Raw genomic sequence first — 144,179 nt, forward strand, 5'->3', positions numbered from 1 at the left:
ACAAAAACCCCAGCTTGCTAGACAAGCCTCAGGTCAGATGCCCCAGGCAAAGAGTACTCAAGTAAGCTCTAACAGAGTCCTGGTGGATTCGCCCTCAAAGGCAGCATTTAAGTCAGCCTCAACACCAGCTCAACTTGATAGGCTAGAGGGAGGGCCATTTAAGCGAAGTGCCAAACCCAGCCAAGTGCCAACTTCTATACCTCGGGCACCATCACCTCATACATGTTCTGAAATAAAGACATCACCCATGTTAAGCCCAGCATTGCAGATGCCTGCTCAAAATAAAAATATTGGTCTCATAAGGCAGACTTCACTTGCTAGTGAATCTTTAAGAATAAGTCACATGACTGGACAGTCGCATAATGAGAGCACTGCTCCAGCTAATTCAGTCAGAGCAACTCTGGATATGACTTCAAAGACAGTCAATAAAGATATGGGGACAATGATCACTGAGAGCTCAGCAACTGAAGCGGTCTCCCTTGTAAGAAGCAGACGTGCATCAGTCACAGAAATTAATACAGATTCTGTTGGTTTGCCTTTGCTTGTAGAGCCATCAGCACAAGAGGTAAACCTTCAAAGGCATCAATCATTACCCCAGCTCTTATCTAGTGAATCCAACTTTTTCCAAGAAGGTCCTGTTTTACACATCCAAAACAGTATTTACAACAAAGCAGCAAGTTTGCCACTTCAACCCTCTCATTATCATCAAACAGCAACTGCTCCATCAAATGCAATTAAAGCTACGTTAGATATGTCTGCAAAATCAACTACATGTTCGGCTGTGGTTACTGAGGCAGTTCAAAAAGAAGCACTGCCACTTGTGAGAGCAAGGTCAATCTCAGATGGCAATGAAGAGCTTGTTGGATTGCCTTTGCTTGTTGAGCCATCAGTACCAGAGAAAAATCTTCTCCCACAAAGGCGTCAATCATTGCCACAACTCTTATCTAGTGACTCCAAGTTTTACCAGAAATGCTCTGTTTTACAGAGCCAAAATCATCATTATAACAGAACTGTAAGTTTGCCAGTTCAACCTTCTCCTTATCATCAAACAGCAACTGCTCCAGCAAATGCAATTAAAGCTACATTAGATATGTCTGCAAAATCAACTACTCATTCAGCTGTGGTAACTGATGCAGTTCAAAAGGAAGTGCTGCCACTTGTGAGAGCAAGATCAACATCGATCTCAGATGTCAATGAAGAAGTAGTTGGTATGTCTTTGATTGTGGAGCCTCCAACACAACAGCGGAAAACTCTTCTCAGGAGTTTTGAATCACAATCAAATGTTACACAAAGTGATTCTTCACAACAGATGATTGATTTGAAAGCATCACAGTTAAGTCCAATCTTAAACCGACAATCACCTAGTTGGCAAACGGCCTGTGCTCCAGCCAGTGCAGCTAATACAATTTTAGATATGTCTCCAAAGCCAACTGATAAAGTCCAAGAGGAAAAACAAGAATTATCTCCAATGCCATTGATGAAAAGAAAAACATCAGATACTGTGATTGCCATAGGGGCATCTGTTGGATTGCCTTTAATAGTAACACCCTCTAATTCCCAAGAAAACCTTATAATGAAGTCTACATCTCCATCACAAGTGCAGCAAAGTTCAGATAAGGAAACACTGAAAGAAAAGAATAGTGTTATTTCAAGCCAGCAATCCCTTGAAGTCAGAAGAATCTCTGCTAAAGTGGGTTTCTTTCAAAGCAAAGCTGGCACATTACAAATGACACAGCAATCATCTCTTTCAGGACAACCCAACAGAATACCCACAGCACCAGCTAATACAATCAAGGACGTAGTTGACATGTCTCCAAAACTCTTGTCAAAGCCATCAGAGATTTCTGGAGATGTTATCATTGAAGCTGGTGTGCTGTCACTTGTGAAAACAAGACCAACCAATGATGCTGAAGTATTAAAAAGTCTAGCTGGTGTACCTTTAATTGTAGAGTCTCCTTTGTTCCCTAAACCAGTTCGAGGGCAAAGCAAATTGCCTGATGAAAAGTCCTCTTTTTCTTTGAAATCAACTATAGATCAAGGACCAAAAGTACCTTCAGCACCAGCTAACACAATTAAATCCACTATTGATATGTCTGTGGTCCGATCAACTTCTACAATGTCTGCGGGATCAACAGGAGAAATGCTTCCAAGTGGAGTATTGCCTCTTGTCAAAGATAAAGTATTCTTTAACAAACATTCAAGAAAAGATTCAGTAGGAATGCCATTAATAGTTGAATCATTTTCGCCTTCTGAGCAGATCCCTCAAAAAATGTCACACTGTATATCCTTACTAGAAAAAAGTAATCCACACCGAATGCAATTATTGGATGGACATCATACTACAGAAACTTTATTGCGCCAGCAGATTCCTACCTATCATCGAAATGGAATGCTCCCAGTCTCAAAGATACAAACTGTAGAATCTCAGGCCTTGAGCAAACCTGTTGACTTTTCTGTCATTGTTTCACCTACAAAGCCCAACTGCTCCTTTGTTCTTCAGAATGGACATCCTGTGGATTTTACTCGATCTGAAGAGGAGAAATTAAGGATTGGAAGCAGATATCCCAAAAATGGTAGTATTACTTCTAAGAAATCTTTTGTTGGTGCTGTTGACTTGACTGCTGACACAATGATTGACGTAAATAAAAACAAAAGTGACAATGACGTCAAGGATCTTTCATCTCTAAGAACTACTAAATTATCTACTCGGAGCACATCGAGATGTACAGTGCCTATGGATGCAGTTCAGAGTTCCACTACAACAAATAAGCAAGATTCTCCTCAACTGTCAGGAAATCAGTTAATATTGGCCACCCAATCAAATAATTTACCTACATCTCAAGCATCATATCCATCTTTTCAGTCCACTGTGCCTACTCTAATGGCAGGTTCATCAGTTCAGAAGAAAAATAATTTGCATAGAACGGATTTGCATTTCCTCAAATATTCTGTACAATTAAGGGAAGCACAACATGAAATTACTGAACCAGTCAACCCACAGCTTCTGGATAAGGGGCTTCCATTTGCAAGCAGCACAAGTGTTGATCCACATGGCTCTCTGCTCTCTACAGAAATCAGTGATTCATCTAATCAGCAACCAGCTCAAAGGTCTATCATCAGTAGGCAGATAAGACACCGGTCAATTCCCTCAACATTAACTGAGAATGATGGGATTCAACATATTAAGCAGGCTGAGCCATTAATTACTTCATCTACTGTCTCAAGACCAAAATGTCTTATCAAACAATCAACAGTGGAAAGCATTGGAGAAGACTGCATCCCTCAGAATGGGACAGCTACTTTCAACGAAAAGCCGCTAGTGTTAGACAAAACACTTGTTCAAACTTCAGTTGTTCCAGTTGTATCAGTTCAAGGTGTATCCATACATGATCAAGATTTGTCATCTAACTTTGTGTCTACTACTGCAAACCTGCCAGTGACGACTTCTGCCATTGTACTAGAATCTGTGGTTGTTGTACCCACAAGTACTACGAACTCTGAAATTACCATGGCATGTCCAAGACCACTTTCATCAAGTCCAGCTGTCGTGTCAAGTGTTATGGATGGATCTCCATATCAAGTCTCAATTTCAGGCCCAGCCACAAAGATATCAGTCAAAGGATTGATATCGTTATTTGATGGAGCAGGCTCACAGCCAACAACAGATAATGTCTCACAAAGAAGTGATACAATGATACAGTCAATCATCAAACCATCACTTCATCATTGTATTGAATTTAACCAAGAAATTACCAAATCTCCAAACCAGACAGTGACAACAACAGCAGATACATCAGTGTTCAATGGAACTATACTAACTACTGTTCAAGCACATACTGCACCACCATCCTTAGTCGATCCACCCACAGAGCCTTTTCCAAGTCCAGGATTTACTACACTACCTTCTGTATTAAGTCCACCTGTTGAACTTAATAAAGTTTCCCCAGTTCCACCAGCTCAAGTTTTCCCCACTGACCCACCTTTAAGAAGTTTACTATCACAACATAACAGAACGTCAGTTCCTCAGATCACAGAGGCGTTTGCTGAAAGTAGGGCTCCAGCATTTAGTGGCACAATTTCTCAGCCAATGAATGTTTTTGGAATTTCAGCAGAAAATTCACAGTCTCAAAACTCTTCTGGAAGCATCTCCTTACCTGAAGTTTCAATCACAAGTGATGCGTCATTTCCGGTTGACACAAGCCTTCCTACATCTTCTCCTGAGTCTACAATTACCCCCTTAACACTTCAAACACAATTGAAAGAGATATCATCTATGGTCATGTCTGGCAACCAGACTGATTCAGGCCAACCAGATAAAATGTCAACTCTACATCATTCAGCTACAGTAAGTGGATGTGATGCCCAGTATATGTCTAATCAAGCTACCTCACAGGCCACCATACCACAAACAGCAGCAATGTCTCAATCTGTTTCAACACAAGATATTGTGGTGAACAATGTTAGTCAATTAGATGTTACTCCCCAACAGTTTATTTTGTCTGAGATGATGTCTATTGAAGAGGTACCTTCTTTCACTTCAGTTTCACCCACTGAGCTAGAGGGGCGATCATTAGTAAGTTCTGGTTTGGGGCCAAGAAAGATGCTTATTCCTCAGATCATGATTTCAGAGGCTAGCAGTCCTGAAGACTGTCCTAGTGAAGATGATATATTGACAGATGAACCAGATGATTTTGCTTTGTCTCTCATTGACAAGACCTCTATGGAAAAAACTGATGTTTCTCAAGACAATTTAGCTACAGAGGATGTGGCATCTCAAGAAAATGACAGTCACAGCATCAAAATGAATTTCTCTAAAATAATGGATTCTCCAGAGGCTCTAACAGAGGTTTCTGACATTAAAAATGATTACTCCAATGAGGATGTACTCACCAACTCCGATGCATTTTCAGCACCATTAATACTAAGCACTGTTGAACAAAAAGAGAGTATCTGCCCTGAGGCCAGCTCTTCTAAAAAAACGTATCTTGAAGAAGACTACAATAAAGACAACCAACTGTCCAGGGCTTTTAAACAAGAGTCAAACCTAGAGGATGGTGGAAACACTGAATCAACAAAGTGTGAAGAGAAAATAAAAGATATTGATGAATCCTCTAAATTAATGTCTGACAACCTGAGTATCACTTCTGGACCAGTGTCTTCAGGAACAGAAAAAGTATCAGAAGACACTCTGAAAACCTCCATGGTAAAATCTAAACCAAGTATAACAGAAGGGGAAGTGCAGGCGGCAGGGCCTGCAAGCTCAAATGAAGAGGCCATAACCACCAGCACTGAACCAGCTTCTCCTTCCACTCTCAAAGACACAGTTGTTGAAGAGCAATCTGGCAAAGGCATATTCTCACTTTTTGGCACATCTCAACCTCAGAGTGGACAATCCATACTAGGAGGAATAATCCCTGGGTCCTCATCCTCCAAAGAAATGCCAGGTACAGGATTATTCTCAATGTTTGGAAGTGCTGCTCCTCAAGCAACCCCTGCATCACCTGCACCCAAAGATCCACCTGGAAAGGGCATATTTTCTATATTTGGTGGATCTGTTGCTCAGCCACAACCTGAAAAGGAAGGTCCGCCTGTTTCTGGCCCAAAAGATCTGCCTGTAGGTCCAAGACCACCACACATGCCTACTCCAAGGGTGGCTTCAGGACCTGGACCGAGAGGACCACCAGGACATGTTCTAAGGGCTACATCAGGACCTGGACCAAGAGGTCCAACTCCAAGAGCGCCCACTTCCAAAGAACCACTTGGTAAAGGACTTTTTTCTGTCTTTAGTGGGTCTTCTCAGCAGACAGCACCAACAGGTGGAGTTGCTGCAAAAACACCTGGATCTGGATCCTCCATTCTTGGAGGTATTTTGCCTGGTTCTGGGGCCAAAGAAAATAATGGGCCTGGTTTATTTTCCATGTTTGGTGGAAGTAGTTCTCAATCTCAAGCACCAGCTGATGCTGCTACAACTGAATCCACCAATAAGGATACAACAGGAAAGGGATTGTTTTCCATGTTTAGTGGGCAAAGTCCAACTGGAGGCGCTGAGCCTGAAGGTCTCTTTAAAGTTCCCTCTGTTTTCTCATCTGATAAAACAAAATCTACTGGATTTAACATCATGTCTTTCATGGATGATAAAAAATCAGATTCTAAATCTGTGGATGCGACCACTATAAGGGAGGGTTCTCTCACATGCCATGTAACATCCATACATTTAACTGAATCAGTTACAGATGAAAATGCATCTGTTGAGGCTAAAGAAGAGGTTCCTGTAGAAAACACATTTGAATCTCCTGTTAAGTTCGATCAAAAACCATGTGATGAAATGAAGGAAGAGTCTGTGGATGTTACAGGGAGGACTGATGAAATGCAGCCATCCATAAATGATAATACAATGTCTAAAATGAAGACACTAATAAATGAGGATGTAGAGGTTGTATTTCTGACAGAGGAACAAACTAAAAAGGAAGAAATTTCGGTGGTCGACAAAATACGTGAGGAAAAAACTATTAATGAGCAACTTAAAAATGAGGACCTGGACATGGAAAGCTACAAAGAAACTGTAGACACTTGTTCAAAGAAAACTGATTGCATGACATCAATAAATGAGACTGAAGAGGTTGTACTTTTAACAGAGGAACAATCTAAAAGTGAAGAAACTTCAGTGGTTGATAAAATACATGAGAAACAAACTATTAATGAGCAATTTAAAAATGAGGAGCTGGATATGGAAAATTACAAAGAAACTGTTGCCGCTTGTTCAAAGAAAACTGATTCCCTGACACCAATAAATGAGACTGAAGAAGTTGTTCTTCTGACAAAGGAACAGTCTAAAAATGAAGAAACTTCAGTGGTTGACAAAATACACGAGGAACAAGCTATTAATGAGAAACCTAAAAATGAGGAGCTGGGCATAGAAAATGAAAAAGAAAATGTAGCCACGAGTCCAGAAAAAAAAGATTTTAATAAAGATTTAAATCAGTTTGTTCTTGAAAATTCATCCGGGCAAGCTGTAGAGCCTGTTGCACTTGAGAAACCATCAGAGGTTTCATTAGAATCTGATAAAGCTGTAGAGCTTGAAAAACTGCCTGAGAAAAAATTACAAGAAAATGAAATGCCATTAGAAAATGACAAACCAGTGGAGAAAAATGTGGAATCAGAATGTCTGGAACTGGAAAAGTCTCAAGAAACGAGCAAACCTCTGGATGCTGAGAAAGCCACAATAGATGAGAAAACTCTCACTGAAGAATCATGGAAAGGTGATGATGTACAAATAACATACACAATTTCTGACAGCCAGCAAGCAGACCTTAAGGAAAAAACAGATGAAATCACAAAGTCAGAAGAAAGTGACAAACCATTAATGGTGGCAACCATGCAACCATCTTTAGATTCACAGCTGATTTCTTCTATTCCGCAACAGCAACAGCCTAAACAAGTTATTGTACCTCAGCCAGGAATACTGGGTTTTCCTGCTCAACCTAGACCAAGAATGGCTGGACCTTTTTGTCAGCCCAGACCTGGAATGCCTGGACCAAGAGGACCTAGACCTGTCATTTCTGGTCAACCAAGACCAAGAATGCCTGGCTCACAAAGACCCCCAGAACCTGCTGCATTTTCTGGCTTCATGTCAATGTTTTCTGGCCCAAGTGCTTCTAGCAAGCCAGCAACTTCTAGTTTCTTCTCAGTGCCACAGACCTCTTTCTTCAAGTCATCACCTACATCCACTGCAGCACAACCACAACAGCAGAAGAGCTCATTTTTTAATCTTCCAACCAGCCTGCAAACGGACTCCCTCACTGGTGATCTGTTTGGAATGTTTAAAGGAACAGAAGCAACAAAATTAGATGAAACCAAGCTGCCAGATAAATCTGAAACTAAAGGTAACAATGGAACACAAGACTCTAAAGATCAAATGAGCCTCAATGTTAATGAGTCAAGTGCAGTCTCTGAATCTGAGTCTGTATCAGTTACTAAATTAGTAAATGAGGAACTGAAGGAATGTGATTCTGAATCGCTAAAGGTTGTTGAAGAGCAAGAGGTCAACGCTTCACATGAAACAAAAGATGAAAGCAAGGAGCTCAATGATACATCTAAAACTATTCACACAGAGACATCTGAATTGGGTTTATCCTCAAAGGTATCACCAGGAGACGCTGAAACCCCACCATCTACACCCAAAATACTAGTTGAAGACAAACGACCAACCTCACCACCTTCTAAAGGTATTTTTGGTGATTTGATGTCTGGTGCAGCAGAGACAGCCAAACCTTTCAGCTCATTTTTTGGCTCTTCCACTCCTGCCCCTTCAGTTAGCACCAACCCTTCACAGCCACAAGCAGAGAGCAGTAGTCTGCTTTCTGGTTTCAAGGGTTTGTCTGTGGGTCTCTTCCAAGAAGATAAATCAGCTTCTGCAAAGGAGGAGACCATGTCATCAATGTTTGGAAGAAAAATAGGCTTCCCATGGCAAAGTTCACCTCCTCAGACCCCTCCTGCAACCCAGTCCGAACACCCAGACTTGAAGCCTGAAGAAAATGATGAACCCGAGGCTGATAAATTGTCTCTTGAATCAGAGGTCACAGGAAGTGCAGATCCCAGTGATACAGAAGGTCCAAGTGACAACTCTTCACATAAGCAGCCAAGCTTTGACACAAGTCCAGAGAGTCCAACAGTACTTAAACAAGGGCCGTCCTGTCTGGAAGTAGAGCATATAGAGAAATCTCAAATTTCCCAAGATTGCATAGATAAGGACAAGGACCCTCCTGATATAAATTCCAGTGAAGAAAAGCCACCAGGGACCCTTCTACAGGAAACCTTTGATAAAAGGCTAGTAAAATCATAATAAATGGTTATTCTTAGGCCATTTATTATGGTTTATTGTGAATATTACCCTCCATCTTTCCAAGATATTTAATTTTTTTTTATTAATTATTCATTTTATTAAATATTATTAATTTGTTATATATTCACATTATTGATTTTGTTTTTTCTTTTGGTTTCTTATTGTCTGTCAAGACATGCATAACATAACAAATATTACAAGTACCTTGCTTGCTCTTTTAAATCTTTTAAATTGTACTTAGATTAAAAAAAAAGGTTCACTGCTACTTATTAATTGTATATATTTATCATCTTAATCTAGTATTTCATTAAATTCAAATTAGCACTTTTCCTAGTATGTTTATTCAACTTTCCCCTAAGGTTCTTCATCCTGCATTACTGTAATGACATTATTGACTTTATTGACCCAAACACATTTTAAACAAAGTCTAGGACTGAAATTGATTCCTGAGTGATTTAGTTTGTGACTAGATTTAGATATTTACATCTTGATATTTACATTTTTTGTCTTATTTCACCAGCCCGGTGGACAGCTCTCGATTTGGGTCTTCTGGTAACCTTAGCCAAGCCAGTTCCCAGTTCAGCTCTGAGCCAGAAGAACGAAGCTATTCAGACAGTCAGATTAGTACTTCTGTTGTTGCCCAACCTCTTCCAGCATCAGATGACACAGAAAAAGGGGAAAGGGAGATACTAGCAAATGTGGAGAAAGAAGTACAAGGGGAGAGCACACCCAAGCCTGTTGCTCATCAAGGGAGAAAGCCAGAAAGGCAGCACAGGTATGTGTTTCACACTGAATGGATGTGAAGATGCACACGATACACATGAATCCTAAAAACTAAGCTAATATTTAAATATAAAAGTACAACAATGGAAAATGTGTATTGATTGACCTTGATTGTAACTGTAATGAAACCTTATAATTACACATTGTTTAACTGTATCAGAATCATGTTTCAAATGTTTATTTCTGATCTAGTATACTTCAAAAAGGTAACAAAATTAACTTACCAAATTATATGCATATAAATGTATAATATACTCTTCCAGGAAATGGGCCAAAAGTGTAGTTCCAGCACTTAGTCTTATGGCATTTAATTGTCTTTTTCAGTTTCTATGAGGATGGCCCACCTCCTTTCTCTCCTTCCCGTCTGCGCTGGTTGAAGGCCATCAATAAAGTAAGAGTGAAGCTGCATGAGGTAAGAGGGAGAAGAACAAAATGTCTGTCACCTTTTTGAATAGTGGAAAATAAATTATTCTTGTTTTGTCCTCCCCTTTTCCTCCATTCACTCTTTTGTTCTCTTGATGTTTATATAAACTGAACCCTTCTTATTTCACTGCCCTTCTGCTGTTTGGTTGATTGAGATTCACATATAACAAATTCAGAGGCCACCATCCATTGGGAATGAAAATAATGACATTTTAGTTGTTTTTTTAACAATGTCAGTTCTTTTTGAGTGGCCTATATTTACAGAAGAAAATAAACAGGTATGTACAATTTTTATATTTTAACATTACTAGTTTGTGTAATGCACACTTTGCTTGTATGTAAAATAAGTTTTGAATCTTTTATTAATAGGTTATTTTTTTTGTTACACTTTTTTGTCTTTGTTTTTATTTATATATATATATATATAATATAGGTTTGCCATTAAGGAATTGTGCCTCAATTATTATATCCTTTTTATAGAAGAGAAAAAGGGGTCCAAGAAGCAATAAAAATTGCCTTAAATTATACAATAAACCAATAAATTCAATACAATATAAACATTTGTTCATTAAATGGTTTTCTATGGAAGCCCATAGAAAAAAAAATCCTTTTCAGAGTAAAAATATTAAAAGATTGTTGTTGTTTTCTCATAACTGCAACTTTATATTTCACAGTTATTTTAATATTTATCACAATAACTTTTTTTTGGAAATTAGCTACTATAATTTTCAGAATCATGTGTTTAACAGATTCATTTATTCTTCATAAGAAATGAGAGATGATATTTACCCCACTAATTTAGCTTTAAATTGAATACTTTAGTAATTCATAAAGCATAATGTATTTCTACCCACACAAATGATCTGATTTGATGATGTATTATCAGTAAAAAATGTAGGGAGCTCACATGGCTTTTGGATTGTAGGATTTTCAATGGATATTTTATTAGATCTGGCAAAAAAAACAAACGAACTGAACAATAATGTACCCGTTTCAAAGTATTGAATACTAAATAACTGGCAATTGTCAGTCTTGAATCTTGATGAGTTTGTATTGCACTGCTTAGATGATCAAGTCCACCAAACAAGTTGACAATAAAACCAGTGTTTTTGTTGTTATGTTTTCATGATTCTCATAAAACTTTAGTCTGTGGTCTACATTGATATGTGCAATCTGCCTTAGCAGCTGTGTCTTCTGATGCAGCTGCTAGAGGGAGGGAGCGTGGTGATGGGTGATTGCTCTATTGAAACAAAGGCTGTGACAGGGAAAGTGTTGGGCACGAAAGGCATCTCCAAATGATCACAATTTTCTGTTGACAGCTAAAGTAATGCCTTCTGCCCTTAATGTTTGGAGTATTTGTACAATTTCTTTATTAAAGGATCTGAAGTGCAGGGGGTGTTTCTTTAGCATGGTATGTGTATATTAGTATGGTATATTTATTTATTTATTTTTTGCTCATTAGCCACAGGTACAAGCCACTCAGCATTTTCACTGGCCATAATTTTGACATCTATACCATGGGGAAAGCTGCCATATAGAAAAAAAATCTCATAATTTGGCAGCAGGTATATTAGGCTACTGTCACTTTAAGACCTAAGGCACGGATCCATTATACTGTTACTAATGTGTTTTCTATCTCCACTGTATGCGTTCACTTAAAAAAATGAATACTTGCCAAGACTGGCATTTTGACATTATTTTTTTGTATTTTCTTATATTTTATATATTTTTTATATATATTTTTGTATATTATATATAATTTTCAAAAATGTGTGTATGTGTGTGTATATATATATATAAAATATAAACAGTCGTGTGAAAAAGAACGAACACTGAATTCTATGGTTTTATGTATCAGGATAATAAAAAATCATCTGGTCCTTGGCAGGTCTTAAAATTAGGACATATTACACCATGTCATTATTTATTTAACAAAAACTAGGCCAAAATGGATAAGCCATGGGTGACAAACTAAGTACAGGAATTAAGAGGGTAAATGGCAGACAGGCATTGTTAATCAAATGTCTTTGATTAACTGATCATCAGCAAGTGTCATTACTTCTATTAAAGCAGAAGTTTTGTCATTTTGCTGGTCTGGAGCATTCAGGTGTGTGTTAACACAATGCCAAGGAGGAAAGACATCAGCAATTGTTGCTGCCATTAATCTGGGAAGGGTTATATGGCCTTTTCCAAGCAATTTGAAGTCCATCATTCTACAGTGAGGAAGATTATTCCCAAGTGGAAAACATTCAAGACAGTTGCCAGTCTTCCCAGGAGTGGTCTTCTCAGAAAATTCACCCCTAGGTCAGACTGTGTAATGCTCCGAGAAATTGCAAAAAAAAAAAAAAAAAAAAAAAAAAAAAGTTGAGACCAAATTTACAACAGAATGGCTGAAAAAGAAAAGAATCAAGGTGTTGCAATGGCCCAGTCAAAGTCCAGACCTCTACCCGATTGAAATGCTGTGGCGGGACCTTAAGAGAGCTGTGCATAAACAGATGCGGGCCAGAGCGGGCCAAAAATCCTCCAGAACGATGTGAGAGACTGATAAAGTCAAACTGAAAACGAAGTTATTGCTGCTAAAAGTGGCTCTACAAGCAACTGAATCATAGGGTGTACTTAGTTTGTCACCTATGACTTCTCCATTTTGTCTTTATTTTTGTTGAATAAATAATGACACGGTGTAATATGTCATGTGGTGTTGTTCATCTGAGGTTGTATTTACTTAATTTTAAGACCTGCTAATGACCATATGAATTTAAATGGCTGGACAGTTCTTTGTTTAAAATAGTCATTTTATCTCAACAAGAAATAATTTGCCATGGCAACTATGTGACATTACTATGGAAACACATCCTTGATTGTTGCATGTGGAGCCGCCCTTGGGCACCTTTTATATACATATTTCATGTAGTTTGACTCAATCCAGACAAAAACATTGATCATACAACATGTCTCTTTTTAAAAGACATTGGGTCTCATTCATGAAACGAGCAGAACGAATTTTTGTGTAAATCGTGTGTAAAGTGGTTCTGGCGTAAATTTTCGGATTCATTAAAATTTTCGTATTTTCCAAATGTTAGTTGGTACAAAAGAAATCTACACCTGCTCCCAGTCACGCGTAAATAGTGCGTTTAACATCCGAACGTTTTGCTCATTAATAAGGCTGCATTTTAATTCACCTTAATAAGGTACATATTTACAGCATTTTGAAAAAATATATTATATATAATAATTACATACGTTTTTTCTTTTTACTTTTGTTGTGAGAGCCAGTAATAAGCTGCGTTCACATCACCTTGTATTTACCGCTATCTTGAAATGACGTTATATTCGGAGCTGTTCACGTACTTTTTGGTCCTTGGACTGGAAATTATGCGTTTCCATGGCACCACTATCAACGCCTAATAAATCAATCTACAGCGGTCAGGTGGTATAGGGGCCACATGTTACATGTGGGAGCTTTCAGAAAACTCCCAGCTTACAAACTGTAATTACGAACTCTACGAGGACGTGAATGCTTTTTACAAGCTATAATCTTGTAACTACAGGAATTACGAGGCCGCGTGAACGCACCTATAGCATCTGCAAACGGAGCACTTTAATCAAATAATGAATTGATTTCAATAGGGCTGGGCAAACTATGGAACTTGTTTCCTATAAAATGGCCAAAATCCTTCGTTTGGTGTCATAATATGATGCCCATATATAGTTGTCAGTCGGATTTAATGGGCAGGATTTATGGTAATTGAGAATGAACGTGCACGCGCGTCCCATTTACGACTGATTGGAATTCATTAACACACACACACATTTCACTATCACTTCTGACGTTTGCGAAGTATTTGTGAATCAGGAGAAGAGTTTTCGGGAAGGTCTCTTTATGCGCAAATCACTCACATATTTACTCGTAAATTTACGAATGTTTCATGAATGAGACCCATTAAGTGTATGGTTTAAATTGCTGTCAGATAGATGTCTTGAGAATGAGTTAAACCCCTTATTAATGAAGCTTAGACCTAGTGTTTTATCCAGGTGATTTCATACAGGATTAAGGAAGTGAAATGTTAAAATTTTCACATTTGATCGATGTCATTATGTTGTCAACACATTTCCCTAAATTTTTATACTGATGGAAAGTAGGAATCTATTTTCTTTGACAGAACAGAGGAGATTGGCATAAAATTAGATGGACTTACTGTAAGCTTTTATGCTTATTAAAAAAATTTTAACCACTGGTTGTTGTGGTAACCATTGGTATCCAGTGTTTTTGTTTTAATGCAAAGGTTCGAAGTGGTGACTTGAAATCACACTGCTTGCACTTCTCAAGGTTTTGTGGAAGGGTATGTTGCATAATGAATGAATTAGTGCTTTTATATGAACAGCTGTTGAGCATGAATGGTGTCAGTGCTGCTTTAAATTGCATTTGAAAACTCTTTTGTGGACACATTTGTTTTTATAGTTGCATAGGTTTAATTTTATTGGTTCCAAACTGCTGTAAACTAATTGCAGGGTCTCACTGTGATAACCTCAGTTTAATAAACTGGAAGAGCAACATTCAACTGCAGCATTCTAAACAGCATTTTTACTCATTTGAAGGCCACAGTAGGAAGGAAATGCTACTTGAAGGGTCATTCCATAAGGAGTTAGTAACCTAATTCCCTCAATAATGGCCCTTCCACAAGGCAGTTAGCGAAGCGAACTTGAGATGGTTACCTGTATGAAGAAGCTGTTTATGATGATGTGATTTTGAAATCAATGTAATTTTACTAGAGTAACCTTGGATTTTAAAACTGTTTAAACGCCACAAATTCTTTTCGTATTTAGATATCTTCATTGGTTTGTTTTATCAAGCACCACATGAAGAGATTATTACAAACGCTAGTTAAGACATTTTTTGTTATATATGTCATGTCACACCTGATTGTTGTTGACTTAAGATATTTTTGACCCGAGCACATTTAAAATGTGTGTACTTTTTTATTTTCATGGAAATATAAGAGAACAGGAGATGGGAAAGATAATGAGAGCTGAAAGCTGGAAGGTGAAAGGTGTTGGGATCATTTTTGTCCGTTTTCACTGGATTAACACTGAGTTTGAACAGTGGAATGATAAAGCCAAGGCTTGTTTGCATAAAGTATGTATCCATTTGTTAACTCTTATACAATAAATTTCACATCTCTTAAAGGGATAGTTCACCCAAAAATAAATTCTGTCATCATTTACTCACCTTCAAGTTGTTCCAAACCTGCATGAATTTCTTTCTTCTGCTGTAAACAAAAAATATATATTTTGAAGTATATGGGTAACCAAACAGTTTATTGGCCCCATTGACTTACATAGCATTCTTCAAAATTTCATCTTCTGTGTTCAGCAGAAGAAAGAAATTCATACAGGTTTGGAACAACTTGAGGGCGATTTTGCATTTTCATTTTTGGGTGAACTATCCCTTTAACATGCTTGAAACGTAGAGGTATCTTGTAACAGTGCACATACTTTCCCCTGTGGAGTTGAAGCTGCTGGTTTTTTTTTCTTACATGATGAATGACTTTGTTCTAGTGGCCAAATCAATAACCACAAGAATGATTATTTGGACATTATTCTGCTTTCTTTTAATAATTCAAAACAGTTATTAGTGCATGCTTTTTTGTGCATATGAAACCAGTGCTACATGAATTGCTCAGCAAGGAAAGAAGTTTATCTTTCTCTGTGATGATATTTGGCTGAGGATCACTGGTATTGTAATACAAATTTAACAGAAGAACGAATTGTTTGATGGTACATAAATTGCCTGTACTACTGTGTAGAGATGTATAAGGGCAGAATAATTTACTACTAGTATTGACATTAAATATATTTTTCTTTTCAAAATCTATTCTTAACAAAGAAAGTACAAGATACAATATTAGTATATTTGTGCCTTCTGTGTATCTTCACACAGTTCTTTTAAACTTTTTCTTATATGCAAAATATAAAGGCATACAAAAAGCCATATAGAACACAGGTCTATTTATGTAGGCCATTTTTTTTCTTTGTGAAATTGAGGACAGAATATATATTTATTTATATTCCAGACCGGACGAACATTAATATCCGTCAGACCTCAAATGACTATGCCCATTACAATAGTCATCCTCAGAGCTGGAAAACCCTAGAGAGATGGAAGGGAGAAGATGTGTCAAAGAAAATCAGAGCGATAGAGAGGGGGAGATAGAGGCTGAGCTGAAGGGAGAGAGAGAATGGAGCGAATGAATTGGATAAGGAAGAGTTTCTGACTCTGAGTAGTGAGTATGCACAGAATACTAACTGGAAGGAATCAAAGGCCTATAGGATGACATTGGCTGAAAGTCACCAAAGATATTCACCCCTCCCAAACGCACCTCGCTTCCTTTTCCTGCTGATTTCCCTACAGCGACCACGGAACCTGTGATAGCACTGTGACACTCTTTACTTCTTCAACGTTGTCTTCCTAATCAGAAGATCAAAGAGAAAGTGCCTAGAGGGAGTATGGATGTGAAGCCGTGAATGGTACGCCATCCAGTAGCTTGTGCATTCGGTTGATAGAGCATCAATCAGTCAGAACAGAACATTGTGAAGTTGTTGTTGTTGTTGTTGTTTTGTGAGGTTGATCAATTGTGAAAAAAATTGTATATGTATATTTATAAATAATAATCTAATATAAATTATAGAAAATAGCTTATGTAAGGGATCATGCACAGCCAATCAACCATTATCAACTAAATAAAAACCTTTAGGGGGATACAAAACCCCTCTGCTTCATGTTGAGGTCTTCCTGATCACCATCTATTTTGCGATAATGAACTGAGTGTACAGTGATTCTCAACTAGGGGACCGAGATCTACTAGAGGGCCTCAGCTATCTTATAAATCAGCTTCAGAATTATATTTCAGTATTTAAATAATTTAACAATTAATCTTTTTTGTAATTGCCAAATGTGCTAAAAATATCCGGGACGTGTACGGGAGTCGCCTGTCAATCCGTCATATCCGCGTTACCCTCGGTTTCCGGTTTTTATTTTGTAGAAACCATGGAAACACTAAAAACGCTTTATTATATTACATGTTTTATTAGACAACGGAACAAATGTTTGGTAACATTTATAGACCGAAAATAACTTATTGTTATATAGCTCAACACGTTTAGTCTTATTGTTTAAATCTCGTTTTCTTAATTTTCAGAGAGTACCATGCTTTTACCATGCCTCGGCAAAAAACACTATTTTGTCAAGTAGCTTAGTAATACAGCATTTTCTCCATCATACAAGATGTTTTAAAATGAATTGCATGCCATTTATCAACACAAGCCACCCAGCATTTATTATGATATTTTAAAATCGCTCTAGCTAAGCTTACTGCAGTGGGCAGCAAGTGTCTCACAGCAGCCGCCGAGCGAACGCACAGAGTAACGTCATAACCTGGTCATAACGTGATTTTCAAAACAGTCAAATGAATCTAATACACGCTTGACCGGAAGAAGTAGCGCCGGCGACTGTGGCATAATAAAAGTTCCGCTGTTCTCGAGGCGTGTGTTGCGTTCGTCTCTCATTAGCAATCTCTACAGCGGCCTCGTTCAGATCCAACATCACTCGGCCATGCGCTGCTTCATACTACAGTAACGTCAATAGGGTACATGTCGAACGTCATACGACTAAACCGGAAAACTGGTTTCATTGCATCCGCTTGTCAGAGAAAGTGTTAACAGCAGAACTGATGACATATCTATGGACTTTTAAGGTATTCAGCGAAACTACCTAGTTCACATTATTATAGATGTTTTATTCTATTAAATATCTAAATGTTAGTGTGAAGAAGAAAAATTAAAAAAGCTTTTTAATATCAATCTGCATATGTGGGGGATATCAGTTATGCTCATCTTTGCTCGCTCCTTTTAAGTTATCTTGAATAAAACGGCTAATTTTTCATGAAGCACACACAAAAGACCTAAACTGGAAGCGATCGAATCTGTTTTACAGAAAACGGAAGTTAGATTGCGCATAATCCCTATAATCTTCTATAATAAAATTTCTGCTTGAGTCCCGTCCCGATTCTTTTCCACTGACTGTAAGGTGAAGACAACATTTCCCATGATTCCGCGCTCAAACTTGCCGCCACCAAGCAACGCCTTTGTTTTTAATAGCCGACCTGTAGCGGCGAAAAATGTACATTGTAGCTTTTAAACAAAATTGCCAGATTTTTTTTTTATTAGCTCCCTCCAGAATTGTAGCAAATCTAAAACATTAATATTGCCAAACTCTAATTTTTTTGCTTTTTAAAAACTCTTTAGAAATAATTACTCCTGTTTCTATTAGTTTACCCCAAAAATAAAATTCTGTCATCCTTTAATCAAACTTATGTTGATCCAAACCTGCATGACTCTTTATTCTGCTTTTTTTTTTTGTCCAAATTTAGTAGGGTCCAAAGCAACATTGAATTTCATTTTATGGACAAAAAAATGTATATCCTCCTCTTGTGTTCCACAGGGGAAAGTAAGCCATACATGTTTGGAATGACATGGGTTTTTTTTTTGGTGAACTAATCCGTAAAGCAATTTTCCTGGCAAAAATTACATGAAAAAACTTGCTGCACACATGATGCAACTCATCAAGCACTTTGGACACAGCAACAAGATGATGTCATATGAGAGGAAGAAGAGTTGTAGGAGAGACGTGGAGTGTGTACAAGCCTCCGCAAGGGGGAGGAAAAGAGAGAGAAACAGATGGATGGACAAGTGTAGAGTGAGTAAGGCAGAAGTGTGAGGAAGAGAGAGAGAGAGAGGGAGGAGGAGAATGGGTGAAAGTGTGTGAACACTCACACAGCTGAGGGTGGATGTGTTCTTAGCAACAAGCCAGAGGAGTGTAGGAGGAAGAGACTGGAGAATCAGGGATAGAGGAGTGGAACACTGACACAAATGTGTGTGAAGCAGCAGAAAAGAGTTTGTATATTTGAATGAATTATAGTTTGTCAGTAATTGAAATGAGAAGATGACATTTAGGAGCTTGTCAGGACTATACAGACTTATTTAACTTGGGGTATAGTAGAGAACATCAGGTACTGACTGTGATTTTTATTTATTTTTATTTTTTTTAAACAAGTTGTTGGATTACTGTGGAAGCTGTCTGGAGCTTTGGAGAATGGGTGGGTTTAGACTCAATCTGTCATTTTCACTGTATTTTTGACATCTGTTCTACCCTTCAGTCCCTTTTTTATGGACTTTGTACATTGGAATCGTAATGTGGAGCTCTTTTTTTTTAAAATTCCACTCAGAAAATTTACACAATATTGTCCACTTACATCTGTGGTTTAATTGATCTGTTCACTTTCAACGTGGTAAGTTGGATGTTTTTTCTCTAAATGTTTAAATTATTAAATATTTTTGTATTTAGAGAAATCAATATATCTAATTGCAAGCTATTACAACAACTATTTCAGAAAATGTTTTGCTTTATTTTCTGTATTCTGTGGTGCTATATAAAAATAATTGTTTATAATAATATTAAAGGAAGAAACAAATTATTTTATTTTATTTTAATTGTATGCATAGTTTATATTTTTTTAAGATTTATGTATTTCTCTATGTTGAGAAGACATTGATTTCTCTAAGTTTTATCCAGTGTATACATAAGTTTAAGAAATAATCTAATTATCTGAATAATTTCCTCTCTTATCTAAGGTGTCATGCATTGGTTGATATAAGTTTAAGTTTAACTGTGTTCCTTAGTGGTTCTTTACTATAATTTAGTGCTCGTCAAGTAATATACATAGACATTGGAGCTGGCTGGCTGTCTCACTCTCATTTTTGTCTTGCTATTTAGTTGCAGTGACTGGAGCCAACAGGTTGTGATTCCAATATTATGCTTAGGTTTCATTTTATATGTGTGGCAGATTTAATATTTACTTACTTTACATGCAAGAAAAAGACCCATTTTAAATTCAAAGGTCATGTTGCATGCATTGATTGACTATCTGAGTGGTCAAGCTCTTAGATCCCGACCTTCTACACATTTCTGTTTTGTTTTGTTGTTGTTGTTTTTTTTGAACGAGCTGCTGTGAATACACTAAGTAGGCATGACATTGGAAGGCCAAATACAGAGTCCATGAGAAATGGATAATAGTGCCTGTGGCTGTATGTGTATGTGAGTTCAGCATGACCCGTGTGGCAGGCAGCCAGAATAAGACCTTATAAACAGTTAACAGCCTGCCTGGATACAGCAGAAGGCATTGCTGCTTAACATCACAGAGATTATTGAGTTTGCCGGAAAGGAGAAATGTTATTTTACTGTCACTTTTAAATACGCGCACATGCTCTCCCTAAAATTCCTGACTATTAGCATCTCAGTTTTAACCACATCATCATAAACTTTTGTCTGGTTTGCAATCTGACTGAAATGTAAAGCAGCAAATCATGAACCCCCCCCCCCCTTATTTTTGTACACCATCTTGTGCAGTAATTCACATTCACATTTTCAATTCACATTTATTTGTGTAGCACTTTTCACAATACATATTGTATCATAGCAGCTTTACAGAAAATACAAGTGCCTACAAGACAAGAATTTATCAGAGGTGGCTTTGTCCAAGTAATGTCCATATGTCAGAAATGTACAGTTCTAAGATAATACAAATCATGCTAACATCAGTTAGCTGACATTTTGTATTCTTTTAAGCAGAAACAATGATTTCATTAAAGCAGTTATTGCAAGTTGTGATCATAATGATTACAATATATAGAAAGTAAGTGTTAGACAGTATGTAAACAGATTGCAAACAGCCCATGGGTGCTCACTGTGGCTGATGCTAGGCTCCCATTATTTATTTCCTGTGATCAAAATGGCTATGCAAAAGGCAAAAAAGAACATTGCATCTCTTCTTCTCTTCCACCCAACCTGTTGTTGTAAAAAGTGCTTTTCTCTTTGCTCTTCTTTGTTTTTGCTTTGAAATCTTGCAGGAACATTTAGACAAAATATGATAAAATGATCAAGATCAAACTACATAGCTGATTCTTTGTTGTGAAGAATAAATCTGCCATTACTTTTGCTTTGATAGATGCAGAATGTCTGGCCATTCCACTTGACTGTCTGGATGAAATGATTGTGAAACAAGAGAATGTGTGAGAGAAATAGATTGGGGACAGCAATTTTCTGTTGTTGATAATCATCTTATAGTGCCTCTGGTTGCAATATAGGCTAGTTTTATATTTTAATAAACATGTGATATTTTCATGATCTGTCTTGAGTACTTCCATTAGTGTAAAGGGAACATTAAAGGGAAGATCTTGATCTTGATTTTGTGTGTGTGTGTGTGTGTGTGTGTGTGTGTGTGTGTGTGTGTGTGTGTGTGTGTGTGTGTGTGTGTGTGTGTGTGTTTGTGTGTGTGTGTGTGTGTGTGTGTGTGTGTGTGTGTGTGTGTGTGTGTATAGAGAGTGTGCGGTCTATATGTAGCAAGGTCACAGAGTCTAGTAATGACAGAAGAGTCACGTATATTTAAACTGGAAGCTCAGTAAAAGGGAAGATTAATTAAAAGCCCTGCCTTTCCTCACATTGTGATCTCTATACCTACAGATAATTATTCTGTTCTCCTTGTAAATACAGTACTGTATATAGATGATGTGAGAAGTGGTGTGCAAAGCTGTGAGCTTTGAGGAAGTCATTGCCAATTAATATTGTAATTAATCTTGCAGTCATGAAGCTGTTCTGTATTCAGATCTTTAACCCGCTATTGCATGATGTCGACTCCAACAAGCGCACGTTCTTCAGTTTGGCAATAAAATGGTTAATACTTTATGTTATTTATTTATTTATTGTGCATCATACGGAGGATTCAAATTTTTGCTCTGGATTGCTACCCTCGGGAAAACATTTTTTGTATTGTAATTGTATTATTACAATAATAATAATATGATATTAAAATTATAAATGTGTTAAAATATGATAGTTTCCCTACATCTGCTATAATACAAAATGTTGTTAGTCTCGAGAGTATGTACATTAGTTAATAAATACGATGATCTGCCTTTGATAATCGAATGTCCTGATGGACTAGTGGCAGTAAATCCGTTTAGGGTGCAAGAGGTTCTCGGTTCTAATCCATCCATGAATGTTTTTTTTTCTCATTAAAACCAAAGATGTTCATCAGTGATTGTATATCAAGAGCAGGGACACGTTTATGTGTATTTTGTTTTGTGATTTCAACGTAACGATTAGAGAGTCTCCGCAACAGCGATTCACATCCACACCCTGTTGCACGCGCCTCTAATAAAAGTGACAACGAGCACTCAACATGATTTCAAAAACAACACATCCCAGTGCCAAATCGCCTATTGTTAACACAAATTGATAATCAACTAGAGGTGTTTATTTTGTATTAGATATCGCAAGATGTTTCAAAAAGTGGTAGGGTCAATATTGTCCCCTTCAAAAAGTGTTGGGGACATGTCCCACCCGTCCCACCCGCAAATTACGCCTATGAACTAACGTTAACGTTAACAAAGATAAGTAAATACAGTAAAAATGTATTGCTCATGGTTACTTTGTTACTTAATACATTAACTAATGTTTTACTAATGAACCTTTATTGTAAAGTGTTAACGTTTAATCATTAGTTTTTGATTTCAGTAATAAGATCTGTTTTATGCAAGAAAAAGGAGTCAAATAATGGATTTCAAACTCAGTTTAAACAATTTATTTTTTTCCCCCTCATATGCCTGCAATAGAGGTTTGAAGAATAGTAGGGGTGTGACGAGACTAAAATGTGATGAGATTTCTTGTCGAGGCGAAAGTAGTCTTGTGATATTGCCATGACAGAGTGGTTATGATGATTAGGAAATAATATGCCACCGCTATGTTTACATTATGCCTCCACTGTCATTTTGCTTTGTGTTTAAATAAAAAAAAAAAAAAAAAAAACATTTAATTCAGTTGGATAACAGTTGCCGCCGCTCCATATTCACAGAGTACGTGCGATTGAGAAAGTGAAAGTAAACGTGAGCGCGCATCCAAACGCGCTTTCAGTACCCCGCATTTTGAAAGCGGCTCCCTGATGAATACAGATATCTCTCCATATGAAAGCTATTTTAGGCTGGGCAGTGTAATCTCTTAGCTCTTTGTCAAAGAAAAATTTGGTCTTTTTTTTTTTTCACTCTGAATATTGAGAGAGTGCGATGGTTGCAGTTGTTATTGTAAAGAGTTACCATAAAAAAATTAATAACAGTTTTCTCTTAATCTTATTAAGCACAAACAAATAAGGTTTCATTTGTTAACATTAGTTAATGCACTGTGAACTATCATGAACTAACAATGAATGATCAGTTTGTGGAAAGGAGTTCAGTTAGGAGGTCAACAGTTGTAGAAGCTCATAAATCATGTACAGTAAGGTCTGAAGAGACTGAAATCATACAGAAGAGAAGTCAGTCAGTTGAGTTAGTGGCAAAACATTTTACAGTACTTGAATATTGTTGTCTTTTACTGCATATGATAATTCATACTCAGAAAGTAGAACTGAAATGACATTCATTACAAGATGATTAGTTAAAACATTTCAAATGAACCTGCAGAATGTTTTTTCTAGTCATGTATTTCACCCTTGAGGATTTCTTAAAAATAATGTGTAAAATCTCGTCTCGTGAACTCAATCTCGAGTCTCGTCTCGTCTCGTGAGCTACCTGTCTAATCACACCCCTAAAGAATAGTAATATGTAGCATCTTCTGAACAAAACTGTTGGAGCTGGGTGAAATGACTCTGAAATGATTTTAACTGCCCTCAATGAAATGTTCCTCAAGCACACAGTGTCACAGACATCTCACCCTGGTTGGCACCTCTTTTTTCTTTCCTTCCCATATATCTCATTTTCTTTTCTATCTCCCTGTCTCAATGGCATTTGCCACTGAGGTAAGCATTCTCCACATTTAAAACGTTAGTGTTGTAAGTGGTAGTTTGTTTACTCTCTGCTTTCTCCTCCCAGCATCCTCTCTTCTTCTGTTTGTTCTGTGCCTTTGTTTTCCACACATTTAGGGAAAACACATACTTGCAGAATGATCTCACTTTTTTAGCTCTTGTGCTTCAGTGATCTCAAAAAGCTACATTAGTGTTCTTCTCACTGTGCTTATGTGGATCACTCACCCCTGAATGCCCTTACCTACAGTAAAAGACAGAGAGAGTGGGAGCGAGAGGAAGAGACAAGGTGAAAAGGCGAGACTTAGAGGCATGCGAGGAGATTAGTGAAGCATAAGACTGTGTTAACAAAATGTAACACAAAAATTGTTTGGCTTTTGGAAACTCATATCCAGTTATTGCTAGTTAGGCAAGTGTGAGAGCACCGTGGAGAAAAACTAGGGTATGCAATCACGCCTGTTATAACACTCTTAACACTGTGGTTTGACCACACTAACTCATCTTCTATCAGCCTCACTCTCCAATCTAACATCACCTCAGAGAGACATACCAAACCGTGTACTCATTTGTGGGAGAATGCTAAGTTATGTAGTTGGCGTCTGTCAAATAAAATAAGCAGCATGCAAACTCACAGAGCAGGGGTGTCAAAATAAGATAAGCAGAAAAACTGACTCTCTTGAGTCATACCGGGTTAACATCCATGAGTCGCTTTACAGTTCCTGATAGCCTGTGTAACTTGTCTCATTAAGTTGATGCTTGGGAGTAGAAAACAGTAATGGGAAAGTAAAGAGAAATCTAGAGGAATAAACAGTGGAGGTAGTTTTATTCAGGTAATTGCCATATGTATGTACTGAGAACCTCAATGCAGGTATAGCAAATGGTTTCCATAGCTACTGTTCCAGTGTCACATGATTTTGCACTAACATGTGACATTTTCTCTGCTTAATTGACTCTCCACAAGGAGCCGAGGAGCCAGAATGCCTCTTCAGCTCTCCTAAAACTCCAGTTATTTTTATATACTGAAATCTAAAGTGAATGAAATGTTCTAGAATGTGTATTTTGTATTTCATACCTATATGTATTCATGGCCATTTTTTATCTTGTTATATTTTTTTATATTAGTTTATAACTATCAGCTATATACCAAGTGAATATCCATTTGTGGTTTGAATGTAACCCTGTTGTAGCCAAACATTTTTATTGCTTTATGAATTCTGTGGCACACTTATGAGCTAGTATACATGGCATATAATATAGAAAAAAACAGCATTATGACAATATGTTGTTCTGTGTTGCCATGGAATGTTCTTGGCAGGTGTTTAGTTTATCTTTTGTACTTCTTATCTGTTGTGTGCTTTTTCTCCAGCAGATAAGCAAAGCCAAAAGATACTGTTGTCTTTGCATATTATTGATAGAATGCAAGTATTATGTTACTTTATTTCCTTTTACCTTATTTATTTATTGTATAATTATTATCACTGATTTACTTCAAAAGACTGCCTATTATTTAGGCGAGTGTGTGTGTGTGTGTGTGTGTGTGTGTGTGTGTGTGTGTGTGTGTGTGTGTGTGTGTGTGTGTGTGTGTGTGTGTGTGTGTGTGTGTGTGTGTGTGTGTGTGTGTGTGTGTGTGTGTGTGTGTGTGTGTGTGTGTGTGTGTGTGTGTGTGTGTGTGTGAAGTAGATTTTTGTACCTAAGGTATAAAGAACAAAATGAAAAATTTCAGACGTGTTTTTGGGGGGGATTTGCTAGCCACAACGACAGAGCTGTTTACTTTGGCATACATATTATTACTGTCACATTTCCACATAATTTAAATACACTTTGGTGTCAGTGGTATTTGCACCGGATAATGTGAAAATTGAGGATTGGACACTTTCATTGTATGCTACTATTGATCAAACTGTGCTCTAAGACAGCTTTAGGAGACTCATAATGTATATGCAGATTATACATTTTCTGTAATAGTGAATTCTGGGATCACTTTGTAGTGTTGCAAATCCATGTCAAAACTTTGATAAGGGAGGAAATTAACTAAACTTATAAATTCAACTTAAGTCATTTGCTGAACTGAATGTTTTCTTAACTGAATTGGTAAATTTGCACTGGTGTGATTCTTTTAAATGTCCTTTTCTCCCTAAGTCGTGGACCAAGTCCTGCTTAGATTGACTGACAGTCTCTCACTTGTATCATCAGATGCTGTATTTCAAGCCTGAGTAATGTGATAAAAATACAGTACAGAAGAAGGGAGGGAAGCGATGTTCTCCCGCAACCGCTGCAATGGACAGGATGGCACGGGCCTCCCTCAGTATCCCCGACCCAAAAAGAAAACTGCAGTGCCAAAAAGAAGGCAGCCTAATCCCAGAGTTGCTCTGGTGTTGCGTGGGAAAATTCATCGTTTCTTGCAGGGATCTGCAGATCATACTGTCCAGCCTTCTGGTCTTTACAATGCAGGAATTGAAGAACAGGATGAAGAGGGTGAAGAGGATGTTGAAAAGTTGCAGAACTATTACAGGAGAGAATTAGCTTCAGCAGAGGTCTGCTGCTTGCCTCAGGTGCCAAATGGACATGGGCTGGGAGAAGTTTCTGAGGCACCTTGTGTCGGTGAAGTGGAATTAAATCGAGAAGGAGGCATCAGGATTCCTTGCACTTTGCAGCACAACAGTAATTTGACAGTGGTTCAAAACCAAATATCGCAAGATCTAAATGGGACAGAGTTTTCATCTGGTAAAGCACTTGATGGTCAGCCTAAAAAACAGACAGACACTCTGCTGTCCAGGTTCAATATGTTGGTACAGGATGAAGTTGTGGAGGGGAATGAGAACTATCCAGAGGAAGAGTCAAGTGCTATCGTTGAGCACATACTGAAGGAATTGCGAGGGATCAACAAAATTCAAGAGGAGATTTCAGACTTGAGGGAGTACTTGTCATCTGTTCATGGTTCTGTTGAGGAGGTCTCTAGCTGTGTAGATGCAGTTTTATTAGAGATTGAATGCATGCGGTCTGGAAACAAATCTGGTGTGGAGACCTGGCCAGGAGCAATGGGGGGCACTGAAGGTCCCTCCCACCATCACAAATCAAGTAATGCTGCTAGTATAGGTTGCTTTAAGCCTTATGCTGTTGAATCCTCAAGTAGCTGTGGTGATATACTCTCGGAATATCAAGTTCTTGATGGGAAACACAAAGAAGTGCCAAGGCAGGCCACTTACACTAGTGCCGAGACTTCAAACCACAATGAACACCATCCATTTACACGAGAAACATCGGATCGAAGGTCAGATGCATCTCAAAGTGCAGGGAGAAGGAAACTCAGCTTTGGTTACCTTGAGCGCCAGGATGGACAGGACTGTCCAAGCACCAGTTCTCTATCCTCGGGTCAGAGTTCCAAGTCTGAGTCTGATCCAGAAAGACCCACCTCTGGACAGGGCAATACAGGGTGTGAATGTCAGACCTGGAACCCAGTGGCTTTAAAATGCAGTGGGAGTGGAGAGATCGGATGGAGTGAAGATGATTCTTGCTCCAGGCAAGGCAGTTTTGAAGAGGCAGAGTGCTGCACAGGTGAAGTAAACCGTTGGGACCCATCAAGAGCTGCAAGTACATGCAGTAGAGAGGATTGGAAGCAGTATGGTGCAGAAATGCTCCATGAAGAACCTGGTTTGGGCTGCCATAATTGCAAAGGAGATGGTGAATGTCCTCAGAGCTCTGTATATCAGAATGACATTTATCATGTATCTTCTTGTGAAAATTGCCTTGTAAAGCTTCCATCTAAAGGTGAGTCAATAGAAAATGTGATTGCTGAGCCATCCAGGAGCCTTCTATATGAAGGTACATCACTATGTAATCCAAATGTCCCTAGTTGGAAGCCTGACTCTGCTGATGACAGTAATGTTGCCTTGAATGTAAAAAAGTTTGGTAGAGCAGTTATTGACTTTAAAACTGCCTTGCGGGGAGCTCTGAAGAAGATGGATGGAACTAGTGCTACTTTGCCTGGAGAAAAGATTGAAGTCCATCCACTGATCTCCCTGTGTGGGAAGCAACAAGGAATGATGGTGACTGGGACACCAAATTTAGAGATGCCTATGATAGAGATGAAGAATCCACAAACAGAAACAAATTATTCTGAGAGGCCTCAAGCCATCAGTACTGAGAAAGGCTTTGGAGAGATACCTCAATTCATCTTCACCAAAGCAAAACTTGAATCACCTCCTCACCAGCATAATAGTGAAGATTCAGAACATCCAAATTCTCCAGGGTTGGACTCATCCACCAGTAATGCATCAGATGCTACATCTGGACATCCAACCAGTGCTCATTTAACACAGTGCTTCTCTACGGACATTATCCCAGACTCTTTTTCCCCTGAGGAACTAGTTGAAGAGGAGCAGGGAACACTAACAGGGGAAACGAAGCCTCCCACTGAGTCCTCCACAGAAGGAGGTAGCGAAGCAGAGCTTAGTCAGCGGGATGCACGGCGTCTGAAGTGTCTCAGGAGTTTCCAGCAGATTTTGAGGGAGAAGAGAGAGTCCAGAAGACAACTCAGTATAGTGACGATGTCAACATTTTCTGAAGATGATTTGAACCCAGGTATATTGAGTTTTTAGGCCTTTTGCTTCATATTCATTGTTCTGTTTTATTGGGATGTGTTATAAGTTTTTGGCTGAAATATCAAATTTGCAGTGTTAGTGCTTTCTGGTAACTCAATCCTATGAAAATCATTATCATGTCAGAAATGAAAAGTGAATCATTCTGATGACCATGTGCCCATCAAACGTGTCTCACAAATAATTTAAATGTTACTCTAGATTTTTTTTTTTTTCCTTGTAAAACAACAGATCTCATTAGAAACTGCTGACTCTTGTAGCCAGTGGGTGTTTGGTCCTTTCCTGCAGATATATTAGCTAGTGCCTTGCTGGGTGTTAAACTAGTCGTGTTCCCCAGGCTCAAACAAACTAATTACACTCATTGTATTGAAATGAAAACAAATCTGACATGAAAGCAGAGAGCAGGGAAAATTTAGGAGCCATTATAAATGAATAAAACTTCTCAATGAAACTTTCATGAACCATCTAGATCAATTGCAAAATCCCCACAGTTATGCAGTTCATATTCCAGGTCCATATACATAAACAAGATTATTAAACTCCCTGTCTGCAGATATAAATATGTTCTTGGACAAGAAGTTTATACGCTTTATAATGTTGTCTAGTTAAAGAGCCAATTGTTCTGGCTAACAATTATGTGCTATGTGTGATATGCTATTTGTTGTTATTTTCAGATGGAAGCCAGGATGAAGATCAGGTTATATCTTTTTCACATTGTTTAAAAAGTGCCTAGATGCTTTATGTTTGCAGTGATAAATAATGCTGTTTAATGGTCTTCAGTGTGCATGATATTGACAGACTCCTTTTTGTGTTTACTGCATTGTGTTAAATTAGTTATGTCTATGTTTTATTTTATTTTGTTTAAATCATTTCTTGTTCTTATTGTAAGCTATGCTGCATTGTAAACATTACACACATTTTCAGACTGTTATTGATTGTAGCTCATTAAAGTATCCCTCCCGGTTATACCGTATAAAATAGAAACTCTGATGGCAGATACATTTATAGCCTGTTGCTAGAGTTGCTGAGTCAGAGTTTTATAGTAGCAATGATTTTTTTTTTTTTTTTTTTTTTTTTTTTCTCCAACCTTTTTGTTTTGAGGGGTTTTGGCATTAGGGATAGGTTTGTGTGAGGAATTTAATTATTTTTTTGCAATTACATCAATAATTCTAGGTATTTTTGGGAAAGAAATGTTTCTAAAATCATTTAGTGCACTTGCAGCCTGTTGCCAAATGATGAGTAAGGAGATAAAATGGTGTGTTTTAGTATTTTTATTACAGCACAAAGATGGCATAAATGCTATTCAGTGCTTTGTCTAAATTCTATATTACATAAAAAATATTTTATTTTTTAATTTTAATTATACATACTTTTTTAATTATAAAATTTATTTTGCTAACATATATTTTATTTTATTCATCTAATTTGTTACAAATTTTGGTATAATTGCTTTTATTTGCAAGATAAGTATGCATCTTTCTGTATTCATCTTGAATGATCTTGAACGTGCATCAAAAGCAAAATTTCTCTGTGTTAGATGTATTATACTATCGTGTGTCTTGAAAGTAAATTAAATTGTAATTTCCTACAGGAAGTGTACATTAGAGTGTTGAGTACTAGGATCTGAGCCATTGCATGTTTCATCCTGTCTTGACTAGAAGTTTTCTCATGACTGGAAAATTCTGATTGTAGTCATAAATATAGTGGTGAAATTCAATCAACCAAACAGCAGGGTTTTCACTATTCCTCTTTCTCCCTGTTTCCCATTTGCTGTTTTTGTTGCTTATGTGAAGCTTTAACATTGTTTTAATGCATATAAGACAATATGATCATCCTTTCAACAGAATATCAATGGAGACCATAACAAACATCCATGGGCCAAACCTGGGTATGATCCTCTTGCTCATTCTTTTCACTGTTTGAACCATGTTGTTGTTGTTTAGCTGTTCTTCACCAAATTTTTGTTTTCCATTACTGGAATATCCATATTTTTGTATCTTCAGGGGAGGAGCAATATTTGGCATTGATAGCATGCCTGACCTTAGGAAGAGGAAGCCTATTCCTTTGGTTAGCGAAGTGGTGAGTGTTTTTTTTTTTATGTTCATTTTCCACACCTCCACCCATATTGAAACAACATTCTGCCACATTGCTTAGTAATATTCCCTCTTTACTGGGTATACAGATTTGACTTATTGTAATCTAACTTTTCTTATCTCTTATCTAACCTAACTCATATAATTGCAAAAGTTTAACTGAAATCTGGTCTTCTTTTGTCATTTTACTTAATGCTTTCCTTTACAACTAGGCCATGGTAAGTAAACCTTTTCTATTACAGATTGCATCACAATTCAATGTTTACTTTTTTCAGCTTTTACTCAAAGCAGACTGAAGAAAAAACATTCAGGCATATGTTTACATTATTTTAGGTGTAAACTGTTATAACATTGTGTCCTAGTCAGACATGATGTGATAAGATTCCAGTGACAAGCAATTCATCTTTCCACACTGAAATTGAAAGTGTTGTGTGCATTTAACAAGGCGAAAAAATATATTATATTTTAGATTATGTAAAAAAGTTGTTTTGTGCTCAGTTTCATTTCCAGTGTGATGCCGCTCAATTCTGGTGTGGTTGAAATGAGCAGTAATAAATCACCAATGAATGAGCACATGACATCCTGTCTCAGAAGGGTTTGATATTACAAGTGGTCTGTTTTTGTTTATAATGGATTTTGGCATCCATGTAAATGTGTCAATGTAATTTTCCAGCAATCTTTTTATTGAATGTCTTCTCTTTACCCTTAAAGAGGGACATCTTATGTGACTGGTGCATTAAAAACCAGGCGAGTGTGTGTACTATTGAGAAAAGAAGCTCTATTTGAAGTGTTTGTCTTCTCCAGTTCACTGACATGTCCATGAGTCAGAAATGGGTAACTTTCATCAATCAGCCTTTGTTGCTATAAAATTGAAACCCACACAGATACATTTGACTGCTGTAGGGGACAAAAAAGAATAAATGCAAAATAAAAACAGATTTGATCCGGAGCTTTTGACTTGCACAACAGTTTTCATGGCAACGAAGTCTTTTTTTTTTTTTGTAAAGTGTGATTAAGATATGAACAAAGGTTTTTGCATAACTCTGAAATACTTGATTCTGAATGTTCAATCACTGAAATCGGTGGTCATATTTTTTGTGTAATGAATCGTGGAAGCTGTAATTGAACATTGAATGATTTCCCACTTAGCTGTGATAATTTTATATCTTGCATATCACTTTGTGGTCTCTCTGTTCTCTCATAGAATGTCAGTCACTATCAATCATTGTCCATTAATTGATTGTTTGATTGATTGATTTTGCAGCTGTAATATACGAGATCAACCTGTTGGTGTATATTATCTGTGACTCATTTATTTAACACTTTATAAGGTTCTACTGTATACAGTGGGTACGGAAAGTATTCAGATCCCCTTAAATTTTTCACTCTTTGTTACATTGCAGCCATTTGCTAAAATCATTTAAGTTCATTTTTTTTTCCTCATTAATGTACACACAGCACCCCATATTGACAGAAAAACACAGAACTGTTGACATTTTTGCAGATTTATTAAAAAAGAAAAACTGAAATATCACATGGTCCTAAGTATTCAGACCCTTTGCTCAGTATTTAGTAGAAGCACCCTTTTGATCTAATACAGCCATGAGTCTTTTTGGGAAAGATGTCATGTTGTTTTTCACACCTGGATTTGGGGATCCTCTGCCATTCCTCCTTGCAGATCCTCTCCGGTTCTGTCAGGTTTGATGGTAAATGTTGATGGACAGCCATTTTTAGGTCTCTCCAGAGATCCTCAATTGGGTTAAGTCAGGGCTCTGACTGGGCCATTCAAGAACAGTCACGGAGTTGTTGTGAAGCCACTCCTTCGTTATTTTAGCTGTGTGCTTAGGGTCATTGTCTTGTTGGAAGGTAAACCTTTGGCCCAGTCTGAGGTCCTGAGCACTCTGGAGAAGGTTTTTGTCCAGGATATTCCTGTACTTGGCCGCATTCATCTTTCCCTCGATTGCAACCAGTCGTCCTGTCCCTGCAGCTGAAAAACACCCCCACAGCATGATGCTGCCACCACCATGCTTCACTGTTGGGACTGTATTGGACAGGTGATGAGCAGTGTATGGTTTTCTCCACACATACTGCTTAGAATTTAGGCCAAAGAGTTCTATCTTGGTCTCATCAGACCAGAGATCTTATTTCTCACTATCTTGGAGTCCTTCAGGCAGGCTTTCATGTGTCTTGCAATGAGGAGAGGCTTCCGTCAGGCCACTCTGCCATAAAGCCCCGACTGGTGGAGGGCTGCAGTGATGGTTGACTTTCTACAACTTTCTCCCATCTCCCGACTGCATCTCTGGAGCTGTGCTCTTAGGAACCTTAAGTGCAGCAGAAATGTTTTTGTAACCTTGTCCAGATCTGTACCTTGCTACAATTCTGTCTCTGAGCTCTTCAGTCAGTTCCTTTGACCTCATGATTCTCATTTGCTCTGACACGCACTGTGAGCTGTAAGGTCTTATATAGACAGGTGTGTGGCTTTCCTAATCAAGTCCAATCAGTATAATCAAACACAGCTGGACTCAAATGAAGGTGTAGAACCATCTCAAGGATGATCAGAAGAAATGGACAGTACTTGAGTTAAATATATGAGTGTCACAGCAAAGGGTCTAAATACTGTGATATTTAAGTTTTTCTTTTTTAATAAATCTGCAAAAATGTCAACAGTTCTGTGTTTTTCTGTCAATATGGGGTGCTGTGTGTACATTGAGGGGAAAAAATGAACTTAAATGATTTTAGCAAATGGCTGCAATATAACAAAGAGTGAAAAATTTAAGGGGATCTGAATACTTTCCGTACCCACTGTATGTTACATTAACATTAGTTAATGCATTAGGCATCATGAACTAACAGTGAACAGTAACTTTTTCTGCATGAATTAATCTAGGTGTATGTTCATTAATAATTAGTATTAGACATTTTATAAAAATCAGCGCATTGACAATGTAGAAAATGTTACCATTTAAAGTTAATATGTTAACAAATATAATGTTTCAAAGAATAACATTATTCATGTTAATGCTTGCTCTTATGCTTGCAATTGGAATTTTAATAATTTGAGATTTTTTTTTTTAATTTTATGGAAGTATGTTTGATAAATAACACATATATATATATATATATAATATATATAATATATATATATATATCAAACATACTTGTCAAACATACTAATTTAAATGTGCCAGCCAAATGATAAATAAGTGAAAAAAATTACTCAGATTTTTTTGGATTCTGTTTTGTTTGTAGATATTCAATTTTCTCCTAGCAATGTAGTATCAATCCTTGTATTTAGCTTTCAAAACTTTTTAATTTACTGGACCTTAACCATGACCTGCCAGCCCCCTCACTTACCCTGTACCACTCACTGACTAGCTGGGCAATTGATGGCCAGGGAAAATATAAAGGCAGCCATTTGCTTGTGTTCAATCATTGTCATTAGCTATGAGAGGCTAAATTGTGCTCTTATCTCTGTTCACATGGAAAATCAATATCTGGAGTATTTGTCTGCCTTTAGCTATGAAACAATCAGTGTTAGTTTTTTAGTTTGTTCTATTGACAGTCTTTATAGGCTGGTTTTTGTGGTTGATGTTGCTACTATTCTTTATTATGGTATTTAGTAATATAAGAAGGCAGAAATAGTTAGTCTGAAAACTTTTTAAAGGTATAGTTCACACAAAAAATTGTCATCACTTATTCACCCTCAAGTTGTTCCAAACCTGTATGAGTTTCTTTCTTCTGTTGAACACAAAAGAAGATATTTTAAAGAAATGACGACAACATTTTCATTTTGGGGTGAACTATCCCTTTAAGTAGACACGGTGGTTTTAATGGGTGAATAGTGTTTAGCATATTAATTGGAATATAGTAGATACAGGCATGAACTAACATTTACCACGTGTTTAAAAATAACAGACAGTTTTGCTAAACCCACTAGGTAGGCACAAATAAAGTTATGGTATTGTGAATTCTACACTAATAAATGCTGGGTTGTTTCAACCTATGTTTGGGTCAAATTTAAAAATGTAGTTAAAAAAAATTAAACCAACGGTTGGGTTTGTTCATATTTGACCCAAACATGGGTTGAAACAACCCAGAATTTTTAGAGTGTGCTATCACTATTGTAAAATTAAGCACATGTTAATATTCAACCATTGTTCCCCTCTTTCAGTCTCTGGTACAGTCCAGGAAAGCAGGGATCTCGCACACATTAGCTGCACGCTCTTCGCTGAAGGATGAAGAACTGGTAAGACCTACAAAATACACAAATATCTGTCATCTATCTGCTTCTCTGTTTTTAAAATGGCTTCTCTCAACCCACTTGTTAATGTTGCAATGTAACGGAAGTAGTGATGGATCTTTTCCTACCGTATTGTGATGTAAATCTAAAAAAAAAGAAGAAAAAAAAGTAGGATGGGGATTTGGTGTTCTATCCATTGATTGTTGATTGGATGGCAGCAGATCTAAATACGAGCTTGAAGTAGATTTTGAGAAAGGGGTGGGGTTTAAGCAGACTAAATGATTGCAAAAGTCCTGCTTAAGACACCAGAGGGAAGTATAAAAATAATTTAAAAAAAACATGTGTGGATGTATCATTCACAATAAGACCAATAACAAGCCTTTAGAAAACAGAGAGGGTGAATTTGCATGTCATGCTGACTTTAAAGGAATAGCAAAAAGAAACTGAAATTTAAGTCAGTATTCACTGAAAAGACATGATTCACGTAATTTATGATCAATGCCATGCACATATTTCGTAACCAATAACAATGATTTAATAAATAAATTTATAATTAAAAGAAACAATTGTTCAGTGTTCAGTGTTCAGCAGACATGTTGTCTTTAAGTAATACCACACAGTCATTTGTGTAATTATTACATTCATGGTACATTTCATGGTTCTTTTTTGACCATTTTTGGAGCTTGACAGCATCTGTCCCCTTTCACTTTCATTGTATTGCATTGTGTTTTTCCATTGTGTGGTTCGGAATGACACAAGAGTAATAATGATAATGGAGTAATTTTTGACAGCATTAAAATGTTCTAGTTTTCATTTTTAGTTTAGATTTTTCTAGTCTTGTATCAAAATTAGAGTTACCCTTCATATGCTCCGGATTAATAAATGTTTGCATGGGTGTACGCCACCTACACCTTATGTAGATAAAGATGTATGATGTGGCTCTCATTTGGTCATCACTTTGACACCTGTCTGCCCACTCCCATAACTACACCTACACCAATATTTATAAAGCGCATCTTGTGCTCTTACACTTACCTGCTATTTTTCCTTCTCATTGTTTTTCCCCATTTTCTATTTAAACCATTATTAACCATTTTCTTTCTTTTCATTTTTTTTCACATTTTCACTGTCTTTTCATTGGGCTTTGTTTTGAAATGTCATCTTCAGGGTTGCATCTAGTGCCCATTTCTGGCAGACTCTATTTTCAGCTATTTACTCTCTCCCTGTAGAAGAATCACGTGTACAAGAAGACCCTCCAGGCTCTGATTTACCCCATTTCTTGCACGACACCCCATAACTTTGAAGTGTGGACAGCCACCACGCCCACCTACTGCTATGAGTGTGAGGGTTTGTTGTGGGGTATTGCACGGCAGGGCATGCGCTGCTCAGAGTGTGGAGTCAAATGCCACGAAAAATGCCAGGAGCTTCTTAACGCAGACTGTTTGCAGAGTGAGTCACTAACCAAATACGAAAAACAACAACAACAACCACAAAAAACTATATATTGTCACATTGTATTTTTTTTTTTTTTTACACTATCCCTTATGAATGTTACATCTGTGCCATTGACAAATGCTTTTTAATAAAAGTAAGCAACTGATTGACCAGAAAGCTTGTAAAAATGAGTAAGAAATATGTAAGATTATACACTAACACTAATGCTCAATTATACAATTTATGAAAAATATACACAAAAAATGAAGATTATGCTATTTTTTTTTAATTCAACTTTTCACTTTAATGTTAATTTGTAATGAAAATACACAACAGAAACTTTTTTTTTTTTACCAGTGCATTATGTTTGACACGTTTTTTTTTTTTTTTTAATCACGTTGTATATTGCAATTCAATTATAAATGCATCTCTATAATTGCCAGGAGCTGCTGAGAAGAGCTCCAAAACAGGAGCAGAGGACAGAACCCAGCATATCATAGCAGCCATGAAGGACCGCATGAAGATCCGAGAGAGGAACAGGCCTGAAATCTTTGAGATGATAAGGCTTGTGTTCAGTGTGAATAAACTAAACCATGCTCAGCAGATGAAGGCCATCAAACAGACTGTGCTTGATGGAACATCAAAGTGGTCTGCCAAAATCTCCATCACAGGTACGATAGCAGGGACAGCTGCTATTACTCTGATTGAAATGTTTGAGTAGATACCTTTCAGTGATCTATATATTCAAGGAACAATCATGTAAATGCAGATTTCTATTTGTAAATAATGTCTTTTTTTTTTTTCCATTCATTTTTTTTTTTTTTTTACTGATTGTGATTTCATTATAAAAGATTGTTCAGATTCTGTGTGTTCATGTGTTTTTTCCAGTGGTGAGTGCTCAGGGCCTGCAGGCTAAAGACAGAACTGGTTCCAGTGATCCGTATGTGACTGTTCAGGTTGGCAAGACTAAGAAGAGAACCAAAACTATCTACGGTAACCTTAACCCTGTGTGGGAGGAGACGTTTAACTTGTGAGTCTAATACAATATTTTCAGTTCTCTTTGTTCTCTTGGAATCCTGATTTTTACTTGCTCTGTTCTTATTCTCATTTCTTTTCAATGTAATCAGACAAAATCTGTATGTTGCCTTTCTCCCAGAGGCAATATTTGCTCAGGAGTTGTTTTATGTCACCTTTGTCTTCTGATATTTTTCCTAAGATTATAAATTATAAATAATAAAGTGATTTAAAAAACTAAAATAATAAAAAATAAATAAAAATCACAAATGAGACAATTATTGACATACAGTAAGAGCACGGAGCTATTAAATTAAATGTGGATAGCATAGCTCAATTCTGTGAATATTGAGGTCTCTGAATTTTGCGGACTTTGGTATCTTCACAACACTGAGCACAAGTTGTTTGATTGTTGAGATCTCTCCTGAAACTCCACAGGAGACACGTTAGAAATTCCTGGAGACACTTGCTCAGGAGAAGAAAAAAAAATGAGAAGAAATGAGACTTCAACAAAAGTGTCTGTTTGCTTTCCTTATTATCTCATTGCAATCTAGAAAAAGTAATTAAATAGGATATTAACCCTCTGGGGTCTGAGGTGTTTTCTGGGCCTTGAAGGTGTTTTGACAGATCCCAAATGGAATTTATTTCAAACACTCGACTGACTTCATGAAGTGAGTTTGGAGTAAAACATGTACTGTAATGTTTGGTGTGTTCTGCTTTTCAGATGCACATCGTGAATGTCTCACAGCATTCGCAGAGACCATTTACTCTATGGAACATTATTGTTTAGCACCTATAAACATCTACGTTTGAGCAGATATCCATGGACGCAGTATTTCACAGTAAACACTGGTCTAAACGTGCTAATATTGTTACAGTGTAAACACTCATTACTTTTATCATATTGTGTTTTATCTTATAGATCATAAAAACATCCTTGTGTCATATATTTATATTTATTCAGCATTGAAAGACTGCTTACCTGCCTATCTTTTTTTTTTACGTTTCCGTCTATTTCACACTTTTTAGTCTGGCATTAGTTCAACTAGTACAATGTGTACAAGTTTATGTAACAATAACACATTAACTAATGTAAGTAAGAATAAATTACTTGCCTCCGCTGGATAAATCATGTTCTTCTTCTGAGGTAAATCCAAGGCTTATTCCTCATAGCATTAAGCATTAATGATTAAGCTTGATGTTTGTTTATCAAGGTGATAGGGCGTTTACAGGTTCTCGTGCCTCACGTGGATGATTTGCATGTGAATTGCTTGCTCTGAGAAATGTCAGAATGCGCATCTTGTTTGTTTTCTTTATTTTGCAAAAAAAACATTTTGTAAAGTAGACACTTAACAGTTTCGAATGCTGTATAACACTTATCTGTGTGACCAAAATTGACTGATTATTTTAAATTTTTCGCACTGATAAGAAAAAAGCGAGGTGGTCTCGCCAGCGTGACCATCGACCCCAGGGGTTTAATATAAGATTTTAAAGATATCTCCCACAGGCTAAAATGTCAAAGTCAAATCTTCTTCTGGCAGAGCTAAGACAACATACAATGTGCAAAGTTTGCACTGCTTTAAAAAAAAGTGTTATGTGTATGGGAAAAAAGCACTGCATTACATTCTCCAATAATCTATGGCATAGGGCAGCAGAAATAAAGCCACAATAGCAATATTTGTTTTTAGAAAAAAAATGGTAAAACCACTCTTAATATGTGTCTTATTATTTAGCAAAGTGTCAGTTTATAAAAGCAATAATTAATACGAAGTTTGTATAATAAAAAAGGAATTAATACTTAGCTTATTAAATAAATTTATTTTTATTAATAATCTAAAAGTAATATTTATATAATAAAGTTTAGTTCATTATAATAACTGTAGACTGCAGTTGTTAAGAAATATAGCAACTTTTGTTAATATTGAATTGTTGTTAACTATGTTGAAATCACAGGTGTGTAGATTGTTCTAAAATCCAAATGACTTTTGCAAAGCCACAAAAATGTACAAATACACTCTTTTACATCCACAAATAATCTCTTTTATGAAGCAGCTGTGATTTGTTCACAACTTTTCCTTCTCCTCCCCAGTGAGTGCCACAATTCATCTGATCGTATTAAATTGCGCGTATGGGATGAAGATGATGATATAAAGTCTCGTGTGAAGCAGCGTCTGAAAAGGGAATCCGATGACTTTTTGGGTCAGAGCATCATCGAGGTCCGAACCCTCAGCGGAGAAATGGACGTCTGGTATAACCTTGGTAAGTTCCTCAGTCTATGTGTGTTTCAATGTCGAGTAGTACTTGATCTCTTTAAATTATATATATATATTTTTAACTCTCTGGAGCTTTGAATGTAGAACTCGTGCATTCTATACAGCTGTACAGTCATGACGTCAGTTTGCAGACAAACCAGAAGTCTAATTCATTGTGGGTTCCCTCTGGGGTTTTGAATGGGTTTTTATAATTTTTTTTTTTTTTTTTTTTTTTGTATTAGTTGGTGCATTTGTTTGATTTAGTAGTTAACATTTACTAGAAAAAGAGGCTTTCACGTTTTGTTCTATAAAATAAATTACACAGTCACATGGATTCTGAAACCTTTGTGTGCTTTAATGTTGCTTTAAGTTGCCAACAAGGTGCTTTATAAGGACTAATTAAGACCTTTTTTTCCGTCATAAATCTAAAACTGATATTCAAAAAACGCATTAGAAATTCCCGAGGGAACCCATGACTAGACAGTGCTAATTTTCTTAAAGGGATTAGAACTAAAAATGTAATGGCTCCATTGTGTCACACAAGAGATTAAACCATCTGTCTGCTTAAGGGCTCGGATTTCAGTGCAGGTCATAAACGATCGATGCCTAAAATATGAACTGTAATCTAAACTAATATATATCTGACTTAATTTTTAATGTTGTAATAAGCCTGAGCAGATAAAATGATATAATGTAGTGATTTGCATGAATTTAGATATAAGATTAAAAAAGTTACTGTGAAATATGCCAAAATTTTACTTTTAGCTATTTATGAAAACTTGCATGATTAATATGTCTAACTTTGGTGGTGGACATTTTTACAGTCAGTCAGATGGTAACTACTCTACTACGTGGGCACATGGCTTCTTTTCTCTTTGCATAATAATATTACAGAAAGCTGTTCTTCAGTTGTGATTTTCATAAGAGCTCAATACATTTGTGTCTAATCTGTTCACAATTGCTTCCTACACTAGTGAATTGTTTCTGATCAAATATTCATTGTAGAAAATAAAAAGTAAAATGATGAGTGTTCATTTTAAAATCTTGAGTCTTTAAATTTGAAAGTACTTTTTATTTTCTCTTGATAATAAAAATTGGTTAAATGTTATTACCAGATGTGAATCTACCACTATTCTTTGGCTAAGGTTCTCCATTAGGAGCAGATGCTTGTAAATGGAGACTTGTCTTTCATATCACTTGTGTAATGACCATGTGTAATCTCTGACTTCTGCAGAAAAACGCACAGATAAGTCAGCAGTATCAGGGGCCATCAGACTGCAGATAAGTGTGGAAATTAAAGGGGAAGAGAAAGTGGCCCCTTATCATGTTCAGTACACCTGTCTGCACGAGGTAAACCGCTTTCAATATCTTTTTAGATGACAAATGCCTGTTCAAGAATGTAAGAAATGCCTGTTCACTAATGTTCAAGAATTTAGGGTTAGTAGGATTTTTTTTTTAAGAATGAAAGAAATGAAAGAATGAAAGAAATGAATGCTTTTATTCAGCAAGAGTGACAGTAAAGACCTTTTACATTATTACAAAACATTTCTATTTAAAATAATGCTGAATCCCAGATAAAAATGTAAAAAAAAAAAAACTGTTTTCAACATTGATAATAATAAGAAATATTTATTCAACACCAAATCAGAATATTAAAATGATTTCTAATATGCTGATTCAGAATTTTAGAATGATCATGTGACACTGAAGAGTAATGGTTGCTGAAAATTCAGTTTACCATCACAGGAATAAATTATATATATAAACTTATTTTAAATGTAATATTTTCAATATTACTGTATTATTAAGCAAATAAATGCAGCCTTGGTGAGAATAAATGAATTTTTTTATATTGAAATACTACTGACCCAAACTTTTGAATGGTATATAATTCATATCTAATATATTTAAACCTAAAATGCATTTTTAAACCAAAAATACTTTTTATATGTCACTTAGCCTCTTTCTCCATCTCTCTCACTTTTTTTTTTTTTTTGTAGAATTTCTTTCACTTTATGACAGACGTTGAAGGGCAGGGTGTGGTGAAGTTGCCCACGGCACGTGGAGATGATGCCTGGAAGATCTACTTTGATGAGATTGCTCAAGATATTGTAGATGAGTTTGCCATGCGCTATGGGATCGAATCCATCTATCAAGCCATGACGTAAGCCATGAAAGGTTTTCTGTGTATTCTGACAGCCATAGTTCCTTTGCTGTTGGCAGGAAATGTCTGCTGGTACCATACTGTAATCACATCAATTCCCATCAATAACCAGTCAGTTTTAACAATATGAGTTGTTGTTTAAGAGTGTTTTAAATCCTAAGTGGGTATTCGAATGGACTGAATATTTGGGTTCAGTTGTGCATATTGCCAAACAGAATATTAATGAACAGTTTAAATAATTTCCAATAAATACTAACCTAGACATTTTGTTTATTTAATAGAGAGACTTGTTTTGGTGAGAAGCAGTAAATTGCAATGAAAGGACTGACTTATTGTTTGAGATGAAAAGTCCAAATACTGATATTTATGAAAGGAAAATGAACATTATATATTATAAAGAAAAAGTGACATTTACTATTATTACATAACTGTTGTAGTAAAGCATTCTTACTGGGTGTCTGTGTCTGTCCACCTGTAGGCATTTCGCATGTCTGTCCTGTAAATACATGCTGTCTGGTGTCCCTGCGGTAATGAGCACGCTCCTGGCCAACATCAACGCATTCTACGCTCACCCCACCTCAATCACCAATGTCTCCGCCTGTGACCGCTTCACTGCCTCCAACTTTGGGGTAATGCTAACTCTGCATTGCACACAGCTAATATGGCCCCACCACTATAAGGACAGACTAGAGGTTGATTATTCCCTCCATTCGTTCATGAGCATATTCTCAGTACAATGTGATATAAAAATAATAATAATAGTAATAAGGAGAAGAGTTTATTGAGCACCAAATCAGCATATCAGAGTGATTTCTGAAGGATCATGTGAGACTGAAGACTGGAGTAATTATGCTGAAAATTCAGCTTTGCATCACAGGAATAAATTACATTTTAAAGTATATTAAAATGGAAAACTGTATATAAATTGTATTAATATTTCACAGTATTAGTGTTACTAATGTATTTTTGATCAAATAAATTGGAAACTTCTTTAAAAAACATTAAAAAAATCTTAAAAGTTAACTTTTGCTGCTCCCTATGTTAGCATACATAGTGTAATGATGTAACCTGCAAAAATGTCACTGAAAATTCCCTCCACTAATGCACAGAATGATTATATTTTTTGTAACGTCATGTATACAAAGAAAAGCAGAGTGATACTGTACAGAGAAAAGTCCCAGCGCTATTGGACTAAATGTCAGTGCTCTAGGAAGGCTGCTCAGCCAATCAGAAGACCGGAACTAACTGTTTTATAAGCTGTAATGTCACATTTGCTTACAGAACGGTGGTGATTTTGATTGTTAAAATCAGAGTCACAATAAACCTTTGATCCCAAACCCACTGAGAGTATTATTCTCATATGACACATCTGAGGATGCTTTTGTGGCATCCTCTGATTCTAGAAAACCATGAACGCAGCTGCTTTAATTTTTGCACAGCTACAATCCCTTTCCTCACTTTCTTGTACTGGACCTTTCTGCGAAACAGTCTTGCTCATACAAGGATTTTGAAAAGATGCAACATAGTGAATAACTGAAACGTTGTCAGTGTCCCTGACCCTTTGATTCCTATTCAGGTTTTCTCATTGCCATGAGACAGGCTCATTCAAAGGCCTGTCTCTGGTGTGCTTGTACTGTCTTTGTTCGTGTGTGTGTGTGTGTGTGTGTGTGTGTGTGTGTGTGTGTGTGTGTGTGTGTGTGTGTGTCTGTCTGTGTGCACACTCTGTGTCCTTGGATCAAGGTCTAAATTCATTCAGTGGGATATTAGTGTCAGAGAAACGTACTGTACCTTGTGGCTCTTTGAAAATGTTTGAGAGGGTATGTCATTCTTGCTCTGTCTCTATAACTAAATTCATTACCAAATACAGTAAGAAAGAACCAATTTTTTGTTTGTTTGTTTAATTCTATTCACCACTGAGTCATCTTTCTCTCTGTTAATGCAGAAAGATCGGTTTGTTAGACTGCTGGATCAGCTCCATAATTCTCTCCGCATTGACCTGTCAACATACAGAGTAAGTATTTATTGTGTACACTAACTTAAACTAATGGACACGGACAATTGATGCAGTCTAGCATGGTGTGGTGTTAAAAAATTACAGCTTAAAGGGGTATTTCACCCAAAAATGAAAATTTGATGTTTATCTGCTTACCCCCAGCGCATCCAAGATGTAGGTGACTTTGTTTCTTCAGTAGAACACAAATTACGATTTTTAACTCCAACCGCTGTCAGTCAAATAATGCTAGTGGATGGGAACTTCCACTATAAGAGTAAATAAAACTTGCACAGACAAATCCAAATTAAACCCTGCGGCTCATGACGACACATTGATGTCCTAAGAGACGAAACGATCGGTTTGTGCGATAAACTGAACAGTATTTATATCATTTTTTACCTCTAATACACCACTATGTCCAACCGCATTCATCACTCGATTCGTTTGGTCTGATCGCGCTCTGACAGCGGCAGTGATGTCTCGCGCATATACTTCAATGAGAGCGATTGGAGTTAAACATCATCATTTGTGTTCTACTGAAGAAACAAAGTCACCTACATCTTGAATGCGCTGGGGGTAAGCAGATAAACATCAAATTTTAATTTTTGGGTGAACTATCCCTTTAACTGGAATAATGCGCACTAGTAAAAAAAAATATTTTGTTCACATTATGTTATTTACCTTAAAGGTAGGCTAGGCAATGTTTTCTTTAACACTTTTTGTTGTACTGGTTAAAACTCTGTTCACATTCTGATAGCAATCTAAAATAGAAGTGGTCTAAATATACTCTAAAAATGTATATATAATGCATGTCTTATGTGCAAGTCTCAGGACCAAAAAATGTTTGTCCAATCATTGCATTCTGTCACACTGAGCACACTGAAAGCTAGCTTGCTATTGCTAGCCTCTCCAAAATTGCCTACCCTAGCTTTTTTTTTTTTTTTTTTTTTTTTTTTTTTTTTAATATTTAATTTTAAGCTCTTCACTGATGCTGTTTGACAAAAGTTTATGAGGGGCAGAATTGTAGGCGGTGGTGAAAATGATGCCACCACAGTGGGACAGTTGAATTTTGAAAAATTCATAGATATTTTTTACACAAATATTGAAGTCATTTATATTTATAAAACATCAGTATTTATGTAATAATTCATATTTTTGTAATGGATTTTCATGGTTTACGATTGAAATTCAGGACTTGGGCAAGGGTAAAGCAATGAAGTCTGTTTATGAAGGTAATTTAAAAGGTAACAAAAATATGTAAAAGTAATTTTTTAAAAAATTGAAATCCAAATGCATATTTGTATGTAAAACGTGAATATTTCATGCTCAAATCATAATTTGTCAACGTGTTCAAACTTTCAATTTTTCTAAATTTAGCACAAATTTTTAATTAAATCAATCCACATCATGATTGCTGAAATATGTTTTTATGTGTAGTATTGTGACCCTACAATTAATAATGTATATTTCAGAATAATAATGTGCATTATAGTGGAGTCTAAGATGCAGCTGGATCACATGTAGTCTAGGTCTATATAAAAACTGTTTATTGACTGGTTCAACTGGTTTTGAGAGTGGTTGGCATGCATACTCTTTATAACAATATATAGTCTTGATCAATAACCTGTGTGCATATGTTAGTGATACATTGTTTATGATTGTTATTTACCTTCAAGTTACTGTTTTACCAAGGTCATATTGTGCTTCTCACTCAAGCTTCCTGTTTTGTTCTTTCTGTCCCTTTGATCTCCAGAATAATTTCCCAGCCAGCAGTAAACCACGTCTAGCAGATCTCAAATCCACAGTGGATTTATTGACTAGCATTACGTTCTTCAGATTGAAGGTATGATATCGTACCTCTAAATCTGATCAATTAATCGCATGCTGTATTATCTTTTTTGTTGTCTTATACTGTATATGGGATTTATAGGCATGTGGGTCTTATTTGTAATACATATATTGAGGGACAGATCCTATAGAGATGAATAATTCAATTGTGTTTCATACAGTCTTGAGTAAACGCTCAGTCATTTCTTTCTGCCTGAGTTCATACAGTAGAAAGGGATAATAGAAGGTTTGAGATGAAGATTGATTTCTTTGTGCTGAAAGAGAGAGGCCTTTGTGCGGGCTTTCATAACGGAGATTAGTCACTATTGATTTGACAGCGTATTGCTTGTTAGCGGGAGTTATATTGTTTTTATATAGACATACTCTTGTCTTCTCTGACACCCCCTGCGTCCAGGTTTTGGAACTGCAATCTCCCCCGCGTGCAGCCCATGTGGTTAGGGACTGTGTGAAAGCATGCCTCAACTCCACATATGAGTACATCTTTAACAACTGCCAAGAGCTGTACAACAGACAGTTTCAGCCAGCCGTGGAGCCTGTGAGTAAACGCATTCACATCATACACAGGTGTATGTTTGTATACACACAGATGGGTATGCTTACACTTATGTTGAAGTTTGGAGATTAGAATATGTCATTATCAGAGGTTGAATTTCTCATGGATAATACCAACATTTCAACCTAAGACATCAGCCTGAAATGAGTAATATTTTATAGAATTGATCTGTTACCATAGAGACCCACGTTTGTGCATAAAGGTCAGGCCCATGAATCATCAGTATCATTTTGAGTTTCTTCCATAGACTGTCTGTCTGTCTGTTTTTCTGTCCATCTATTTTTCTGTCTGTCTGTCTGTCTGTCTATCCGTCTGTCTATCATCTATCTATCTATCTCTCTGTCTGTCTATCATCTATCTATCATCTATCTATCTCTCTGTCTATCTGTCTGTCTGTCCATTTTTCTGTCTATCTATCTATCTATCTATCTATCTATCTATCTATCTATCTATCTATCTATCTATCTATCTATCTATCTATCTATATCTATCTATTTATCTGTCTGTCTCTCTTTTTCTAACAGTTTGTCTGTCTATCTATATCTATCTATTTATCTGTCTGTCTGTCTGTCTCTTTTTTCTGACTGTATCTGTCTATCTGTCTGTCTATCTATCTATCTATCTATCTATCTATCTATCTATCTATCTATCTATCTATCTATCTATCTATCTATCTATCTATCTATCTATCTATCTATCTATCTATCTATCTATCTGTCTGTCTCTTTTTCTGACTGTTTGTCTATCTATCTATCTATCTATCTATCTATCTATCTATCTATCTATCTATCTATCTATCTATCTATCTATCTATCTGTCTGTCTGTCTGTCTGTCTGTCTGTCTCTCTTTTTCTAACAGTTTGTCTGTCTATCTATATCTATCTATTTATCTGTCTGTCTCTTTTTTCTGACTGTATCTGTCTCTGTCTGTCTGTCTATCTGTCTGTCTGTCTGTATCTATCTATCTATCTATCTATCTATCTATCTATCTATCTATCTATCTATCTATCTATCTATCTATCTGTCTGTCTGTCTGTCTGTCTGTCTGTCTGTCTGTCTGTCTGTCTGTCTGTCTGTCTGTCTGTCTGTCTTGTCTGTCTGTCTGTCTGTCTGTCTCTTTTTCTGACTGTTTGTCTGTCTATCTATCTATCTGTCTGTCTGTCTGTCTGTCTCTCTTTTTCTAACAGTTTGTCTGTCTATCTATATCTATCTATTTATCTGTCTCTTTTTTCTGACTGTATCTGTCTCTGTCTATCTATCTATCTATCTATCTATCTATCTATCTATCTATCTATCTATCTATCTATCTATCTATCTATCTATCTATCTATCTATCTATCTATCTATCTATCTATCTGTCTCTTTTTCTGACTGTTTGTCTATCTGTCTGTCTGTCTGTCTATTTCTTTCTTTTTCTTTCTATTGTTGCCTGTCTGTTCTGTCAATCATTGTCATTTTATTTGTCCTTCGATCTGTCATTTTGACTTTCTATCATTCTCTCTGTTCTAAGTATGTGTTCTGTCTATCTTTCTGCCATTCTCAATCATTCTGTTTGTCATTCTGTCTGACTGTTATTCTTTCATTCTATTTATCATTCTGTTGGTCCATATGTCTTTCTGTCTATCTAACATGTGTTTGTCTGTCTGTCTGTCAGTCATTCTGTCTCCTTATTTGTTGTTCTATCATCATGCTAATGTTCTACTCAACAGAAACAAAAAGAAAAGAAAGAGGTAGAAGAGGGTGAAGAAGGGGAAGAGAAGAAGGATGAGAAAGATGAAGAAATTGCTGCTGTAGAAGAACCAGGACCAAGCATTCAGGATTTGGACTTCTGGCCCAAACTCATCACCTTGATAGTTTCCATCATAGAGGAGGACAGGAACTCCTACAGTCCGATCATAAATCAGTCAGTGACTGCATAGATACACACAATATCACACACAAACACATGAGCTGATATGTATAACCTGGTGTTTCCTGTGCAGGTTTCTTCAGGAGCTAAATGTAGGGAAAGTCAGTGCTGAGGTCATGTGGACACTCTTCGCACAGGACATGAAGTATGCACTAGAAGGTAAGAAGATATATACATTTATATGTATGGGAAGCGTGTGCGTCCTTAAAGGGGGGGTATCACACACGGTTTCTGCCAATCTCATTTTAATCTTGAGTACCTATAGAGTAGTAGTGCATCCTTCATATCTCCAAAAAGTATTTAGTTTTATCATATTTATAAAAGATACATACACCGTACCAAGTCTTTCCGAAAACAGCTAGCACCTGGAGGCGTGCCTTGTGAGCGGAGCTAAAGAGTGACGAGCATGTGCAGCTTTTGTGTAGTGATCGTCTGCAAGCTATCAATGGTCAGCTAAACAAATGTATTTAAGTACACACAATACACCATCGCATTATCCCTGGATAACTTCTGAATCACTATAATGAATATAGCATATAGTGAATAATGAATTGATGAATTCACTACGTTCATGTTGTTTACATTATATGCACTTAGGGCACCTGTTGCCAACAAAACAGACATTTGAAGCAGTTTTACTCACCACCTGCGGTTCCGACTCATGACCGGGATCATTATCGCTGTGACCGCACCATCTTTCAGTTTCAAACAATCTGTAAATCCAGTGTCGAACTGGGCCTTGTTTGTGAAACCATAAGCAGCGATCCTGAGGGCTTGAGCAGCCACGAAAAAACATGAGAGATTCTCCATTCATTTTAACCAATAAAAAAAGTTTCTATGGTTCTTTTAATAACAAATGTCGAGAGCACATCAATGTAATTCGCGAGCACAAAACTCTCAGCTCCACTTAACGCTAGGGTTCTTTGGGAAGCAAGGTTATCTTTCCCTTACAACCAAAAACACACTTCTTTGGTGACATTGTCCTGTGACCTGTGCAGAGCTGCCGACGACTTCTGTAAAGCAGAACCCGTGTTGATGGGCGTGCGCTTGCTCTCTGTAAAAAAAGACAGTGAAGTTTATGAGGATTTGGAAGAGTGTTTTTGGCACAGAAATACTCCGTCATATGTCCAACTCGTGTTTTGAAACTTTGGCCATGTTTAGCATGAGAATCCAACTCTTTAACAGTGTAAATAAGTCAGGATACACGAAATAGCATTAGAGACCCCCCCCCCTTTAAAGTATGTCTGTGTGTACTACAAATTTATTTGAGATTACTCCTCCTAACATCGCCCCATCTCCTTTTTATTTGTCTCTGTCTTCAGTTCTTAAACATATCGTCCTCAATCACTGGAAGAATGGTAAAGGTCAAAGGTTATATAGAGTCATGAGAGTGTGATCTTGGACTTGCATGTCTGGATATAGATCCAAGACAATCACATCACTCTGTTACATGCCAAGGGGTGCTAATCTACACTTTTAATGTGAATTTGCATATAAAATCAGTTGCGATTCAAATATAGTTGGCACTATCAAACACTTTAATGACAGCTTCTATGATTTTGGCACAAAGTGAAATATTAGTATTAAATTATTATCTGCCCTACTTCTTCCTTGTCACCACAGCTGGGTGGGCCAAGCTTCTAGGTACTGAATAATAATAAATATGATCAGTGTTATGTTAATGTGCTCATTGTGACAAGCTGTGAGCTTTGCATTGTGGAGGTTTTATTTCAAAAGAGCAATGCAAATCCTGTTTTCGATATTAAGATTAAAGGTTCAAAACACTTTTTTTTGGTCTCAAGTCCTCACTCTCTCATTGCTACAGCAGAGTTAGAGTTAGAGAATAGAACCCCCGGTTTCATTTTAGATCTTCCGAGTAGGAGTAAACCGGAGTTAGACACCTCATTGAAAAAAAAAAAATCTTTTCCTTTTGATGCCAGCCACCTTTTCTTTTGAAACTACCATTTTTATTGCACTTTTTTATTCTTTCTCAAGTGTTCTTTATCTCTTTCGTCTCTCCTGCCTTGTTTTCTTGTTTATAGCACCTGCCACATTTCATATTCGCAGACTTGATTTTTACGCTGGTAAGACATATGGTTAAGTAACTGTGAGAATGTATACTGTGCACGTGTACACTGCTGTTCAAACGTTTGGGTTGGTAAGAGTTTTTAGTGTTTTTGAAAAAAGTCTCTTATGCTCAACAAGGTCATAAATCATAAATACAGTAAAACCTTTTTTTTTTTTTTTTCATTTTTGATCAATTTAATGCATCCTAGCTGAATAAAAGTATTAATTTATGTTTAAAAGAAAATCTTAATGACTTCAAACGTTTGAATGGTAGTGTATGTAGTGTGTGAAATGCGTTTTCTTAGCGTTAGCCTCTGTGAGTGAGTACAGCTGGAGATTGAGATGAAACTGCAGTTCATTCTTAGTTTATAGCTCAGTGGAGAATAAATATGTTGAAGCCGAAGGAAATTCGTGACCAGGTAAAATGAAATTAAATATGTCGACTCATGCTTGTTGTCTCCCCAGAGCACGAGAAGATGAGGTTGTGTAAAAGTGCTGACTACATGAATCTGCATTTCAAAGTCAAATGGCTCTACAATGAATACGTCTGTGACCTGCCCGCTTTCTCTGACGCTGTCCCAGAGTACCCATCGTGAGTCACGCTGCTTCTACTGCTCTTTCAGAGCATCTTTGCCTAAAGTTTCCTTTTTTTCCCCCTTCAAATAATCTGCAGTTTGTTCTTCATGAGTAGTTTTATTTTCTCACTCACACTCTGTCATCACCTTCAGTCCCAAATCGACTGAGATGCCATGCTGGATATTTTCATCTGTTGTTTAAACATTCTTGACCATTTGCTGCTTTGCTGCCCCTCTGCTTTATTCCTCCTCCTATTTCTCTATATTTCTTCCTTCATTTCCCTTGTGTAGGTGGTTTCTGCCATTTGTTCTCCAGTGGCTCGCTGAGAATGAGGAAGTGTCGATGGAGTTTATGCATGGAGCCCTTGAGAGGGATAAAAGAGAGGGGGTATGGTTCAGAAACTAACTTTTTCTGTGTGTACTGCTCACTTATAAATGGTTTCTTGGTTGTAGGTCTACCAGGATTTAAACATGGTTTGTCAAATAAAATGGCTGCTTGCTGTCTACTACATGTAAGAGGGTTGATTTTTATGAAAATTAACTGATTTCAACTTTGCTTTATGTAAAGGTCAGATTCAAACAGTTTTGAAAACTTTTTTACCACACATTCATTTATTTTTGCTACTTTTCAAATGAATTTTATCTATATAATATTATTAAAAAGTTTAGAGTTGCTACATTTAAAAAAAAAAAAGAAAGAAGGAAGGAAAGAAAACTCTTGTACTCACCAAGGCTGCATTTATTGAATCAGATATATAGTGAAAATGGTAATATTGTGAAATATTATTATAATTTAAAATAACTGTTTTCTATTTTTTATATATTTTAAATTGTAATTGTGATGGCAAAGCTGAATTTTCAGCATCATTACTCCAGTCTTCAGTACCACATGATCCTTCAGAAATAATTCTAATATGGTGATTTGGTGCTCACGAAACATTTATTTTTTATAATAATAATAATTAAATGTTTTTACTGTCACTAGTAATGCTGTATACTGTCAGTTTATCAATGTAATGCATCCTTGTTGAACAGAAGTATTAATTTCTTAGAAAAAAAAGAAAAAAGAAAAGAAATTAGCTGCTCTTTTGTTGTGGTGTCATTTCCACCACACGGCACCATTTTTTTTTCCCGTCAAAGTAATTTTTTACTAAGGAAAAGACTTTTGAACAGAATCTTTTTCATCATTTATTTTTCATCTTTTCAATCAAAATGTAATTTTGTCAAGTATTACAAAAATGCGTGAAAATATTACTTATTTCTGTATATTTAGGATACATAAAATGCATAAACTTCTTATGAGTTTCAGAAACATTTTTTCCTGTTTATGTATGTGCAGTTTTGAACCTTGTTAGTAGACACAATAAATAAGCTAGTAAGCATATATATATATAAAGTTTGTTCAAAAAATCCTCCGTTCAAAGAGTGCCCAGAACTAAAAAATCATCTCGGACTAAAAATCTCTCCTTGCTTTTCCACAGTTCCAGCAGACATCTGAGCATGCTTTGTTTTCCTGTTCAGTCGTGGACATCTTCACTCAGCTCAACCAAAGCTTTGAGATCATCAAGAAACTAGACTGTCCTGATCCTGCAGTGGTCGCCCAGTACAACCGACGCTTTGCCAAGGTGAAAACCAGGAGCAGAGAATGACAGAAATATGATAAATGAAAAATGGTGGCAAAAGAAATATAGGCTGCTGGCACACAAAGTGTTTGTCTTTAGACCATCACCATCTGTTTCTTAGCCTGTGAGTCATATTTAACTTAGACGTCTGATGCAGAGACATCTTTGTCGAAGCCCACACAGGTTTTGTAGGAGCTGAGATATTTGTATTTTATTAGATTTTAGTGAGGACATGACTAAATACTAAATGGAATTGTCTGATATGATCATAATTGTGGTATTTTTATATCACTTTTTTCGGTAATCAACATATTGAGGTATATTTCGGGGAACAAAACAACAGCGTAATGCGTCTTCCCATGAAAAATTCATTAGTTTTCAACAACAAAGTCAATTTATCTGCCGTTCCAGATTACCAGCTCTGTACGAGATGTAGTTCATTTACTCTACATAACATTTAGGTGTAATAGCTGTTCATTTTTTCCCCCTTTCACTATCAGACTATCACCAAAGTGCTCCTGCAATATTGTGCTATTCTAACCAAGAGCTTCTCCACCTATTGTGAGAAAGAAAAGACGGTGAGTGTTGACAAAAAAAGTGTTAAGATTTGTTAAACTGTATATTTCAAGCTTAAATGCTATGTGGTTAAGAGTCCAGTCAGGTCTAAATTCTGTCTTTTTCTCTATCCTTGTGTTGTTCACTCCCTCCTGCAACTCCCGCAGCCGTGTGTGTTGATGAATAATGTCCAACAGATGCGTGTGATGTTGGAGAAGATGTTTGAATCTATGGGGGCCAAGCAGGTGAGGGAAATATGAAGTGATAACAGCTAATGACATGGCCATTAATAGAAGATGAGAGGTAATGGAAGTTACTGTACCGTTAACTGTGTTGCAATACTTAGTGAGCTGTCACCTAGGCAACATTTTTATGCTTTTTTCATAGACACTTTTACATACAGTACTGTGGTGTGTGTGTGTGTGTGTGTTTGTGTGTGTGTGTGTGTGTGTGTGTGTGTGTGTGTGTGTGTGTGTGTGTGTGTGTGTGTGTGTGTGTGTGTGTGTGTGTGTGTGTGTGTGTGTGTGTGTGTGTGTGTGTGTGTGTGTGTGTGTGTGTTTATATATATATATATATATAATTAGGGGTGTAACGGTACATGTATTCACTCTGAACCGTCACGGTATAGACATCAAGGTTTGGTGCAAGTCAGATGACGAATACAGTCGGTCAAAGGTGATCCACACTCAATTCTAGAAGAGGGCGCACATGGTAATGCAATGCGGTTTGCTAACCGTCACAACAAGAAAAAGCGCAGAAGAAGAAGAGACTAAATATGCACCAACCCAAAACGTGGGTTCAGATGGCACGCAGGAGCTTGCTAGTAGCCTATATGCTGGGTTTCGATTAATTTTTTTGATGCACAAACTTCACCGAAAGGAAACTGGGACAGCAGGAAGCATTCTGATTGTTTTCTTTATTTCACAAAAAATGTTTTATTTTTATTGTGTGTGTAGAGTGTACACAAATAAAAATAGTCCCTTTAGTTTTGAATGATGTCTTACTCTTATATGTATGACCATAAATGACAGAGTATTTTAAGTTGTTTCCGCTGTTGTAATGAGATAAAAATCATTGGGCATTGTGCCAATTTGTGTTGATTTCTTGACACCGCATGTTAATGAACTCTCATGCGCAAAGAAAATTACAGCATTAGCTAGGCACAACACATTAATCAAACCAATAAGTTTGATAACAGTAAACAGGGACAGTAGTGTAACAGTAGTGCAGATTACAGTGACTGTAATTTGCACTACTGTCTGTTCAAAATAAATGAAAGGAAACCTAGAATTATACAGGTATATTGCTTTTTCCTTTTGTACCAAATTCGTATCGAACTGTGACCGATGTACGTGACGTACCGTTACACCCCATATAATGGCATGAGCACCTTGATAGAACGGTGTTTTTTGTTAATGCAACAAAAGTATGGTGCTTTATAATGTACACTACCATTCAAAATTTGGGATCAGTAAGTTTTTTGGTGACAATTTATTTTAATGCGACGTACTTACACGTTACTACGTGTACTTACTATAGTAATAACAGTAATATATATATATATATATAATATAAAATATAATATAATGAAGTATTTTTACAATTTAAAATGACGATTTCGTATTTGGATATATTTTAAAATGTAATTTATTCCTAATGTAATAAATTACATTTTAATGTAATTTACATGTAATTTATCTAATGGAATGGCAAAGCTTACTCCAATCTTCAGTGTCACATGATCCTTCTGAAATCATTCTAACTTGCTGATTTGTTGCTTTAAAAATGTTTCTTATTATTATCAATGTTAAAGGTTGTGCTGCTTAATATTTTTGTGCTTTGATTTTTTTTTTTTTTTTTTTCAGGAATTGAATCTTTTGTAACATTATATCTCTCTACTGTTACTTTTGATCAATTTAATGCATCCTTTCTGAAAAAAAGTATTAACTTCTTTTAAAAAAAAAAAAAAAAAAAATCTTACTAATCCCAGACTTTACCCTAAGACCCTAAACTTGAATGGTAGTGTACCTAATTTAGCCAAAAAACTAAGGCAACATCACATGTATACTTAATAGATGAAGCAGTACCAGAATGCTCAGATTTACCGTGTATTTGTGGATATTATTTATTCTCCTTGGAGTATCAAGTTGTTTGCTTAGCAACATGCTAACATCGGAGTGAGCACTAAATGAGTATTGTGTGCTTTTGTGAGTTTATGTAACTGGAGAAACATGTGTATTATTTTGGTTTGATGAAGATGGGCCTACTGGCATTTTGCTCTTGATATGTTTGTTGTGAAGAATGAATTGAATGTATATTATCATTCAAATGTTACCAAAGTCCCTTTAAGACAAGTAATTTCACTCGGCGGCCATCTTTGAAACGCCTCTCGGGCATGCAAGTGCAGCTCCTATCTCTTTGAATGGGGAAACATCAAATTCTCTAAAGCTGTTTGCCAAGCTTTCAATTAAATTTCATGTTTGAAATCACCAATAAAATCTGACAACAGCTGTCTCATAAATTGTGTTTCTAAACACTCGAATCATGACAAAAAAAAATATTTTTTCAGGCTGGATCAAGATAATGTGCATGCGCAGTCCTAAATGCATGTCTCTTGTGCCTCATTTCGGAGGCGTGCGTCTGACTGTTTCTATAGAAACCGGAGCTTCTCTAACGGCCTTTGCAGTGACGCAATGACTTTACCAATCGGCGATTGGCTCTTATTTAGAAGGAAGGACTTATGTGCCTTATTATTATTATTATTATTATTATTATTATTATTATTATTATGTCTCCATATGGACTTATGTGCCTTATTATTATTATTATTATTATTATTATGTCTCCATATTGCGCATTGCACTTTCTCCCATTCATAATAATATGAGTGAAGCCTCTTGTGTTATTCTGTAGTCTTTGATGTGACACACCTTTTTGAAGATTCTGTTGAGACATCTGATGGAAGACAGGAAAATTGTTGATGTCAGTCTGTTTTTCAGAGTTTTTGTATGCATTTTGTGTAGATACTGTGTGTGTGTGGTGAATGTGTATCCTAGCTGAGCTAACCATATATGTATTTTTGTGTGTGTGTGTGTAGTATACTGCTGAGGAAATTAGGGTAGGTGAAGAGATGTATTTTTTTTTTTTTTTTTAGATTAACCATCCCTAATCCTCTGTGTGATTTTGTGCATTACTATGTGTTGTATTTAGACCAGGGGTGTCCAATCCTGCTCCTGGAGTGCCACTGTCCAGCAAAGTTTAGCTCCAACCCCAGTTAAACACACCTGAACCAACTAATCAAGGTCTTACTACACATACTAGAAACTTCCAGGCAGGTGTGTTGAGGCAAGTTGGAACTGAACTCTACAGGACAGTGGCCCTACAGGACACAGTTTGAACACCCCTGATTTAGACCCTTTCACTAAGTTGCAGTTCCCTTCTTGCACCACCTTTAGTGCCCCCCATTTGGTTTAGCCTTCCATAGTGTTGTTCTCTTAGTATAAAATCCCTAAAACACTTTAACTTTGATCTCTGCTTTTGCTCCCAGTTGGAGAATGAGGAGGAGCCTGAGGACGATGAGGAGGTGTGTCAAGAGACAGCATGTTTATGGATAGTGTCCCAAATTAACTGCCAGTTACCTATAAATTTACCTATAAATACTTCGGTCACTTTACAATAAGGTTTCCTTTGTTAACATTAGTTAAATACTGTACTTTAGTTAACATGAACAATAACTAATATTTCTACAACATTTATTAATCTTAGCTAATGTTAATCTCAATGAACTAAAGCATTTTTAAAATCAAAAGTTGTATCTGTTAACATTAGTTAATGCACTGTGAACTAACATGAATATGAATATTTTCATTACGTAAAGTTAACAAAGATTAATAAATGCTGCAAAAATATATTATTTACACATTGTTCACATATTAGTTAAAGGGTTAGTTCACCCAAAAATGAAAAAATTGTCATCATTTATGTCCTCATGTCGTTCCAAACCTGTAAGACTTCTGTTCATCTTCAGAAAACACAAATGAAGATCTTTTTAATGAAATCAGAGAGCTTTTTGTCCCTTCATTGACAGCCTACGCAACTACTGTACCACTTTGCTGCTTCAAAAAAATGTATAAAGGGATCATAAAACTAATTAATATGAATTGAGTGGTTTAGTCCAAATTTTCTGAAGAGATCACTTTATATGATTAACATATTGAATTAACGCTTTTATTCACATATAAACATTTATCAGTGAACTTAAACAGAAGCTCAACCATGACTCGCAAGAACAAAGCTCACTGGTTCTTGTGGAAGCTCCAACATGCTGCATAACACACGAGAATGAACCTCATTGGTTCTCACATGCCAAGCAAACATCCCTGAACTTCCGTTTACCATAACTGATGTGTGAGTTGATAAATGTTTATATGTGAATAAAAGCCTAAATTAAATCTGTTTATCACATGAAGTGATCGAGTCTCTTCAGAAAATTTGGACTAAACATCTCAATTCATATGGATTAGTTTATTAATGAACTTTTTGAAGACAGAAATCTCTCAGATTTAATTAAAATATCTTCATTTGTGTTTCGAAGAAAAACAAAAGTCTTAGGTTTGGAGCGACATGAGGGTGAGTAAGACAGAATTTTCATTTTTGGGTGAACTAACCCTTTAATGCATTAACTACTCTTAACAAATGAGACCTTATTGTAAAGTGTTAAAAAGCCATTAAAATATGTGGTGCATTTTTTTAAAGCACCATTTATGATGATTTTGTTACTCATGTTTTCATTTTGATGCTCTCATTTGGTGGTTGGCCTCATGTAATAATATTTTCTTCCAGTTAGGCAAAAACTGTATTTGTGTATACAAATGCAAATCTATTATTGTTTATTGAGCATATTTGTTGAAAGCTAGGGGTCACAAACACAAAATTCTGTTTCTTTTGGTCTTTCTCTGCTCAGGCCATCACTGATGATGAAGGCAATGAGGTCTGTACACTCAACACTGTGGTACAGAGGAGTGTGTGATGCCTTGAATGTGTGTGTGTGTGTGTGTGTGTGTGCCTGTGTGTGTGGGTGGGTGTTTTTCAAGATTTTGTATAAATCAACGAGGCAGTAAAAGTCTTTTGCCACTACCTACCACCTTTTTTTCTATTTTGTTTTTTGTTTTCACTATTACTCATCTTTTTCTTTATTTTTCATTACCAGTCAGATGAATCAGATGCTAAGGTGAGAAAAAGTTATATGTCTCATCTGATGTGCTTCTTTATGATGCTGTTTATCAAACATATGAATCGTAATAAATTGCTGACAGAGATATGCAGTGACAAAGTGACTGGATGCAGTGCAGCAATTACTGTACAGTATATGCCTGCTAGCAAGTAGTTGACAGTACAGAGTGCTGGAATTTTTAAGGCAGATAGTTGCGCAACCAGTCAAAAGTTTGGGGTTGTTATTTATTTATTTATGTATGTTTTTAATGTTTAAAAAAAAAAACTCTTATGTTCACCAAGGCTATATTAACTTGGCTAAAATACAGTTAAAAACTAATATTGTTAAGATTTTACTATTTTAATATATTAAATTAATATAATTTATTTACTCCAGTATTCAGTGTCTCATGATCCTTCAGAAATCATTCTAATATGCTGACTTGGTGCTCAAGTAACATTTCTTATTATGATCAATGTTGAAACAGTTGTGCTGCTTATTTTATTGTGGAAACCATGATGCATTTTTCAGGACTCAGGACTAAAAAAATAATATATATATATATATATATTCATATTAAAAAAAAATCAAAAACCCCAAAAAGACCCCAAACTTTTAACTGTTGTGCAAGTGAAGCTGCATTTAATTTTCATATGTTCTTGTCCTTTTTTTTATGTTTTAATTGTTTAGTATCTCTGTTTATTTATGTTTTGTCTGCATTCTGTATCCGTGTCTTTCCCATCAGTCTGGCATTTCGGATTCAGAAGGATCAGAGGTACGTTAAGAGATACCGTCAGCACTTTTTAGAAGATTGACTAAAATCAAAAGCTGTGCTGATAAATAGTAATCTGTCAGGTTTTCTTTTACTCATTTCATTCATGTATTGTTTTTGTGAAACGCAAGAGGATATTGTGGCTGTGAATGAAATCGCATACTCTTGAGTTGGTACTTATTTTGAATAAGTAATTACTTTGGGACCTCTAAAAAAGTAAATTCTATATAGAGTCAAACCCAAATGTATTCAGACACCTTGAACATTTCATTCATTATTACAGTTTATTCACTATTGTTTAAAAAATGGTAATAAAATCTTACAAGATCTTACAAGAGTTAAACTGTGTCAGATAAAATAATCTTAATTATGTCAGATAACACTTTAGCAAAACATGGTCAGGTCAAAGTGTCTGAATAATTTTTGGTTCCAAATTTTTATCAATTTTACTGGTAGTCCACTGTATGAAGAATTTTTGGGTATAATATGTCACAGTTTACTTTATTTTGCGATCCTCACTTACATAAATGAACTATAGTGTCCTGCACCGACTAGTAAAAAAATATAAAAAAATTATATCTAGTCTTGGTATGTCTGTACATTCTATATAGTATGAAGGTGTGTAGTATGAATGTAGTATGAATTTGGATGTATAATACTTCATTCACAATATTGTCACTGTCATGTGACCTACAATGCATCACTTCACTGCCATTCACAGATCCTGACCCATGGCCTCATGAAATAGTAAAGTGTCCATCGTATACACACTGTACAATCTCTACTTTTTGCCTACTATGAATTCGGACGCACTTTTTTTTTTTTTGTCACATACTGTTTTTCACCTACATTTTAGTAGGGAAGTATGCAATTTCAAATACAGCTAGTGTTTCACAGGGATTAAAACAGAATGGGTGCACGTAAATAATGAGAAAATGTTCATTTCCTTTAAAACGAAAGGTGATTAAGAAAAATCTGATAGAACAGATGGGTCTTTAGATTGCAGTCACACTCTGTCATGCACATTAAACTTTAATTGACCAGTTAATTGCGACCAGATAATTTAATGTAACGCTAAAGCTTTAAAAAGAATCAGCTTTCACATTTACAGCTTTCACAAATACAGCTGGGATTTGTGCTTTAATTGATTCCTGTAACCCATAAAGATCAGTCAATCTGAATAACAGCATCAGTGATGAATGAAATATGTTGGTTCTGTGTTCATACAGTAGATAGTCAGTCTAGTTAAAAGATATTGATTAGATTCTTACAAATGCTATTTTAATTGGAGGGGTGTGTGTGATATGTCCTGTGGAGTTTGTGTTCAAGACTCCAGCTGTGACGTTAAAGTTCGCATTAGGGCAAGCATCAGCATAATTACATAATATAGTCCAATTAAAACACAACTCCACATACTGCAGAGTTATACTATGAAAGTTCTGGAAAGAAAATAGTGAATGGAAATCAACTTTCAAAATCACATATTCTAGGTGTGAAATCACTAACAGTTGTGACACTTTTGCACATGGTATTTCACCTGCATCTTATTCACTAACCACCCACAATTCAGTTAAATCAGACGCCATTTGCTATCTGTGCCCCATTTAAGCAATTATCAGCACAAATACACTTAGAAAAAATCAGTCTTTTTGGGTTTGTGGCATTTATCTGATTTGCATATTTCCCTTAGTGAATCAAGCTATAAAACGATGCAGACTGCACAAAATAATGGCACTGTTGCAATTCATTTAGTGAATTACCCTCATCATGTTTCAGTATTTAACATTTCATATTATTCATTTATTTGTTTGTCTGTGTATTTAATATTAAGTTGTTCAAAGTGTTTTGGGGATTTAATGGCTCAATCAAGGAACATCTAGTATCGTGACTCTGATTGGTGTTACTAATTGGTGCCCCACTGGATTGTAATTTGAAAATGTATGATTTATTTTTATCTGTAGATTGACAACAAAGAGACGGAGAATAAGGTTGGTTTTGTAAAGAAAAACAGTGAACCCATTTGACTTTAGTGGCTGTATTGTGTTGTGAAATCCAGTTGGTGGGTTGTGTACTTGTGTACCTCAACTATGTTTTATTCCCAATGTTTCCTGTCCTCCCTTCAGTATTGTATAGTATTGTGTCAATACTGATAGTTAACTAAATATTAGTTTTGGTAGTTGGTACTGTGGTGTCACATGTCACTCCAAAGAACTGAAATACAACAGCAGCAGCTTTAGGCTTAGCAGACACTCTTCTAGCCTCCACACCTATGTGATGTGTCAATGGTTTGCTGTGTGGATTATGTTATTGTGTCCAGCCATTTTAAAAGTCAGACATGTACTGGTATTTTTCAATTAATTCTGCATTTTAGAGATGACACTGTGATGACAATTCTTCCTCTGTCCTTGAGTCTATGTGAGTCAGATGTTGCCAGTCTAGCAGGGTATATGGTCCTATTTAGCATCTTTGTGAGGACCAGTTTGAGTATTATACCATCAGAGTGAGGACATTTTGACTGGTTCTGACTTTCTAAGACCCCTTTAAAGGCCTGTTTGAGGGTTAAGACTTGGTTTTAGGGATAAGGTAACGATTGTTAAGGGTTTAGGGTGAAGGTTTGGGTTGGCACTCAGTTGTGATAGGTAAGGTTAGGGTATGGAGCTAGAGATTGCATTGTGTCAGTGAATGTCCTAATAAAGTTCAAAGTTCAAAGTGTTTATTGTCATATGCACAGACAGAAAGCTTGTTTCCCTGCACAATGAAATTCTTACTTTGCCGTCCACAATAAATGCCATATAGTAAAATAAAATAAATAAAAAATAAGAGCAATAAAAAGTAGAGGTAGTGCAGTTCTGAATAAAGGCAATAAAAAAATGAGGTAGTGCAGTTCTGAAAATAATATATGTGCAAAAGCGAAAGTATAAATCAATATACAGTTATGTCCATGTAAACAGTTATGTCCATGATTGCAAACTCCTATCAGCTGTTTAGGAGTCTGATGGCAGAGGGTAGAAGTGTGAACAGTCCATGCTGGGGGTGGGAGGGGTCTTTGAGGATGGAAGCAGCTCTCCTGTGGACTCTGCGGTGGTAGATGCTCTGCAGAGAGGGCAGTGGAGTCCTGGTGATCTTCTGCGCAGTCTTCACCACTCTCTGCAGGCATTTGCAGTCCATGACAGTAGTGCTGCCGCACCACACAGTGATGCAGTTGGTCAGGACTCTCTCGATGACGCAGCTGTAGAAGTTGCTGAGGATTTTAGGTGACATGCCAGACTCAAAGAGAGAGAGTCAAGTATACAGTAGCAATACATTTAATACCTCAAAGGCAGTGCCATTTGGTTTAAAAAAAAATTATCTTACAAGCAATCAGTGCTATAATATGTCTGTTATATTAACATACATTGTCTACCATGCAAAAATTTGGGTTCAGTATGTTTTGTTGATGGTGTTATTGTTTTTTTTTTTTTTTTTTTATAAGAAACCAATACTTTTATTCAGCAAGGAAGTATTAAACTGATTGAAAGTGACAGTAAAGCAGCAAATTTAGTTTTGCCATGTGCCTCTGAAGACTGGAGTAATGGCTGCTAAAAATGAGCTTTGCCATCACAGGAATAAATTAAATTTTAAAATATATAAAAATAGAAGAAAAAAAAAATTAAATAAATATTATTGTATTTTTGATCAAATAAATGTAGCCTTGGTGACCATTTTTCAAAAACATATCTTACTGACACAAATGGTATAAATTTAATATATTAACATATATTTAAAATATTTATTTATTTATTTTTATTTTGTTTTTGTTTTTTTAATGTGCCGTGCAGCTGCGACTGCAGTGAGCATTTTGATGGTTTGTTAGTTTCTTTAAGTGAAACCTTAAATATCTTCTGATTGCTGTCAATGTCACGTCGTGCAGAAGTTTTATATTCTGATTGTTGTGGTTAGGCAAATTTTTCAGTTCCGCTCTATCTAGCTGTTTTTAATGCACAAATGCATCCTATGCGAACAGTACCTTGAGCATTCGGCTGCTCCTGTTCAAAAATTTAGCTTTCCTCTCTCCGTCACCCTCACCCCCTGTTTTTCATCCATCTGTTAGTGACTGTTGTTTTTACCATCTCTCCTTTCATCTGTATGTACAGCTTGACAGGCAGAAGGTGGGTTTGTGTGAGCTAAATGCATTAGTTTGATGTATGACCGTCGTAGTGAAGTAGTCCGTGATGTCGTATCAGATGCTTCGTGCAGATGAATCAAATATTTAGGGAGCCAGTTTCTTCAACTTCTTCCTCTTATTACCCAGTAGAATTATATATCTAGATCCTTCTATCCTTCCCTTCAATTCTGTATGTGAAAGATATAGTGTTTGTGTTCATCTATGTGCATATTTGCATTTATCAGAAGTTTTTCTTGGTTTGTTTTTGTTCTTATTGGCTTTTTATTCATTCTTTCTTTCTACAGTCTTTTGCGAAGAAAGAAAAGGTGTGTGCACTTAGTTTTTTGGGTTGTACTGTACTTTACTTAAAGCTTGTGTATATATAAGTATATATAATGTAATGCACCTTTATGTCTATGGTGGTCAGAGCCCTGGGGATGAGCACGAGTTCTCTGAAGTGACAGCAATAATCAATCAAAAAATACTAGACGTAGTGCGGCTAAAGGCATAGAATAGAACACAAAGTCTTGAGATGACTTTTAAAAAGCTGAACTAGTCATAACCTGGCACACCATCCTAACAACGCAGTGTTTGTGCTGCAAGATGCTGGGGAGAAAAAAAAAAAACAGATGCCCCCCTCAGAATCGGGGCAGATGGTCCCCATTGGCATGTTTTTGGTAGTGTTATTATTTAGTTTTTTATTGTTACAATGAATTGAGACAACAAGGATTCACTAAATTAATCAAAATAGACATTAAAGACATTAATAATGTCACAAAAGTTCTATTTAAAATAAGTGTTTGTTCTTTTGAACTTTATCAAAGAATCCTGGGGAAAATAATAATAAATGTTTCTTGAGCACCAAATCAGCTTATTAGATTGATTTCTGAAGGATCATGATACTGAAAACTGGAGTAACGATGCTGAAAATTCAGCTTTTCCATCACAGGAATAAATGACATTAAAATGGAAAACAGTTATTTTAAATTGTAATAATATTTCACAATGTACTGTTTTTGCTGTATTTTTTTGATCAAATAAATGGATAGGGAGCACTGTGAGCACAAAGAGACTTTGAAAAACATTTAAAAATCTTACCAACTTCAAACTTTTGAACATTAGTGTATTTGATTTAGTATTTTATATAGTATTTTTATATTTTATGTATGTTTTTATATATTAAAAATTTACATATTTATATTATTAAAAATGATATCAGAGATATTTAACACATTTTGCTTCTTGGCTTAGATAGGGTATCATCTGTAACAACTTAATTAGCAAATGTTTGCTTTAGCATGTTGAGTAATACATCATTCTCAACATGCTAAAGTCATCTCTAAATATATTGCAATTCAGCAGTAAAATACATACTATTCTTAAGGGGGCATCTTTCCCCTGCCTTACCCTTTAACTGTGGTTACAATTATTCATGAATGATATACAGTAATGCCTTACAATGTTTATCATAAGGCATTATGTAATGTATAATATGTGCGCATTTAGAGTTGACCTAGTCTGTATGTGCTTATTGTTTCTATGTTGTGTGTTGTATCTGTATTTCTATGTTTCTGTCATCATACTGTATGTTTGTTTCCATTTTCTGACATCAGGGGGAAAAGAAGGACAAAGAAAAGGAGGTTTGTACACAAACTCTCTCTCTGTCTGTTTGTCTGTGGATGCATTGCTCCATAGTCTCTGGATCAACAGGACTCCATGTGATATTGAATGCAATTTTTTTTTTCTCTGTCTCAAGGATGAGAACACGACCACAGAGGTGGGTGATGGAGCCGAGGTAATAAGCTGATGTTTGTGTGTGTGTGTGTGGTACTTTCTGAAACATGATAGAACAAGGTCTCATTAGTGTGAGGAGCAAGTGTGTGTATAAAATCTGATGGGAAGGAGAGATGTGTGTTGTTTCGCTGTGATTCTGTCCCCAGGGCTCCAGTACCTCATTGTCAGAGTCTTGTTTTTAGGTGGAATAGGATTCTTGTGCCCTGATGTGAAACAATTACCCATAATTCAAAGCTTAAATAATGATGTGCCTCAGGAAAATTATATGATTTAGCTGTTGTCGGTGAATAAATGATCATTGTTTTGGTAAACACGATAACAGATGCTTATTAAACTGTTTTTCTGTTGTCTTAGATCATTATTGTTGAGCAGAAATCTAGAATACTCATTAGGACAATCTATGTATTTTTATGGGTAGTTTAAGGTAGTCTCAAGTTGCCAGATTTTTGACTGAAGTCTGATCAACTTACTTATTTTTGGCCAAAATTAGTGATGTGAAGTTTGGATTATTTTACTCACTTGGATCTTTGAATCTCTGTCTGCAAAATGAACAAATTTTATTTATTTTCTTCAGTTGAGCGGAGTTAAATTATAACATTAATACATCCAATAGCCAAATTCCTCAAACACGTCTTCTGATCTTATTTTGAATTGTTATAATGCAACCAAAGACAAATTATGCGAAAAAGAAATGATTAGTTTACCTCCCCTTCTGCGTCTTTTGGTCTGAGTCTTTCATTCATTTCTAATGTGATGTGACCGATGCATAGGCTATTTACAGAAAACAAAAAGGATTTATTCACCCTGCTACATATTTGGATCAGAGTCATACATTCACGATCGAAAGGATGTTGAATATGCACGTTCATGACAAAGTCATTACAAAAAAAAAAAAAATCATTCAAAATGAGCGTTCATGACTGACCCATGACTAGCCAATACCACCCACCTAGACAGAAAGAATCTTTTTTTGTTTTGTTGAAAGTAGTAGTAATTAAGACTTTTATGCAGCAAGGATTCATTAAATTGATCTAAAGTGACAGTAAAGACATTTATAATATTGTAAAATATTTGTTATTTAAAATAAATGCTGTTCTTTTGGACATTCAACAAAGAAAAAAATCACATTTCCACAAAAATATCAAGCAGCAACTGTTTTTGCACTGTAAACCCTAACGCTCAAAATAATTAATTGGTTTAAGTAGGGCAAACTTAAATTAAACAAATTAGTTCAGTCAAATGAACTTTTATGAGTAATTTGTACTTTCTTTTTCTTTCAAGTTCACAGAACTGATATATTTTAAGGAACTGAACCGTTTCATTGTTTTGAGTTTTAAGAACTAATTTCCTTCAATTTAGACAAACTTAATTTTAACTGGGTTGGGATTTCTATTTCCCAACATGCTTTGCCCATGGCACTCAAAAGGGAGAGGAAATGCTAAAATTGTGTATGTTATATAATGTTTTGTGTGTGTGTGTGTGTGTGTGTGTGTGTGTGTGTGTGTGTGTGTGTGTGTGTGTGTGTGTGTGTGTGTGTGTGTGTGTGTGTGTGTGTGTGTGTGTGTGTTAGTGCAAGATTAATGATAAGGGAGAGATTTACTAGTGATTAATGTTTTGTTATGCTACTTTAGAAGAGTTTTAATTTGTTTTTTTGGAGAGTTACCATCATGGTGACAAGTGGTGCATGTGGCTTGGTTTGAGAGCAAGTATGTTAAATGCTTTATATTGCTGTCAGCAAGTGTTATACCATGCTATTGTTTAACATGTTAGCAAATTAGCATTTTCTGAGTTAGCTTGTTATAGCTTGCTAAATTTACACTAATAAAAATGTTCACATTGAGGTTGCATGAAAATTTTAAGTTGAATGTATAAATTAGTGTACTCAAACATTTCAAGTTAAGACCAATTAAAATGTATAAGTACAAAATGAAAATCTGCCGGTTCTGCTTACTTAAACTTTGAATTTCTTAACTTAAGTTTTGCAAACGTATTCGTGTTTACAGTGCATTCATAATGTGAAATGTTTCTTGAGCAGCAAATCAGCATATTATAGAATGATTTTTGAATGATCATGTGACACTGAAGACTGGAGTAATGATGCTGAAAATTAGGCTTTGCCATCACAGGAATAAATTACATTTTAAAATACATTAAAAAAGATATATTTTAAATTGTAATAATATTTCTCAATATTACTGTTTTTACTGTATTTATGATCAAATAAATGCAGCTTTGGTGAGCATAAGAGACTTTTTTTTCAAAAATCTTTGGAAAAAAAAAACTTTTGAATGGTAGTACAGTAGGCCTGTATGCCTATTTGTATACAACCTTTTTGTTTTCATGTGTTTCCACAATTTTTCTTCCTGAACTGACATCAGATTCGCTACGTAACCACAAAAAGCAACTAGTTGTCCGTCACTTCCTACACATCACACAATGCAATAGCCACTGAAACTCACACAAGATGCACACACAATAATTTTTTCATGCATGATTTCACTAACTCTGAGATGGTGATATGAGCTGTGTCATATGGAGGTTTTAGCTCCAGTTGCTGTTGGACTCCCATTTATTAAACTTTGTGTCCGCTGTAATGAGTAAATCCGGTTGTCAATCCCACACACTGACTGTGTGAATGTAGTCTTAGACAGCGAATATATTAGACCTCAGAACTGTCAGATTCCCAAATGCTGTTCGGGTTTGAGTTTAATTTTGAATGTTTTCCCCATTTTACTTATTCTATTCTTATTTATTTTATTCTTCAGCCCAAATGTGAGGGAAAAGAGGTGTGTGATGTTTCTCTTGCAGTTTAAACTTAAACATTCCTGCATTTATCTAAATTTTTTACATTTAGAAGCATCTGTTCCTTTGTTCAACTGTATCATTTTGTCTCTGTGCCTTCTCTTTTGTTTTCCTGTGTTATTTTCACCCTGTCCCTCGGTAGAAAGAGGCAACAGTCGATACAAAAAAGGTGCGATAATCATCATGGGTGTGTGTGTGTGTGTGTGTGTGTGTGAGTGTGTGTATGCTTGTGTGAGTGAGACAGTGCCATATTGTTTTGCTAGAAGCCTGGCTATCTCTCTCCTCTTCCTGAGGCTTTCCCGATCACTGTGACAGCATAGTGCAAATATACGATCAGACGCATGCATTTATGATCAGTTCTGTGCATTCATTGGCCCTAGTGCAAGTCCAGATGTATTTGTTCACTTAAGCCACAATCAAAAATGTTACATTATTATTTCCACTAAATTTTACAACCAGAAAGCATCCATATTATATTATATTATATTATATTATATTATATTATATTATATTATATTATATTATATTATATTATATTATATTATATTATATTATATTATATTATATTATATTATATTATATATTATATTATATTATATTATATTATATTATATATCTGTCATTTTATACTCTTGAAACTAAGATATTTTTGTAAAATGTTTTTGCTTGAAAAGTGTACTTGTGCTATCTTTAATATAAATACCACTATACTTTATCTAATGCAATGACATTCATATATTGTGGTTCAAGCATCCAAATACTTTTTGGGGCCATTTTATTGTAAAGATAAAGATGCTAATGTTCCATATTTTAAAACTTTTGTTGACGCTTTCGGTATTTTAATAGCCATAAACTAGAAGACGAAAAACAAACAAAACCTACTTGAAAGTTTTCTCATTTTTACCACCCTGATTGCCAGAACCACTGTCGATATTGTGTGATATGTTTTAATTGTCTTTCTTTAGCAGCACTAAACTAAATAAACAGATGTTACTATTGTTCATTAAGGGAATGAAAAACTAACTCCTGCACTCTTGGTATTCTTTATTCCTGCTTTAATTAAGCTGTTGTTGGATCTGACAGATATATTGCTGAAGATTTTTCTTACCGTTGAAAAACTGCTTTAATAGAGAATGTATCCAATTTGTTTCACCTCCCTGATGCGCTTGCAGAACCATGACAAACAGACATGGTGATTTTTCCCTACATCCTCTCCTCTCCTCGCCTCTGCCAAGTGCCATATTTTCTATTAAACTAACACTTCTTCCCGTGTGTGTGTGTGTGTGTGTGTGTGTGTGTGTGTATACATGTTACTCTCTCAACAGCTCGATACAGAGGCTGCAGATATCCTCAATGACCTGCAAGGGAAGCTTAATTCTGTTCTGGATAACTTGAGTGCCATGTTTGTCAAGAGGTAAACTTAAATTTCTGAGCTTGGATTTCATCTGAATGTCATTATTACAGTATTTCTGAGTGTTCTGCTTTGAAATGTCACCTTTGTCATAGTAGTTTTTTCAGACAGTAGGTTATTTTGCATTTTAAGCCACTTATATTTTGTATACTATTACATTTATATTTGTAAATGCTGTTATACTATTTTATATTATTTTGTTACTGCGCATATTGAAGTTTTTTTTTTTTTTCATTTTGAGTGCACTTACAGCAAAATAATTAAATGCAATATAAACCGGCTTTATAAAAATTCGGTAACACTTTATTTTACAGTGTCATTGTTACATGTTACAATTACCTGCAACTAACTCTAAACCAAATCCTAATCCTAACCCTATAGTAAGTGCATGTAGTTACTTAATATTACTCAGTATTTAAATGTATAATTACAGTGTAACAAAGACACCTTAAAGGTGCCCTCGAATGAAAAATTTTATTTACCTCGGCATAGTTTAATAACAAGAGTTCAGCACATGGAAATGTCATACAGTGAGTCTCAAAGTCCATTGTTTCCTCCTCCTTATATAAATCTCATTTGTTTAAAAGACCTCCGAAGAACAGGTGAATCTCAACATAACACCGACTGTTACGTAACAGTCGGGGTGTACGCCCCCAATATTTGCATATGCCAGCCCATGTTCCCAACATTATGAAAGGCATTAGACAAGGTCAGGCAGTATTAACGTCTGGATGTGCACAGCTGAACCAACAGACTAGGTAAGCAAGTAAGAACAATAGCAAAAAACGGCGGATGGAGCAATAATAACCATGATATCATGATATTTTTAGTGATATTTGTGAATTGTCTTTCTAAATGTTTCGTTAGCATGTTGCTAATCTACTGTTAAATGTGGTTAAAGTTACCATCGTTTCTTACTGTATTCACGGAGACAAGAGCCGTTGCTATTTTCATTTTTAAACACTTGCAGTCTGTATAATTCATAAACACAACTTCATTCTTTATAAATCTCTCCAACAGTGTAGCATTAGCCGTTAGCCACGGAGCACAGCCTCAAACCAAGCGGCAAGGAAGTCGACCGGAAGTTGAAGTCGGCCGCGTGCCGCCATCTTGTAGCAGAACTTGGGTTAGCATCCCATTGACTCCCATTCATTTTGGCGTCACTTTGACAGCGAATAACTTTACATCTGAGGCGTTTAAAGACTCCATTTGTCCATTATTTATTTCTAAAGATACACGACAATGTATAAAGGGCTCCATTACGTTCTATGTTACATTATGGCCCCGTAGAAACAGTTTTTGTAAAAATAGGCTAACGATTGCGTCATAACCACTCAACTGTCGCACAGTAGAGAAATTACCGTACAGACAGGAGGAGAAGCTCGCAGACACATTGGGGTAGACGTCAAGAGAGAAGCCTACTGGCATTACATTTTAAAATACTATACAAAATAATTAATCAGAATACTTACTCCTGCTCACTCATGCCAAAGAACTCCCCGTTCAAGCTCGCCGTCTCTGCAAGATTAACGATGGCAGTTTGCACGCACAGCTACTAGACAGACAGGTTGCTGACGTCATCAAGCTTAGTGTGAGTCTGCGCGTCAGAAACGGAAGTGCTAAAAATCGCTAAAAATGGGCTTCACTTGTCTCAATTGAGTTCCAATGGGGTCGCTGTGTCTATTTCTTTTACTGTCTATGCCTCAAACTCATTCAGAATCAAATGTAAATAATATAACAGTATACAATACTCACATAATCCGACGCATGCATGCCGCACGCATGACGAACACTTTGTAAAGATCCATTTGAGGGGTATTTTGAGCTGAAACTTCACAGACACATTCAGGGGACACCTTAAACTTATATTACATCTTGTAAAATAAAAAAAAACATTCAATGGCACCTTTAAAATAAAGTGTAACCAAAAATTCTTGCAGAAAACTCTATTTTGGAAATGGTGTCATAATCAGTCATCTTGTTTGTTGGGCTAATTTCAATCTTAAATCTTTATTCCATTACAATTTCTCTCTCCCTCTCGCTCTCTCTGTATGTATAGTTTCCAGGCTCGTATAAACATATGTATGCGTCAGATGGCGGAGATCCTGTACCAGATTAAAGGGCCTCTGAATCAGAACACTCGTAACACAGCGGAGGCTGATGCAGACAACGCACTGCGGCCGCTTATGGAGTTCCTTGACGCAAAGTCAGTTCAGTTCAACTCCCTTCAGTTACATTTATATCAATTCTGTTTCAGATCACTTGTCATTTGTTCCACACTAAGATTCTTCATGTGTGCCTATTTCTTTGCACACTTATATTCTGAATAAGAACAGAGGACAGTGAAATAATAACCTGTCATTAGTTGAATTTCTTTGCACTGTATCTCACAAATTCCCCAGGGAAATTCTCCAGACTGCCAAATGTAACATATACATACGCATGTCTGTGTGCGATGTGTTGCAGCCTCAGCATCTTTGCAGACGTATGTGACAAGACTGTGTTGAAGCGTGTGCTAAAGGACCTCTGGAAAAACGTTCTGATCTGCATGGAGAAAACGATTGTGTTACCTCAGAGCAGCGACAGTATAGTGAGTTATTTTGCAAAACATGTACACATGATGTTTAGTGTTAGACACTAAAAACTAAACTTTGTTCATTTTTGCTTGCCCATGAAACATACTATGATGCTCTGAGACTTATTCCTGCTCTCATAACACTATATATGTTACTTTACTGGAACAAAGTGGTCATTTTTTTTCATTGTTTTGTTTATTATTTCAATTGTCAGTGTCAGTATATTATCTAGAGATAGCAGCAATTACAGTACTCAAGCAATCGGAAGTGACCATCAATGGTCATCAACACAAAAATTTGATTTTTTTTTTTTTTTAAATAAAATGTTTTGTCTTGTTTTTGTTTTGTTTGTTTTATTTTAAGCATTTTGCATTTATAAAATGCAAATCTCATTTGTTATTTCACGATGACCATTTTCGGCGATAACATGGTTGGATTTTCAGACAGAAATTTTTCCAGTTTTTATAAATTAAAACTATTTTTAAAGTGTGACTGCATCTTATACTTGTATTGGAACAGACATCCTGACCATAATGCTGTCCCTATAGTTAAAGGAGTAGTTCACTTTCAAATGAAAATTACCCCAACATTTACTGACCCTCAAGCCATTCTAGGTGTATATGATTTTCTTCTTTCTGATGAACACAATTGGAGATATAGTAATAAATATCCTGAGGCATCCAAGCTTTGTAATGGCATTGAATGGGGGCAATGAGTTTGAAGCTCAAGAAAGTGCATCCTACCAATCATAAACATACTCCACACGTTATAAGTTATAAAGTAAAATGATGTCGCGTCAGTTACGATTTTTTCGCAAGTTGAATATGGAAGGCGTAGGACGTAGCCATAGACTGTAAAAAAAGATGGACGACGCGACGCCGCTTCCTTCCATTGTATTGAACTGAAGCCAAAAAGGGACCAATGAATGGGCGCTAAAACGTTACGCAATACATCAAAAAAAAAAAAAAGTTTGGAGCCTGGGCATGCGCAGAAGGAATCGTCAGTTGACCCCGGAGCCGGAGTCGCGGTATCAGACTTCCGCCCAGACGTCTGCGTCATCATTCATGTATTTTAAATAGACTATAAAAATTATGCACAATTTAAAATTCTACCTATAAAATGATAGGCTATTCTGTTTCTAGAGCAATAATATTTTTGAAACAGCAAATTCAGTAGATGAAATCAATATAATATGCCACTAGAAACAACTCTAAATCGTCAGAAACGGTCCTGCCATTTTAAATCAAGTTCAACTAACGTTACAGGAGATCGATTGCTGTAATTAGAGTAGGCTATCATTAGTTTTGTCCTGCTAATTATTATTTTATACCCATAAAAATAATAAGTAACTGCCAGATAACGATCATCTGCTTTTTCCCGACATGGTTAACATTAGGTGTGTTATCTTAACTAATAACATTTATTAATTAGGTTATAACACCCATATTTAATGTTATAGAAAAAAGTTCAGTGATCCGTCAGATCCTGTAGGTCGGTTAGGACAGTTTACTGCTGAACAGCTCATTTTGTTGGTGTTAAATAACAAAGAAATTGAAAATTAATAGTTAGTTATACATCTTCAATCTCCCCTCGAAGCTCTGACAGTCCTCAGACAAGCTGTCAATCAACTTCGAATCATGACGACACGCCCCGTTTTTATAGCATCAAATTGCTAGCTAAAATCTAAATCATCACAAAAACGAACAATTGAACATATATCAGCATGATAACAACTACCTTAAATGACCAAAACCATCTTTCAGAAAGTTTTATTTGAAACAGAATTTATTTTTAAGTTTTCACTTAAGTATCATTCGACTGCATTGAGAGGGCGGGGTTTATGACCTGTACTGCATCCAGCCTCCAGGGGGCGATCAAAGAGCCCGCGGCTTTGATGACATGAGACACACCTGGACGTAGCATAAACATTTTGAACTGCGAGAGGCGTTACACTTTCTTCGTAACTTGAATACAGAAGGCGGTCTGGTGTAAGCTATATATTTTACTTTATAACTTGTTAAATATAGATATTTTTCTTACACAAACACATCGCTTTGCTTCAGAAGGCCTTTATTTACCCCCCGGAGCCGTGTGGAGTACGTTTACAATGGATGGATGCATTTTCTTCTTTCAAACTCTTTGCCCCCGTTCATTGCTATTATAAAGCTTGGCCGCGTCAGGATATTTATTAGTATAACTCGGATTGTGTTCATCAGAAAGAAGAAAGTAGGATGGCTTGAAGGTGACTAAATCTTGGGGTAATTTTCATTTTAAAGTGAACTAATCCTTTTATACACACAATATATTTTAGCCAATGCTGGCAGGCAGATATTTGAGATATTCTGTTTTCTTTTTTACTACAGGGAGCTCAACTTCTTACTGCTGCTAAGGAACTGTCTAAACTAAAGGTATTAACCATAAATACATGGGTAAAACATATAACCTATAGCCTATGGAAATGGGTGTGGCTAATGCTTCTCTGTCATTATAGGGAGGGGTGGAGCCAAAGAGCTTGTCGCCAAGGCAATGCCTGATCATGGAGGTAGCACTGGACTCAATCAAGGTGTGTTGGTGGATATGGCATGCCCGCTGAGTTTCAACACGTTAAAGTGTTGGCTGTCTGCTTAAAAACAGAACTGTCACAGCAAGTCAACATGTTGCACACAGAGGGTTTGGATTCTTCCAATTGGTGCGTCATGAAAAAGTGTGTGGGTAGGAAAGAGAAACTGAGAAACACAGTCTGAGAAAGCTGCTCACCACAGGCATGACATTTCACACGTAGTAACTTGGTCGGACAAAACAAGTTGCTGTCTGTAGCACCTTTTTAATAGGAAATTCATGATTTACTCTCTCTCTCTCTCTCTTTCTCAAACTTGCTGCTGGGTAGCTGTTTTTCCATGCTGGTGGGAACGGTTTAAAAAAAGTATATCTGGAGAAGAGTCCTGAGCTGTCATCGCTGCGTTACGCTCTCTCCCTATATACACAGACCACAGATGCTCTTATCAAGACATTTGTGACAACACAACATGCTCAGGGTGAGATATATACACATGCACACATGTTCAGTGGCTGACTTTTATCAACCGTTGCACATGGCTACACAATCTGTATAAATTATTTGACATTTGCAGGACTCTTATATTTTTTAAATGAAACATTTCTTCTTGCAGTTCAAAATGGAATGGGCATCAGGATTACCCCCAAAGAGAATGTTCGACCTGACCGAGGTGGGCTGAAAATTTATTTATCCTTGAGTCTTTGAAGGGCTAGGAGCAGTATCTCTCTCTCTCTCTCTCTCTCTCTCTCTCTCTCTCTCTCTCGTGAATTAAGAAATATATTTAATGTGTTTTATAAATGTTACTTTCTCCTTTCAAAGCCAAATCTTCAGCAGCCATTACTCCAGTATTCAATGTCAATGATCAGAAATCATTGTAATATGTGATAATGATTTGCTGCTCAAGAAATCTGTTGAAAAATACTTGATATTTTTATCCTTTTATGAGAAAATGTATTTCTGTTCAAAGAAATCCCCTGCTTATTACATGTTTGTTTAATAAATATTTTGGCTAATTTGATATAGCTTCACTATTTAGCTATCACTTGAGTAAAATACTTTCAGCTTGGTTTTGGTATATTATTTTAATGGCACATTAATTAATTTATGAAATTTATGAAATACATTCCATATAATTCCACACATTTTTAATCACAATCATAAAAAGTGAAAATATGTTTTTATGCATATATCTGAATATAAGGATAAGCACCATGTTGAATGTACAGTATTTGTGAAATTAACTGTTTTGATTGACAGGCTCTGGGGTTGAGCGGCCAATAGGGGAGGCCGTAATTCAGTTGGATTTGTCGCCCCCAGCTGGAAACACTGAGCAGAAACTTGGCGTCAGAGGTGAGAGCACTACAGCAAAGAAGAGCTAAATTTAGGAGTCTTATCTGTGCATTTAAGTGTCTGGGGAGATAAGGATGATTTATTCACCCCTGGCATCTTTTTACAAACTCTTTCTCTCTTTCTCTTTCAGTGATTGCAGTAAATGACATGAAATGGCAGACCTCAGGGATGTTTCGTCCATTTGTGGAGGTTAACCTGGTCGGCCCACAGCTCACAGAAAAGAAACGAAAATTCACAACCAAATCGAAAAACAACAGCTGGACTGCGAAGTACAACGAGGCATTTCAATTGTGAGTGAAAACAACTCTCATCTGTAAATGTTACTCTGTTTAAATGTGTGGGTTTGTAGGGTTTGCTCGACTACTGATTTCTTCTAGTCAGTTACTTGACAAAAAGATACAAGAGTTACTTGTTTTGAAAAAAAAAAGGGAAAAAAAGAGGTTTGTATCATCAAGTGTTTATTAATTGACAGCCCAATGTTTGCTACAATTATGTCTCTCTAGTACTTAGTGGCAGTTAAACCTTTATTAAAAAAAAATATTCATATTACTGAGAATGGTCCACTCATGTGTGTATTTTTCCCCTTCTTTTATCTCAATCTCAGTGTGTTTGGTAAAGGCATGAGTCTGGACTGCTATGAGATTCAAATAACGGTGAAGGATTACTGTTTTGGTCGTGCGGACCGGGTGGTCGGGATCGCAGTACTGCAGCTGCGTGACATAGCAGACCGGAAAAGCTGCGTGTGCTGGTGCCCTTTGGGCCCGCGTATCAACATAGATGAAACCGGGACCACGGCGATACGAATCCTCTCTCAACGTTCCACTGATGAGGTTGCCAAAGAGTTCGTCAAACTAAAATCTGAGACCAGACCTGTTGAAGAGGGGAGGTGAAGATGAAGCAGAAGGTTTACCTCTTAAAACGATGAAAGTGGACTGATTAAAACAGAGACTTTGATCATTTGAGGCAAATGAAAGACTTCCTGACTGTATCTGACAGACAAACTAACCTTCACAAACCGATCACACAAGGATCCACACTCTTTATACAATCCTATATGTTTATTCAAATCCTTGAGAGTCACTTAATCCTTTGAATGGCTTTGCATCACTCTTCATGATGGGCAACAGCTCACAAGATGAGTGCTCGCATTGAGAACAGCGTTCCCACAGTCATGGAAAATCTGGTAATATCAGGGAATTTTCAAAGTGTGATGTCAAAAATGGTAGTCATCACTAAAATATTTTGTCTGCTAGAAATATCTACAAGTTTAATCAAATGACTGAAAAAATCATCGATCATGAATCATGAAATGGAAATTTCATCACTTCCAATGAAATGTTTTGTGGCTTGAGGGTAGGACAACCTGTCACTCACATGAGATTGCAGCAATAGCAAATGACAACGATCAAATCAATTCCCTGTGGACACTTGCATATACATTAAAATAGGGAATAAAAGACTACTGCAACTTCTGTTTCATGCCGACTTTAATGAATGCTTCAATTATTTCAAGCACATTGTAATGAAAAATATCAGTGACGTTACAAAAATTGTTCATGTGCAAGAAGATCAAGTATAAGAAAATGCAAGAGTTTTGCCAAACTATGAGTCTATGGACTCATTCCATACAGTTCTTTGTGGCCTTCTGAATGGGAGGAGTCTTATAATGGGGAGAGTGGTCTAAACAAGATCTATTTACATTGGATGTCTATCCTTTGACAGGCACACATATGCACATTTAGGTAGATTAACATTTTTCTTCATTGGTCTGTTCACTAATGTGATACTGAAATATTATCTGTAATACCTTCAATACATTCACCATCTTTGTTTAACTTGAAAGATGGTTCAGTTGTGGTCCGACCTCTCCAAATATTCCAAAGATCGTGATTATTTCCCTTAGTTTTTTCACAAATGTCTCAAAACAGATAAATACGCTAGAAAAAAGACAAATATAGGCCAACCAGTAGTGCCAGCCAACGAGAAGGGATGTACTGTATGAAACTTTGTTTACCTTGTGCCAAGTTGTTTGTATGCTCTCTTTTTTGAGGTGTAATTGAGTTATGTTTTGTTTTGTTTATAATATTTGCACTACCAAGCATCTGTAAAATAGATTACCAAATGTGCATGTATTTATTGTAAATTCTAGCTTTTGGTCATATGTTTTATGTTTTGTCAATATGTGGAAAGCTATTTATGTATTCTAAATGATGGAGGAGATCAGAGATTGAATCGATATTCTAAATTTGTTTATAAATTATTTATGAATTAATGTATTTGTGTGTTTCTCTAAGAATGAATCTTCTGGTCTATTACATCTTTTATTCTGCAAACGTCAATGTGCTGCTAATAAGCATTGATGTTTGTGTTTGGATGCATAGATCCTGTATTAGGAAGGCCTATGCTCACACTTTCTGCCTCTCAGTATGACTGGTTCTTCCTCTTAAAAATTTCCTCTCTTCTGTTGTCTTTCATGTCAGTTACAGTGTTTCTTCTCTCTTTAGAAGTTCCTGTAAAGGAATACGATTCAGGTATGGGAAGTCTAGCCTTGCCCAGCTTGTTGTTCAGAACAACCAGGCCATTTAATTCCCTTGACCCCTGCTTTTAATGAGGTGACCTGTTTTAAAAATCAATGCAATTGAGGTAAGACTGGTTTCTGTATAATGTGGATCATTTATTTGCTTTTAATGGAATTTCAATGTGGGATATATTTAATATGGCGTGAAATTAAATGAATTTTGAGACATGCACTTTTTCACATTTAAAGTAAAGCAATCTTCGCAGAGTCACGTTCAAGTTCTCTCACTTCCATGTTTTGGGTGAGTTGGACATTGGTCCGCATTTTTTGTTTTTGCTTGTTTAACTTAACGTTGTTTGTTGTTCTCTGTGGTTTTTCAGCAGAAGAATTGTAAATGCCAAGTATAATCAATATGGACAAACATGGATACTTTTATAAATGTTTACTGTAAATATGCAGGAAATTGGATACATGGAAAAGTGTTTAATGACAGTAAGGTGTGTGTGTGTGTGTGTGTGTGTGTGTGTGTGTGTGTGTGTGTGTGTGTGTGTGTGTGTGTGTGTGTGTGTGTGTGTGTGTGTGTGTGTGTGTGTGTGTGTGTGTGTGTGTGTGTGTGTGTGTGTGTGTGTGTGTGTGCGGTGTACGGTGTACTTGTAAACCCTGCGTTATGGCGACAAAATATCCAAAATCCTTGTCCTTGTAGGGACATTTTTTGGTCCCCATGTGGAAAACAGCATATAAGCGATGTTTTTTGAAAATGTAAAAATGCAGAAAGTTTTCTGTGATGGATAGGTTTAGGGTTTAGTTTATACATTATAAAAATAATTATATCTTTGGAAATTCCCCATTGAGCATAAACCCAACGTGTGAGTGTGTGTGCGCGTGCAAATTTTTGTGATTTATGAGGACACAAACTTGTATAATGACTTGTATTACACTGGTATTATGAGGTAAACATGAAATATGAGGACGTTTCATGAGTCCTCATATTTAAAATAGCTTTAAAAACACAAAAAAAAAATGTTTTATTAAAAATGTAAAAATGCATAATGTTTTCTGTGATAGTTAGGTTTAGGAGTAGGGGTTGTGTAGGGGATAGAATAGTTTGTACAGTATAAAAACCATTACTTCTATGGAAGGTCCTCACTTTGAAAGCAAAACAAATTGTGTGTGCGTGTGTGTGCACACACATGCTTATACTCATGAGTGTTTATAATTTGGATTAGTATGATTAACCTGTTTTCTTTTCTTGGATTTATGCCTTTTTAATCTGTCTATAATGAGGTTACCTATAATCATTTCCTATAATAATTTTTCCACAAAATATGTTGCATGCTTTGTTACCTGACAAGTGCTGTATCAGGACTATTATAATGATTATTCTCTTACAAGATGGAAATGCATCCCAGCCTATGATGGCTTCTCTCTGAAAATGTGCTTGGCTTGGCTTTAAGTTCCAAGAAGTGAGCTGATTATGATAGAACTTCCATAATTAAAAAACCTGAATATATAAATATGATATATTATGTATTTTTATTTGATTCAATTTTTAATTATTATTATTCATAAGAAGAAAATTATTATTTTTTTTACATATTTATTTTAAAAATGCAAAAAGTTACATTTTAGGATTTAAGTAATTGTCTATAGCAATTATAATTAGCTTTATATAAAAACAACAGAAGTCCGTATTTAGATAGTTAAATAAATGTGTATATTAAGTGTATTTTCTATGTGTGTGGCCTTGTGGTCATATTGAACATGCTCAGTACTGCTGTTCTTTGTCAGTGGTTAGAGGAATGGGGGAAAAAAATGGGTTGCTTCCTTTTTTGGTGTACAGGAAATCAATACGTTTCTAGTAAGTAAGTGGGTGTGTATGAGAGAGAAAGAGACCAAGAGATGTACAGAGATCTAAATACAAGTTTGACAGTTTATTACTCAGGCAGACAGAGTAAATGTTACCTCACATAAACTGTCTCAAGTGTAGAGAAGTAAAGAGTAACACTAAAGAGAGCATTGCAAGTTGTCGCCCCTCTTCCTTGTTTATCTTGCGTGTGTGTGGTGGGGTCTGTGTGTGTGTGTGTGTGTGTGTGTGTGTGTGTGTGTGTGTGTGTGTGTGTGTGTGTGTGTGTGTGTGTGTGTGTGTGTTTGTGTGTGTGTGTGTGTTTGTGTGTGCGAATGAGTTTAGGCTGGATGCCTGCACTCCCTGTTTCCCATCAACGCAAAGTGAGAGCAGATGGAAGGCTGAAAAGTGAGAGAAAGGAGGAGGAGAAAGAGAAAATAAGAGGGCAACACAAAGAGGAGGAGACTCTTTAGCTGACTTTGGTGATCTCTGGCTGGAGAAAGGAGTGCCTTGTTAGACCAACTACACACACTACGATGTCACCGTAGGACGCTTACGGTAAGAATCCCGAGGGTAAAGGTTAGGGGTGCAGCAAGAGGTCAAGGTTAGCAGAGGGAGACTCGACAGAGTCCTCGAAACACAGGAAGTAAGATAGTGGCTGTGAAAGAGTTTTTCATTCTACTTGTCTCAGCAGATTCAAAAGAGGGGTGGAAAGACTGGGAGGTTTACATTGGTACACAGCCTGAGTGTGACATTTTGGTCACGGTTGCCTTGCGTACAAGTACAGAAGGTGTCAAAAATTAGACCAAAAAAGCTGAGATGTTTGGAAATTTGCATTCTGTTGGACTGGATAACTTTTCTACCCATCCAGCTGTCAAAGAAACTTACGGCATACAGAGTTAAACTCTCTCGAAGTTACTTTAACACCAGGTGAGAATTGATTTAAACTGCTGTTCTTCTGTTGTTGGTTTTTTTTTTTAAATGAAATGACATCTTCATAATGAATACTTTCATTTTGATAATTTGATTGCTTTTTTATTTATGTATTTTTGAGAAAAAATGGCAGCAATATTGATAACACAAGATTAAATCTTTGAAATGGTCTGTAACTCATCGAAGGCATCCTCATTTTGGCAGGTATCCCCGCTTCTGTCTGTTTAGTATGGGGACTCTGGGGATTAACTTGAGGTTTACTCAGTTTATACTGTACAAAATATAACTGTTTGCAGTTTGCAACCTTATATATATAATAATATATATCAGACCATTAGTCTATTAATGTAGCAAAGCATACATAGTATGTTGCTGTATATACAGTCCCCTCCAAAAATGATTAGATGGACTTGGTGTTGCACAAGAAGTTGCTCATAAGGCATTTAAAGTAGCAGTATGTTTTATTCTTTACGTTAAGTATTAAACTTTGGCATGTAACTCATGCCTCATTTGTGCTACAGATATGAATGATATCTCGAATCCTATGGCTTGTTTTGGGATGGACTTTTTGGGTGTCAATAAAAAAAATCCCATAGTTTATTGTGTTTTGGCCCTTCCAAACACCAGTGCATAGAGCACAACTGTATAGTCTGTAAAACCGGCCGTAAAACCCTTTTTATCCTTTTTTTGGAGAGTGTAGGATAACTTTTGCATTATTTTGCTGAATATTTAGTACTGTTGATTACAGACTTCTAAAAAACGAGCAAGAAAACTCACATGATTTGTGTTGTACTGAAAAATATTCTCAAATCTTGTTTAGGTACAGTCTGAAGTCTGAAGTCTCTTCAGGTTTAGGAGTTTGTGATGGCCTTCTAGTGCTGTGTAGTGTTTATGATGGCTTTGTGTATATTTGTGACTGTCGCATGACCCCGAGTTCCTCTGATGGCCCATATAATTTATTGTCAAATAAGCAGATAAATAATGCAGTGTCAACACACAGCAGGCTCTGTCTGATCGGATATGATTGTCTCTGTGACAGACTGTTATTGTTAATGGATAAATAATTAAAAGGTCATTAGAAATGACATGTCTTTATCTGGTAAAATGAGAGGCCTCTCCTTCATCGGCTATACCTGAGTGCTATTGTAAGGATTGGTTGAATTATTCATCTGCTCTTGTCTTATAGGTTTTCCATTTAGTTGTGATTTATTGCTTTATTGTCTCTACTAGACATTGTTTTATTAGTACTTTTAAAAGATGAAATTATATGTAAATTGATGCTTAATTAACCCTCTGGAGTCTGAGGCTGATTTGGGGCCTGGAGAAGTTTTGACATGCCCTGACATTTGTGCTTTTTTCAGTTGTTCATAAACATATTAATGGAAAAAAGTGTCATTACACTGTATTCAGCACAAACTAGGCTACACTAATATGTGAGGAACATGTATGTACATATTTGTGTTTTTGAAGGAATAACATTTATGCGTGGTTATTGAAAAAACAAAAAACTTAAGTCACTGAAATAAGGCCAAAAAAAGTAATATAGTAAATCTGAGTTCACAAGATTTTAGAGTATTGGAGGTTGTAAACTAGAGTTTTTGCTTCAAAATTATGTAAAAATTATGCTGCTTACTCCTTCATATAAATCAATATATTGATTTAGTTTTTGTAAGACACTTTTTGCCAAGAAACACAGTATGCGAGGAGGCGTGAATCACCACTGAAAATGGGCCATTCTCACCTGAGAAGACAAAAGAATTGGATAGTAATGAGCTGAAATGACTTGCATATTAATGAGGCATTTCAGTCAGGTAGGCTGTGAAAAAAAACCTTCTGTGAATGTCTCAAGCTCATTATGATATATGAAACATACAGAAAAATATTATTACAATATAAAGTAATGGTTTTATATTATACTTTAAAATATAATGTATTTCTGTGATGCAAAGAGTCTGAATATAGGCTTTTAGTTTAAAAGCATGCACATTTGGAGAAATATTAGATTCTCATATGCTTATGTCAATTTTCTATAAAGAGGAGTTATTTTAATTTAATATTCATTGTCATTACTATGAGCGCTGGTGTTTTCAATTCATCCTTGAAGTCGGAGGGCGCTCTCTGTGCATTTTTAGTCCACAAATTCATCTAAAAGAAGAGGCTATTCCATGAATGGAGTTTCCAATTCATACTGCAGCAGGAGGGCGCTAAAGAAACAAAAACTCATCTAAAATTCATCTATAGAAGAAAAAAAAAAACAGGAACTAACTGCATGTCTTCTAGAGATTGCTAACCATTGCTTTAACATCCAAATAAACACTTTTCAAGACAATAAATACACGGTTAAGGCGATGAATGCATGTATTGCCTCTGAATTTGCGTCTGAACAGCGCTGGCTCCGTGGGCGTGGCCGCATTAGCGGATAATGAGCTAAATCACGGATTTCTGTCATGGCTCTCTTTTCATACAGATTACATAAACACAGAAGTTTTGTTTTCGATTTGACTTACATGATTTAAAACCTGACATCTTAACGTTTTTTTAGACATAAGTGTAATTTTTTTGTCATTAGTATTCACTAAGTTAGTTAATTTTCTGAGAACTATCAGATTGGAGTTCTTTCAGAGGGAGACGAGAGATCACGCATCATGTTAGTTTTCTTTATTTTACAAAAAGCACAACATTCTGTTTTTACTCTGAGTGTACACAAATGAAAGAAGATATTCCACAGATTAAAATGGTGTATAACTCTTAATTGTATGTGCAACATTGACACGGACTATTTTGAGTGTCTTTCACACTGATAAGAAAAAAACCACGTTGGTATCGCCGGCGATACCATCAGACCTCAGATTGTTAAGATTAGTGTCAAAAATGTCTTTTATTAGCATCGGTTTTAGTATGGATAAATTTACAATTGCACAGAAAATGAAGTTTAGTTCCATGTTTTAAACCCAGGAGGGCATGTCAGTAAAAACAGATAAAACAGGAAGTAACTGAGTTCCTCAAATTCTATTGTATTTATAACAGTGAAGTTGCTAGCAAAGAAAACGTAAAGTGAACAATAAAGAACTACTTACAATAACAACAGAAGAAGTCTTGTTGCATGCCACAACTTTTATGATATTGTCTTATTATTATTATTATTATTAGTTATGCTTGGTTAACATCACTATCACTACTAGAATTGCTCATATAGCATTAAAGGTCCCGTTCTTCGTGATCCCATGTTTCAAACTTTAGTTAGTGTGTAATGTTGTTGTTTGAGCTTTAAAGTTTTACAGATTTTATTTATACTCTAAGTTCAATGCCAAGCGAGATATTTTATTTAACAGAAGTCGCCTACATCGAACGGCCAGTTTGGACTACATCCCTCTACTTCCTTCTTTAATGACGTCACTAAAACAGTTTTTTGACTAACCTCCGAATTGCGATATATAAACTCACAATTGCGAGTTATGAAGCCAGAATTGCATGATATAAACTCGCAATTGTGTCTTATAAAGTCAGAATTGCGAGATATAAACTCACAATTTGGATTTTTTTTCTCATAATTAGGAGTTTATATTTAGCAATTCTGACTTTATAACTCTATATCTTGCAATTCTGAGGAAAAAAGTCAGTATTGTGAGTTTATATCTCGCAATTCTGACTTTATAACTTGCAACTGCATGTTATAAAGTCAAAATTGCAAATTGAAACAAACTTCCATACAAATTAGACATAGGAACAGCTGACTGACAGCTGACAAATTCAATTCCCACAGTTAACATGACGTCTATAGCCTCAGACATTTATCTCAAGTGAGATGCTTTAACCTTGAACATTGCTCTTTAGCTCTCGGCTGCCCATCATATGGCTCTTCCCATGATGCCCACCACTGACTGACTCACTCAGCGTGTTTCCTGCACACCCTGAGTGAAGCTGGGGAAATGATGAAATCCCACTGCAACAGTGGCACACTTCACATTTTGTTGCCTGCAGCTCACTACACAGACATTTAGTAGTAGAGGGTCTGCTTCAGGACGGGTTTCATAGAGATGATGCTGTTGGCCTTTAATGTATAACTAGAGGTTCTTGAGATGTTCCTTTACTGTGAATTAGTGCTGGATGAGTGCAATTTATTGAGTTGTTTTGCTTGGAAAGCAATGGTTACAGACAACATTCCTTTACTAGTCATTTAATATGTAAACTGCAGGGAGAGTCATCTCTCAGTGTGTCTTTCTCATTTTTACCTCTATTGACCTCATTCATAGTTACGGAGACGTGGTCCTATCAGACTTCCTGCAGCTCTTTGGATGAGTTTTGTATGGTTTGGTAAACACTTTGGTAAACACATTCAATTGAACTATGCTTTGAAAAAAACTACAGTAAGCTTTAAAAAAATGTACTTGTTTGCATAACTGAAAAGAAAAACCTTTTCAAATGTTGTTGACCAATTTTGGAAAAACATCTGGTAAACCTAAATATTTGTAATTAAGTTACTTTTTTATTTAGATTAAACTTTCAGCAGGCATCAGCGGTGTTGGTGTGTAACTAACTAGCTATTATTCACTGACAGTAGGTCAGCCGTTTTCAAAATGCTTTTTTTCCAGTAACAAACTTCATTCTACATTCTACATATTACAATTACATTGCCTTTACAGACGTTTGTTTACAGTGAAATATTTACCTTGTATTTATTGCTAAATTATCAATTATATTGCTTTGTTTTCTATTTTTTATTTATTTATTTTTTTTATAGCTGTAGTTAGTATGAATTAGGGATGCACTGATATGAAAATTTTGGCCGATACAAATAACCGATAATTCTTTATATTTGAAAGCCGATAACTAATATATTGGCCAATAAATCTAAATCCAATTTTTTTATTTTTGAGAGCCTGATTACAAAAACAAAAGTCTTACCTTTTAAAAAGCGATGTCCCAAGCACACAATTATAATGATGTTATATTAAATCATTATAGTTTTATGTAGCCTACAGGTATATAACAGATTTGCGCTGCACGTTGCACTTAACTGTTCCTTTTTGAAGTCATCAAAGTGTCATCTGAAGTGTCTCAGCTAAAGGAAATAATCCATTATTTATCGGCTTTTATATATTGGCCAAATTTTCTTTTCCGGGGCGATAACGATAACATTAAAAATGAACATATATTGGCCGATACCGATATGGTGGCCGAAATACACCGATCAGGCATAACATTATGAGCACTGACAGGTGAAGAGAATAACACTGATGATCTCTTCATCACAGCACCTGTTAGTGGGTGGGATATATTAGGCAGCAAGTGAACATTTTGTCCTCCAAAGTTGATGTGTTAGAAGTAGAAAAAATGGGCAAGCGTAAGGATTTGAGCGAGTTTGACAAGGGCCAAATTGTGATGGCTTGACAACTGGGTCAGAGCATCTCCAAAACTGCAGCACTTGTGGGGTGTTCCTGGTCTGCAGTGGTCAGTATCTATCAAAAATGGTCCAAGGAAGGAACAGTGGTGAACCGGTGACAGGGTCATGGGCGGCCAAGACTCATTGATGCACGTGGGGAGCAAAGGCTGGCTCATGTCGTCCGATCCAACAGATGAGCTACTGCAGCTCAAATTGCTCAAGAAGTTACTGCTGGTTCTGATAGAAAGGTGTCAGAATACACAGTGCATCGCAGTTTGTTGTGTATGGGGCACCAGTCAGGGTGCCCATGCTGACCCCTGTCCACCGTCGAAAGTGCCAACAGTGGGCACGTGAGCATCAGAACTGGACCACGGAGCAATGAAAGAAGATGGCCTGGTCTGATGAATCACGTTTTCTTTTACATCACGTGGATGGCCGGGTGCATGTGCATCGCTTACCTGGGGAACACATGACTCCAGGATGCACTATGGGAAGAAGGCAAGCCGGTGGAGGGAGTGTGATGATTTGGGCAATGTTCTGCTGGGAAACCTTGGATCCTGCTATCCATGAGGATGTTACATGTACCACCTACCTTAGCATTGTTGCAGACCATATGCACCCTTTCATGGAAATGGTATTTCCTGGTGGCTGTGGCCTCTTTCAACAGGATAATGCACCCTGCTGCAAAGCAAAAAATGGTTCAGGAATGGTTTGAGGAGCACAACAATGAATTTGAGGTGTTGACTTGGCCTCCAAATTCCCCAGATCTCAATCAAATCGAGCATCTGTGGGATGTGCTGAACAAACAAATCCGATCCATAGAGGCCCCACCTCGCAACTTACAGGACTTAAAGGATCTGCTGCTAACATCTTGGTGTCAGATACCACAGCACACCTTCAGGGGACTAGTGGAGAACATACCTTGACGGGGCAGGGCTCTTTTGGCTGCAAACACAATATTAGGAAGGTGGTCATAATGTTATGCCTGATCGGTGTATTGTCCATCCCTAGTATAAATGTATCTGTTCAAGTTTGCTACTTTCACTCTATGAGATCGATTCATTCATTAAAAAGCAGCTGAGATTAAATTATGATATCATGGTTAAATGAAAGAGATTGCCTTTAAATAGCTTTAATGTTGTCATATACTTTTAATTTTTTTTTTTTTTTGGTAGTTTACTTTGTAGTGTACTACTATTTTAAAGATACTGTAGTTGCTATACTGTAGATGAATTACTTGTCAAACTCCAGTTTCAAAGAATATTCCCCAGCACTAATCTGCTGTCATCTCCAGACTGAAATTTCTCACTACTAGGCAATTACTGCTTTTCTGAGGAATCCTGCTGCAAGTCACTGCACGCTTCGTACCGTCTTGAAATGCATGCAGTAACCTACAAAAGCCAAGGTTTGCAATCAACACTCCAAACTGAACCATTGGAGACTTTAATAATCACTATTTCTGTTGTGTTACAATGTTTTGTTGCACATGCTTTTGCTAATCTTTTAGCTTTCCCACAGTGTGTGCAGACTACATTGTATTCACATGTTTGTCATTAGCACTTCCTTCTATTGTATGGTCTGTCAAGTTAATCAAAAGGTTGAAAATCACAATGTGTTTTTGCCCATTCCCTCATAGATTACCAAACTGAGTTGGAGTCACACAGTTTCTGTTTGTGCATTCAGGGTCCAAACAGTTACCCTGTTTTGATTTATAGTAAATAAAAAGTGTCTTTTACAACATTTCTTTTCATCTTCAGTGGGATTCTACAGAACCCCTTGATCAATGCACTGCACTGCCCTACTTTTAAAACCACTTAAGTGGTTTCAGTATCTGTATTTTTCACACCCTTCTGATTTGCCCAATTATTTGTTTGTTTGGTTTAAAACCAACATCTTTTTTTTTTTTTTGACACCACAAACCCTTTTTTTTCTTTTATAAAACACATTTTCTTTTTCATTTCTTCTTTTTAAAATTATTTTTAATTCTTTTTTTTAAATCATGTTTTAAATATAATTTTGTGATTCTGCTATGTTTATTTCTATGTTCCAACTTCTCTGTGTAATGACACATTTACAGTCATAGATTTTAAAAATAGCAATCAGGCACTGTAGATTATCTGAAGTGGTGTGGAGTAATAGTGACCAGAGCATGTCAGCCCATATGAGGTACACACCAAGCTTATCAAAAGACAGGATCTTCCTTTTTTTGTCCCTGTATATTTCTCATATCTCTCAGATATTACTCACATATGAACACCCATTTGTTTTATAATCACACAGGAACATAGGAAAGGGAAAGGTGGAAAACAAGAGGGCACACAATAGCCCCTTTTTAAAAACTTACACACATATATGACAAGCTGCTTGACTTCTAGGCTCCATATTGTTTTTTTTAAATCACCAGTCATTGTTTTTCCCTCCAAAGAGAGGAAGGTCAGAGAAGGAGTATTGCATGAGGATTTCCTAATGTTGCCTTTGAAAATGGGGCAGTTGATGTTTGACATTTAAAGAGTTAGTTCGTTCAAAAATGAAAATTCTGTCATTAATTACTCACCCTCCTGTCATTCTACCACCGTAAGACATTTGTTCATCTTCAGAACACAAATTAAGATATTTTTGATGAAAACTGAGAGTTGTCTGACCCCTCCATAGACAGAAATTTAACCACCACTTTCAAGGTCCAGAAAGGTACTAAAGACATTGTTAAAAAAGTTGACGTGACTGCAGTGGTTCAACCTTAATTTTATGAAGCAACAAAAATACTTTTTGTGTGCAAAAACAAAACAAGAGAATAGTATATTTAATCGATATCTTATCTTCGGTGTCATTCTCCTACGTTGAATACGTTCAGCACTTCCAGGTTCTCTATCAGAACACCGACTCATTATTGGCCGGCTCCTGCGTCAGCATCACACAAATGTGTCGTACTGCTCACGTGAACAGCGTCGGCCAATACTGAGCCGCCATTCTGACAGACAACCTGGAAGCGCTGGACATGCACTGGACAATCAGCGTAGGAGAATGACAGGGGAGAGAAGATAGTGTTGAATAAAGTCATTTTTTTTTGTTTTGTTTTTGCGCACAAAATGTATTCTTGACGCTTTGTTGTATTATAAACTTTGTATATTTTAAACTATTTTAACAATGTACCTTCCTGGACCTTCAAAGTGGTGTTTAAATTCATTGCTATCTATGGAGGAGTCAGACATCTCTCAGATTTTGTCAAAAATATCTTAATTTGTGTTCCAAAGATGAACGAAGGTCTTACGGGTGTGGAACAACATGAGGGCGAGTAATTAATGACATAATTTTCATTTTTGGGTGAACTAACCCTTTAACATTTATTTATTTATTTAGGTCAGCATTAAGAATTCAAGTTAGAATTTATATGAATATGGTCGCCATTTTTTCACCAGTTTAATCACAATTTTAATTCCAACCCACTGGAAGTTGAATTGGAATTTGAATTGAAATGACAGGATACTACCTTCAAACATTTAATTTTATTTACTTTGTCAAGCCATTATTCAAAGTCTATCTTAAATTTTCAATACATTTTAATTCTACTTTAGTTCAGTTTCAGTTCAGTCTATTTCAATTCACTATACAATACCTCATCCTGTTTGCTAATTTAATTCAATTTCAAAAATCTACTTGGAATTTACAAGGCAAGTGTGGGCTTGTTGGAAAGCGTGAGACTAAAGCCGGGGACACACTTAATGACATTCTAAGACTGAGCTCAACACATAAAGACGGTTTGCTTCGACTGAAGCAGATTAAAATACACACGGAATTAAACACCAACTGTAAACACCGACTGAATGTAACAGGCATGATCAGTTGTAAGTATCAAAATACGTTCATAATCGGCCTTACGACTGTTAAGTGTGTCCCCAGCTTAAGTGAATAATTTATAGTCAGTGATTAGTAAACCTGAAAGTTTTGCCTCTCTGTTTCTGTGGTTTGATTTTGTTTTTTTTTTTGCTTTTTTGCTTTTTCTTTACCTGCTTTTTTCATCTCCAGCTCTCCACACCTTATTTGGTCAAGCATGTCTTGCACACATAACATTTGTGTAATTGTATTTATTCAAATGGTAATATCAGTACATTTTATATTTGAGTTTCCTCATTGACTACTTTTTTTTTGTTGTTGTTGTACAGTGAGGTTACAGCCTAACCCTACTGTGGTGGCAGCAAGACAGGTGTTTCTGTACCATGCGTGTTTGCAGACATGCACTTGCATATGTGGTTTTTATATGTGCGTATTGTGGTCTGCACCTTGTCATTTTGCACCCCCTCAGATCCCCCCGTATTTGTTTCTGTGGTTTGATTGGACTCTATCTTTTTTCAACCACTTTCACATTTTATTCTTCGGTTCTCTCCAATTCTGCCTCTTTTCCTGTAAATCACTCCTTGCATCATATGCTCCCATGATGAATTAACTTCACAAAGTTTCCACATATGGCTTGGGTGTTGTCTCTGTCTTAGTATGCTGTAATTTTTTTTTTTTTTTTTTTTTTTTTTTATATAGTATCAGTCAGTGATATTTGGAGTGAGGAAAGTTCTATTTAGGTTTTTCAGTGCATGTTAATCATACAGTTTACAATGGGATGTAGACTCAAAAAATATGATAAATTATTAAAACTTTATGATTTTTTTTTCTTATTATACTCTAGATCCTTTTTTTCCATACAATGAAAACATACAGTGACTAGGCACAGTCAAATTTTAAAAGGACAAAAAAAAAGTGCAATACAAGTACTCCATACAACTTGTATTCTATATTCCAAGTCCTATGATTCTGTTGCTTTTCTGAAGAAAAGTAGTTATACTTTCCCTTTTGCCATATAGCTCTCAAATAATTGTTATATGGGCTACTTTTATGGTACATTTACTTTTTTCCTTTTTGGTCCTTTTGCTTACTGTCTGCTATCATTGAATGGAAAAGAGCACTTTGACATTTATTCAGCTAAATATCTCCTTTTACGCTCCAAGAACAAAGTCACGCAGGTTTCAAATTACATGACTGTGAGTAAATGATGACATAATTCACACATTTGGGTAAACTATCACTTTAAGTCTTCAAATTAAACATGAATGGGACTTGTACTGATTTGTAACTCCTTAAATATTTATTTTTCGGTTTTTCATAATGACTAGTTTTTTTCCCAGTGATGTGGACAGCGTAACCAAGCTGTGGCCACAGTGGAAAACAGCTCTTCCAGAGGTTCTCTAGCATGTGTGCTGTACATTTAAAACACACATTCTTAAACACACACACACGCGGTTTCTATAATTAACTCTTGTGCTGAAGTCACTCTGGAATTCTGTCCAATGGGCGGGTTTCATAAGTGCTGTTTCCTCAGATTCGAGAGTGTGTGTGTTGTGTAAGTGTGCATGCACATTACCGTTAAAAAGTTTATGGTCGGTAAGATTTTTAAAATGTTTTTTAAATAAGCCTTTTATGTTCACCAAGGTCGCATTTATTTTTGATGCAGTAGAAACAGTATTATTGTGAAATATTATAAAAAATGTAACTGTTTTCTGTTTTGATACATTTTTTTAAATATAATTTATTTCTGTGATGGCAAAGCTGAATTTTCAGCAGCCTCTACACCAGTCTTCAATGTCACATGATCACTTTTTATGTCTTTACCTTCCCTTTTTATCAATTTAATGCATTCTTGCTGATTAGAAGATTTAATTGCTTAAAAAATATATTGTTTGGTAGTGTATCAATGTGTTCATGTGTGTATGTTTGTGTAAAAGATGTGCCACAGCAATGTTTTATTCATTGGAATTTAAAAGTCAGGATGTCTTGGTGCTTTTATACAAACAAAAAGTGCTTAAAAATCATCACCATCATCAAGCAGTTCACACACTCTTTCTCAGACAAGCCTTTTGTTCTCTTTTCAGAGAAATGATGATTAATCCTTGAAAAAGAAGAAAGGAAGCCATGTCATTCTTTGGCTTAGACTGTATGCAGAAGAAAGAGACAGGTACATATATGATACACAGCTGTGTCATCAGAACACTGTCAAACCAAATCTTACATCAATCAAAAACAAAGTGTAATTTTTATGATGTTAAAGTATGGTAAAGTATGCAGAGAAAACTACTGTATAAGTAGCCATTCATTGGTTGATTCCCCCGATAAACTCTAACTGTGGTGCTGTCAAAACTGTTTCTTTTTAAGCATCCTGTCAAACACATTGTATCATACAATGGTGTGAGTTTGGGGTGTAACTATCTGTTTGTCCTATCAATGAACTTGCCTGACCCAACAAAATTAACCTAATCTAAAGCCTAAAAATGTAAATAGAGTTCTTATATAGTACTTGTTTCAAATCTGAAAGTGAATTTTTTTCTCTCTCTCTAAATTTGTTTCTAGAGGTGGAGAGGAAAATCCGAGCAAACGACAGAGAATATAACTCGTCCTTCAGATATGCTGTGAGTATGAAATCAGTATGACTGAACATCACTCTAATTCAAACCTACAAAAATGAACATTTGTGTTTTGTCTGAAGATACAGATGACCGAATGTGTCGTGATGACATTATATGGCGCAACCAGTTTCCTCTTAACAGATTGCAGTTATTTTTGATTCTCTTCTTTAAAAAAAAAATCCACAATCTAACACTTGTTATTTGTCACTGTGCCATTGCTTGTATTCTTTATTTTTGAGATTCAAATGTGTAAAATCTTACTTTCTATCTTATTAGGAAATGATTTAAAGCATGTGTGATCTTTAGACACGTGTAATATGTCTGCACAACACTATTTAACCATCTTTCATCTCTATCTTTTCTTCCTGAAGACCAATTCCATCAAAACCTCCAAGTACAACCCCTTTACTTTTTTGCCTCTCAACTTGTTTGAGCAGTTCCAGAGGATCGCCAATGCCTACTTCCTCTTCCTGCTTATCCTACAGGTTCGTCTCTCAGAGTTAGTTGACATGCTTACAAAGTTACTTACAGTTAATAAAATGTCTGTTGGTTGACCACCAATATAAAGCAGATATTAAGCAGAGAGTCTACTAATACTCTACTGACTAGTTGACATGTAGTTGCAAAGTTAGAAGAATGTCTAAAATGGACTATCAAAATAGTGTTAATGAAGTTAGATTCTTTGAAGAAGTTTCGTCAGTTTTACATGCAGTTTAGTCATACATATTGCGAAGAATGTGAACAAACATGACCTTAACTTCCCATATTAAGCCTACGCCCCACACATTCTATTACTAAATTACTGAATATGCAATAGTGGTTGTGACCCTTTAACCTTATTAGCTCACTCTTTATTAGCCTTGACTTTAAGGCAAGTCAGTTGACTTGCCAGCCATTTCTGTTAAACTCAATGGCAGCTCCATATAAAGTAATAAATGAACGAGGAAAGACAGAAATCTATGAAACTGTTTGTCATAATTGCATTAGCAATAACATTTTAAATCAGACGCGATGATTTTTCAAACTTATTTGAGTATGTTTTATATAAATTTCAGTTTTTCTGCTACAAAATTTTACATTTAATTAAATATGTGCAATAGTGTGTCTACTTCTCATGCTCTCCAATATAGATTATTGGTGTATGTTTTACACAAAAAAATCAGTTTTTCTACTTCAAAATTTCATGTTTAATTCAATGTGATACTTGCAGTTTCTTTGTAATTGTTTTTTTTATTATTATTTTTCATTTTCATTTCATTTATTTATTTATTTAAACAGGGACAGTGTAAAATATACATTAACCTTAAGAAGGAGAGATGCATTTTACCAGGTTGTAGGACAGGCTGATGTCAACAAATCAAGTTAATAATACATTTATCCCAAAACAGCATTAAAACGATCAAACCCTTCTTTCATTCCTCAGCATGCATTTACAAATATGCTCTCACATACACATCAATTACTAAACATTATGTGAACATGTTTGTTTTAGAAGAAGCCATTCTCTTTTTTTTTTTTTTTTGACATTTTTTGATTTTTACTAACAATTAATTTACTAGCAATTTCTGAGTGAATTTTTTTTTCTACTCCAATTTTATTTCACCACATAAAATGTAACCATAATTGAAATAATATCATAAATTGTGCATCTTAAGCTCAGATCATGCCATCATATTGTATAATATGATTTTTTCCCCCATTCATATATTTACAAGTGCACCTTCTCTGGCTCTGTACTGTAGCTACCAGTACGTTACTGGCATTTGCATTTATTACTTAAATATCACATTCCAGTATTCAAAGCACATTTCTAATGTGTGTGTATGTTGTATTGTAGGTTATTCCTGCTATATCCTCTCTATCTTGGTTCACCACTGTCGTTCCTCTGGTGTTAGTATTATCAGTGACTGCAGCCAAAGATGCCACTGATGATATTGTAAGTACACACATGTGACTCAGTGAAACACACTGAAGATCTATTCATTCTTTGTACATATTGCTTTCATTTTTCCGCTTCAGACTGGAACTAGCAAGATCTGACTGTGATTTGACTGTTTATGCCAAAGACTGTTTATTAAAGTTTATTGCTCTGTATTCCAGAAGCCCTTAATTCTGTTGCTTTATTTTGCTGTGGTTAAAGACTATGATAAAGCTACATAAGGGAAAATAAAGGTTATGTCTTCCATGTAAAACCACGTAGAACCGGATGAAATCTCATTAGTTTCCAAAATCCCTCTCTTCATAACTATCACATTGTACTTGGTAAGGAATATAAATTATTTAAATATTGTTGAATTCAGACTACAGTGTGGGACCCCCACTAATTTTTTCCAGTCCCCCTGTGATCCAGAGAACCCTCTGCTAGATCCCAAATTGAGCTACCTTTGTTTTCCCACGGTCTGGTTGGAAGTAAATGACATTTAGTTAATGAAAATGACAGCTTTTACTATAATACTCGGTACACATCTGATTTAAATGCCCTTTACTTTGGCACATGGCCATCATTTAATACTTCAAGCAAATTTCCTCCAAACAGCAGAAACTCGTAAAGCAAAAGGTTACGGGTCTGAATTTGTCAGTGGTGGACTGGAAAATCTGATACAGTGAACAGGAGCCACTTCAGCCACAGCTGGAATACAATAGTTCTTATGTTCCTGCTGAGTGGAGTGGAGGGGAATTAGGGAATTGCCCCTCCACTCCTCTTTCTCTCCTCGTTCATAAAACTGGGACGGGATAGTTTCTGGATGCAGCAAATCTTTGCATTTAAAGATTCATTTATCCCATAAGAGCTTCTGTTATCATTTTCTTTTTGCTTTCATATGGTTTCTTGCTCCATTATTTTCCTTCAGTATTCTTTTTATTTCTTTGCAGAATCGCCACAGAAGTGACAGGAAGGTGAACAACCGTAAGGTGAATGTGCTTATCAATGGAAAGTGAGTGGCTGTCATATTTATGTTTTAGTCTTACTTGTTACCTGCACACCTTTTCCATACAATTATTTTACATTTTTCCCCCCAGTTTTGAAGAAAAAAAAAACCCTGTAAGGTGCATTTACCTATACGGTGATTGGCTCTTTTAAAGGTGCCCTAGAATTAAAAATTTAATTTACCTTGGCATAGTTGAATAACAAGAGTTCAGCACATGGAAATGACATACAGTGAGTCTCAAACACCATTGTTTCCTCCTTCTTATATAAATCTCATTTGTTTAAAAGACCTCCGAAGAACAGGCGAATCTCAACATAACACCGACTGTTACGTAACAGTCGGGATCGTTAATATGTATGAGCCCAATATTTGCATATGCCAGCCCATGATCCCAACATTATGAAAGGCATTAGACAAGGGCAGAACGTCTGGATCTGCACAGCTGAATCATCAGACTAGGTAAGCAAGCAAGGAAAACAGCGAAAAATGGCAGATGGAGCAATAATAACTGACATGATCCATGATAACATGATATTTTTAGTGACATTTGTAAACTGTCTTTCTAAATGTTTCGTTACAATGTTGCTAATGTACTGTTAAATGTGGTTAAAGTTACCATCGTTTATTACTGTATTCACGGAGACAAGAGTCGTCGTTATTTTCATTATTAAACACTTGCAGTCTGTATAATTCATAAACACAACTTCATTCTTTATAAATCTCTCCAACAGTGTAGCATTAGCCGTTAGCCACCGAGCACAGCCTCAAACTCATTCAAAATCAAATGTAAACACCCAAATAAATACTATACTCACATAATCCGACGCATGCATTCAGTATGCATGACGAACACTTTGTAAAGATCCATTTTGAGGGTTATATTAGCTGTGTAAACTTTGTTTATGCTGTGATAGAGTCGAGCGCTCGGGAGGGGGCGGAGACCGCGCAATTTAAAGGGGCCGCAACCTGAAATCGGCTGGTTTCTAATTATGCCCCAAAATAGGCAGTTAAAAAAATTAATTAAAAAAAAATCTATGGGGTATTTTGAGCTGAAACTTCAGACACATTCAGGGGACACCTTAGACTTATATTACATCTTTAAAAAAAAAAAGTTCTAGGGCACCTTTAAAATAAAGGCAGGACTTCTATTCTTACAGTCACTCTACTGAGTGGTCATTTTTTTTTGTTTTCTATAAATGGTACGTCTACTTCTCATACTATCTCTGGTTTAATCTGGAATCTTTTGAAACAAATACATCAATCACAACAGGACGCAGCTGTACACACATAGAAAGGTTCTTCCTGTTGTTTTGACCTGTGTTCATGTATTTTGATGACACACACACTGAGTAATTACTAGAATGATGCCTTATATACTGTGTTGTCAGTTTTTAAGCTAGGGTTCTGGTTGTCCCTCATCATATTTAAAGAGTGTCATAATCAAGCAATCAAGAATGTGCATGCATAATTTATGTTGAGTTAAATAGAAACGAATGATGCACATACCCTTAGTGTTGCAACTTGTTGTAATCAGAAGAATGATGTGTTTTATATGCTAGACGTCATGCTTTTTTTCCCCCTCCTTCTTTTTCATAATAGACTGATAAGTGAGAAATGGATGAATGTGCAAGTGGGAGACATCATAAAGTTGGAAAACAACCAGTTTGTCACAGTAATACATTTAAAGATTTACATTTATATTACATTTACATGTAATGAAACTTTAATTTAAACTTTAAATCTTTAAGTAAAGATTCAGGATGAGATGTAAATTAATATTGAATTAAAATTACCTTATCTCTCTGCATCCTCATCACAGGCAGATTTGCTCCTGTTGTCTAGCAGCGAACCGCTCAACTTGATCTATATTGAGACTGCAGAGTTGGATGGGTGAGTAACAGAATAAGAAACAACAGAGGGATTGTTGTTGTGGTTTTCATATTTGAAGCTATATTGAATACATTTGTGTTTTCTTTTATGAAGCTGAAATTAGAAGTACACAAGTACACGATGGATTCTTTGTTTTTACTGTTGAAGTACTAGACGCCTGATTTTCTTTGTCGATTTTCTTTGTCATTTCTCCACACAGAGAAACCAACCTGAAGGTTAAACAGGCTCTGACTGTAACAGGAGACATGGGGGACAATTTAGAGGCTTTGGCTGCATTCAATGGTGAGGAAAAATAGAGAAAGCAAAAAGAATTTCTTGCTTGCTCTAGTTAATGTACCACTTTAAAATCTAAACAAAAATTTGGCAAAAAGTTGGCACAGAAGCGCTTCTGAAGTGGCATTTAGGTGTCTTTACACCAACTGTTTAATGCCGCTTAGAGGTGGCATAAATTAATTTATACCGCAGTGTTTTTTGCTTCTAGATGCTGAGGAGGGTCATGGCAGGCATGGTTTAGTAGCTTTGCATCATAATACTGAATTTTGAGCAGGCACAGACCAGACTCATCACGATGCCTTAATTTCGATAATAACGTTGAAATTATATCCTGAGCAAATGCCGATAAACCCACATTCCTCCATGATCATACTCCTTCCATTCATGTAGAGCCAAATGAGGAGGGGCATATCAGAAATCTAACCAGTCAGAGCTGTACAGGGCATGTAAACAGTCACTGACCCCGCCCACTCTGATCATTCTTCCAGCATCTCTCCTTCATACAGTGAATCCTCATTTTGTTTTGTTAGCTGAAATAAAAAGCACAAATTGCAATTGATATGTCAGCTCTTTTTCTAGACAATGTGATGAAATAAGCAAATTTACCAAAGACCAGATTTTCTGAACTGTGCTATTCAAGAAAAAGTTAACTTCAATGAAACACAACCAAGAAGTCTTCTCAACTTCCAAGTCTCTGAGAAATAATATTTTCGTCTGATCTTCTCTGTGCTTTCTTCAGGGGAGGTGTGCTGTGAGCCTCCCAACAACCGTCTGGATCGATTTACAGGCACACTGACATTCGGCATGCAGAAATACTCTCTGGACAACGAGCGAGTCCTGCTCAGGGGCTGCACTCTTAGAAACACAGACTGGTGCTTTGGCCTGGTGCTGTTTGCAGGTAATAAATTCCGATAGAAGTGTGGTGTGTATTCTGGAGCTGTCTGGTGTCGCAGTACAATTCTTCTTTATTACTACAGAGAATGTGTGATGTATGTTTTTAAGGAGGGAAAATAGTTTGCCAGTTCATAGACTAAACAGACTAGACAAAAACGACCCTTAAATAAATAATCATACTGGATTTATGATTGGATTCATTATAGTAGATTGCAGTCCTAAAGGAAAAGTGTGGTGGTTCATTTACAATATCTTATTTTTTCAGGCCCAGAGACCAAGTTGATGCAAAACTGTGGGAAAAGCACCTTTAAGAGGACAAGCATTGATCGACTCATGAATGTACTGGTGCTCTTTGTAAGTTAAATGTCTAATCTGCAGCTCTCTTTCACATGAAGATTTGCTTCACCTTTATTTCTTTAATTTTCTATAGATTCTGTATATTATGTATGTTTCATCTGGAGTAATGGCTGCTGAAAATTCAGCTTTGCCATCACAGGAATAAATAATATTTTAAAATATAATCAAACAGTAGTGTATATAGACAATAGAAAGTAACAGAACAAAGATAGAATGAATAAACAATAAAATATTTATTTAAAAAATTAAAGTCTATATTTGCTCATAATATTGCATGCAGTTGGTTATTGATGGTTAAGGAGAAGGTTGGTAACAGTTAACCTGTTGTGTTTTCTTTGTAGATTTTTGGTCTTCTGGCTCTGATGTGTATTATTCTGGCTGTCGGAAATGGGATTTGGGAAAACCATGCAGGGTCAAAGTTCAATGCCTTTCTTCCTCGGGAAGAGAACATAGCTTTTTCAGCGTTCCTCACTTTCTGGTCCTACATTATAATCCTCAACACTGTGGTGCCCATCTCACTTTATGTTAGGTAGTGTGTGTTCATGTATACTTGTTTGTGTGCTATAAGAAATAACAATTCAAACTATTTAAGGCCACATAAAAAACATTTTTTTTTACATTTAACATTTGGACATAAGTCATGTCACCTTTTATTTATATAGCTCTTTACACAATACAGATTTTTTCAAAGCAGCTTTGCAGTAATAAACAGGAAAATAATGACTCAATTATGCAAATAGAATTGAAATCTGCTGTGAAGCAGCTCTAAAAAGACAATGGTAAACAATATTCAGTTGAAATCAGTTCATTGTTGATTAATTTCAGTTCAGTAACTGTGTAAAGTACATCAATTATGAAATGAGTTCAATTCAGCAAAGTTTATGACTTGGGACTGTAGTACTCGTAAAATGAAGCCTGTTGGCTCTAGCTCTTCTGTCTTTTTTCAATTAAACTTTTGTCAGTTTGTCAATTCAAATTGCCATGCTGATGCAACAATTTTGCACTAATTTAGAAAAGAATGTCCTTTTCATTCTCTGTGTTTACATTGCAGTATGGAGGTGATTCGGTTAGGCAACAGTTACTACATCAACTGGGACAGGAACATGTATCATGCTCGAAGTGGCACGCCAGCTGAGGCTCGAACCACAACACTCAACGAAGAGCTCGGTCAGATCAAATACATCTTCTCAGACAAAACCGGCACGCTCACCCAGAATATCATGACCTTCAACAAATGCTCCATCAACGGGAAATCTTATGGTCAGGACCATCTCACATGCATGAGTTGTTTATTATATTTATAGGCCTATATTATTTCAGCAGATTGCCAATGCAGTCATCCTGAGACATAAAACTCCCCTGTTGTGATCAAACAGACAGATACTGTTTGAACTTAAAAATGTGTTTTCTCTGCCCTACAGGAGATGTTATTGATCACTATAGCGGACAGAGGCTGGAGATCACAGAGGTAAGAAGCAAAGTCTCAAACAAACACAAGGATTTTTAACAAGTCTGCTGGGTTAATGAGTTCCAGTTTTATAATAGGAAATGACACCAGTGGATTTTTCCTTTAACCGGCTTGCGGACCCAAAGTTCCTCTTTTATGATCACAGTCTGGTAGAGGCTGTAAAGCTGGAGCTTCCAGAAGTTCATGCTTTCTTCAGATTACTAGCTCTCTGTCACACTGTTATGGCAGAAGAGAAAAAGGAGGGTAAGTGATTGTGCATAACATGCCTTTCCTTTCAACATACTGTATGTGTACGGTAAACATGAAGTGCATTTTCTCCCTTCTGTTTTGCTCTGTAGGTGATCTGGTGTACCAGGCCCAGTCTCCTGACGAGGGCGCTCTGGTCACAGCCGCGCGTAATTTCGGCTTTGTGTTCCGCTCGCGCAGCCCTGAGACCGTGACCATAGAGGAGATGGGAATTCAGAGGAGCTATGAGCTGCTAGCCATCCTTGACTTTAACAACGTGCGAAAAAGGATGTCTGTGATTGGTATGCACACTGGCATTGGCTGGCACCAATTAAGTGATAAAGAAGAATTTCTTCTCACATAGTTTGTGGTTTCCTTTCAGTTCGTAATCCGGAGGGCAAACTCTCCCTGTACTGTAAAGGAGCAGACACCATCATATATGAGAGACTACATCCCTCCTGCAGCAAACTGATGGAGGTCACCACAGAACACCTCAATGTGAGTCAACACCAGAGGGCGCTAGTGAGAATACAAAAAGATTGCAAAACAAATATTTGTTTGTCTTTCTCACATTATCTCACACACTTTAGACAATACAGCTCTATTCCAAAACCTTGTAAGCTGCCTTGGCTTTCTGTCTAGATGAGCAGTAAACCATTCCCTAACTTAAACAGAACCTTATAAGCATGTGAACTCCATAAAAAGCTCTGCAGATTTCCTCACAAACGGATTTCTCGTCATTCACAGTTGCATATGTTATACATCTTACCCATTAACTTTATATTTGATGGTGAGTGAATCTTTTTCTCTCTAACTCTGTAGGAGTTTGCAGGAGAGGGGTTGAGGACTCTTGTTCTAGCATATAAGGATTTGGATGAGGAATATTTTTCAGAGTGGAAACAGCGCCACCATGAGTCCAGTGTGGCACTGGAGGACCGGGAAGAGAATCTGGACAAACTATATGAGGAGATAGAGAAAGATATGATGGTATACACACTATACTAAATATATCCAGCACCATACTGTTGTGTATATATATATCAAAATATCAAGTGACTAGCTTATCATATAAATTATTAAAATATGTGATAACTAATTAAAATAATTAAAAAAAACTTATGTGACATGAGGTATTTTCAGTATTTTTTTATCCCAATAATAAAAAAGCACAATATTTTTCTTAGATTACTTTGCTAATACTTTCTTTTTAATCATATAAATTGCACTAAATGTAAACATTATGTCATTTGCCTGAACCTGCTTTTGGTCTGTGCTCACATAATATGCATGGTAGCCATTTGGTTTTGTTTACCAGCACCATTTGAGGTTATAGTTTGATGCTCTGTTTAATTCACCCTCAATATTAGCTATTTTTTAGAATGTGAGGCTAAAGTGCTTGTCATCTCTTCTTCATCTTGTCCTTTTTGTGTAGTTAATTGGGGCCACTGCCATAGAAGATAAGCTTCAGGATGGAGTTGCTCAGACCATTGAACAGCTGGCCAAAGCAGAAATCAAAATCTGGGTGCTCACTGGGGACAAGCAAGGTGCTTCATCATTTAATTCAGCCATTTCTTTCTGCTATTTGTGTACCCTTTTCATATCCCCAGTGTTATTTGGAAAATTGGAATTTACTGACATTAAAGTAAACCCAAGTCTTTTACTGTACTTTCATGAACACAATCTCTTCCCGAAGACTTAAACACAAACTTCTATGTTTTGCATTATGAAAGTGCAATGATTTAATTATGTAATGTAATGAGGTCAGTGCTTGTGCCATTTATAATCATTATGTAATGTAATGATTACCCACCATGTGTGTGCTCCTGTGTTCATGTTTGGCAGGATTGTTAATTAAGTTCCTTTAATGATATATTACCAAAAGGCTCTCTGAAAACTTTAATAAAACAGTTTACTGTACTATCTGTCTTTCTCTAACAGAAACCGCTGAGAACATCGGCTACTCATGTAACCTGCTGAGGGAGGAGATGAACGACGTGTTTATTGTTGCATCTAACTCACCCGAGGAGGTCAGACAGGAGCTGAGGTAATCTACTCCATGCAGATGACATCATATGTATCATGTACTGAAACACATGGGCGAAGGCAACATTCCTCATTTGGGTGGGCCTCCAAAAAAGGGTGTTCTAGGGAAATTTAAAGGTGCCCTAGAATTAAAAATTTAATTTACTTTGGTGTAGTTGAATATCAAGAGTTCAGATGATCAGTGAGTCTCAAACACCATTGTTTCCTCCTCCTTATGTAAATCTCATTTGTTTAAAAGACCTCCGAAGGACATGCGAATCTCAACATAACACCGACTGTTACGTAACAGTTGGGATCATTAATATGTACGCCCCCAATATTTGCATATGCCAGCTCATGTTCAAGGCATCAGACAAGGGCAGAACGTCTGGATCTGTGCACAGCTGAATCATCAGACTAGGTAAGCAAGCAAGAACAATAGCGAAAAATGGCAGATGGAGCAATAATAACTGACATGATCCATGATATCATGATATTTTTAGTGATATCTATAAACTGCCTTTCTAAATGTTTCGTTAGCATGTTGCTAATGTACTGTTAAATGTGGTTAAAGTTACCATCATTTCTTACTGTATTCACGGAGACAAGAGCCGTCATTATTTTCATTTTTTAAACACTTGCAGTCTGTATAATTCATAAACACAACTTCATTCTTTATAAATCTCTCCAACAGTGTGTAATGTTAGCTTTAGCCACGGAGCATAGCCTCAAACTCATTCAGAATCAAATGTAAACATCCAAATAAATACCATATTTTTGAGATTATACATGCTGCATGATGAACACTTTGTAAAGATCCATTTTGAGGCTTGTATTAGCTGTGTGAACTTTGTTTATGCTGTTTAAGGCAAGCGTGAGCTCCAGGGAGGGGGGAGCATGAGAATTTAAAGGGGCCGCAGCCTGAATAGGCGCATATTTAATGATGCCCCAAAAAAAATGAATAAATTGATGAGGTATTTTGAGCTGAAACTTCACAGACACATTCAGGGGACACCTTAGACTTATATTACATCTTTTAAAAAGACGTTCTATGGCACCTTTAAATTATCTAAATGTAGCTTGTGAAAGCAATTTTTGCATGATTCTTTTTCCTCCTTTTGTTTTTAAATATTTTTTTGTTTTTTAACATTGTTGTTCTCATAGTTATATTTATATTGTCTCTCTTTTGAAAAGGGATGCCCGACTAAAGATGTGTCCTGATACTGAACAAGATAAATTTCTTATTCCTGAGATTATCCTGGGTAATACACCTAAAGTAGTTCAGGATGAAAAAGTAAATGGAGAGTACGGACTGGTGATAAATGGACACAGTCTGGTGAGAAATACTGTCTCTTTCTCTTCTCTACACATCGGTCTAATGTCTTAATGTGATGCTGCTCTTGGTACTAATATGGGCGTGACTGCCCAGAGTGAAACCATCTCATTTCCTGTATTTATGTATATGAATGTTACAACAAAATATCTGAGTAACTTTTTCAGCTTTGTTTAGTAGTTACTAAACAAATGTTTTCCCATTTATTGACTGACACCTCTCCTAACATGACTGTAGTTCACTTCTAAATGTTAGCAGACATTTACTCATCTCACTTGCACAAAAACAGATTCAGTATTCCTCAAAATGAATAAAAACTCTGAAATGCAATCTCAGAATATTACTCAATCTTGCATTACTTTATACTTTATTTAAAGGTGCAATGTGTAAAATTTGGGAGGATCTATTGACAGAAATGCAATATAATATACATAACTTTGTTTTCAGCAGTACATAAAGAGCGTACATAATGAACTGTTATGTTTTTATTACCTTAGAATGAGCCATTTCTATCTCATACACTGTGGGTCCCCCCTCCATGTCAAGTCCCCATATAGCCATTATGCACCGGCATGTTTCTACAGTAGCCCTAAACGGACAAAAAATCTACCGAGCACGTTTAGTCACTATGTTGTTGTTTTTCTAAATCGTTCGTGTTTTTAGAGGCAGCTTACTTCGTCACTACGTTGAATACACACAAAGTAGTTGTAGTAGTCGTGGTTTATTAGAAGCAGAGACCGTTCTTTGTTAGAAGTAAGAAGAAACCTCATTGCTTCACACAGGCTACTCTCTGCTCTCTCAGACGATAACATGTCGGCCAGACGGCCACTGTAGCTTCTCCAAAAGGGAGGGGTGTGTGCCATTAGTTGCAGTTCGCAACCTCACCGCTAGATGCTGCTAAAATTTACTGCACCTTTATTTAATCTTACTTTATTAGCCTGTTGACCTTTTGATGATCCAGTTCAACCATACCATTAAGCAAAAATGACTTTAGTTAAACAACACATTTGTGTTTAATTTTTTGTTTGTTTTATTCAGTCTGAAAGAAAGTAAAGCAAAAGTAACGTAATGCATTACTTTCCATAAAAAGTATGAAATTAGTTATCTTTTTTGTGAGTAATATAATATTGTAACATTACTTTTTAAAGTGACTTTCCCCGACATTGTGTTACTGTGTAACACTGTAATGTAGTTGTCTGGGATCTTTGTGTTTGTAGGCGTATGCTCTGGAGAGCAACGTGGAGCTGGAGTTTTTGCGGACGGCGTGTATGTGCAAGACGGTCATCTGCTGTCGGGTGACTCCTCTGCAGAAAGCTCAGGTGGTGGAGCTCGTCAAGAAATATAAGAAAGCGGTCACTCTAGCCATAGGAGATGGAGCCAATGATGTTAGCATGATTAAAGGTGAATTCAGCATTGCAGCAATATGGATGTATGATAAAACAAACATTCTTAAAAAACTTCTTTGTGTTGTTTTATTATACAAAATGGAATTTTAGACAGAATGTGAAAATAATTTAAATGTTTCTGTGAGTATTAAATCAGAATTAAAGTTTGTAAGATTTAATCCTTGTCAGTAGCATTGTATTATTTTTATACTATTAGTATTTATTAATATTTTTAGAATTTTTTTATTATTTTTAGTGTTTATTTTAATGTTAGTTTGTTTTTGTAATTTGTATTAGTTTCTTAATATGTATTTTTATATATATATTTTTTTTATTTGAGTTTTAGATTTAGCAGTTTTGGCACTTCAGTTTAGTTCAGTTATTCAGTTATTTTCAGTTATTTTCGTTTATTTTATTCATTTAAGTTTTCATTCTTATATTTACTTTTTTTTTTATTTCAGCTTTCAATTACAGAAAACGATTTTTAATAGTTTAACAACACTGTAGCATTGAGATCTGTATGCTAGTGTACTACTAAAAGTACTTCAGCAGATATTATTTATTTATATATTTATTATGTGCCCAAAAAATTTTCTCTAGAAGAAGTTTATGTAAATTATATGCCTCCAGCAAGTAGTAGTAAATAATGGTTAATGATTTTTCAGCTGGTTGCAAAAGATAGCTATTTATTGTATGTTTAAGCTTTATTTTTAATTTAATTATATTTGTATTAATCATATTGTCTTTATCCTCTCTCTCTGCAGCGGCTCATATCGGTGTGGGTATCAGCGGTCAGGAGGGGATGCAGGCAGTGCTGTCTAGTGACTTTTCTTTTGCTCAGTTCCGTTTCCTGCAACGCCTCCTGCTGGTACATGGGCGCTGGTCATACCTGCGCATGTGCAAGTTCCTGCGTTACTTCTTCTATAAGAACTTCACCTTTACCTTTGTGCACTTCTGGTACGCATTTTTTTGCGGATTTTCTGCTCAGGTGAGCCAATCACAACAGAGCTGAAAACAGTTCATCTTTCTGTGCAATTTCCCTCGCAAAAACTTCGATTAATATAAAAATATATAAATCTTTCTTGATTCTTGCATCTCTTTCTAGACAGTATATGATGAAGGCTTCATCACTTTGTATAATTTGGTTTACACTGCCCTGCCTGTTCTGGGAATGAGTCTGTTTGACCAGGTAGGATATGTGTGTGTGCGTGTGTGTGTGTGTGTGTGTGTGTGTGTGTGAGTTTGTTTATATTACATTGTGGGGACCAAATGTCCCCACGATGTAATATAAACCTGAGTTCACCTACATCATGGGGACCAGCCACCGGTCCCTACAATGTAAATTAATTAATAAAAATACTAAATGATGTTTTTGTGAAAAAATAAAGGTGTGTTTCCTGTGATGGTTAGGATTAGGGTTAGGGGTAGTGTAGGGGGATAGAAAGTATAGAAAGTACGGTTTGTACAGTATAAAATGCATTGCGGCCTATGGAAAGTCCCCGCAATTCACAAAAACAAACGTGTGTGTGTGTGTGTTATATGCATAAGAATGGTCCTTCATTAATCAAAACTGGGTTATATCAGTCTTTTCAAGTCACATTTATTTATACACAGCTTTATTTAATATCAAAGCAGCTTTAAAAACAATAGTAAAAGGTCATTATTCAGTTGAAATCAGTTCAGTATTGATTCAGTTCGGTTCAATAACTGTGTAAAGTACAGTCATTATGAAATGAGTTCAATTCAGCTATAAAGCAGTTCATTCATCCAGCTAATTTCTCATCCAATAGTGTCAGTGCAGTCAAATCGGTAATATTGCTGAATATTGAGTGTCATGTAAATGTATTAAACTTGATTCCATAACCAATTTTAAACCAAGCTGTTTTATATGGCTGGTGTATATCTGTATTAATCAAAATTTGGGTCATGGAAAATGCACCATAAATAGACCATTTATTTATTTGTCTGTGTATGTCCAAACAAATGCAATTCTGATTGATATTGCATTCAGACAGTTGTGAAGGAACATATTTTTAGAGCAAGGAGTGGACTTTTTTCATATTAACCTTCAATATGTCACTTCGCCATGCTCTTGTGTGTTATTATTGCTAGAAATGGACTGGTTTATTACAATGAAATATTACTTAATATTGTTTTTTATGTTTCTTCAGGATGTGAATGCTGGCTGGAGTCTCGAGTTCCCTCAGCTGTATGTGCCAGGGCAGTTGAGCCAGTACTTCAGTAAACGTGCTTTCATGATGTGTGCACTTCACAGCTGTTACAGCTCTCTGGTGCTGTTTTTTGTGCCTTACGCCGCTGTATATGACACAGTGAGAGATGACGGACGAGATGGTGCAGACTATCAGTCGTTCGCTCTGATTACTCAAACCTGCCTCACTGTCACTGTTTGTGTACAGGTCAGTTTAACCTTGCATTGCATGTGTGTGTTTTCACTAGTCTTCACTAATTTCAACTCATTTCTGCTCTATTTTCCCTATAGTTGGGGCTGGACCTCTCATATTGGACTGTTGTTAACCATCTCTTCGTTTGGGGAAGTTTAGGAATGTTCTTTTTCTTGACATTTGCCATGTATACCGATGGACTTTACCGGTTACGTCCATCTTCTTTTGCATTTGTAGGTAAGAAGGATCAACTCCATACAATTTTTATTTTTGACTCATCATTGGGTTCAGAGAGTCAAAAATAAGTACGGTCTCAGACAGGTTTGTTGAGTAGTTTGCCAGGTCTACTTGGGTAAATGGAAACCCTACTTAAAGATGTTGTTCCACATTATTAAACAAGTCACAGTTCTCATGCAATATGGAGAGGAAGAAAGATGATCACCATGAAATGGTGCAATGTTGTGCAAAAGGCATAAACAACTAATATTGTGTGAAACTGAATGGAGATTATTGAACTCTCATAAGATTTGTGAGTAATTTACAGCACAAGAGAAATGTTTCTCTTTGTGAGGTTTGGTTTGGAGTGGCTGAAATGCAACTTTACGCACAACTGCCAGCCTGCATGAAGAGCTTCTTGAGACTCCAGAAGCACCAGCAGCTTCAAATACCTGTTTGCTGCTCAACACTGGCTTTTTTTTAATAGCTGCCCTTTTAATACAATTAATTTTTTTGACAAAAACTTACTAAGCCTTTATCTGACTGAGTTATCTTGTGCTGTAAATTACTCACAAATCGTATGATAGTTCGATAATCTCCATTCAGTTTCACAAAATATTAGTTGTTTTCATGCCTTTTGCACAACATTGAACCATTTCATGCTTTTCATCTTCAGTAAGATCTTTCTTCCTCCCCATATTGCCTGTGACTTGCTTAATAATGTGGAACATCTTTAAGTATGTTTCCATTTACCCAAGTAGACCTGGCAAACTACTCAAACCTGTCTGAGATTGATACCAGTTATCTAAAAAGATATGGAAAATAAAACCAACAAACAAACATGGTTATATGGTTATTTTTGCATTTTTACACATATATATATATATACACATATACATACAGTCAAACCAAAAATTATTCAGACACTTTTTACTAGTGGGTGCAGGACACTAATAGATCATTTATGTAAGTGAGGATCGCAAAATAAAGTAAAATGTGACATATTATACCCAAAAATTCTTCATACAGTGGACTACCAGTACACTTTGACCTGACCATGTTTTGCTTAAGTGTTATCTGACATAATTAAGATTTTTTTTTTTCTGACACAGTTTAACTCTGAGATCTTGTCATATTTTATTACCTTTTTATATATATATATATATATATATGTATATATTAGCTTACATCTGTGAAATAAATTGCACAAAGTCATTACTAGATTTAGCTATTTGTACTATTACTATTTAGTTTTTCTTTGACTATACTAACTATATACTATATTTTGAAATGTGTTGAAATATTACATGCTGTTTTGCATACTAATTTCTATTCAGTAGTGTGAATAGAGTGCATACTATGTGTTTGTTGTGTTTTACAGGAACTGCCCAGAATTGTCTCAACCAGTCCAACGTGTGGCTGACTGTTGCATTGACAGCTCTACTGTGTGTGTTGCCTGTGTTTGCTTATCGGTTCCTCTACACCCAGATCTCTCCTACAATCAATGACAAGGTATAGAGTTACTTCACTCTACATCACATTATTGATCTTCATTATACTGTAACACACACTTCTGTTTACTTACAGAATTACATTTTTACTCCATGAACTATTTGTATGTATAATTCACTTTTCAGCTCACTTTTCACTCAATTTGCACATTGGCATATTCTGAATATTCAGTGACTGACTATGTTTGCATGCACATCAAATTCCATTTAAGTTCTATATTCAGGTTTCATCCATATTCCAAATACGATATTTTAAATGTACAGACATCATAATATGCCTGTATACATGTTTGTTGTAAGTTTGCTGGTCTACAAATGCATGTTTCCTTTCCCGCTGTTATTTCTTGAGATATTCAAGATGCTGCCATACAGTATGCTCTCTTATTAGTTTTATCACTACTTGTTACATGATAATTTAATCAGGACTAACAATTCTTAGCTTCAAAAGTGCCTGATAAAACCACAAAATGGTCATTCTCTCTCTAGAAATGCATTGGTTTTTCATTTATATCTTAATGTTGCAAGATAAAATGTATTTTTTTTTTTCATTTTGTTCTGCAGATAAAAAATGTGAAACTGCACTTTTTTTAATTCAGAATAGTGAATTTCTGCAGAATGCAGTGATTGTCTCTCAAGGAATGATGCATTCGGATTGCAGTGTGTACATGACTCAGTACTTGACTCAGCACTAACTGTAATTTTGCCAAATTCTGTTTAATACTGGAGTATTGCCGTGCATGTAAATGTAGTCATTGTGAGTAGCTGAATGAAAGAGGAAGACAGAATGAGAGGAATTATGCAATATGCAAATTATAGAGTAAATTGTGGTAGTATAATGAGTAAAAGAGTATAAAAAAGTGTCTCAGTGTTTGATGAAATGGATGGACAAACAATGAACAAATGAATATTTCCCTCTTGGTTGTTAAATACAGGTGAGGTATAAGGTGTGTAAGATGAAGGAGCCTGCTCCTCGCCCACGACGCGCCAGGCTCACCCGCAGGAGCACGCGTCGATCTGGTTACGCCTTCTCTCACGCCCAAGGTTATGGTGACCTCGTGACCTCTCGCAGATTCCTGCGGCGACCTGCACCCGCTCGCTCCACGGGCTTCACTCCTACAGGACGCTCTCCAGGGTTTAAGCCCACAGGTCGGTCTGCGGGGTACAGCCCGGTCGGCCGAGAACAGAACCCAAAACAGAAAGTAGAACCCACGTCACTGCAGATGTTCCGTGCTGTTAAAGACTCTTCCTTTTGAGGGTGCAGCTTTTCATTCAGAGCTAGAACCAAAACCTTAAACACCGTTTACAGGGTTTGAACTCTTGAGGACCATTTTACAGCTGCTGTTTTATGTTGATATGTATAGCAGTATATACACACACTAAGAACAATGATTCCTAAATGTACGAAATCTTGTGTAAGAGACACACTTGTCACTCAAAATGCATTTGTGGTTTACAGAAAGTGAATTACCCATCATGCTGAAGGACAGCAAGTACTGTCATCACTACTATGGGAATGACATACATACTGGACTGTAAGAGAACAGAAAACAATGAAAGCACACCAGTCAAGGAAGTCAAAAAGGAGATTGCTCAATTCAAAATACTGTTTCCTGTTCTTTTCTTCCTCCAGGTACTATGTCCACTACTGCCGTTTGACATCCTGAGATCAATATACACCACACCAAACATTTTATAATAATTTCATAACTTAAAGGGGTTATATCATATTTTATCCTTTTATTTCCTGAGGTCCATTTATAATGTTTATCAAAAAATATTTACACCCAAACTGTCATAATTTAGATTTTCATGACCATTTTCCTCCCTCTCTCTGGCTCTTATTTTGCTTCTGTACCTTTAAGAGCTCTGTAATAAGGGCCGCCTTAGCATGTGAAATGAGTAACAATGCTGAAATCCGGCCATCAAATAGTTAAGACTGGACTGACGTGATCAAGGACCTTGTTAAAAATAAATGTCAGCCGCTCTTTACTAATTTTGGCAAACGTTGGAAGTCGATGCAGAGTCACACATGCTATGGTAACCCACAGCCAGAAAAAGCACCACATCTCAAAGGCTTAACACATCTTTCAATCTTAACCAACTTATTATCAGCTAAAATAAACATATCTTATTCTTCTGGTGTTTAGGAATAGTAGTATCCCACTTCCTCCTCATTATTTCACTGTGACTAGGCAGTCCAAGCTGCTAAATAGGCATTTATTGTTGGTAAATATTGGGGGGTTTTGTGTATTTATCACTTTGACATTATAAAAAAACAAGAGGTTTTTTTTTTTTTTTTTTTTTTTTTTTTTGAGAAGGACAGGAGTTTTGACTTCTGAAAGTATGTTTACAACATTTCAAAAGATCAAGGAACATTTTTTTCATGTTATAACTTTTACTCAGAGCTGAAAAGAAAACACAATTCATAGTATTAAATACCTATAGAGTGCCTTGCATATGACTTTGACTTAAAAAACAAAAACATTGTTAGCACAAGGAATCTACTTTTTAATTACAGTTCGTTCATATGGTTTGGGAACACTGCACAATTATTTTTTTATAAATGTATTTTCAATACAGGAAACTTCAGAATTCAGCTTTATTCTGTATACTAATATATATATATATATATATATATATATATATATATATATATATATATATATATATATATGTATATATATGTATATATATATATATATATATATATATATATATATATATATATATATATATATATATATATATATGTCATATCCATAATCAGATTGTACTGTACTATGCAAACCCTTCTGTAAAAGCAACAAAATATTTTATACAAATAAAATGCATTTTTACACTTCTTTTTTCAATATTGTTTAAAAGTGTAAGTTTGACCAAGGTCTGTTCAATTATACACAGATGTTAAAAGTTCGCCCCAAAATTAATATTCTGCCATTTATTATTCACCCTAATGGCATTCCAACCCAAAAGTTTTTAAAGTAATATTCTGGCCACTCTGCAATATAATGAAGTGAATGAGAACTGAGGCTGTGAGTATAGATGCCTCTCGCAGTTCAAAGAAATAGGGCTGGGCAACCAACTCAAGCTCCTCTTCTCTTATATCGAAATCCTTCAATATTTCTTTTTAAAAATTCTCATTTTAGACTTCTAATTTGTGACTGGTGTTTTCTTTTGCTCTCTCCTCTGTGTTTCCGCATTCATCAATAAGTCATGCATCGGGTCAGAGGTCACTCTTCCATCAGAATTAGATGTGCGTATGGCTGTTGCCAGAAGTTAGTTATTATAGTTTATAAAGTTTTACATATGGATATTTTTATTACAAAAATGCATTGCTTAACTTCAGAAGGCCTTTATTAACCCCCTGGAGCTGTGTGGATTACTTTTATGATGGATGGATCATGGATGCACTTTTTTGGGCTTCAAAATATTGAGCCCGATTCACTACCATTATAAAGTTTGGATGAGCCAGGATATTTTTTTAATATAACTCCAATTGTGTTCGTCAGAAAGAAGATAATCATATACACCTTGCTTGAGGGTGAGTAAATCATGGGATAGTTTTCATTTTTTGGGTGAACTATCCCTTTAACTACTGCGACCACTTTCTGTTCCACATAAGAAAGTCAGTCTTACGGATGTGGAACAACATAATGGTGAGTAAATAAATAATGGCAGGATATTGATTTTTGGGGTGAACTATCCCTTTAATTCCTTTAATTTTTAATATTTGTTTTAGTTATACTGTATCCCTCCTTGTTACTAAACACTTTTAACCTGAAAGCATTATCATATTAAAGATAGACTGATTAAAAACACAAGAGCCAAAAAGTATTTGGACACTTCATACAACACCTTCAATGCAATAGTGCCATTACATTTGATCACAATATATATATGAAAACAGCTGGCTTTTATTTTAAAGAAAAATATAAATAACTTAAGACAGCAAAATGTATAAGGTATAATTTTCATTATATAATATACTGCCTGGCCCCCCAAAAAAGTCGCTGTTTGCATTTTAATATGCAAATACTTAAGAATCTATGGATGGATCATTATTACAGTGATTATTAGGTTTCTAGCATGTTATATGTTTGGCGACGGTTCTTTTAACCCTTAAAGATGGAGTGTGTAGATTTATTTCTTAAACAACCATGTAGGAAGACACATCATGGCCATATTCCAGGGTGACAATGTCAAGATTCATCAGGATTAAAATTGTGAAAGAATGGTTCAGAGAGCATGAAGAATCTTTTTCACACATGAATTGTCACCTCTGAGTCCAGACCTTAAATTCATTGAAAGTCTTTGGGATGTGCTGGAGGAGACTTTACAGAGTGCTCACCTCTTGCATTGTCAATACAAGATCATCAAAAAATGATGCACATCTTGATGGAAATAACATCACAACATTTATTTTCATTGAGAGGTGCATCATTTTTTGGTCAAGATCTTGTATTGGCAATGCAAGAGGTGAGCACTCTGTAAAGTCTCCTCCAGCACATCCCAAAAACTTACACTGAGGTTAAGGTCAATGTCAATTCATGTGTGAAAATGATTCCTCATGCTCCCTCCCAACAATTCTTTCACAATTTGAGCCTGATGAATCTTGTCATCCTGGAATATGGCCATGATACATCTTAATACATGGTTGTTTAAGAAATAAAGCGACACACTCCATCTTTAAGGGTTAAAAGTACTGTTGCCAAACATGTAACATGCTAGAAAATAATAATAACTGTAATAATTTTCTATCCAGAGATGCTAGAAAAACAATAATCACTGTAATAATGATCCATCCATAGACTCTTAAGTATTTGCGTATTAAAATCCAAACAGCCACTTTGTTTTGTTTGTTTTTTTTTTGTTTTGTTTTTTTGTTTTTGGGCCAGGCAGTGTATGTATATATTATTCAAAAATATATTTAAACAAATATTTAAAAAAAAAAAAAAAAGTTGAATGTTTATTTTATTTATTTATTTACAAAAATATATTTGGACCCGAACTGTACATCTGTGGTTTATGACTAAAAATGACTTTTGGACTACTTGGTTAAAAGTAATGTGAAGTTAGTTCTGAGAAGAAGTCTTGTATCATTTACCAATTTAGCAAGCAGATGCCTACAGTATATTCATCTATATGACATTAATACTTGGCTATTAGTGTGCCCTAAATGTATAACTTTTTGGAACAACTGTTTCCCCCAACTATAGCTAAAATTAGTTGGGCCCCCCAGACAGATGGTCCCTTAAACCATTCATGAGACAGGCCAGCTATTTAACTCGCAGTCCTGAGAGAGTGAAGGCAGGCATTCTTCGACTGAACAATGAGAAATGCATCTCTAGTAATGACTAGAGAGTAGGCTGGACAAAGAGCTGCCTGCAGGGGACCAGCAGTCCAACACCCCACCCACTCTTACGCTGTCAAGCCACAGTATCCACCGCCGGTCAACTGGACCAAATAGATGTGATTTGTAACCTTCTATCACCTTAAAAATGACCAAAAGTCAGCATTGTAAGAGGGCGCACAGTTAGTGTGAGCGCGAGGGAGGGCGCGCTTCATCCTGACGTAGCGCCGCTCGCTCCAGCCCTGCGCCGCTGTTGCGCTCAATATCTTCACCACGAAATCAAACCAAACGTGGCGATCGTTCACCGTGATTTGACATCGTGATCTCTGGGAATCAAGGAGATGACATTCATCGTCAACGTGAGTATAAATGTGGATTGCTTTTATTATTTGAAGGGTAAACACGGTGTGGTGAAAGCTAACGGTACTGCCCGCTGGCAAATGTTACATCACTGCTGCTGATTCACATTTAACCGAGACCGTGCTTTTATTACTTATTAAGACTGAACTAACACAACATTAATGAGTGTTGTTATTTGAATTATTTCAATGTGGTAAGATACATACGTTGTAGATGTGTGCGCGTGCACCGTTACCTCAGCTCATATACGCCCGTTTCTACTCGCGCATCGTCGTTGTTAACATTAAAGGTCTGTATCATGAGGTTTTACGGTCTTGAAGGTGGTTTTCTACGTGTTTAGAATAATGAATTTCCGGAATAATGGCCCAAAAGAGGCACATATAAACAAGCGGTCATGGACACGGTAGGTTTCTTGTTTTGATGCTGATTTGACATCATTTATTTATGTTTCCTCTTGGCCTTCATTATGATGGTGCATTGGATTTTTTTAAAAGAAAGAACATACACGTGTTAAAATCACTAAATAGGCCAGCAGATACAGGGCGTGCTGCTGTTATGTCAAGTATCATGCCATAGTGATTCGCTGTGCGCGCGTGAGGCCTGTGTTTGCGCATATCGATCACAGCAGCGCCAGCGGTTTGTGAACAAACACCAGTCACATCACCACATTAAAACCTCTGGCTTCTCAAATTATATTAAAAATCATATTATGGGAGGGGGAAAAATCGATTTTAGCGAACGAACACAAAATAAGCCGCATAAAACGTTAGGCCTGTTAATGTACACGTACAGTATGTGTGTTTGTTAGGTGATGCTTCAGTGTGGACCTTATGTTGATTTTAAGGAAAATTCTATAAAAATAGCCTAATTCTGGAATAAATTAAAATACATTTAAGCTTTTTATATTTAGTAGCTTTGTTATGTGTCATTATGTATATATTGTATAGTCACAAGGCAAAATCAATGACATAATCTAGAAGTGTGCCATTAAATTCCAGGAATTATTATTTTTTTTTTTAATACATTATGGTCAAACAATCCATTTTTTATTATATAGGCCTACTTCGTTTATGGTTCATTTACTTTTAGCTTACTTGTGCAAGGTTTATCTTTCTCAAAAAAATACATAAATATAAATAAAATAGGAATACAAGATCTTGACCAAAAATTGATGCACCTCTTGATGGAAATAACATCACAATATTTATTTCCATCGAGAGGCGCATCGTTTTTTGGTCAAGATCTTGTATTGGCAATGCAAGAGGTGAGCACTCTATAAAGTCTCCTCCAGCACATCCCAAAAACTTACAATGAAGTTATGGTCAATGTCAAATCATGTGTGAAAATGATTCTTCTTGCTCCCTCCCAACAATTCTTTCACAATTTGAGCCTGATGAATCTTGACATTGTCATCCTGGAATATGGCTATGATGTGTCTTCCTCCATGGTTGTTTAAGAAATGAAAAGCTACACACTCCATCATAAATATAAATAAAATGCACCATTACTTATACCAAATACAAATCCAATTGAATTTTTGATAATATAAGAACTTTATTATTATGTTCTTAATGTTGCAATACAGATGAAACAGTCTGAAAAAGTTACTTTTTTTTCCAAGATTTATAGTTGTCAAAAGTGTCACTAATTGAAAAATCAGCCACTACTGGCATTGTCCGCAACTTATTTTGTTCATATACACAGGCCTTCTTGATAATTTACAACAAATATTGAACTTGTAACATTTTGGATCATGATTTATTTTGTGTTACATAAAGGACACAGGCTGAAATCTGTTTATTCCTGCCTTTGAAAGAACTTTCTAGTCTGATTCCATTTAACAAAAGCAGCTTGTATTCAAGAGATGACTGGGAGATGTTGTCATTTAAATTTGAAGCTTAAATTGTGAGGGGGTCAAATCTGACCATGATTATGTAGTAAAACTATAGTATTTTTGTTTTGCATACAATGTTTTGTAACAAATACCATGGTTTAATTTATTGAAATCATAGTTATATATGTAATTAATAAGGATGTTTTGGGTAATGTTTTGATTGAATAATTATAGAAGGGCTATAATGGTGTCTGCAGTCTGCTTTTCCTTATTTTTGCAGGAGCTAGATGTTTACTTTCATCATGTTTACTTTCTACAGCCATGCTATATGAAGTTACACATAACTGAAAGAAGTAAATCTTTTATCTCTAGCATTTTCTGACTTTTTTAAGATTTCCAGGCTGCTGCTGCTGCTTCTTTTTATAGCTTCAAGTTTCCTAAATGACTGTATGAAAATATTTCTTTTTTAAAGTCTTAAAATTACTATATTTTTGTCACCACAATAATTCAAATCACTTTTGCTATATTCAGTTAATCTTCTACTGTAAAAAAAGAAAAAAGAAAGAAAAGCATAAATAATAAATATATATATATATATATATAAATATAAATATATATATATATATATATATATATGTATATATATGTATATATGTATATATATGTATATATGTATATATATATATATATATAAATATAAATATATATATATATATATATATATATGTATATATATGTATATGTATATATATGTATATATATGTATATGTATATATATGTATATGTATATGTATATATATATGTATATATATATGTATATGTATATATATGTATATGTATATATATGTATATGTATATATATATATATTATATATATATATATATATATATATATATATATATATATATATATATAATATAAAACAATCTGCACTTCAATACCAAAATAAGTTCTCAGTTGCTTCAAACAAAGCCTGTTTTAATGTTTTTTTTTTTACTTGAACATGTCTGTGTTTGTGTGTGTGAGAGGCATGGCGTCTTGTTGCCATCTGTCTGCAGCTGTCTGTCTGATCTTGTAGTTAAACGGCCAGTCTGTGGAATGTAGTAGCTGTCATGGCCTGTAGTTATGTAACATTGAGATATGAGAGAGAGAGAGTTTCTGCCCCCTTAACCAGCCTCTCTATCCCTTTTTCGTTTTATTTACTACAGCAGTAGATTTGAAAGTTGATGTAGCTTGACTGGTGCTGATAATTTCAACCAAAAATCTCCCCAGGTCAATCTAACAGTCTATTTGTTTCTTCCTACAGTATGTCTTAGTAGTGTGTGACTGATTTGAAGAAGTCAGGCTAAACTGAGTCATGAATTGCTGGAAATAGCTGTCTCAGTCTGTGTGAACTAATTTCAGGTCTAAGATACGTTTCAGTGTTTCTCCTGCAATGTCAAGCTGAAAGTGGAACTTATCTGCATCCTGTTTTCCTTCAACATAGTTTGTTGAGACCCTAGAACTTAGGGAACTTAAAGGGATAGTTCACCCAAAAATGAAAATTTGATGTTTATCTGCTTACCCCCAGGGCATCCAAGATGTAGGTGACTTTGTTTCTTCAGTAGAACACAAATGATGACTTTTAACTCCAACCGTTGCCGTCTGTCAGTCGTATAATGCGTGTCAATGGGAACACAATTTATAAGAGTCAAAAAACATGCACAGACAAATCCAAATTAAACCCTGCGGCTCGTGATGGCACAATGATGTCCTAAGACATGAAACAGTCGGTTTGTGCTAGAAAACAAACAGTATTTAAAAAATTTTTACCTCTAAAATACCACTATGTCCAACTGCCCTCCACATCCGGTGTGTGAGGTCTGAACGCACTCTGACAAGGGAAGTGATGCCTCACTAACAGGATGTGCAGGGCAGTTGGACATAGTGGTATTTTGGATGCCCTGGGGGTAAGCAGATAAACATCAATTTTACATTTTTGGGTGAACTATCCCTTTAACACTGAGCATTTTTGTCTTCATTAATCTTCATAAAGTTGCATAAAAATGGAAGTAGCATCAGATCTTTTCTTTCTTTTGTGACATACACCCAAGTGTAAGAACGGGTGGAGTTTAAGTGGACTAAATGATTGGAGAAGTCTGTCATTGATTTTTGTGTGCTTGTTTACAAAAACAGTTATTGGCAATATATTAAATATACCTACAAGAACAGCCTCAGGAAAAATGTAATTACTAAATGTTACAATAATGGTTTTAATGCACAATTTCAAGCTAAGTTTTGTAGAAAATGAAGGAAAGTAGATAAAAATCATTTAAGGCATAAAAACACATGTATATGAGCAACAAATCTAAAATTTGGTGACACAACTGGCCCAGTAGACCCAAGACTTCTGTCAGCCAAAGCTCTCTCATATACCCCCTTTCCACCAGCACAAACCGGGTGCTAGTTCGGAGTTGGTTCAACTGAGGAGCCTTCTAAGAACCGCTTTGCCTTTCCACGCGCTTGAGAGCAGCACAGAGCCAGGTTTTACGTCACTGAATACGTCTCATGATAGGCTTGTTCGAGATGCATCGACGCTGTGCAGACCGATCGGCGAATGACATCAAAGTACCGCGAGAGCGATTGGAGACCAGACGATTCCTTATGCTTTTGAATCGCTCTCGCAGTACTTTGATGTCATACACCGATCGGTCAGCGCAGTGTGGATGTTTCTCGAACAAGCCTATAGAGTGCCCCAGGGATGACGTGTTTTTGTAGGCCAACCCGGAAGTTAGCGGTGCGCGGGTTCCCTCGGTTGAAAGCCTATGCATTTTTCCCATAGACTTTTGGAAAATCGCAGAAAAAAAGCTCTGTGTTTAACAAAGGGTTATGACACTTACACGTTTTGTCTATAAAGATCATTTTTACAAGTGAACACAACATTTATAGATTTTGAAGCCTAAATAAAGTCGTCAGATATAAAGGGCTACCAGTAGGCTATAAACGGACTACAGCACACCACTGTCGCGGATCAACGTCGTCACCACCAAGCTTCTTCAAACTGTATTTAAAAAAACAACTTTATTTACAAACATGCTCGCTGATTATGATATGCGCTGTGTATGAATACTTATCCACTTTTTCATGAGAAATGCTGTCCAAATGTCCTGTTTTTAATGATGACATCTAAAGTCCCCGCCAAAGGAAGTAGTCCCTTTTAGCAATTTGTTAGCAACCACCAATTTGAAGACACAGTAAAAGTTTTTAAAAATCACAAGTGGGTTATAACTGGTGTGTTTTATGTCATAGATCAAAACGGAAAAGTATTTAGAGGCTTTGTTAACCACAGACCTTATTTCAGGCGATTTAGCAAAAACCCATTAAAAAAACCCATAGACTTGACGCCGTTGGAATCGGAAGTCCAAAAATGCTAACTCGCTTCCGGGTTTTGCCTACGAAAATGCGTCATCCCTGAGGCACTCTATTTCACAGCAAAGCTAGCGCTGCAGCGCTAAACACAAACACACCAAGCTTGTTTGAGATGCATCGGCTTCTCGCAAAGCGATCGGCGCATGACATCAAAGCTCCGCGAGAACGATCCAAAAGCACAAGGAGTCGTATGCTCTACAAACGCTCCCGCGGACCTGTGGCACCCGCCAAATTAGTCTGCGCAGCTCCGATGCATCTCGAACAATTGATCTATCAACAATCGTGGATGTTTCACTACTGGCTCATGGCTTTGTGAACTTACATCAGCATCCAAACACGGCTCGCCGTAATTTGTATATAGGCGGAGATTACAATTAAGCTGTTATTAGCTCGATTAGCTGCTATTTCAAAAATGTTGGTCACGGTAACTCCGCCCCCAGACGCAAGCTGTTCTTACTTCTAGCCCAGCAATGTTTTGGTGCTACCTTCGAACCACTTTTCCTGGTTCGGAGTTGGTGCTTTGTGTGTCGAAAGAAAAAGAACTGATTTGAAACTAGACTCTGGCTCCGAACCAGCACTCAAACTGCTTTGGTGGAAAAGGGGTAATATTGGCCCTGGGCCATCCTTATTGTTGATGCTACTATATATAAAATGAATGCTAATAATCTATCATTATAATACTTGCATGTCCAAGTTTAGGCAATTAAAAAAAAAAAATTTATTTCTTTTTTTTTCCTGGAATTTAATGGCACACTTCTAGATTATGCCATTGATTTTGCCTTGTGAATATACAATGGGATCTATCACCAACACTCTGACACACACTCATTGAGGCTTTCAGATGATTTAATATGCTCTCTTACTTCACACAGATGATTTTAGGTCATTTTCAAGCTTTGCACGCCCTATTACTTTTTGCTACTTTTTTCCCCACCAAAAGGTCGCTGACCCACAGACATTTCCTCCTTCAAGATTTCCGCCTGTCTAAAATGAGGTCAATGTCCACAGCTCACCCCTCCCTTCCTTTCTCTAGTGAATTCAGCACCATTTGTACACCAGAAAAATATACTGAATATCAGGTTGAACAAAATAAGTACCAGGGTGAGAGCTGTGGTTTTTATTGGTTAGCACATATGTGCCGTTGTGCTTGTACGGGTGACAGGAGTTCAGCTTGTGTCATTTCCTGAATCTCACATTTCCTGTCCTATTTCTTCTATCCCCAAAAATATAAAAAGATCACTGTTAGAACCGAAAGTGAGATACTGTAGTTTATGTAGACTTCATCATCTCCATTACAAGTAAAGCTCTTATTATCTATGAATAATTTACAGTGTGTTGTAAGGAGGTCAACACTATGTTTTCACTTGAAAATGATTTTTTATAGTCGCAGTGTAGAATGGTTCTCTTAACTATTCACCTCAGTTTTACTGTAAATGGTGTTTAAGAATAAGTTTAAGAATATTTGTGTTAGTATAATGCATTTACCTTATATTACATATCAGTTAAAATTAAATAAATTATGTATTTATTTCCTTGTGTTTTTATATATATATATATATATATATATATATATATATATATATATATATTATTATTTTTTTTTTTTTTTTTGGAAAATATGATTACACAATGAGATGCCAAACTAAAATGCTTTGTCCTCTAATGTCATACAAGAAAAGAGTTTGAAACTGAATCCTGTCTTGTTTTTTTCCCAGATGTTTTCCTTCCGCCAAGAGATCCTCTTCAACCTTTTCTTTAATGTTCCTCACTCTCCAAAACCACGAATTGGCATTGGACGTGTAAACTAAAGTCCGTTTGAAAACCACCTTTTGCAAATATCCCAAAAAATTTGTCCTCACCCACACTAGGAGAAGATGGACAGTCCACCGAAGCTAGCCGGGGAGACTCTTATTGTCCACCACATTCCGCTGGTTCACTGCCAGGTTTCGAGCTCACGACAGTGCTGTGGTAGTCCTTTGAAAAAGAACAGTAATCCCTTCAGCTGCCCAGAGAACCTGGGATTGATTCGGACAACCTCCCTACCTGAGAGAGACATTCTTCAGCGGGAGGCCTTGGTGTACAGCAGCCTCATACAGACATCGAGCTGCAGCCTTAGCTCTAGTGACACTTTTGGGGATGGAGGAATGAGAGGAGTAGAGAAACGAGGAAGAGGAGGGAGAGAAGGGAGTATGGCAAGCGACACTTCCTCTTTCACCTCAAGCAATTCCGAAGATCAGGCTCAAGGCTTGCCAATGAAGATACGTGAACGGCCAAACTCGAGACGTAACCCCTTTCTGCTCAACACTGAAGATGAAGATGATGAGGATGAAGACAATCTGAATGGATATTTGGAAGACTCCTCTTTTCACCTGCATGGAAATTTGCATGAAATCTCAAATTCAGTGCTTGCAAATGGAGACTTGCCACCTTTCCATCTACATGACCTTGGGTTCACCGCTGAACCTTTTCTCTTGCATGGGTCTACAGAAAAACAGTGGTGTTCTACAAATGGGCCTAGTGGGGAAGCAGAGAGCAGAGACCATACAATAGGTGGGACTTTTGATTTGTCTACTCACATGGAGGGCCTGAACTTGCTGAGATTAGATAGCCAGCGGCGCCACGGAAGCAGTGGTTCCACCCTTTCAATGGACTGTGGTGATCAAGAATGGGGTGAGGATGATGATTATGAAGATCAGTCCATGCAGGGCGGTAGAGGAAGCTCAGAGTGTTCCAGTCTGGCAGCACCGCACTGCTCCTGTTGCAACCTTTCTCAGCCATACCCTGAACATTTTCAGGAATCATTTTCTGAGTGTCACCAGGGCTATGGTAGTGATTCTTCCTGCAATAGCTCGGATGGAGTGCTGGTTAACTTCAGCACGATTTACAACAAAATGAACAATGTTGTCCCAGCCAAGCCATTGCTCAATATCAATAGTTCTGATGAGCAGTCCTGCGGCTCATCTGTGTCTGAGCTCATTGGAATGTGCGGGACAGAATGTAGCAGTGGACGTGGAGCTTTCTACCTGGACTTACACACTTCGCCAATCGAACCCCCTCAGCATCCTTCAGCCACTCAAGAACATGCAAACTCTTCCTCTGTATCTCAGCCACAAGGTGCCACTATTGAAGTAGATGCCAATTGTAACTCATACCACAACCTCCTTGGAAGTGAGGGACTGTCCTCTGATGAAACCTCTGCCAATGACCTCACTTCGTGTCTTCAAAGCCAAGCTCGCTTGGTCGTAGCAACGCAGAATTACTACAAGCTTGTGACGTGTGACCTTTCTTCCCAGTCCTCTCCCAGTCCGGTGGGATCATCGGTCACAAGCTGCTCAGATGAGCACAGCAAAGGAAGTCCCACTCAGCCAACAGAGTACTACCTATTTCAACAAATGAAAGAGGATGAAGAAGAGGAATATGCAGAACTGGTATATTATTTATTTTATTTGTTGTTGACTTGTATTTAACATTTCGTGCCATGCCTCATTCTGTACTCCTTAGCAATATTACACTACCTTGCATGTTGTATCTTCTTATTTTGTTTCTAGTTACTTCCTTCCTTTACATTCTATTTCTTTTCTTTTACCAGAATGAAGAAAAGGATCCAACTGAAATTGACTCTACCCATGAGAATGTAATTGAGGGGCAGGTGTATATCAACATCTCCCCACCTTTGACAGCCTGCAACTCAGTTGGTGCTTCGGGGAGTGGTCGACCTCGTTCCCGCAGCTACGATCGTAACCTGGACAAGTCTCCATCTCCTCGTCTTGGATCCTTGGAACGCATGCTCAGCTGCCCTGTTCGGCTCAGTGAGAGTGCAGCTCCAAGCCCACCACCTCCACCACGTGTCACTTCTTTTGCGGAAATAGCAAGAAATAAGAGGAGAACTGGAGGGTCACCTTCACAAAGGGGTGGCATAGAGGCCACGTCCACACACTCTCACTCTTCTGGAGAGTTCTCGCCCATCCTGGAAGGCCTTCCGCAGGGTCAGAGCCACAGTTTGCCACCACTCACTCGATGCCATAGTCAGGGGAGCTGTGAACAGACTCGAACCAAAGCAGAAGGTAAGAGGAAGTTTTCCACAATATCTTCTAAAAAAAGAGGATTTTGTGTTGTTTTGTGGATTAACTTGTTTGTAGTTACACTATAGGTTCTTGGTTGATTTTGGGACTCTTCTTGACTATTTGTTGCTTGGGTAACGAGTAGCGACATAACTGTGAACAATTCTCTAGCATTTTAGACCTAGCTAGTAAACATTGTGTATTCTTAGTAGAGTTGTTCCGATACCCCTTTTACATTCCCACTACCGATTCCGATACCTGAGCTCAGGGTATCTGTTGATACCAAGTACTGATCCGATACCAGGGTGCAGAGCTCTGAACCGGCTCAAGGAACGAAAACGAAAACCGGAAACGAATGAAATTTTGACCGGAACATAACCAGAAAAGGAAACTGAATCATATTTAATCGTTTTGAACAGAAACGCTCATTTGAAATGGCCATTAACCGGTTAATAATGTTATTTTTCCGTTCTATTTAATATTTTGCTTTGGCAGTCAACCAATCACGAATTCAAATAGTACAGCCTATGCCAATGTGACACTGATGCATCCAACGTGAGTGAAATGCCAGCACTGACGCTCTAAAGTGAGATGCCTGCGCTGACGCGCTCAGGCTCAGCTGTCATGTCATCATAGGTTAGGTAAGTTAAAATGGCAAAGCCCTGGCATTAGTTTTTCCGATGATATATGTCACCATTAGGCCTACATTTAAGTTAACATGAATGTCAAGTAGGCTAATATGCAGTTTGTTGTGCGTTTTGAAACCAGCGAAAATTACAGGATATGTAGAACATGAGGTCTCATGCGCGCACACAAATTCTTGCATTGCTTACTTGATATTGCAGCTCAGCTGTTAAATATTAAAATAAAATACAATCAACCAAATATATAAAACTTTACACTGCTCAATTCAATTCTGTAATGCAATCTGCCGTCCTGTGACCACAGCCTGACTGTGCTGTTATGTGAAGAATGATGTCGATAATGCGAGTGAAGTACAAAGCTTACATAATAAATAGTCTAATAGTTTAGCATTCATCTTGAAAATGGAAACAGTGCCGAATGATAAAGGTATGCTTCAGATTCACTTTAAATTAATTCGTTTATCATCTTATTTAGTTTTATTTCTAATAAATAACCCTGTTTTTCACTTCTTCGCTGCTCTAAACAGTGGTTGCTTATGGCAACACAGCACATCTTCCTGTGTTTGCATTCTGAGAAGAATTGATTTCCGATTTGCTGCGTTAAGCAAATATAGCGGGCACAACTAGATATTGTTTAAGAAAATGGTATCGGATCGGTACATGAGTTGAATTACTCGCTGATACCGATGCTAGAATTTATTCTGGTATCGGTGGTATTTCCGATACTAGTATCGGAATCGGAACAACCCTAATTCTTAGTGATTGCCCTTAGCACAATTTTTTGCTTTATTGTCCAAGCCAATTTGGTTAGCATCTGCTAAAAACATAAATGTAAATGTACCACTGTTTCCTCTTGGGCAAGTTGCTAGACTGATGTTAAGAAGGGGTTTTTAGCACTTTGATCTGTAGTTACTAGGTTGTTCTGGGTGGTTGGTAAAGTATTACTAGGAAGTTCTTGATGGTTCCTTACTGTCCCAAGTCAAAATAGCCTACCCAAAGTTTCTGATATTCTGGTCTTCTAGATACTATGTTACTTTGGACCCAAAATGTAAATTCAGTAATCGTTTACTCCTCATGTCATTCCAAAGCCATATGACTTTCCTCCATGTAATACAAAAATATCTCCAGAATCTCTTTCTGTGGAGGAATGAATGTCATGTGGGTTTGGAACAACATAAGGGAAAATTAAATATGATTGTGTTTGGGTAAAAAAAAAAAAAAAAATTATGTATGTATTGTATAGGCTTTAAGCTATTTTATAGTCTGCCAAGTGAAATTCAAGTCTGATATCTTAGGAAAGTAATAGTAATAGCTTAGTAAAGTAACTATCTTCTTCAAACTGCATTATTTGAGGAATTAATGTCTGTAGCACAAGCAGTGCAAGAGTTGAGAGTTGTTTAATAATTAGGTTAAAGGGTTTGAAAAAGTAAGAGAAATAGGCAGTGTCTGATAACAGACAGGTTAGCTTGTGTTGTGTTACTGCAGTGGATGTTAATTCTCCTTAATGCTCTGCTGCCCCTGCTGGCTGTGACTGAGTACAGCAGTGTACTAAGAGCTCTGACATATGAGTATTCAGGCACGTGGAGCCAACAGCTTGCGCAATAGCCGAGTGACGTTTCACACACACTCTGTGCCTGTCAGAGCACACACAAACACACATACCCAGAGGTGTACACAGAGGAGCTTCATAAACAGGCTGTTTTGGACATAATATCCTGGTTGTTTTTGTATCTCAGTTGGTCATTAAGTTTTTGGAGCAGTGTTTTAAGGTATGTGTTTAACAGAGTTGGATTTTTTTATATATGCATGGTTATGTTTCAGTTTCATAATAAGACTCTGTTGACTTCTTTGCTATTGCTATTGCTACTGCTGGGTTTTATTCCAGCTGTTTTAAAATGCTGTGTCACTGCCATAGCCACTCTGGTTTAAATTCAGGTCAGATAATTTGCTTCATATTGTAATTATATGTATCTATGACAGTTAATTTAATTTATAATGATATATAAAGCTTTAGATATGGTTAATGTCTGCATTTCTGTCTTGAATGCTACTCTGCCATAGATTCTGATGTTTTGTTCTTAATCTTCATATCTATTTTCTCTCCAACTCTCTGCTCCATCTCTTGTCTTTCTACCCCTAGGTGGCCTGTCTAGCTCCACAGACTCCTCTCCGGTTGTAATTCGCTATAGCAAAGATCAACGTCCAACCTCATTGCCTATTCAGCCCTTCACTTTCCAGCACCAGTTCGGAAAACCCCAGGCAAAGCCTATCCTTCCACTTCTGGACGGATACATCAGTCATATGCAGGCTCGAGGGGCTACAGTGCCTGAGGGTGGTGAAGATGAGTCGGAAGAAGACCACAGGCCATCTCATGACACCTCCACTGCACCTACAACAGTGCGGCCTTCCCCACTGGGCAGCTACTCCCCAGTTCGCATTCAAGGTGCACCCACCTCTTCTGGAACCTGCTCGACATGCACTCCAACCCCAGGTGGTCCAAGGCCGCCACGTTCCCTCTCTTGCCCCATCTCTGCGGGTCTTCTGCCCCAGCATACCCCACCTGGAGTGGCCATATGCACAGAGACTCCTAAACTCGCTCCCTTACCTCCTACACCGCCTCCACCTCCGCTGATGAAGCAGAGTCCTCTGATGCCTGCGTTGCCCACTAGAAGTCACTGTTTCCACCGTGGCAATTTGCCGACGCTTCCCAGCTCTGGTCTCAGTCCTCTTGGACAGCTGGAGCCAGCGCCGCAGGAAGAGCCAGTGAAAGTTTTACCGGTGTGTGTGACACAGCGACAGCCAAATGGTAGGTTCAGAGCAAAAATGAGTGAATTCAGACAGTTCTAGACACTACTGTGTGTTGTATGACTTTATAATTGAAACTCATGTTATGAAACTCAAATTATTATTTTTTTGCTTTCATAAACATGAATATGGTTTGCTTCGAGTTTTATAAAAATCTTTTTTTTTGCATCTGAACTCAGTCGGTTAGGCCAAAAGAATCATATATTTGACTATCTGAACAAGCCTTAGCTTCCATACTTAGACCTTGGCTTTTCTTTCCTTTAACTGCTGTTAACTACTTCTCTTTTCTATCTCTCCTGTTTCCACTTCTGCCCATGTTTTGCATTTCATCACTTTGGTATTTCAACAATTTCATCTTACCCTTCTTTCCCTTTTGCTACTTTTCCCTGTGTATGTATGTCCATCCATCTTACTTCCCATTCACCAATACTTTTTTCTTTCTCTTCATATTCCATCCATCCTTTGCCCCCCTTTTCCTTCCATTTTGCCTTCCAGTGCACCACCTCTCCCCACAGGCACTCAAATGGAGAGAGTACAGGCGCAAGAACCCTCTGGGTGTGGAGCGCAGTAAAGACGGCCATCATTCTTTCTCTTGTGCTTTGGAAACCAAGAGAACTGGAACTCGTGTCATGCGACGCAATGTGTTTGATTTCCCTCCAACCAATCAACCGCTCAGCTTCGGTAGACTGAATGGTGCTGAACCAATTTCTGTCACCCAATGGGAGTTTAGGGGGAGGAGCTGGAAAGGAGGCTGGGGTGGAGGTTATTTTGTCTGTAGTTAGCGAGCACTTAAGTTTGACAGTGACATTATCTTTTGTCTGTTTTATACAGTACACTATCTGTTTGTTGTATGTTTACATTTATCTAACTGATACTGTTCTTGTTCACAGGGCAGTCATTGAGGCAACTGCCTCAGTGCTACAGCGACTTCCTGCCTGATTATTTCTCTCAGACAGAGCGCCCCCCAGAGGAGTTCTGCTTATCTCCTGATGCCAATACTGATGAATCCATCTCTATAGACCTGTTGCAGAAGAGAGGTGTGTGATTTTGTTTCTGTGTAGTAACACTAACAGTGGCACATAATTTTTGCATTTTAAACATTGTCCAGATTGACCTTTATCTCATTATAATATATATAATAAGCAATATAATAACCCCAGCAAGCACATCTTTAAAGCTTGATGTGGTTAACATGAACCTTATCGTTGTGGTGAACCATTAGCTCGTAAACATAGTACATGGATCACTCTTGCATATGAATCTGCAGTGAATGTTAAGTGTGTCCTAGTGAGTAAAATGCAGAAGCGATCTAAGTCTCCTGATATTAGTGCTACTGGGTCTTCCTGTCAATCAAACATGGCCCATTTGCTTTCCTCTCATCTCACAGATTGACAGGTCCCATCAATGAGACCCTCTGAACTGCATAAGCGCATAACAGACTGTGTTTATGTGTACATGCTGTTTGTTGGGGTTTAGTTTGACTAGATCAATTAAATAATAGAATATATGTCCTTTTCTACTAGGTTTGGTGAAGGCCATAAACATAGCAGTGGATCTAATAGTTGCTCATTTTGGCACCAGTCGGGATGCAGGAGTTAAGGTACAACATTACATTTGAAATAACACTGTTAAACTCAATATACTTGAGTTCAAATGTCTCACTAAAGGTATTAAAAGCATTGACAGTACCCTCTGGTGCACTTTCGCTCTCTCTTACAGGCCAAATTGGGTAATAGCTCTGTTAGTCCGAATGTGGGTCATCTTATTCTAAAGTACCTGTGTCCTGCCATTCGTGAGATACTGCATGATGGACTGAAAGCGTATGTACTGGACCTGATCATTGGACAACGCAAAAACCAGCCCTGGAGTGTGGTCGAGGCCTCCACGCAACTCGGTATGAGAGGAATGGTGATGATTTAAGATTATTATGTGAATGAGGATGAAGAAAATAATTTATGTTTATCCTTTCTGTCCTAGGTCCTTCTACACGAGTTTTGCACAGTCTATTTTCTAAAGTCAGTCAGTATTCTGAGCTGACCAATCACAGTATGAGACTCAATGCCTTCATCTTTGGCCTGCTAAAGTAAGCCTCTTTCATGTTTCGCTCTCTTTTCATCTCCCTGCTTTCCCTTTCACTCTTTCTAATCATCTTTTCGTCTTCACACTGCCTATGAAAGCACATTTTTTACCTTTCATCATTTTTACTTGTTAAAGCATGAACACGAAATCCTAACGGATTTCTTAATTAATTTTCTTAATAAACTTTCCTTTTTTGTGTGATTCGTTGAATTCCTGTCAAGGTTTTCTTGTTGAATATAACTTTTCAATTGGAAATGTGTCACATTATGGAAGCAAGATGCATTGCGAATGCTGACTTTAAAATGGATCATTGGTTTCATCTGTGCTATTTGATCCTTTTTTAAACATGAATATTCTGAGAGCACCGTTTGAGAGCATACAGTAAGTTTCTTTTAGCAGTCAACACTCCACGTTTTTTGAATATCATTGCGCCTGCTGCAGCCATGAAACGGCAGCAAAGTTCCTTGATTATTACGCCGGAAAGAGAGTATAGTTCCTAGCCATATCGGCCTAGAAAATCACAACTTTTTATTTTCCGTCGGTCTTAGTACACGATTTAACTACAGAAGAGTCAAGTTTTAAATAGGAAAAATATGAAAACTCTTTGGTCATTTTTAAGCGCGATGCTAATGGTCTAATCAGATTCAATGAACTATGCTAAGCTATGCTAAAAGTGGTACCGCCAGACCCGGAGACCGGCTGAATGGATTCGAAAGCGGTAAAACTCAACTGTTTAACTCTAGGGGAGTTGGAAAATGAGCCTATTTTCAAAAAAAGTGGATTGTTCCTTTAACAGTCTTTACATTCAGTACTGGCCCTTTTAATACATTTTGCTACTTACGTTCAGAACAGTCTTTGCATTAAAAGTATGCTTATGATGTCTTAAAATGCTGTCTTGGTAGGCATCTAACTAGGTTTTGGAGCAGATCGACAGTGTATAATTTTTATCAGCACTGTAAAAAGCCAGGCCTCAGAAACTGAAATCATGCTGTCTAAAGCTCTGCAGTGTGATTCAAGAAGTCTTTAGAAGTCTTCAAAGGCTTCATTTTTGCTTTGATGGGTCTTGACATAGTCATCTTAGCTCCTGTGCAAACTTTCTTCTTTCCACTCCCATTAAAATTACATTCAGACACACGGCGCTTTGATCATTGGTTTCAATTATGCATTCTGCAGCATGCTGATCTCTCTCTCTCACTCTGTCTGTCTCACTCTGTGATGTGGTCACTCTGCTTCTTAAGATCAATACAGTGTACAGTAACCACGTTCAAGGGTCCTTGTTGTTGAACTTTTATATTTCACTTGTTTAAAACAGATTTGTCTAGTCCAGGGGTCTTCAACAGGGGGTCAGCAACCCCTAGGAGGTCTACAGCACTACTGCATGGCAATTTTTTTTTTTGATAAACATATTTTTTTTACATAAACTGTTTATAGCTAGTCATCATGACTCACTGCCTTCATGTGTAATTTTGAATGTTAGTAGATCTTAATAAAACATTATACAGTGGTCTAATACTTTCATTTGTAATATCTGATAAACACATTTGTGTTACATTATATGCCACATAACAAATTTACAATAAAGCTCATCCTCATATATAAACACACACACACACACACACACACACACACACACACACACACACACACACACACATGTATGTATACATTTTATCATCCTGACAAAAAAAAAACAAAACAAAAAAAAGTATCACAGTTTCCACAAAAATAATAAAGGGTTAGTTCACCCAAAAATGAAAATTCTGTCATTAATTACTCACCCTCACGTCGTTCCACACCCGTAAGACCTTCGTTCATCTTCGGAACACAAATTAAGATATTTTTGATGAAATCCGAGAGTATCTGGATCCACACATAGGCAGCAATGTCATTGCACTGTTTGACGTTCAGATAGGTAGTTAAAAACATGGTTAAAATAGTCAACGTGACTACAATTTGAACCGTTGTCATACTTAGTGAACTCAGTGCAGGCTTCCTTGTTTATGTCCGAATGCCGGCTCATTATTGGCTGGAACCTGTGTCAGCATCACATGCATGCGTTGTGCTGCTGACGTGTTCAGCTACGGCCAATACTGAGTTGGCATTCAGATGTAAACAAGGAAGCCTGCACTGAGTTCACTACGTATGACAACGGTTCAAATTGTTGAATAAAGTCATTATTTTTTTATTTTTTTTTTATACAAAAAGTATTCTCGTCCTTTCATAACATTAAGGTTGAACCACTGTAGTCACGTTGACTATTTTAACCATGTTTTTAACTACCTTTCTGGATGTCAAAAGGTGCAATGATGTTGCTGCCTATGTGTGGATCAGATACTCTCGGATTTCATCAAAAATATCTTAATTTGTGTTCCGAAAATGAATAAGGTTCTTACGGGTGTGGAACAACATGAGGGTGAGTAATTAATGACAGAAATTTAATCAATTTTGGGTGAACTAACCCTTTAAGCAGCATAATTGTTTTCACCTGTGATAATAATAAATGTTACTTAAATACCAAATTAGCATATTTTAATAATTTCAGAAAGATCTTGAGACAATAAAGACTTGAGTAATTCAGAGGAATATTTCACAGGAGTAAAGTACATTGTAAAATGTATTAAAATGGAAAACAGTTATTATAAATTGTAACTTTTTCATAATATTTGAGATTTTACTGTATTTTTTATCAATTAAATACAGCCTTGGTGTGCATAAGAGAGTTCTTTCAAAAACATTAAAAATTGTATCAACCCCTAATATAATGGAAAAGATATATAAAAAGATGATATATATTTTTTATAATAAAATTTGTATTAAAATGCAAGTAAAATTAAAAATACAAGATTAAAATAGTATTTATTAGAGTATTAAATTATTTGAATATATTAATATAGTATTATATGCATGTTATCATATGCTGGACTTACAAATACAGTACACCACTCAGTTTTGCAAAATTTGTAACGGTGTCCCTGCTCTCTGCTCTATGTCCAAGGTTGAAGACCCCTGAACTGGTATAAGTGTATTATTTTCTGTTATTATGCAGTAATGTTCCAGGATTGAATTTTAGCTCACTACTAACTGTTTTTCAGCTTGCGATCTTTGGAATTCTGGTTCAATCACATTTATACACATGAAGGTAAGAAAATACTTTCTGTCTTGTTTAAGAGTAGTTGGCTTGTTCATAGAAATGGTGATGTAGAGCCAAGATTTGTAGGTTTCAAATACTGTATTGCCAGCATAATTCTAATATTTAGTGGGTTTTTTTTTGTGTCTGTCTGTCTTTTCTCTCTCTGACATGGTTCCTCAGATATCATAGCAGCACACTACCACCCATGGGGTTTCCTACCCCTGTCTCAAGGGGCGTGCCAGCCACTGTTCGAAGAGTTACTGCTGCTGCTTCAGCCGCTGTCACTGTTGCCCTTTGACCTTGACCTGCTATTTGAGCCACACCAGCTACAGAAAGGGGAAGAACACCTGAGACGCAAAGAACAGCTGTGCTCTGCACGCCAAGGCCTTGACCAATCAGATCGCTCCACCTTCCAGCTAATGCGAGGCTGTGGAATGTTGGAGTCTGGTGCACAGGAAGTGGGAATGCTGCCTCAGAGAGAAAAATTCATGCTGAGAGATGAGGACAGCCGGTTTAAGATGGAGGGAGTGACATTAAAAATGAAACGAGATGGGCGGAAGAGTGCAGGAGCAGAGCGTGAATCACGGAATAAGGAGGCTGGAGTTGGCAAAGAGTGTTTGCGGAAGATTGACGCAGGCCAGATAGAGGGCGGTGGGTGGTGTGCTGGCAGGATGAAGGGAGTTGGAGAAGATTGTGAGAAGGAGAAAAGGAGAGAAAGAGAAGGAGATGGAGCCAAACAGAGAAACCGACAAGCTGGCTGGTGGTATCAGCTGATGCAAAGTTCACAGGTTTACATCGACAACTCTGCCGAGGGCTCAAAATTTGTGAAGTGGGAGAAGAGGAGGAAAGAAGGCATTGAAAGTTATCGGCAAAGCCATCCACCTCCTAGAGAAGGTGTCGTCGAGGGGGCTGAAGCCATTCAACAGATGGATGAACAGGTGGAACATAGTCGGACCAGCAGTAGCAATAATAAAAGTGTTGGCAATGGGGTCCTCCACCAATCAGCATTGTCAGAACCCACCAAAACTGCAAAGGGGAAGCCATCGTGGATGGGAAGTCCACCGGAATCAGTGCTCACTGATCTGAAGAAGAGTAAGGAGAAGCAGCTAGAATGTCAGGATGCCTATGAAGGGGTTCAGGCCCAAGCAGGAGCAGGGGAGGTGCTCCGCTGGGGGCGGCTGTTTGGAGCTGGAAACTCAAGCAAGATCGAGAAAAGTGAACAGAAATCAGTCAGGAAACAAAGGTGAGTGGGCAAGCATCTGTTGGAGAGTAATCAGTTAGCATGTTTTCATCAGTCAAGGCCTGATATACATATATAGTTGGTCCATAATTGGGTTTCATTTCCTTCAACTTCACCAAGCTTCATTAATTTTTTTTTTGCCAAACTTCAATGGCTTTATTTTAACAATGATTTGGTTTTACACATAGCTGCTAACATCAATTTTTACAAAGGTATTTTTAATATAAACTTACAGCTAACTTTTCTACCTTTTCTACCTATATTTTCTCAGATTGCCGTCTGGCTGGTTGAGTCTTGACCGTTCTGTTTTGGATTTGGTGGCTCAGTCTGTTGGAGTGGGGAAAAAAGCAGAGCAACAATCTCTCACGTCTCAAAGCCAAGAATCCCACCTTGGCCCAACTGAACAAGCACAAATACAGAAACCCCCAACACGAGAGAGACAAGCCCCTCGGTAATGTTGTTAGACAATACATAACTAAATTTGTGTTTCAAAAGGAAACCAGTGCTTGGCATGGCAGCTACATACGTTTTTAATAAGCTTAGGTTTTAGGCTTTGATTTAGGCTGCCTAAATGAATTCCACAAATATTGTCATGACGCTCAGTACACGTCTTGTTTTCAGTCATCTGTACACAGGAATCAATGCCTCTTGATTCTGATTCTTGATTCAAAAAACGCTGTATTATGCCACCAGGCCAGTAGTTGGCGATGTCACTTTGTAAAGAAACACTATGCACCTATAGACTGAACATATAAGATAAGTGTGTGATGTCACCGTTTTCACAAATTCGCATTTTTGTTGTTTACATAAAGAAGATAATGGTATAGTTTTAAAAAATTAACTTTGAAACCCATTTTTAAAAGTTGCATTTTCAAGCCCCCACAACGCCATTGTTGTGTAAATGAACTGCCAAAACGCATAAAAAGTGTGTCGTTTTTAGTTGAAAAGTCTGTCAAAAAAAAAAAAAAAAATAGAATGTTTGATAAATATTAAAGGTTAGTTCACCTAAAAATTAAATTTCTGTAATTTATTGCTCACCCTCATGTCGTTTCAAACCTGTAAGACATTTGTTCATCTTCAGAACACAAATTAAGATATTTTTGATTTCATTTTTTGGTGAACCTTTAAGTGCTGCCTTGAAAAGCACTGTAATTGTCTAAGCACATTTAAAGGCACAATATGTAAGATTTTTTTCAATTAAAATATAAAAAAAACCCCACTAGAATAGTGTTATTTATTTTGTTGACTTGTGTACGTACATTATCCCAAATGTTTCCAAGAATGTTTAAATCCAGAGAAATAAGCAATTTTTAACCAGGACAGGAACGTGTCCGACTATCCGTGCGTCATACCGATCAGTGACGTCATACCCGTGTTACCCTCGATTTCGGGTTTTATTTTTTAGAAAACCAAAGATGCTTTAATATTTATTACACGTTTTATTAGACAAGGGAACAACTGTTTGGTCACATTTATAGACAGAAAACGAAATATTGTTATATAACTCAACACAGTCTTGTTTAAATCTAGTTTTCCTGATTTTCTGCAAGTGCTATGCTTTTACCATGTCTTAGAGAAAAACACAATTTTGTCAAATAGCTAACATACTGTAGCATAATAAGATGCATTTTTATTTTTAGTAATAGTAATACAGCATTCTCCATCATACAATATGTTTGTATTTAATTGCATGCCATTTATCAGCACAAGCCACCCAGCATTTATTAATATGATATTCTAAAATCGGTCTAGCTTACTGCAGTGTGCAACAAGTGTCTCACAGCAGCAGCTGAGCGAATGCACAGAGTAACGTTATAACTTAATTTTAAACACTCTCAAATGTATCTAATATGATAAGCGGAAGCAGCGACTGTGCCATAATAAAAGTTCCATTGCTCTCGAGACATGTCGCTCCAGTGTCCTCATTCAGCTCCCACAGCACTTGGCCCCACTCTGCTTCATACTACAGTAACGTTAATAATCTCATCCATGGACATGATTTCTGCCTGAGTCCCATCCCAATTCTTTTCCACTGGCTGTGAGGTGAAGACAACAACTCCCAAGTTCTACCAAGAACTCTTCGTCATCAAGCTACATCTTTGTTTTGAATAGGCGACCTCTAGTGGTGAAAATTCTACATACTGTGCCTTTGATGTAATTATTTGAAAATGAAAACACATTACTGCTATACCTGATTAATTCTACATTTTCTTGATTTTCTCTCTCCATCTCTCTCTCTTTCCATTTGTTATATATGTTTCCCCATTTTCCCTCTCTTCACCCCTCTGTTTTCCATCTCTTTCAGTGAAGTGAAGGCGTTATGTCATCATATTGCCACAGAGCCAGGCCAGCTCAGTTTCCACAAAGGTGATGTGCTGCAGGTGCTCAGCAGGGCAGACTCTGATTGGCTGCTGTGTGCTCTGGGGGACAGCCAGGGCCTTGTTCCCATCATATACGTCACACTGATTGAGGACAGTCAGGAGCGCTGAAACTCAAAGGCTCTGAAAGAGATGGGAGTGAGATGCGATTGGGGACAAAGAGGAGGGTCACTGCTTTTCTGAATATAAAAGCTGCTGCACAAGAGATGAGTCTTGACGGATTCATTTTGTGCTTGCATGTGTATGTAAACACCAATACACCAATACACACATACAAACATCACACTTTGCTGTTGTGAAAGCACCCTCTTTGTTTCAGTGAACAGCAATGAGCCAACCAGTGATTAGAAAGTGTAGATCTAGTTTCTGAGTAGTGAAATTGTTTGCAATGAGCCATCAGGTTTTGCAACATAGCTTGTAATCATAAATGTCAATAGCCTTTTAAAAGAACTAAAAAACCAAATGAAGTTGTTAGATGACACTACTGGCGCATTTGCCTTGTCTTTATTAAATACTGTATGATTTTATGTAATCTAGATGTTAACCAATTCATGTGTTGCAACCGACAGTGCGTGCACGTTCCTTTCAGAGGCCGTGCGTAACCTGGAGGTCATTCGTGAACATCCCGTTCCTACTCCCAAACCAATCGTGCAAATAACTGTATGAAGCTGAATAGTACTTCACTGAATAAGGGACATCTCGGGTTTTACGGCAAGTCTACAGGAGTTAAAGCTCAATAGAATTGAAAAAGATAAAACATTTCCAAGCCTTATATGACAAGGGAAATTAGCCTGTCCAAAGGCCTTTTTTTCTCCAACCTGTGCTGCTTTGACAGATAAATAGATGGGCTAATGCTATCACCACGATCTCTAACCATTATTCATTTCAAGCTTTTTTTACCAACAAGAGATAATTTACAGCAAGATTGTTTGCATGTAATGGATTGCACCACAAATGTTTTGCTTTTCTGATACTTAACTGATTTGAAGAGTTGAAATAAGCTCCATCTTTGAACTTAAATGTACTATATTCCTTCCTATAACAACCTTTTGCACAATCTGCAGGAGAAACAGAGGGAGGACATGTCTAATGTTTGCGTACTTTAGACTTTTGGTTGTTTCGTTTTGGTCTAAGGAGTGTTTGAATTCTTTTGGCCTATATTTATTAAGATAGATCAGTCTGTAGAAGATGTACAGATGGATGTAAAGATAGAATGGGATGGATTTATAGAGTTTTATTTATGTAGTTGAATAAATGGCAAGAAAAAAAAAAAGGTTTAATGGGGTTTAGTGGCAAATCCCTTCCCCCTTAAATATACTAAATTCATGAGATGATTTCCTCCAGCTATCAATATGATCTTGCTTGCAAATACTTTATTCTGCTTTTTGCAGTAGAGGACAAAAAGGGAAATTTGAACAAGGATGGTGAAATACCACATAAAATATTGCAGTGTGGTACCATATTGTGCATTAAGTTATGGCTATTTGATGTGCTAAATTTAACTCAAGGTGAGGCCTTATGGAAGGGAATGTGTAGTATGTATTATTTTATTATAGCATTAAATTATTTCAGGACTTGAGGATGATCAGCAATTTTATTTAAAATTATCTCGGGCCCTGTATGACACTTGATATGCTTTTGCTTAAAGTAATATATAAAATCATATTTTGATTTGATTTTTTCAAATTGCTTTATTGAGACATCAATAGATGATTGTCAGAGTATGTTTTTGTTAAAACAGTTTTATGATTATTTTCTGTTTATAAAATGCATTAGTCATTATTTTATGTATTTCTAATTGTACATATGTTGCATTCTCATATCCTCGAAAGGAAAATGACTTGTTATTAACAGCTTTTAATGCTAACAGTTAATAACGAAAACCATTCAAATGTATATTATATTGATATGGGATGTTATGAGTAGAAGAAAATGCTCTCACACAAAAAGCTGCGCAATCTAGATTTTAGTGCTGCTGCTTTAGGTCTATCTTGGTCACTTAAAGGTTTGTCTGCTGGTCTTCCAAATACGCTTGGCTTTTCACTGAATCCCACCTGGAAAATATCAGGGAGAGAGAGAGTGAGAGAGAGAGAGAGTGTGAGATTGTGAGAGAAATAGCTGTCCAGTGCCTTTTTGAACCAATGTGTCTGCTAGTGAGATTCGAGAGTGTCTCCTCACAAGTGGTGGGTGCCATTTTCTTCTGTATGAGGTGGGAGTTAAAAGAAACTGGCATCTGTTTTGGATATAGCCTGTTGTTACTTTTCCCTTGCAGACTGATAGAGAATAAACACCAGTGAAAGAGAGGAAGGCTTAGTTGGGAGTTTGATGCATGTTTGTGCAATATTCTTTCTCTCTCTGTCCCTCTCTCAATCTGCTTTGATCATCCCAATATTTCTGGCCTGTATATACTGTATGATACCTGTAGCTCACCTGACTCTCCTGTTGTGCCCCTATAACATTACCATCATGTATGAATATCAATAACAAAGTGCTCATGTGAACACCGATGCAGAGCCTCCTGTCCTTTTTTTCTCATTTAAGTGTTTGAGATGTACTGTCTTAATGAGAACAATCTTTTGATGATAATGGCTCATTCATTTTAACAACTGATTTGCATTTTTTAAGATCCATGCACCACTTGAATCATACACTGACATTTCACTGATAAATATTTGTTTATTTATTGTTAATTAATTAATAGTTTTGAAGCAAGTAGTCTATATAATGTTTTTTAGGGACAATTCTCCACTTAAACATGGATCAGTGTTTCACACTATGCTTCACCCTTGGTTAAGTCATTTTTAACCTTGGGTTAAGCATAGGCCAGTATATGGTAATATATCTTAATAATAAAATAGTTCAATAATAGTTTTGGTTCATTATTTGAACATGGGTACAATGATCTAGTGTTTTCAGTGACCACTGTAAAAAAAAAAAAAAATGTCAATGATGACCTGTTATTTTAACAATGATAATATTTTACAATTTATGCACCTCTAAATGCTATTATGATATTTGAGGGGGAAAAAAGAAAACCTTTTCAGGAAGAATTTTTGTACTATGATTGCAAAAAATTAAAAGATGACATATCTATGAAATACAATTTTGTATACAATATACAAAATGTATTAATATGTTAAATATATAGACTGTAAAAGGTTAAATGTCATCAAAATACACAGGAGAAAAAAAAGTGATTTTCAGGAAGACATATCAACCAATCCTCTACAGCATGGAAAACGTCACACGATGACGACACACGCATCAACATGGACGAATGAAGAGCATCAAAACAAACTCAAACAACCATACACAAGGTATGGAAAAACAAACATATATATATATATATATATATATATATATATATATATATATATATATATATATATATATATGTAGTAGTAAGGCAAACGATGCATTCGACTACAGTGTGTTGATGTTGAGTAGGCAGGAGCCAGTGAACAATGTGAGTACAGGAGCTTGATAAAGTGCAAAAACTTCACGTGTGTTGTCAAATAACGCTACAGTATTTTGTTGGAACAATGTGACAACACTTCGTGGAGACTCTTTTGCAGGTACGTTAAAGCTGTAATTTTTGCAGGCAAATTGTGTAAGCTTTGTTTTTCCAGATAAAGTCCCTCCCATTTTGAACCATGTTGTTTATATTGCCCTGCGGAGACCGCTTTATGACTCCTACTATGGGTGAGGCTTAACATAATGAATATTAAGCAGGCTACGTGGTAGTCGCCCAGTAGAACGTAACATCTTTTTAATATTGATAAGCCAGGCCGACAACGTGACCTGATTAATATTTATAAAGGTCTCATTACACAGCAGACAAGGCTGCCCTGTGCCTCCTCAATTCTGTGTAGACCTTTTTTTTACAGTCTGTGGTAAAAACATAATGCTGCATAAAAGCCAGACCAAACTATGCCTGCTCTGAGTACCTAGTGTCAAAGTACACCGTTGAAATTGCTGTGTAAAGCATTTATGCCACCTCTGTGCAGCATTGTCTAAGACACCTAAATGCCACTTCAGAAGCAGGACGAGGACGGTTGACAGCACCACTGTGTCAGTAGTCAAAGCTGTTTTAAGACGAACACCTATTAAAATAGTTCTTGCAGAAACACTGACTGTATTTTAATATATATATATATATTTAAGTTTCATTGGTTTGCCTAGACTCTAATGCAGTAGGCTGTAGAAATCACTTGTGGTTAAGGTTCACGGTATGGTTTTTGTTGTTGTTGTTGTGCCCAATGTGCCCGTACACTGAGACGTAACGTTACTCGGTTACAAATCGCACGTGTTCTGACTTTTGATGTTGTTGTTACTATATTAATATGTTGTTTGTGAGAACTACCATTCCCTCCCCCCTCATTTCTTACCATCATGGCTGAACTTTCCCCTAGATCCCTCTCACACAGGGTCCAGTCTGTTAAATGGCAGTGTGGTGGCTGTCAGCTGGGCAGTTGTAAAGAGAAGAGCACCGAGTACTATGTGTACACATTCCAGTAGCAGAGAAGGCCCGGACACTGACTGTCTGCTTCAAAGGTTTGAGCTTGACTTTTCTTGAAAATCCTGACAGTTTTCTAAATCTTTAATGCCGTATCTACAACTTTTATTTCATAATTGGTTTAGAATTTATTGCTGAATATGTTAATTATTAACTGTAGGCTTTGCATGTCATGTGGCTACATTTTTTTAAATGCATGGGATTCTGTTTACATTTGTGATCTTGTGTGTAGACATAGTGGAGAGTGTTTGAAACGGTTGCTCTGTGCACTTAATCAGTGCTATTTTAGTGCCATTAGTAGCCTATGTTATTGTAGTATTTAATATTTTGAATTAGCTTTTAGTTTTATATTTTCAGTTTTCATTTTAATTCTAGTTTACATTTTAGTAATTTTATGTGTTTTTTTCAGTTTTAGATTATTTTTTTTTAGCACTCCAACTTAAATTAATTTTATTTCGGTTAAATGCTTAATTTTGTTTCATGTAAAAATGACAATGCTCTTATTTAAGCTATCTATCTTTAGAAATTCAATACAACCTATGAGTGATTCACCTTAGCTTTTAATATCATACAAGAGAAGCAGAGTGTTTTGGTTGCATCATAATATTGCAAACTCATGCCATCTAGTGTTGTGCACACTTTTGATAACCTAATTGTGGCATGATTTTTCTTTATTGTTTTACAGTTAAACACTTACAAAACTCAAGACAAAAATAAAAGGGACCATCATCTCATCCTACAAGTAGGGTCGATATTTATATCCAACCACTATAATGGGCTGTCAACTCTTACTCTTATTGTCCATTTGAATGCATCATCAACGTCCATGGGGTAAGAAAGATGCCATCACAAACACCCACCACAAACTGTTCAGGGGAACAGTCTCCTTCAATGGACCCTGAATCAGCAAGCACCTCAACGGGAAATAAGAAAATTCCTGCGTCAACTACCAATGATCCCACTGACCATTTAGAAGTCATAGAAGAAGCCGTTTCCAACACATTTACCATGGAAAGCAGTAAATCCGACAGGCCTAGGTTTGGTGCCGGTGTTCAGGCTAAAGAGAAACTGAAGTTTATTCTAGGAGCTTCTGAGGATAATTCCTCAGATGATGAGCCTTTGGTTATGGGCCAAGCCACCAAACCTCATCCCGAAAGCACAGAGACACCTAACACAGTACCTACCATGTCATCAGAAGTGCTGTCACCCCCGATTCCATCAACCTGTTTGAGGTGAGCTTCTTTTGTTGTTGTTTAAGTGTGTACATGACTGGTGTTTTAAGCTGCAGGTGTGCTGTTGACATGACATTTAGGTTTTGAAAGAAATATTTGTCTGTACAGGTTCTTGAAGACTAGTACAAACGTTCCCTTTTGGGCCTCAATATGGCCCACTATCTTGTTTTATTAGTTACCTTTGCTGTCTAGTCTTTAGACTTGCTCTTTAATATCGGTAGGGGACACTGTGCACCACATAAAAGAGTGCAATGTCAAACAGGACCTGAAGTACAGCCATATGGTCATTCTCAGCACACTCTGTGATCACGTGACTTTCTCGTGCTTGTCACCTGTTAAAGTGACATGCCGCACATTTCAGTACTATTAATGGAAGCAATGCTCCCGATGTTGACTTTCAAAGTCATTCTCATTGCGTTTCAGTGTAAAAAACAGAGTCAAAATACCCTAGACATATATATTTAAGGGTGAGTTGGGTCAAGATGTTTTGATGTGGTCTCCGGCTATTTGTGTGTAACCCGAGGGACGTTGTTTTCCTCTTCAACAAGTCGCCTACTTGACATAGGCTCAATTGGCTAGACTCACACAGAACCAATGGATAAAGGTTGATAATCTAGAGCAGGACAAGCGTATTTTGTTTTTCTCACAATGGAAGTGAAACTTCAAAGGCCAAAAGGTAAGGTCATTCTTTTGGTGACATTTGTCTACACAGATCTATTCTTTTGGTGACGTTTGTTGAGTATGTTCAGCAATTTATTGCAGTGTGCTGTTGCACAAATCTTTGCACATATATTAGGTTATATGACTTTCAGAAGCTTGTTGTAGTTTAACTGAGATTTTGCAAGAAGTTTTACTCTTTTGCAGTTAATTTTCTGGAGAGAAACTAAAAAACAATGACTGTCCATACTAGGTTTATAGCTTGTTTTTCTTAAACAAGTGGTGGTTAATAGAGGTCTTCATTGACATGGGGGAGGGGACATGAGAAGGAAAGAGCAGAAGAGGAAAAGGGAGGGAACATAAAACGTGTTAGTTGTTGTTTTTCTTCATCTGCATTATCATCTGATACTTCGCCATGGACGGAGAAGCAGGGCAAACACTCAACTGGTTTCAGTGCCTCAAGAGGTTGGTACCAGACCAAACATGCACTTTGTTCTCTAGAACCTCCCTTTTGTAAGTGGACAGTATGTTCTTGGCAAGGGTAGGCAGTATGTACTATAGAAAGGGGTGTAGTTTCTGTTGTTGTTCCTAGCAGTGTAGCATAACAAAGCAGCGTGTGAGTTTCTCTCAAGTGCACATGAGTGTTAGAATAGAGTTTTGGAGTGCATTTCAGCAAAATCCTGCACAACTCAAAACAGACTGTTCGAACTGTGCATGAATTGTTACGCAATGTAACCGGATGATGTTAGCAATGTGAGTTCTTATAATCTCTGGGAGCGGAGAATAAATGAAAACTGGAGAGATAACAGCAATGTTTGAAAGGTTCTCCCGTTGTCACATCCAGTTCTTCAGATTACAGTAAAAGCAAATGCATTTGCTCATCGTTTGTGGGCAGTTTAGACGCTGGATAATTGAAAACAGACATGAAGTCTCAGAACTAACTAGTGGTAACACTTTATTTTAGGGTCTTT

The 144,179-nt window shown here is 36.6% G+C and overlaps 4 protein-coding genes across 18 annotated transcripts in view; all 4 read left to right on the top strand.

The window, feature by feature from the left end:
• The first annotated feature begins 9,374 nt into the window (after positions 1 to 9,374).
• On the top strand, positions 9,375 to 77,798 carry LOC137033683 (protein unc-13 homolog B). Of its 5 annotated transcripts, XM_067405850.1 has the most exons (40): positions 18,846 to 19,392; positions 26,146 to 28,533; positions 29,225 to 29,247; positions 30,395 to 30,438; positions 30,554 to 30,629; positions 34,815 to 34,889; positions 36,113 to 36,332; positions 36,761 to 36,988; positions 37,206 to 37,347; positions 39,421 to 39,590; positions 40,818 to 40,933; positions 41,584 to 41,747; positions 42,226 to 42,376; positions 43,690 to 43,758; positions 45,494 to 45,583; positions 45,983 to 46,123; positions 47,851 to 48,044; positions 48,124 to 48,209; positions 50,583 to 50,709; positions 50,984 to 51,080; positions 52,174 to 52,317; positions 52,815 to 52,892; positions 53,037 to 53,114; positions 55,967 to 55,987; positions 56,417 to 56,452; positions 57,833 to 57,859; positions 58,079 to 58,099; positions 58,827 to 58,856; positions 64,611 to 64,637; positions 64,754 to 64,774; positions 68,919 to 69,007; positions 71,064 to 71,210; positions 71,471 to 71,594; positions 73,944 to 73,988; positions 74,072 to 74,143; positions 74,468 to 74,615; positions 74,751 to 74,807; positions 75,395 to 75,487; positions 75,618 to 75,777; positions 76,092 to 77,798. In XM_067405850.1, exons 2-40 carry the CDS (start codon positions 26,208 to 26,210, stop codon positions 76,375 to 76,377), a joined length of 6,243 nt encoding a protein of 2,080 aa, XP_067261951.1. In that variant the 5' UTR covers positions 18,846 to 19,392; positions 26,146 to 26,207; the 3' UTR covers positions 76,378 to 77,798. The 5 variants fall into 5 exon arrangements, with proteins under 5 accessions (XP_067261955.1, XP_067261951.1, XP_067261952.1 ...); XM_067405854.1 differs by lacking the exons at positions 18,846 to 19,392; positions 26,146 to 28,533; positions 29,225 to 29,247 and adding exons at positions 9,375 to 9,617; positions 9,950 to 10,037; XM_067405851.1 differs by lacking the exon at positions 55,967 to 55,987.
• Positions 77,799 to 79,947: 2,149 nt separating this feature from the next.
• Positions 79,948 to 112,178, top strand: atp8b5a (ATPase phospholipid transporting 8B5a). Of its 3 annotated transcripts, none has more exons than XM_067406223.1 (28): positions 79,948 to 80,406; positions 92,080 to 92,162; positions 92,555 to 92,613; positions 92,982 to 93,095; positions 94,448 to 94,546; positions 95,482 to 95,543; positions 97,137 to 97,209; positions 97,357 to 97,427; positions 97,627 to 97,709; positions 98,440 to 98,598; positions 98,860 to 98,948; positions 99,293 to 99,480; positions 100,003 to 100,211; positions 100,373 to 100,419; positions 100,497 to 100,662; positions 100,758 to 100,946; positions 101,027 to 101,142; positions 101,467 to 101,631; positions 102,077 to 102,188; positions 102,583 to 102,688; positions 103,861 to 104,002; positions 105,217 to 105,400; positions 106,149 to 106,372; positions 106,490 to 106,573; positions 107,556 to 107,801; positions 107,885 to 108,023; positions 109,384 to 109,514; positions 110,446 to 112,178. In XM_067406223.1, exons 2-28 carry the CDS (start codon positions 92,120 to 92,122, stop codon positions 110,764 to 110,766), a joined length of 3,621 nt encoding a protein of 1,206 aa, XP_067262324.1. In that variant the 5' UTR covers positions 79,948 to 80,406; positions 92,080 to 92,119; the 3' UTR covers positions 110,767 to 112,178. The 3 variants fall into 3 exon arrangements, with proteins under 3 accessions (XP_067262324.1, XP_067262325.1, XP_067262326.1); XM_067406224.1 differs by lacking the exon at positions 79,948 to 80,406 and adding an exon at positions 80,440 to 80,778; XM_067406225.1 differs by lacking the exons at positions 79,948 to 80,406; positions 92,080 to 92,162; positions 92,555 to 92,613; ... (1 more) ...; positions 94,448 to 94,546; positions 95,482 to 95,543 and adding an exon at positions 95,885 to 95,996 and having other exon boundaries at positions 110,446 to 112,177.
• A 2,688-nt stretch (positions 112,179 to 114,866) lies between these two features.
• Positions 114,867 to 139,342, top strand: rusc2 (RUN and SH3 domain containing 2). 2 transcript variants are annotated; one of them, XM_067406221.1, is made up of 13 exons: positions 114,867 to 115,222; positions 122,182 to 123,894; positions 124,056 to 124,530; positions 127,312 to 127,977; positions 128,472 to 128,669; positions 128,867 to 129,013; positions 129,500 to 129,576; positions 129,696 to 129,870; positions 129,954 to 130,059; positions 133,148 to 133,194; positions 133,366 to 134,428; positions 134,697 to 134,876; positions 136,731 to 139,342. In XM_067406221.1, exons 2-13 carry the CDS (start codon positions 122,341 to 122,343, stop codon positions 136,912 to 136,914), a joined length of 4,872 nt encoding a protein of 1,623 aa, XP_067262322.1. In that variant the 5' UTR covers positions 114,867 to 115,222; positions 122,182 to 122,340; the 3' UTR covers positions 136,915 to 139,342. The 2 variants fall into 2 exon arrangements, with proteins under 2 accessions (XP_067262322.1, XP_067262323.1); XM_067406222.1 differs by lacking the exon at positions 128,472 to 128,669 and having other exon boundaries at positions 114,870 to 115,222; positions 136,731 to 139,340.
• Positions 139,343 to 140,262: 920 nt separating this feature from the next.
• Positions 140,263 to 144,179, top strand: part of acacb (acetyl-CoA carboxylase beta) — a 31,425-nt gene continuing 27,508 nt past the window's right edge. For 4 of the 8 annotated variants that reach the window (XM_067406800.1, XM_067406801.1, XM_067406802.1 and 1 more), the window contains exons 1-3: positions 140,364 to 140,378; positions 141,216 to 141,357; positions 142,005 to 142,551. In XM_067406800.1, the coding sequence (XP_067262901.1) occupies positions 142,160 to 142,551 (392 nt within the window). In that variant the 5' untranslated portion in view covers positions 140,364 to 140,378; positions 141,216 to 141,357; positions 142,005 to 142,159. Of the gene's footprint in view, positions 140,379 to 141,215; positions 141,358 to 142,004; positions 142,552 to 142,911; positions 143,228 to 143,553; positions 143,674 to 144,179 lie in introns of those variants that run through there. The other 4 variants (XM_067406808.1, XM_067406809.1, XM_067406805.1 and 1 more) reach the window with 3 other exon arrangements.

Source organism: Chanodichthys erythropterus, chromosome 13 (assembly GCF_024489055.1).
Source record: "Chanodichthys erythropterus isolate Z2021 chromosome 13, ASM2448905v1, whole genome shotgun sequence".
NCBI classification, from domain to species: domain Eukaryota; kingdom Metazoa; phylum Chordata; class Actinopteri; order Cypriniformes; family Xenocyprididae; genus Chanodichthys; species Chanodichthys erythropterus.

Coding starts and splice junctions, on each gene's coding strand:
- rusc2 (XM_067406221.1), top strand. CDS start 122,341: ATGGACAGTCCACCGAAGCTAGCCGGGGAGACTCTTATTGTCCACCAC. Junction 127,978..128,471: donor GACACAGCGACAGCCAAATG/GTAGGTTCAGAG, acceptor TTTGCCTTCCAG/TGCACCACCTCTCCCCACAG. Junction 129,014..129,499: donor AGACCTGTTGCAGAAGAGAG/GTGTGTGATTTT, acceptor CTTTTCTACTAG/GTTTGGTGAAGGCCATAAAC.
- atp8b5a (XM_067406223.1), top strand. CDS start 92,120: ATGTCATTCTTTGGCTTAGACTGTATGCAGAAGAAAGAGACAG. Junction 98,599..98,859: donor TGGCCTGGTGCTGTTTGCAG/GTAATAAATTCC, acceptor TTATTTTTTCAG/GCCCAGAGACCAAGTTGATG. Junction 100,947..101,026: donor AAAAAGGATGTCTGTGATTG/GTATGCACACTG, acceptor GTTTCCTTTCAG/TTCGTAATCCGGAGGGCAAA.
- LOC137033683 (XM_067405850.1), top strand. CDS start 26,208: ATGTTCTCCCGCAACCGCTGCAATGGACAGGATGGCACGGGCCTCCCT. Junction 40,934..41,583: donor AGTACACCTGTCTGCACGAG/GTAAACCGCTTT, acceptor TTTTTTTTGTAG/AATTTCTTTCACTTTATGAC. Junction 48,045..48,123: donor TACAGTCCGATCATAAATCA/GTCAGTGACTGC, acceptor TTTCCTGTGCAG/GTTTCTTCAGGAGCTAAATG.